Source organism: Thalassophryne amazonica, chromosome 12, assembly GCF_902500255.1.
Source record: "Thalassophryne amazonica chromosome 12, fThaAma1.1, whole genome shotgun sequence".
Classification (NCBI taxonomy): Eukaryota; Metazoa; Chordata; class Actinopteri; order Batrachoidiformes; family Batrachoididae; genus Thalassophryne; species Thalassophryne amazonica.
This window is the reverse complement of record NC_047114.1, coordinates 16,951,741-17,095,919: the sequence shown is the minus strand read 5'-3', so window position 1 is coordinate 17,095,919 and position 144,179 is coordinate 16,951,741. Positions and strand designations below refer to the sequence as shown.

At 40.9% G+C, this 144,179-nt stretch overlaps 2 protein-coding genes across 3 annotated transcripts; one reads left to right on the top strand and one right to left on the bottom strand.

The window, feature by feature from the left end:
• Positions 1–22,835: 22,835 nt before the first annotated feature.
• LOC117522391 (C-C chemokine receptor type 5-like) lies at positions 22,836–30,176 on the bottom strand. The gene is made up of 2 exons (XM_034183783.1): positions 29,990–30,176; positions 22,836–24,926 (listed from the first exon to the last, which is right to left on the bottom strand). The coding sequence occupies exon 2, from the start codon at positions 24,910–24,912 to the stop codon at positions 23,824–23,826; it is 1,089 nt and encodes a 362-aa protein (XP_034039674.1). The 5' UTR covers positions 24,913–24,926; positions 29,990–30,176; the 3' UTR covers positions 22,836–23,823.
• Positions 30,177–75,494: 45,318 nt separating this feature from the next.
• Positions 75,495–135,970, top strand: c12h5orf22 (chromosome 12 C5orf22 homolog). 2 transcript variants are annotated; one of them, XM_034183725.1, is made up of 10 exons: positions 75,495–75,642; positions 83,426–83,571; positions 106,173–106,322; positions 110,697–110,830; positions 117,324–117,646; positions 119,509–119,571; positions 119,842–119,963; positions 122,767–122,833; positions 129,007–129,146; positions 135,231–135,970. In XM_034183725.1, the coding sequence occupies exons 1-10, from the start codon at positions 75,589–75,591 to the stop codon at positions 135,379–135,381; spliced, it is 1,350 nt and encodes a 449-aa protein (XP_034039616.1). In that variant the 5' UTR covers positions 75,495–75,588; the 3' UTR covers positions 135,382–135,970. The 2 variants fall into 2 exon arrangements, with proteins under 2 accessions (XP_034039616.1, XP_034039615.1); XM_034183724.1 differs by having other exon boundaries at positions 117,312–117,646.
• The last annotated feature ends 8,209 nt before the right edge of the window (positions 135,971–144,179 follow it).

Here is a 144,179-nt window from a genome sequence, read left to right as displayed (position 1 = left end):
TAGTTAGGGCTGGATCAGGTGACCCTGAACCATCCTTAGTATGCTGCTAGAGACTTAGACTGCCTGGGGGGTTCCATGATGCACTGAGTGTTCTTTCTCTTTTTGCTCTTATGCACCACTCTGCATTTAATCATTAGTGATTGATCTCTGCTCCCCTCCACAGCATGTCCTTTTCCTGGTTCTCTCCCTCAGCCCCAACCAGTCCCAGCAGAAGACTGCCCTCCCTGAGCCTGTTCTGCTGGAGGTTTCTTCCTGTTAAAAGGGAGTTTTTCCTTCCCACTGTCGCCAAGTGCTTGCTCACAGGGGGTCGTTTTGACTGTTGGGGTTTTTCCGTAATTATTGTATGGCCTTGCCTTACAATATAAAGCACCTTGGGGCAACTGTTTGTTGTGATTTGGCGCTATATAAATAAAATTGATTGCTTGATTGATTGATGACTTCTTTTGTCCAAGTCAAGTCTGGCAGCTTGCACTCATGCTTGCGCTTCATCACATCCACAACACAGCATAACCAATCGCCTTCAGTCCTGGATGACAACCACCCAGGCAGACAACTGGCCCAATTCCGTATCTCTGCGGTCCTCAACAGTCAGGCACCTGTGCACTGGATCATGTACAGAGTAAAGAGCGGCATGGCCAAAATGTTGAAGCTGATACTTCCTCACAATGCAAGTGATACTCCTCATCTTACACTGCACTTGCAGATGTACGTACAGTGCATCCAAGAAGTATTCACAGAGCTTCACTTTTTTCACATTTTATGTTACAGCCTAATTCTAAAATGGATTAAATTAATTTTTTCCCTCAAAATTCTACTTGCAACATCCCATAATGATGGCTCAGTACTTTGTTGATGTACCGTTGGCAACAATTACAGCCTCAAGTTTTCTTGAATATGATGCCACAAGCTTGGTGCACCTACAACCCCAATTCCAATGAAGTTGGGACATTGTGTAAAATGTAAATAAAAACAGAATACAATGGTTTGCAAATCCTTGTCAACCTATAATTGAATACACCACAAACACAAGATATTTAATGTTCAAATTGATCAACCTTGTTGTTTTTGTGCTAATATTTGCTCATTTTGAAATAGATGCCTGCAACACGTTTCAAAAAGCTGGACAGTGGTATGTTTACCACTGTGTTACATCACCGTTCCTTCTAACAACACTCAATAAGCGTTTGGGAACTGAGAACACTAATTGTTGAAGCTTTGTAGGTGGAATTCTTTCCCATTCTTGCTTGATTTACGACTTCAGTTGTTCAACAGTCCGGGGTCTCCGTTGTTGTATTTTGCACTTCATAATGCGCCACACATTTTCAATGGGCGACAGGTCTGGACTGCAGACAGGCCAGTCTAGTACCTGCACTCTTTTACTATGAAGCCACGCTGTTGTAACACGTGCAGAATGTGGCTTGGCATTGTCTTGCTGAAATAAGCAGGGACGTCCCTGAAAAAGACATTGCTTGGATGGCAGCACGTATTGCTCCAAAACCTGGCTGTACCTTTCAGCACTGATGGTGCCATCACAGATGTGAAAGTTGCCCGTGCCACCCCCATACCATCATAGATGCTGGCTTTTGAAGTTTGCGCTGGTAACAATCTTGATGGTCTTTTTCCTCTTTTGTCCAGAGGACACAACGTCCATGATTTCCAAAAACAATTTGAAATGTGGACTCATCAGACCACCGCACACTTTCCCACTTTGCGTCTGTCCATTTCAAATGAGCTTGGGCCTTCTCAAAAGAGAAGGTGGCGTAGATGTAGCGACGACCTGTGTTAGCTGACTGTTATGTGCCGACGCGGGTTGAGGAGCGGACCTGCGTCTGACTGAACCCAGCGCTAAATAACCAGAAAGCGGTTCCAAAAAACAAAACAATTTTATTTTCCCCTTCTTGTGCAATACTCGGTGTACAACATAAAAGTGCGTTTGTCTGGCGGAGTGAAGGACGGCGCGCTCTCCAGCGCCCAAAGGGATCGAAGCCTGGCGCTTCTGGACCCAGACTCACCACCAAACACCCCCCAGGTGGACACGACAAACTGACTCTGTGAAGGATAGAAGAGGTGAGGTAAGTCAACAGCTACAACTAATATCCTTCAAAACCACACACTATCAGCAACACATTCAGGTCTGAATTTAAGCTTTATGTAAATGAGCAGCTTCTCACAACAGGTGGAGGATCATCAGTCCGTACGCCACGGCCGTGAGAAGCGAGCTGCACAATTCTCATCAATGTTCAAATATACTGCGTAACAAAATACCAAATTACTATTAGCACTTATTCAGACAATCAATCACCTCTGATGTGTGCTGACAGCATGTGTCCCTCACCCGTCCTCCTTCACAGGCACGATGTGTCAAACCCAGGCGTGGTCCTCAGCGTCTCACAAACGAACGTCACAAGGTCGAGTTCCCGGCAATTCTGCTCGAATCACTCATGGCTTAAATGCAGAACGCCATCTCATTATCTGCCTCAGCTGAAAGTCTTTAAGGTTGCACGTGAGCATCATCCACAGGTGCTGCAAATCATGCTGATGAGGGTGAAGGACTCTTCTGCCAGCACCTTCTCCACAGACAAAAAACCAGTTTGCATACCACCTGGAGAGCAAAGAAAAGAAAACAACACCAAAATGTCCAGCCAAACCCCCCAACACACAACACTGACAATGATTTTCTGAAGTGTTCCTGAGCCAGCGTGACAAGATCCTTTATACAATGATGTCAGTTTTTAATGCAGTGCCGCCTGAGCGATCGAATGTCACGGGCATTCAATGTTGATTTTCGGCCTTGCTGCTTACGTGTAGAAAGTTCTCCTGATTCTCTGAATCTTCTGATAACATTATGGACCGTAGATGATGGAATCCCTAAATTCCTTGCAATTGAACGTTGAGGAACATTGTTCTGAAATTGTTGGCCTATTTTTCACGCAGTTGTTCACAAAGTGGTGATCCTCACCCCATCTTTGCTTGTGAATGGCTGAGCCTTTTAGGGATGCTCCCTTTATACCCAATCATGACACTCACAATTAGTGTCCTCATTTCCCAAACGCTTATTGAGTGTTGTTAGAAGGAAAGGTGATGTAACACAGTGGTAAACCTACCACTGTCCCAGCTTTTTTGAAACGTGTTGCAGGCATCCATTTCAAAATGAGCAAATATTTGCACAAAAACAATAAAGTTTATGTTGTGAAAGTGACGTGACACGGACGCACAACAGGGGGCGTTAATGAACGGACAATGGATAAGCCAAAAAGTAACAATTTAATGTTGTGAATCGCACAATAACGTACAGACAATAACAATATGGTGACTGTCAATCATACACCAGGTGATGTGTGGGCAGGCTCGACGATAGAAGACGCCTGGAGAGAGAAGAGCTGGATCCCCACACAGCTTCCACCACCAACGGAGCTGAAGAACACCGGAGCCGCCAAGCCCTGCGCCCCAGGTGGCCGCTGTCTTCAGCAGTCAGACCCGGTACTGCTGGCAGAGAACAAAGACAGTCCAGATGAGTGTGAGTTCGCACACTCAGTAATCCACAGTCTGTCTTAAGTAAAGGAGGGAAAACCTCCACCTCCAATCACACACACTCGTGCAGCTCCTGGTCAACCACTTATCTGAGTTGGGGTGTGAGGCAAAGCCGTCGCTGTCACACCAAACGCCAATCCTCCAGATAAGGAAACACTCCAGGAAAACAGCTGCAAATAGAAGTTCAGGTTAAACACACACAGTGTCAGGCAGCAGAGAAATTACCTGAATGGTAGTTGATTTCTCGGCGAGGAGGTGGAGTTGCAGTCCGGTCTTTGTAGTGGTGATGATGGGTGACAGCTTATGTTGATTGATGACAGCTGTCACCTCCAGCAAAGCCAACGCCCTCTCGTGCTTGAAGCCCGCACTTCAAGCAGGGCGCCATCTTGTGGTGGTGGGCCAGCAGTACCTCCTCTTCAGCGGCCCACACAACAGTTTATCAGTTTAAACATTAAATATCTTGTCTTTCTGGTGTATTCAATTGAATAGAGGTTGGAGAGGATTTGCCAGTCATTGTATTCTGTTTTTATTTACATTTCACACAACGTCCCAACTTCACTGGAATTGGGGTTGTACAACTGGTTCTGCAGTGATCACTGAATGACGAATCATTGGTTCTCTCCCTCAGCCCCAACCAGTCCCAGCAGAAGACTGCCCCTCCCTGAGCCTGGTTCTGCTGGAGGTTTCTTCCTGTTAAAAGGGAGTTTTTCCTTCCCACTGTAGCCAAGTGCTTGCTCACAGGGGGTCGTTTTGACCATTGGGGTTTTACATAATTATTGTATGGCCTTGCCTTACAATATAAAGCGCCTTGGGGCAACTGTTTGTTGTGATTTGGCGCTATATAAAAAAATTAAAAGAAATAAGAAAGAAGAAAGAATCAGACATGCTCTGCATGAGTCTCTTCATCAGGGGAGAAGATCAGGATGTCATCTAAGTACACAAACACAAAACGGTTAAGCATGTCATGGAGAACACCACTGACTAAATTCTGAAAAGTGGCAGGAGCATTAGTGAGACCAAAAGGCATGACTAAATATTCATAATGAGCGAGGGGCATGTTAAACACCATTTTCCACTCATGCTCCTCCTGTATTCTGACCACATGGTATGCGTTACATAGGTAGTTTGGTAAATACTTTGGTTCCTTTAGTGGCTCATAAGCTAAGCTATATATCATCTAAGATTTCCTGTCTCCATGATATATATATATATATATATATATATATATATATATATATATATATATATATATATATATATATATATATATACGAGGTCTGTCAATAAAGTATAGGTCGAACCGTGTCCACTTCGATGTGTCTCACAGGTTTAGAAAAAATTTTGATCAAACAACGCGCCAGTCTCTCAGCAACTTCTCAGACAAAGGAATTCCGACGAGGGGCTGGACGACTCCTCCCACAAGGAGTGCTCACAGGCGAATGACGTCACCGACAGGCGTGGAAAAACTCACGCATGCGCACGAGGGTTCAAGCATATCTGACGTAAAAACATATGAATGAAATCCATATAGTTTTTGAAAAAAATAAAAAGGACCTATACTTTATTGACAGCCCTCGTATATACACACACATATATATATGTGTGTGTGTGTGTGTGTGTGTGTGTGTGTGTGTGTGTGTGTGTGTGTGTGTGTGTGTGAAGACAAAAAGTAACTAACTTGCATTTCACACAAATTACAATCATCAAACTTAATACGGATTGTGTAACTTTGATTTGATACAAATAATGAAACTTAAGAAATGCGACTCTCAAAGTACTGCAATTTGTTATTACAATATGTTGTGATTTTTGGTTGCCTTGGGGAAAGCTTAAATGGCACACTTCTTGTCTTGAGTAATATTTACAAAGACCATGTACATCACATTTTTGAGGTTTTTGTTCCCCAGGAGAACTTGCCTATATTGTAATTAAATAATTAAAACACTTTTTGAAGTAAACTCCTTATTGCCAGTGTACATTTAAACCCAGACCTGATTGCATGAAAAGTGGTAAATAGTTTTTAGGGGTGGTCAGTGTCATATCACTAGGTCTGCGGTGCACCAAGAAAATAATTCTTTGTTGGAACTCTGTGTTAAATTCATTTTTGTTCATGCTCAAAGTAAAAATTGTACGCTGTGTTACAACAAATGGTGCTGTAACACACTTCCACCACTGAAGTGAGACACTTTCAGCACAGAAACCAAGTGAGAGAGTCAGAGACACAGCACAGGTGATCAGGTCCCCACCTCGGGCCACGAGATGACTGGCTCTTAATCAGGCCACGCATCTCCATCTTTAACATACCAGTAAAGGCTCACTCCCATTCTTAATGTTTGCACTCTATGTGCCCTTCCTTTCTGTAAATGTTCATCAGTGCTCAGTTTGATCTCCAAAAAACTTCTCATGGTGTGTGGAAAGAAGCTGTTTTTTGTGTCTTGGGGTTTTGGTTCTGATGGACCTCAGCTGCCTGCCAGAGGCGAGGGTGACCAAAAATTTGTGACCTGGGTGGGAGGAATCACCTTCTCTGCTGCATGAATGATATGCTGCAGTGGCAGCAGCGTACCAGAGGGTGATGGAAGAGGAGAAGATGGACTCACTGATGGCAATGTAGAAGTTCACCATCATTGTTGAACTTCCTCAGCTGCCACAGAAGTGCATCCTTTGTTGTGCGCTCTTCATGAGAGAGCTGACTTTCAGCTCCTATTTGAGGTCCTGGCTGATGGTGAGCCCCGGGTAATGGAAGGACTCCACAATGGTGACTGGGGAGTCACACAGGGTGATGATGCGGCCAGGACTGGGTTCTTTCTGAAGTCAACAACCACTCCACTGTGGAGTGTCTCCACTGTCTTGAGCTCCAAATTGTTCTGTCTGCACCAGGGCACCAGGTGGCCGATCACACGTCTGTAGGCAGACTTGTCTCCATGAGAGATGACTCCAATAAGGGTCATATCCTTCACAAACCTCAGGAGCTTCACAGACTGCTGACTGGAGGTGCAGCTGTTGGTGAACGGCTCCACAGGAACAACATCATTGGGAGAACTGCCAGGCGACCCCACAGGAGCACTGATGTCATCGGGCAGATGACTGGAAGGCTCCATGTGAACACTGACCTCACTGGGCGGACAGCCGGACAGCCCCACCAGAACACTGATGTCATCTGAAGGATGGGCGAACGGCCCCTCAGACACTCCAGCATCATGTGGAAGACAGGCGAACAGCATCACTGCTACACAGACATCCTTAGGAGGAGAGGTGGATGACCCCTCAGGACCACAGATGTCTTCAAGCGAATTGGCGGACGGCCCCTCGGACACACAAATGTCATCTGGCAGAGCCTGGCGGCCCCTCAGGAACTGTGACGTCATCAGAAGGAGAGCAAGACTCCCCCTCGAACCTAGGAAAAAGAATTAATGAGGTGCATTGCTCCGCAACCGAATCACAGCCAGGAGAAAGAACAAGTGAGGCACGTCATTCCTCAACCGCCTCAGAGCTAGAAGGAGATGATGATGTGCATCAGTCCACAACCGCCTCGGAGCCAGGAGAAGGAGATAATGAGGCGCATTGTTCCGCAACTGCCTCAGAGCTTGGAGAGTGAAGAGGTGAGGCATATGGTTCCTCGACCACCTCGGAGCTAGGAGAGAGAACAGGTGAGGCGCATCGTTTCGTGACTGACTCAGGACCAGGAGAGAGGTGATGATCTGATTGCTTCCTCCAGAGATGGCCCTGATTGTGGCACCAGCTGGAGAGCTGCAGCCTCCTCAAATTTCTGGGAGGGGACATTTTGATAGCACATAAGCCTCTGGTCACCCAGTCAGGGAGCCTACCCCCTATTAAATAGGTCGTCCAGGGAAAACGGGTCTGAGAACCAGTCAAACACGGAGAAATGTGCCTCCACCAAATCCCAAGTTTGATCCAAAAATCTAAATTTTTTTACCAGGGGTGAAACAACTGTTTTGAAAAAATTGTCATGAATGCCACAATGTCCTGGTTACTGCCTGCTGGGTTCATGATTGGCCAGACTCTTCTGATGCATTAGCAGTTTCTGAGTGAATCCAAAATGCAGACAGGAACCAGGATTAAATAACTGGATGTAACAAAATTAAAAAAACTCACAGAAGTGTCATGGAATAATCAAGTACTACAACATGAACAAAAGGAGGTAAAGATAATCAACAGTCATGTAAACCACCTGGAAAACCAAAGAAGAATGGGGCAAATGAAACAGGAAACTGCAGGTTTAAATAATGGAACACAAATGAACAAACAAGTGACAGGTGTGCGAAAATACTCGGGAAAATAAGGGAGACTGGAACACAAGATACACACAGAAATTAACACATAAAGTGATTCAAAACTCAAAAGAAATTCAGGGGTGAGTGGAACCAAAAGCATCACATAATAATACTGAAATTAAAAAGAGAAAGGGAAGTTTGGGGTCCCCTGTCCGGCCACGGACGAGCTGCTCGAACCAGTTTATTATGTTTACCTCTTTTTATTCATTTATTTTCTGAGGACAGCAGTGGAAATTAAGTTTAATGCTGTTGGCCGACAGCCATACCCGTACACGTGTGGACAGCATGCTGGATGGACAATGTCAGCAGTCTAGCTTCATTCTTTTATTTTATTTTTGTCGAAGCACTTCCAAAAGATTATGGTGCCCGTGCTTTCTGTCCTGCCACGGAGGAGCCATGCCATCTAATGGTACTATGTTTTATGTGTGCCTCAGCTGTATATGTGCATTAGGCACTGGACACATCCTGTCCTGCCACAGAGGAGCTGCGCCATTGAATGGAACTGCCATTATGACCAACATCCACATTGTCTAGAAACATTTTAGAATTTTGATCCCTGATGGGTAGAAATTCAAGCGATCAGACAACATGACCTGGCTCTGTGGTTGGCATGAAGCTGGAATCTTTGGTGACAGTGGCAGAGAAGAGAACACCGGACAAAGTGCTGGACATTCGATCTCCATGAGGATGCTGGGAAGGACATGGTGACTGTCAATCAGAGTTAAGAAAGGCAGTGTGATGTCAAGTTGCTGTTGCTGTGATGTCACGGTTTGATGTTCAGGGTTTTTTTTTTTTTCTTTTCTTTACAAATGGTGAATAGTGCAGCAGATAACAGAATATTTACAGAGGAATCCTTCAAATGGTGATACAAGCACCAAATTTGGCAAAAGTACACCTTAGATATTACTCTTTTGAAAATCCAACGGACCACTTGAATTTTAAATAGGTGGCCACGAAGGGGTCAATTAAAGAATTACATAGTGGTCAAAATATAAAAATGCTTCAGTCATATTGAAAATTATACCACATTATTTGTCTGATTGTAAAGATTCCAAAAAGGTACAGTTTGGACTATCTATGACTGAATTCTATAGAGTTATGGGGTAAAAACAACAAGAATGGTGACAAAGTTCAGTTTCAGTTTGTACAGGGATCAAAAGTTAGAGTTGCTCTAATTTTGTTCAAAGGTGATGCAAATTATTGGCTGAGTTAATAGGGTTTCAAAAAGGAATAGTTTGCACCATGTATCATGCTTAGTTATCACGTTACGGGGTAACATGTATCACATCATAGAATTCAATGGACGCTAACATTATCTGACCTTTACTTTAGCGACCAAGCATTCAGCACAGTCAGAACTATTACATTTATTAATCCAAGTAGCTCAACTAGCAATTTGCATGATTTTTTACTAAAATTGGAGAAACTTTAACTTTTGACCCCTGTACAAAATGAAATTGACCTTTGTCTCCATTCTTAAGGTTCTTACCCCATAACTCCATAACATTCAGTCATAGATAGTCCAAACTATACCTTTTTGGAATCTTTATGATCAGACAAATAATGTGGTATAGTTTTCAATATGATTGGAGAATTTTTATATTTTAACCCCTGTGTAATTCTTCAATTGACCCCTGCATGCTCACCTATTGAAAATTCAAGTGGACCGTTGGTTTTTTGTTGGGTTTTTTTTCTCAAAAGAACAATGTCTAAGGAGAATTTGTGCTGGATTTTGTGCTTGCATCACCAGGTGAAGTATTGTTTCAGTTATTTGCTGCACCACAAACCAGAATTGACTCACTAAGAACCTTTCTGAAGAAAGAGTAACACGTACTGATATATCAGAGGAGAAAATTTACACCGGCTAAATTTGGGGGGGAAAAAATGTAAGGGAAAAGAGTTCCATGTGCTGCTCGACACTGTGTTCACAACACAGACAAAAAAAAAAAAAAAACAGACAAAAGATAAAATAAATTTTGCTTCATAAAGGGGAAAGGGTTATGGAGGATATGTCCTACTGAAGACAAAAAAAGTGGTGAGAAATCAGTATTGATCAGTGCCTTTCTTCTGAGTCTGACAGATCCCTGCCCACATCATCAAGGATGGTGTGTTCTAATTCCATGCACGTGATGTTCTCACAGTCAGTGCATCCAGACAACTCTGTGCAAAAAAACATGTGGGTGCTGCGTTGCATTTGAATTTCTTACAAGAGCAGCTGACTTGTTTCTTGACCTCTGGAGGGGCACCCTCATCCAATGAACCTTGAGTCCACCCCCCTGAAGAAGCCATCCACGACTGACTGGAGCTGGTGGTGAGATGTGCTTCTGCGATGCTCTTCTGTGGGTTGCACATTGTAGTTTGCCAGCAACATGTTTCCCCTTCCTGGATACGTCATGTGTTCTTTGCTTGCAAATAATACATGAGGGAAGGAAGTATGTGCGCTGAGCGACCAGAACTAGTGGAGGCAGAGCTGTCTGCTCTTCGTGCTGACCACCTACTCTCTGAAGCTGAGGTTGTTGAAATTATTGTTCTCTCATCAGCGGGAAATGGACGAGCATGAGCTTTCTGTAGTGTGTTTTATGAAGACACAGAGAAGCTGCATCAATAGATTTGTTTGTGAAATGTGTGTAACCATGACAATGGTTCCCTGATGATGCAGACTGTATTTGCAAACTGAACCTGAGGGCACCTCAGAACAAATTTAGAAGTGTGGTATGATAACACCATTAAAACAGTCAAATGTGTAACACAAAAAGTGGACTCTGGACAAAAATCCAGGTTTTGGCTGCAAAATGTGCTTTGAAAACCTTTTGACCACATTTTGATGAACCATCTTAACAATATGTTTTCAGAATGTTTCAGTAAGATGTTTCATGTTTTTTTTTTCCTGAGGTCACAACAGAATGCTTGAGGACGGTGTTTGACAGATGTTTCCCAGATGATTTGAAACAGTCATTTTGTTTCATATCAGGGCAGAGCAGTATTTATTTGATTTAAAAAATAATCTAAAACTAGAACAGCATCTATAACAGATTTTTTTTTTTTTTTTTTTTTTGTACAGAAATACAGCTTCAGCCAATTGGCTAACTGCATCCTGACTGACTGCATCCTGATTGGCTGCATCCTGACTGGCTGCATCCTGATTGGCTGGTCACATCAGTTACACAATGTCAAACATAAAGCATCACTGCAAAGTTCTCATATTCAAAGAAATAGCGCATTCTGAAAGGTAAGTTTGAAAATGATGTTTGTATTTTTTATTAAAACTTTATTTAACCAGGTCAGTCCCATTGAGACACAAAGATCTCTTTTCCAAGGAGAGCCTGGATGAGAAAGCAGCTTAAAAACATTAAATTTCAAGAGGAGAACACAGAATCAGACAACCATAAAACAGACAAATACAATCTGGTCACATCATAGAGTTAATATGGGGCTTTCATAAGCAAGAACAAGAATGATACGAGGCAGATACTATGTCCCTCATAATGTTTTTAAATGTTCCAAGAGAAGTTAGTTCCCTCAAGTTCAAAGTCCTCTGTAGTGAGTTCCAGGCAGCAGGTGCAAAGTACATGAAGGATTGCTTACCTAACTCAGTGCAAATTTTGGGAACACTGAGCAAAATATTTTGCAAAGTATTGCAAAAAATTTTTTGCAATAAAAGTATTGCAAAGAGCAAAGTATTTAGGTAGAATAAGGTCCCTGGATCATGATAGTTATATGCTGAAGATGTATGATTAGTACAAACTAGTCTCATACCCGTACAAAGTTTTTGTACTTTTACTGGGGGGGCAAATATCACTTGCAAGCAAAACAATAAAGAACAGGATTCTGTTTGGTGTTGGCATATCAAATTAAAATGATTAACAAATAAAGATATTATTTAATACATTTGGTTGTTGTCATTTGATAATTAACTTCACACTGTTCAAGGTTATTATCTTGGCGATAAGAGTAAGGTAATGTTCCTGAGTGTGTTTTGTAAAGATAAAACTAACAAACTAATTCCATGCTTTCTTAAATTCAAATTAAACACAATATTAGTTATTTTTAAGTGCTGAAGTTTGAAGAAGAATAGTGCAAAGATACAGACATTATTAGTGTGTGTGTGTGTGTGTGCGTGCGTGCGTGCGTGCGTGCGTGCGTGCGTGCGTGCGTTTGTTGCGGGTGGTCCCAAAAAACTTCTTCAAAATAAAGGTTTTGAAAATAAATCCCAAAAAACTTCATAATAAAGGACTGAGTCGATGATAAGCACTTTTTTTGTGTCATTCAGGTCTATGTTTTGATTGATATGTTATATTCTAACATATCATATATACACTCAACAAAAATATAAACGCAACACTTTTGGTTTTGCTCCCATTTTGTATGAGATGAACTCAAAGATCTAAAACTTTTTCCACATATACAATATCACCATTTCCCTCAAATATTGTTCACAAACCAGTCTAAATCTGTGATAGTGAGCACTTCTCCTTTGCTGAGATAATCCATCCCACCTCACAGGTGTGCCATATCAAGATGCTGATTAGACACCATGATTAGTGCACAGGTGTGCCTTAGACTGTCCACAATAAAAGGCCACTCTGAAAGGTGCAGTTTTATCACACAGCACAATGCCACAGATGTCGCAAGATTTGAGGGAGCGTGCAATTGGCATGCTGACAGCAGGAATGTCAACCAGAGCTGTTGCTCGTGTATTGAATGTTCATTTCTCTACCATAAGCCGTCTCCAAAGGCGTTTCAGAGAATTTGGCAGTACATCCAACCAGCCTCACAACCGCAGACCACATGTAACCACACCAGCCCAGGACCTCCACATCCAGCAAGTTCACCTCCAAGATCATCTGAGACCAGCCACTCGGACAGCTGCTGAAACAATCGGTTTGCATAACCAAAGAATTTCTGCACAAACTGTCAGAAACCGTCTCAGGGAAGCTCATCTGCATGCTCGTCGTCCTCATCGGGGTCTCGACCTGACTCCAGTTCATCGTCGTAACCGATTTGAGTGGGCAAATGCTCACATTCGCTGCCATTTGGCACGTTGGCAAGGTGTTCTCTTCACGGATGATGCGAAGGAGATGTGTTGCACTGCATGAGGCAAATGGTGGTCACACCAGATACTGACTGGTATCCCCCCCCCAATAAAACAAAACTGCACCTTTCAGAGTGGCCTTTTATTGTGGGCAGTCTAAGGCACACCTGTGCACTAATCATGGTGTCTAATCAGCATCTTGGTATAGCACACCTGTGAGGTGGGATGGATTATCTCAGCAAAGGAGAAGTGCTCACTATCACAGATTTAGACTGGTTTGTGAACAATATTTGAGGGAAATGGTGATATTGTGTATGTGGAAAAAGGTTTAGATCTTTGAGCTCATCTCATACAAAATGGGAGCAAAACCAAAAGTGTTGCGTTTATATTTTTGTTGAGTATATATGTTTTTAAAAACAGGTTTTATTATCAATTATATGAAAATAAAAGGATTCCTATTACACAGGTTATTGGAAGAGACTCAGACAAAATTAAACAGAACATTTATAATATTTAAAACACAATACTTCACCTGCTGAACACAGTATATTTAAACTTGAACTCACAGCAAACATAAGATTTTATTCAGCTTATGGGCTTACTGAAACATTGCATAAATTGTGGGAAAATATAAGATTTTATTCAACTAATGTACTTACTGAAACATTGTACAAATAATGGGAAATTTGCAGAGGTGGGACAAAGTCACTGTCATGTAATGAATCGGCAAGTCTCAAGTCAAGTCTCAAGTCAGCTTGCAAACAATTGGTGGTCATTATGACTTGAGACTCAACTTGGGACTCTACTTGAGACTTGTAACTTGCCAATTCATGATTTGAGAGAGACTTGTTGGTGACTGTCGTTTGTGTTGGCAAAAAGTGGATTTTAACTATCTACTCAGTGTTGTCAAGTTAAACTCAGTCACAAGGAACACTGACAGCATGCATTTCATAGTAAAAGTACTTGCTGGGATGCTGGCATTAAATGTTTTATTGTGAAATGGTGCAAGCAGCATGAAGTATCTGATGTTGTTTAACTTTGCTACCAATAACATCAGCAAGCCACGCCATCTTGGAAGTATGAATGTTACAGTGTTAGTCAAAATAAAGATTTTGAAATCAAGATTTTGAAAATTAATTTCCAAAACTTTTGTAAAAAAGAATACACATCATCATGCAATGCACAAGCCATATCCGAAAGCTGAAGCCAGTCTGACAAACAGAGAGATATGTGATTAGGGTTGGCAACTCTCTGAAAAATAAATAAGGGACACCTCACTGGCAGGGCTGACCGGCCCATGGAAATATAGACTGGAATGGACATGCGCGCCTCTATCTATTAGTGTCACTCAGGACAGGAAGGCGCCATTACTAAGGGTGGAAATGTGCAGCTCATCAATAATAAACTGACCGCTTTTTTTGCACTAGCGTCACTATTTCTTAATGGATTTTAATAAATGTAGGCTTGTTTCAAAGCCCTTTGAAAGTTCTTTCCAATGCACCTATGCATGTGTGGGTGTAAAAAAAAAAACTTTTATGTAAAATGCAGAAATTTGGGGAAATTACGACAAACTGTGCTGCTTTTCTCGCTTTATTGTCGCTATTTGTTAACAGATTTTAATAAAAGTAGGCTTGTTTTAAAGCCCTTTCATTTATCTTTCTAATGAATCCATACATGTCTAGGTAGAAAAAATGTTTTATGTAAAGTGTGGAAATTTGTGGAAAATATTCCATTCTGTTCATTTACTGTGATTTTTTTTTTTTCCTGTCATCATAATTCTCGATGGATTTTTATGAATGACGCTTGTAAGTTGTATTCATGCTAATTAAAAGGTCTAACGAACCCATACATATCTGCCCGGGCTGTCCACAAAGCCAAACAAACAAAGTAGCATGGCTGATACCGACACAGACACCGACACTGGCACTGCAGATACGCCTACGAACAGCAATGTCTGTAACGTCGTTACTCCTCCTCGAAAAAAACAAAACAAAAAAGAAAGCAAAAATACATGGGCAAATGGGAAAAGGAAAATGGCTGGATGGAAAAGGTGTGCGACAACTGCTGTAAGTATTGTAAGTATTGTTTACTTTTCAGACTTTCACTGTTACATTGTTTTGGATGATTTTTTTGTTGTTAATTTATACACTTTTATAACAATAACACGACAGAGAAAGATTTATTTTTAAAGACATATTTTTTTTATACTTTGAAGCAGGACAGGATGCTCATATTGAAATTGTGAGTGAAAATTTATTTTGCACTAAATAATAATTTGTTTTCCGCATGTTCATATCATAACAAATGCATGTGTGCATCTACTTAAATTCAGGGTCAAGTCAATAGTCAAATGGTTAAAAATCGTTTCACACACACGCTGGGAAGAGTGAAGGCAATGATCAGTTGGCCGGTCCATGGAAATAGAGACTGGAATGGACGTGACTAGCAGCGTGCCGCACGGCCATTACTGAGGGTGGAGAGAGACCTTGATCCTGTTAAACAGAAGCGATATGAGGAGAAAAAAGGCAGCCAGCAGCTGCTGAATGTAATTAATAAAGTAACTCATAATCTAATTTGGTTATTTTTAAGATTTAGTACTCAGAAAAGTAACTATTAGTTGCCCTGCTGATGAGTTACTTTGCTGATTGCTCAATCTTAAGAGTAACCAAGTTACATTACACTCACTCATCTTCAACCGCTTAGTCCAATTAAGGGTCGCGGGGGGCTGGAGCCTATCCCAGCAGTCATAGAGCACGAGGTGGGGTACACCCAGGACATGACGCCAGCCTGTCACAGGGCCAAGTTACATTACTAGTTACCTTATTAGTTACCTTACTTATTAGTTGCAAGTTTTCGGCAGATTCTAATTAAGTAATTACATAAAGCTGTGAATGAAGTAACTGCATAAAATAACTGTATAAAGCAACTAAAAAAGTAACTAAAAAAGTCACTTGTCAAAGTTACTTACACAACACAGCGTACAAGTGCAGATCGGGCATTTTATTGCAAATATGTATATAAATGGCTATAATAAAGATATATATCCATAATCCAGTGAGATTTTCTTACTGAAATACTCATCTACAAAAGGTTTTAAAAAGTTTTACATAACATGTTGGGTATATTGCTACATAACATTTTGGAAACGTTGCCACCAAATATTTGTCAAAGTATTTTCAAATTGTTTCGGTGAAGCTACACTTTGTTTTTAAAATGTTTCCCCAAAATGTTTTGGGTATATTGCCACAAAATATTTTGGAAATGTTGCCACAAAACATTTTCAAAATGTTTCGGAGGGTCTACATTTTAATGTTTTCAAAACGCTTCCCCAAAATGTTTTGGGTATATTGCCACAAAATATTTTGGAAATGTTGCCACAAAACATTTTCCAAAACATTTTCAAAATGTTTCGGAGGGTCTACATTTTAATGTTTTCAAAACACTTCCCCAAAATGTTTTGGGTATATTGCCACAAAATATTTTGGAAATGTTGCCGCAAAACATTTTCAAAATGTTTTGGAGAGTGTACACTTAATGCTTTCAAAATGTTTCCCCAAAATGTTTTAGTACCCAAACTAAAATGTTTCTAAGATGTTTTCAAAACATCCAATTGTTTCCTGGGTTATGCTTCTTCCACAGCTTTAACTCATATTTTTGCAATCCTCCTTTCAATAATTTTGTTTTCCTGAATGACAGACACAGAGACTGTGTATTTGAGAAACCCAATTCTATAATACAACCATGATACTACAGAGAATTACAGTGCCTTGCAAAAATATTCTGCCGCTTGGTAGTTCACGTATTTTATTTAAATTTATTTATGCTATTTGAAATACAAAAAAATAAAGCAGGATTCTCAATATAAAAAATTCTAAAATTATCTTCCTTAAACTCAAACTAAAAGCAAATCTCTACAACTTGATATAAATTCATTAAACATATAAAAGCCAAGATGATGGGTGGCATAAGTAATGGAATGCTTTGGTATAATACCAAAGCATTCCATTCGCATTCGTTAGTTCACCTCTGGCAGATCCTGAGCAGCCGGGAAAGCAGGCCGACTGGGTGACTGTGAGGAGGAAGCGTAGTTCTAAACAGAAGCCCCGTGTAAACCGCCAACCCGTTCACATTTCTAACCGTTTTTTCCACTCGGCGACACACCTGCCGAGGAACAAACTCTGGTTATTGGCGACTCTGTTTTGAGAAATGTGAAGTTAGCGACACCAGCAACCATAGTCAATTGTCTTCCGGGGGCCAGAGCAGGCGACATTGAAGGAAATTTGAAACTGCTGGCTAAGGCTAAGTGTAAATTTGGTAAGATTGTAATTCACGTCGGCAGTAATGACACCCGGTTACGCCAATCGGAGGTCAGTAAAATTAACATTGAATCGGTGTGTAACTTTGCAAAAAACAATGTCGGACTCTGTAGTTTTCTCTGGGCCCCTCCCCAATCAGACCGGGAGTGACATGTTTAGCCGCATGTTCTCCCTGAATTGCTGGCTGTCTGAGTGGTGTCCAAAAAATGAGGTGGGCTTCATAGATAATTGGCAAAGCTTCTGGGGAAAACCTGGTCTTGTTAGGAGAGACGGCATCCATCCCACTTTGGATGGAGCAGCTCTCATTTCTAGAAATCTGGCCAATTTTCTTAAATCCTCCAAACCGTGACTATCCAGGGTTGGGACCAGGAAACAGAGTTGTAGTCTTACACACCTCTCTGCATCTTCTCTCCCCCTGCCATCCCCCTTATTACCCCATCCCCGTAGAGATGGTGCCTGCTCCCAGACCACCAATAACCAGTAAAAATCAATTTAAGCATAAAAATTCAAAAAGAAAAAATAATATAGCACCTTCAACTCCACCACAGACTAAAACAGTTAAATGTGGTCTATTAAACATTAGGTCTCTCTCTTCTAAGTCCCTGTTGGTAAATGATATAATAATTGATCAACGTATTGATTTATTCTGCCTTACAGAAACCTGCTTACAGCAGGATGAATATGTTAGTTTAAATGAGTCAACACCCCCGAGTCACACTAACTGTCAGAATGCTCGTAGCACGGGCCGAGGCGGAGGATTAGCAGCAATCTTCCACTCCAGCTTATTAATTAATCAAAAACCCAGACAGAGCTTTAATTCATTTGAAAGCTTAACTCTTAGTCTTGTCCATCCAAATTGGAAGTCCCAAAAACCAGTTTTATTTGTTATTATCTATCGTCCACCTGGTCGTTACTGTGAGTTTCTCTGTGAATTTTCGGACCTTTTGTCTGACTTAGTGCTTAGCTCAGATAAGATAATTATAGTGGGTGATTTTAACATCCACACAGATGCTGAGAATGACAGCCTCAACACTGCATTTAATCTATTATTAGACTCAATTGGCTTTGCTCAAAATGTAAATCAAATCAAATCAAATCAATTTTATTTATATAGCGCCAAATCACAACAAACAGTTGCCCCAAGGCGCTTTATATTGCAAGGCAAAGCCATACAATAATTACGGAAAAACCCCAACGGTCAGAACGACCCCCTGTGAGCAAGCACTTGGCGACAGTGGGAAGGAAAAACTCCCTTTTAACAGGAAAAAACCTCCAGTCGAACCAGGCTCAGCGAGGGGCAGTCTTCTGCTGGGACTGGTTGGGGCTGAGGGAGAGAATCAGGAAAAAGACATGCTGTGGAGGGGAGCAGAGATCAATCACTAATGATTAAATGCAGAGTGGTGCATACAGAGCAAAAAGAGAAAGAAACACACAGTGCATCATGGGAACCCCCCAGCAGTCTAAGTCTATAGCAGCATAACTAAGGGATGGTTCAGGGTCACCTGATCCAGCCCTAACTATAAGCTTTAGCAAAAAGAAAAGTTTTAAGCCTAATCTTAAAAGTAGAGAGGGTGTCTGTCTCCCTGATCCGAATTGGGAGCTGGTTCCAGAGGAGAGTAGCCTGAAAGCTAAAGGCTCTGCCTCCCATTCTACTCTTAAAAACCCTAGGAACTACAAGTAAGCCTGCAGTCTGAGAGCGAAGCGCTCTATTGGGGTGATATGGTACTATGAGGTCCCTAAGATAAGATGGGACCTGATTATTCAAAACCTTATAAGTAAGAAGAAGAATTTTAAATTCTATTCTAGAATTAACAGGAAGCCAATGAAGAGAAGCCAATATGGGTTAAATATGCTCTCTCCTTCTAGTCCCTGTCAGTACTCTAGCTGCAGCATTTTGAATTAACTGAAGGCTTTTCAGGGAACTTTTAGGACAACCTGATAATAATGAATTACAGAAGTCCAGCCTAGAGGAAATAAATGCATGAATTAGTTTTTCAGCATCACTCTGAGACAAGACCTTTCTAATTTTAGAGATATTGCGCAAATGCAAAAAAGCAGTCCTACATATTTGTTTAATATGCGCATTGAATGACATATCCTGATAAAAAATGACTCCAAGATTTCTCACAGTATTACTAGAGGTCCTGGTAATGCCATCCAGAGTAGGGATCTGGTTAGACACCATGTTTCTAAGATTTGTGGGGCCAAGTACAATAACTGCAGTTTTATCTGAGTTTAAAAGCAGGAAATTAGAGGTCATCCATGTCTTTATGTCTGTAAGACAATCCTGCAGTTTAGCTAATTGGTGTGTGTCCTCTGGCTTCATGGATAGAAAAAGCTGGGTATCATCTGCGTAACAGTGAAAATTTAAGCAATGCTGTCTAATAATACTGCCTAAGGGAAGCATGTATAAAGTGAATAAAATTGGTCCTAGCACAGAACCTTGTGGAACTCCATAATTAACCTTAGTCTGTGAAGAAGATTCCCCATTTACATGAACAAATTGTAATCTATTAGATAAATATGATTCAAACCACTGCAGCGCAGTGCCTTTAATACCTATAGCATGCTCTAATCTCTGTAATAAAATTTTATGGTCAACAGTAAATGAGTCCACCCACAACTTTAATCATACCTTAGATCTTGTTCTGATGTATGGTATGGAAATTGAAGACTTAACAGTATTCCCTGAAAACCCCCTTCTGTCTGATCATTTCTTAATAACATTTACATTTACTCTGATGGACTACCCAGCAGTGGGGAATAAGTTTCATTACAGTAGAAGTCCTTCAGAAACCGCTGTAACTAGGTTTAAGGATATGATTCCTTCTTTATGTTCTCCAATGCCATATACCAACACAGGGCAGAGTAGCTACCTAAACTCTGTGAGTGAGATAGATTATCTCGTCAATAGTTTTATATCCTCTTTGAGGACAACTTTGGATGCTGTAGCTCCTCTGAAAAAGAGAACCTTAAATCAGAAGTGCCTGACTCCGTGGTATAACTCACAAACTCGCAGCTTAAAGCAGATAACCCGTAAGTTGGAGAGGAAATGGCGTCTCACTAATTTAGAAGATCTTCACTTAGCCTGGAAAAAGAGTCTGTTGCTCTATAAAAAAGCCCTCCGTAAAGCTAGGACATCTTACTACTCATCACTAATTGAAGAAAATAAGAACAACCTCAGGTTTCTTTTCAGCACTGTAGCCAGGCTGACAAAGAGTCAGAGCTCTATTGAGCCGAGTATTCCTTTAACTCTAACTAGTAATGACTTCATGACTTTCTTTGCTAATAAAATTTTAACTATTAGAGAAAAAATTACTCATAACCATCCCAAAGACATATCATTCTCTTTGGATGCTTTCAGTGATGCCGGTATTTGGTTAGACTCTTTCTCTCCGATTGTTGTGTCTGAGTTATTTTCATTAGTTACTTCCTCCAAACCATCAACATGTCTATTAGACCCCATTCCTACCAGGCTGCTCAAGGAAGCCCTACCATTAATTAATGCTTCGGTCTTAAATATGATCAATCTATCTTTATTAGTTGGCTATGTACCACAGGCTTTAAAGGTGGCAGTAATTAAACCATTACTTAAAAAGCCATCACTTGACCCAGCTATCTTAGCTAATTATAGGCCAATCTCCAACCTTCCTTTTCTCTCAAAGATTCTTGAAAGGGTAGTTGTAAAACAGCTAACTGATCATCTGCAGAGGAATGGTCTATTTGAAGAGTTTCAGTCAGGGTTTAGAATTCATCATAGTACAGAAACAGCATTAGTGAAGGTTACAAATGATCTTCTTATGGCCTCAGACAGTGGACTCATCTCTGTACTTGTTCTGTTAGATCTCAGTGCTGCTTTTGATATTGTTGACCATAAAATTTTATTACAGAGATTAGAGTATGCTATAGGTATTAAAGGCACTGCGCTGCAGTGGTTTGAATCATATTTATCTAATAGATTACAATTTGTTCATGTAAATGGGGAATCTTCTTCACAGACTAAGGTTAATTATGGAGTTCCACAAGGTTCTGTGCTAGGACCAATTTTATTCACTTTATACATGCTTCCCTTAGGCAGTATTATTAGACAGCATTGCTTAAATTTTCATTGTTACGCAGATGATACCCAGCTTTATCTATCCATGAAGCCAGAGGACACACACCATTTAGCTAAACTGCAGGATTGTCTTACAGACATAAAGACATGGATGACCTCTAATTTCCTGCTTTTAAACTCAGATAAAACTGAAGTTATTGTACTTGGCCCCACAAATCTTAGAAACATGGTGTCTAGCCAGATCCTTACTCTGGATGGCATTACCCTGACCTCTAGTAATACTGTGAGAAATCTTGGAGTCATTTTTGATCAGGATATGTCATTCAATGCGCATATTAAACAAATATGTAGGACTGCTTTTTTGCATTTGCGCAATATCTCTAAAATTAGAAAGGTCTTGTCTCAGAGTGATGCTGAAAAACTAATTCATGCATTTATTTCCTCTAGGCTGGACTATTGTAATTCATTATTATCAGGTTGTCCTAAAAGTTCCCTGAAAAGCCTTCAGTTAATTCAAAATGCTGCAGCTAGAGTACTGACAGGGACTAGAAGGAGAGAGCATATTTCAGCCATATTGGCTTCTCTTCATTGGCTTCCTGTTAATTCTAGAATAGAATTTAAAATTCTTCTTCTTACTTATAAGGTTTTGAATAATCAGGTCCCATCTTATCTTAGGGACCTCATAGTACCAAATCACCCCAATAGAGCGCTTCGCTCTCAGACTGCAGGCTTACTTGTAGTTCCTAGGGTTTGTAAGAGTAGAATGGGAGGCAGAGCCTTCAGCTTTCAGGCTCCTCTCCTCTGGAACCAGCTCCCAATTCGGATCAGGGAGACAGACACCCTCTCTACTTTTAAGATTAGGCTTAAAACTTTCCTTTTTGCTAAAGCTTATAGTTAGGGCTGGATCAACCATCCCTTAGTTATGCTGCTATAGACTTAGACTGCTGGGGGGTTCCCATGATGCACTGAGTGTTTCTTTCTCTTTTTGCTCTGTATGCACCACTCTGCATTTAATCATTAGTGATTGATCTCTGCTCCCCTCCACAGCATGTCTTTTTCCTGGTTCTCTCCCTCAGCCCCAACCAGTCCCAGCAGAAGACTGCCCCTCCCTGAGCCTGGTTCTGCTGGAGGTTTCTTCCTGTTAAAAGGGAGTTTTTCCTTCCCACTGTCGCCAAGTGCTTGCTCCCAGGGGCCGTTTTGACCGTTGGGGTTTTTCCGTAATTATTCTATGGCTTTGCCTTACAATATAAAGCGCCTTGGGGCAACTGTTTGTTGTGATTTGGCGCTATATAAATAAAATTGATTTGATTTGATTTGATTTAATACCTGTAAGTAATCAGTTTTATTACCAGTGTTCTTAAGAAAAGTCAGGGGATGGATACATGAACATTTTCAAGTCACTGAATATGTCTTGGACTTTATTTACATCAGTTATGAAGAAATACAAACAGCATAGTACTCGATGGCAAATCTGTGTGGCGTAGACAGTTCTCAAAAACTGAGTGACTGTGCAAGAATTAGAAGAGTAAGGAAAGCCACCAAGACACCCAGACAACCCAGAAGAAGTTACAGGCTTCTATGGCTGTGATTGGAGAAATTGTGTATAGTCCATGTTTTGCATTTTGTATCCCCAGTTATACAGCTTCATGATGAAGTGGCACAGGAAGGTTTTCTTAAAAAGAAGACCCGAAAGTTCAGTTACAATTTGTCAGAAGGTACATCTGAGATGCAAGCCTGGATTGGATGTTATGGTGAAAGAAAAACCTCCTCTATACCACTCAAAACTACTTCTGACTATTCTGACCAAAATTGCACCACAGATAGATATTGGGCCGTGGAAGAGTCCACTGAATTTTGGAGGTGATCCAGATCCGGATTCTCGATCAGGATTTCAATTTATAGGCTTTAAGGATTACATCAAAACTAATGTACAGATTTAGACGAACTTTTCACCACAGATAGATATTAGGCCATGGAAAACTCCATTCAGTTTTAGAGGTGATCGTGATCAAGGTCCCAATTCTGGATCCTTTCTTAAATTTTCACCATTTCAAGGATCATCTCAAATCTGCTTGATGGATGTTGACAAAATCTAAATCATATGTGGCTGTTGTAACAAAGGAAGACCTTGTTAGTGTTGGATGCTGGGAGTAATCTAGATCAATATGGAGGTTTTGCTGCAGAAACATACGACATCACGATGTAAAACCAAGATCAGGAAGACACTATTTTGTTTCAGCTTATGAATTAAATATCAGATTGCAACACCTTGATCAGTTGGATCATTCCAGATCAGGATGCAATTATTGCATTGTGTTGTGGAATCCGGATCCAGGTAAAGTCCAAGTCATGATGTGAATCACATATCTTTTATTTTGAGTCCTCGTCAACCCTTGGAGGATGTCAGAAATATCAGATTGCTGTTGTATTTAATTTAATTTATTTAGAGATTTAATTTGAGTTTGAGTTTAAGAAAGATCATTTTAGATAATTTTTTTATATTGAGAAGCCTGATCTACTTTTTGCATTTGAAATGGCATAAATAAACTAAAATTTGTGAAATACCAAGGGGCCTATTACTTGTCCTTGCAGTATTCAGTAGTCATATGTGGAGTGGGGCGTCCTCTGAGATGTGGACCTGTTGCTCTGGCTGCTGTAGCTGATGTGTTTCTTCAGACAGGGGATTCTCTTTCCCAGCAGCATAAGGAAGTGCCTCTGGAACTTCTTCCCCAAAAAGGTGTAAAATACGGGACTGATGCAACAGTACAAGTAGGCAATGTTGCGTGTGACATACATCGCGTAGTCCAGCCTGTCTGAGACGGCGCAGTCGGGTGACGGTCCACCAACAGTGATTTGAACAGCACGGAGGAGGATGACAATGTTGTAGGGTGTCCAGCAGATGAAGAAGGTCAAGATGATGACAAATATGAGCTTGATAGCACGACACTTATCCGCCATCCGTGTGGACAGGATGCGGATGGTGATACTGATGTAGCAATAAATCACCATGAGCAGAGGGATGAGAAAGAAGAGAAAGAACTGCTGGTAGTAAGTCACCAAACGCCAGCGATCCATGATGCTCTTATGGAAGCCAGACTCATCACACATCAGTCCGTTCAAAGGACTCTTCCACACGTTTTGGAGAACCAGCTCTTTGACGCTTGCAAATATACTAATGCACCAAACTGCTACTGATGCACTGATGGCATAGGCTTTCTTCCTGCTCTTGGCAGCGGCAACTGCATGCACCACGGCAAGATACCGGTCAAAGGTCATAAGCGTGAGGAAGAGGATGGAACTGTAGAAGCCAATCAAATAAGCACTGCTGACCAGCTTGCACATGGTCACGCCGAAGATCCACTCAGACATGTGGTACGTGGCCCAGAAGGGCAGACTAGAGGCAAACAGGAAGTTTGACAGAACCAGATTGAGGAGAAAAATGTTCGTCACCGTGTTGAGCTTCTCATACTTGAAAATTATGATGAGAACGAGCCCGTTGCCCAGGTAACTGAGGAGAAAGTTTATCCAGTAGAACAGTGGGATGACTGTTGCACCAAAGTTATTGGCATCAGTTTTAGCACAGAGTTTGACTGCTTCACTGACCACATAGGATGAGTCAGTGGTATCGTAGGTGTCATTGAACAGGCCGAGGAAGTCCAGGTAGTTGCTATCACCCTCATCCATGGCAACGCTTCTTCCTGTGGGAGAACACAGTAACAATTACACAAATATAGAAACAATCACACAAACGCTCACATGCAGATTTCTGTGTCTTAAACCAGTCTCCCATCACTGATATCTGGCCCCTGATTGTGTATATTTTTGGCGCAAGAAAAAAGTGTAATCTATGCTGAAAGGAGCATTGGTGAACCTTGTGAGCAACTCAGAAAGCATTAAACTTTTTTTTTTAAATCACATCCCAGTGACAATTTTGTGCAATTTATGTGTAATATGTGTCTTTTTGTTTAATTTTACAGATGACTTTGGAGTTTTTTCATTTCATAAGTGTATCTTCAAATAAATCATTTCTACTTGAATATGGATTTAGCTGCTCAGTTATTTTGATGCCAGGCTACGGTTTGAGGTCAAATTAAAATACAATGCAGACTGTTTTCTGTTCTGGAGTGAGTGATGAGTGATTTCTTTGGAATGGGGTGAAAACTGACCACAGTGGGTAGTGATCACGTGTGCTTGGTCTGCAGTGGCTGTGCGTGGGGCAGCTGTGAGAGAGCATGACTCCGTGAGGCACATGGCTCCGTGAGGTGCACAGCTCCACTCATCATTCTGGCAAAAGCATAGCTATCATACATGTGTATGATATCTATGTGGCAAAAGTAGATGACGGTGGACACATGGTACAACATGCAGTAACAGGGACTTCCTGTTCTGTGAGCAGAAGCAAGAAGGTCATGGGATCGCTTCCCACCTGGTCCTTTCTGGAGTTTGCATACCTCACACTTCCAGAACATGCAGGATAGGTGAACTGGTGACTCTAAATTGAGTGTATTTGAGCGTGTATGTGTGAATGTGTTTGACCGTCTATGTGTGGCCCTGTGCCCAGGGTGTACCCCGCCTCCCGCCCTTTGACTGCTGGAATAGGATCCAGCTCCCTGTGACCCTTGATTGGAGTAAGCGGGTATAGAAAACTGATGGATGGATGATGTAAATGAAGTCCAAGACATATTCAGTGACTTCGAAATGTTCATGTGACCAGTCCAAAGAAAACTGGCTATAAAAGTGATCATTTACTTGTGTTACAATAAAGTGTACAGTTACTTTTGCATGCCATCATTTTGGATCATTTCTGGCTTTATTTTGTTTGTCATGTTGTAGAAAATAGTTTTCACTGTGAGTTTAAAGGGCATCATTTTAAACATGTTTATATGAAGAAGCCTGATTTTTTTGTTCTTTAAGTTTGATGTCACTCGAACATTCAGATGTGTCAAAGCTCCAGGGTTCACAAACTTTTTCTTGCCACGTTATTACAGAAACATTCACATATTTAAAGTTGACACAAAGACTGTATTTTTCATACACTGTGTGTATGTGTTGCTGATGCATTCATGAGTTCTTTTTTTTTTCACAGAATACAGAACAGAAACTGCTGATGGCTGCAGCTGAAATATCCTGAGTGTGTCAGTATGTTTGCAATACATGTTCAATACATGTTGCAAAAAATGATTCCTAATCTGCAACACTCTGATGGTGCATTTTGGAACATTTCACAGCAGCATAAAATCCTGCTCTCCAGAGAACAATGGGGCATTTATTCCATTTAAATGTGGAAATGGATGTGTGCCCCACAATCCCTTGCAACTGGCGTGGTTCCAGGAAACAGTAAAAACAGATGTTTATAGTAGTACATTTTAACTCGACTGAAAAATCATTTTATTTGTAATTTACATGAAACAAAATAAATATGAAACCTTTGATATTTATATTCTCCATACTGTCTTTATGGCAGTGGTAGATTCAAGCACATCGCCCGGGCCAATCAAACTCCAGGTTGCTAGTCCAACCGCCCACATCCGACATTTATGTATTTGTCTATTTATGTATCCTTCAGAGTACCAAACATGAAAGATTAAATAAAAGGATAAATGTATGAAAACAAGTATAAAACTACAAATCTATGCCAAAATGTAAAAATAAATGATTAAGTCTAAATACATGCATTAAAGTATAAATAAATGACTAAAAGTCTAAATACATGCATAAAAATATAAAAAAAAAATTTGTAAATGCATAAATAAATGACTAAATCTATTTAAATAAAGGTCTAAATGTATAACAACATGTAATAAAAATAAGTAAATTATAAATAAATAAATATGTAAGTCTATAAATAAATTATAACTACATTTATTTTTAACTTTTATTTATATGTGAGTCTTAATTCATGTTTGGTCCTCCATAGATGAGAGTGAATTTAAGGATTCAACAATGATTTAATGTCAGATGAAATGTAGCACTTTTCTGAGGTTTTAATTCAGTCAATCAGTTTTTTAAAAAATACAGGTCAATTAATGTAATAAATACAATAAGTGATTTTTTTTTTTTTTATGATTAAGTTCCATGCTAGAAAAGAGCTGAGACAGAAACATAAAATGCAAGTATGTCTGTGCAGGACTATTTTTAATGTTACAAAATACCAATTAGTGACTTATGAAGAAAAAAAATCAGCTTTTGTGAATGATACATTTCTTAATAATACAACACCAAATCAGGAAAAGCCGGGATGGTATGAGAAACTGATTAAAAAAAAAATCCCACAATGATCCTTACATTTACTTTGACTTTATTTCAAAGCAGACTGTATGACAGCCAAGATATCAAAGGAGCAGCTTCAGGACAACTCTAAATGTCCTTGAGTGGCCCAGTCAGAGCCCAGACCTGAATCTGATTGAATATGTCTGGAGAGATCTAAAAATGGCTGTGCAAAACTGCTCAAAGATAGGTGTGCCAAGCTTGTGGCATTATATTCAAGAAGACTTGAGGCTGTAATTGCTGCCAAAGATGCATCAACAAAGTACTGAGCAAAAAGTGTGAATATGTATGTACATGTTATTTCTTAGTTTTTATTTTTAATAAATTTAGAAAAAAAAACTTTTTCATGTTCTCATTATGGGGTGCTGTGAGTAAATTTTGATGGGGAAAATGAATTTACTCCATTTTGGAATAAGTCTGTAACAAAATATTGTCTTAAAAAGAAGACCTGAAACTTCAGCTACATTTTGCCAGAAGGTACATCTGAGGTGCAAGCCTAGAACTGACATATTGGTGAAAGAAAATCCTCCTGTAGCACTTCATCATGAAGATGTATAACTGTGGATAAAAATGCAAAACATGCACTATGCACAACTTCTCCAGTCACAGCCAGAGAAACCTTCTTCTGGGTTGTCTGGGTGTCTTGGTGGTTTTCTACAATCCTCTCCTTCTTGCACTCAGTTTTTGAGTACTGTCTACTCCACATAGATTTACCATAGAGTGTCATACAGTTTGTATTTCTTCATAATTGATGTAAATAAAGTCCAAGGCATATTCAATGATTTGGAAATGTTCATGTATCCATCCCCTGACTTGTCTGAAGAAAACTGGCAATAACACTGATTATTTTCACGTAATATACAAAAGGGGGCCATTACTTATGCAACCCATCATCTGGATTTCATATTTTTAATTAATTTATATCAAGTTGTAGAGATTTGCTTTGAGTTTGATTTATAAGGAAAATAATTTTAGAATTTTTTTTTATATTGAGAAGCCTGATTTTCCTTTTGTATTTGAAATGGCATGAATAAATTAAAATATGTGAAATACCAAGGGGCAAAATACATTTGTAGGGCACTGTATACTGACATTAGATGCGTTTTTAAAGTACATTCAAATCAGAAATGGTTAAAAAAAAAAAAGAGGTCATTTGATGACACAATAACAACCACAACTGACCCTTTTTCTGCAAAATATGTTTTGAAAGGGTTCAAGTTTCTTATTTTTATATGAAAGAGGGATTATGTCTGGATACACCATGAACTTTTTAAGCACAAAGGTGTAACATCAAGGTAGACATTTTTAAATCTCTAAAGAAATACAGCCCAATGTATGTTACTGACCACAGAATGTTACCATAGCCTCCAGAGGGCAGGGTGCTCCTTAAAGCAACTTATGTTTTAGATTTTTTTCATATTTTTGCTCATATTTTCATTTTTAACCATTTTTGATGTATAATATGTATTAGTTTGATCAATCAATCAATCAATTTTTTTATATAGCGCCAAATCACAACAAACAGTTGCCCCAAGGCGCTTTATATTGTAAGGCAAGGCCATACAATAATTATGTAAAACCCCAACGGTCAAAACGACCCCCTGTGAGCAAGCACTTGGCTACAGTGGGAAGGAAAAACTCCCTTTTAACAGGAAGAAACCTCCAGCAGAACCAGGCTCAGGGAGGGGCAGTCTTCTGCTGGGACTGGTTGGGGCTGAGGGAGAGAACCAGGAAAAAGACATGCTGTGGAGGGGAGCAGAGATCGATCACTAATGATTAAATGCAGAGTGGTGCATACAGAGCAAAAAGAGAAAGAAACAGTGCATCATGGGAACCCCCCAGCAGTCTACGTCTATAGCAGCATAACTAAGGGATGGTTCAGGGTCACCTGATCCAGCCCTAACTATAAGCTTTAGCAAAAAGGAAAGTTTTAAGCCTAATCTTAAAAGTAGAGAGGGTGTCTGTCTCCCTGATCCGAATTGGGAGCTGGTTCCAGAGGAGAGGAGCCTGAAAGCTGAAGGCTCTGATAAAGTCTGATTTAGTTTGATAAAGTCTTTCCTAGTGTGACAACTTCAGTCTCATGGGGATTTTGCAATTATGTGAAAGTAGATCCCTTATTGCTGAATACATCTTTAGCGCCTCGTCTATTTTTATTAATTATTTATTTATTTGAATGTGTTGTAATACACTGGGTGTCTTGGGTTCATACTGACTGCAGTGAAACAGAAGTCAGAGTAAATGTTAAACTTGTTTTTTTTAGTTCCATTCTGTAGCGTATCAACTTTATCTGATTTGAGGTTGTAACACTAAGCGGTTCATGTATTTCAAATAGGACTCATACTGCTGATACTGTCAACAGACACTTGGAAAAAAAAAACCTAATAACCTTTTTAATCTAATAATTATTGTTGTTAATCAGTTAAGACAGTGAGATCAGGAATAAAATGAATCAATAAGTAAACATATAGTGAAGTAACAGTGGGAGTGAACTCACCGTTGGAGCCGTGGGCAGAGCGTTCAGCTGTCTGTCTGCACAGATCTCAAGGTTTTAGTGTCACAGAAGGGCAGGACTGATATATGAAGAAGAAAAAAAAAGTCTCCTAAAACATGCACACATCATACCGTGCACGTTCACATGCACACTAAACCGGCATGTTGCGTTGGATCACTATCAAACTATAAATTTGGTTACTACTAAAAAATTTCAGCTGATCTCAGCTGAAAGTGAGTTTGGAAGAAATGACTTCTGTGTTTATGTGTCCTCATCATTCAAAAACATACTCAGGCATTTTTATTTTGGTGCCACATTAATGTCATCAGAAACTCTAACAGGTCCTTTAAGCCTTGGCAGAAGCCTGAACTCTACATTACCATGGAAACGTTCTAACCCCAAGAATATTGATAATAATGTTGTGTTTGTTTTTTAACACATTGTCAAGAGGAAATCACACTTGAACTGTCTAAACATTTCGATTCAACAATTAAATTAATAATTTTTTAAAAAATCCTAAATTGTTAAAAATTCATATTTGTTTGCTCAACTGATTTTGAGGGTCCAATCATACACCAGGTGCAAATTAACTCACAGTACAGTGCAATAAGAAGTAAGTCCTGTGGAGGTCCTGAGGCTAATTGGTGCTCATCTCCACATTCTATAGCGAGCGAGTCTGACACAGGGTACTTCATCCTATCCTGTCTACGGCTGATGCAGAGACCCTGATTCATGCATTTGTTTCTTCTAGATTGGATTACTGTAATGTTCTATTTTCTGTTTTACCACAGTCCAGCATTAGGGGTCTCGAATTGGTTCAAAAAAGCTGCTGCTAGAGTTTTGAGAGGAAGTAGAAAGTTTCAACACATTACACCCATTTTGGTGTCTTGTCACTGGCTTCCTGTCCATGTGAGATCAGATTTTAAGGTTCTGCTATCAACCTATAAAATTATTCACGGACTAGCACCTCCAAACTTAGCTGACCTAATTAAACCCTATGTACTGGTCTAGGCTCTGTGCTCTCAGGGCACAGAACTACTTTGTGTCCCTAGGGTTAATAAAAAGTCTGCATGTCACAGAGCTTTCTCTTATCGTGCACCTGCTTTGTGGAATGATCTCCCTGTGTCAATAAAACAGTCAGATTCTGCAGAGACTTTCAAGTCCAGACTTAAGATGCACTTATTTTCCCTTTTGTGTGGCTCGCATACTGGCATAGTATGTTACTACTATGCTTTCTACCCTTTTAAATTTTATTTCAAAGGGTATGCACAGCAGGTCACTGCCTCAACTTTATCTAAAGTCTGGGGCTATTTTTTTTTTTTATGAATGAATGGATTTATTCGGCACACACACAAATCCGAAAGATCAGAAACATACAAATAACATGAATGTTATATAAAAGCCTGTGAATCCGAAAGGGTGTGGGCAGAAGCAAAGCTTATCAACGCCCACCCCTGCTAGTACAAGTCCAACAATTATAACAGTCATAATCACATAAACACAAATTCACAACACACTACATATCAACACACAGACATACACTTCAATATTTAATTACACTTCAATTCATGTATATTATGTATATATATATATATATATATATATATATATATATATAAAGCGCCAAATCACAACACACTTGGCCCAGGTCACTCCACTCAAATAAGGACCAACCTTGCCGACCCCCAGAGCAAGCACTAGGCAACTGTGGTGTGGGAAAAACTCCCTCTTAGGAAGAAACCTCAAGCAGACCAGGCTCTAGGGGGTGACCCTCTGCTTGGGCCGTGCCATATTATATATATATATATATATATATATATATACAACCCCTGGCAATAATTATGGAATCACCGGCCTCGGAGGATGTTCATTCAGTTGTTTAGTTTTGCAGAAAAAAAAGCAGATCACAGACATGACACAAAACTAAAGTCATTTCAAATGGCAACTTTCTGGCTTTAAGAAACACTATAAGAAATCAGGAAAAAAAAATTGTGGCAGTCAGTAACAGTTACTTTTTTAGACCAAGCAGAGGGAAAAAAAAATATGGACTCACTCAATTCTGAGGAATAAATTATGGAATCACCCTGCAAATTTTCATCCCCAAAACTAACACCTGCATCAAATCAGATCTGCATGTTAGTCTGCATCTAAAAAGGAGTGATCACACCTTGGAGAGTTGTTGCACCAAGTGGACTGACATGAATCATGGCTCCAACACGAAAGATGTCAATTGAAACAAAGGAGAGGATTATCAAACTCTTAAAAGAGGGTAAATCATCACGCAATGTTGCAAAAGATGTTGGTTGTTCACAGTCAGCTGTGTCTAAACTCTGGACCAAATACAAACAACATGGGAAGGTTGTTAAAGGCAAACATACTGGTAGACCAAGGAAGACATCAAAGCGTCAAGACAGAAAACTTAAAGCAATATGTATCAAAAATAAAAAATGCACAACAAAACAAATGAGGAATGAATGGGAGGAAACTGGAGTCAACGTCTGTGACTGAACTGTAAGAAACTGCCTAAAGGAAACGGGATTTACATACAGAAAAGCTAAATGAAAGCCATCATTAACACCTAAACAGAAAAAAACAAGGTTACAATGGGCTAAGGAAAAGCAATCGTGGACTGTGGATGACTGGATGAAAGTCATATTCAGTGATGAATCTCGAATCTGCATTGGGCAAGGTGATGATGCTGGAACTTTTGTTTGGTGCCGTTCCAATGAGATTTATAAAGATGACTGCCTGAAGAGAACATGTAAATTTCCACAGTCATTGATGATATGGGGCTGCATGTCAGGTAAAGGCACTGAGGAGATGGCTGTCATTACATCATCAATAAATGCACAAGTTTACGTTGATATTTTGGACACTTTTCTTATCCCATCAATTGAAAGGATGTTTGGGGATGATGAAATCATTTTTCAAGATGATAAATGTATAATAAAAATGTTATTGTGCTGTTTTGCACCTGTCTTAAAGTAACCCTGAGAATGTACTTGTTATTCAACTTTGTTTTAGCATGCTGGGGTCAGTCTGAACTGGGAGTGAAGAGCTGGATGTACTTGTTACACTGATTGCACAACTTTGTTTTAGCATGTTGGGGTCAGACTGAACTGGGAGTGAAGAGCTGGATGTACTTGTTATTATTCACAACTTTGTTTTTGTTGCTATTGACGACTGCGCTGAAGAGATGTTTTTGCAAGAGGAAATACCTTTTTGATTAAAGAAATTATGTGCGCCAGGGAGTTTGAAATGGCCACTCACCCTCCCTTTGCGCACACACTAGAAAAGAGGAGGCAGAGCCATGCTCAGATAGAGTCTGCTGCGGGTTAACGTACGAACGCCCAGCCGGTTGACAAGCGCACTTTACCGAAGGTGTTGGCTCTCCACCTTAAAGGCGTCACGGTAAGAGAAGAAGAGATATTTCATGCGCTGCAACCACTTGTGTTTGATGTAACTGCTTTTGTGGGGAATAAATATACGCCTTTTTATTCTAGCAAAATGCAGTCTGTGTGATCATTTCTGTGTGCCGATCTGACCGAACCTTGTGTTTCAAAACAATAATGCATCTTGCCATAGAGCGAAAACTGTGAAAACATTCCTTGCAAAAAGACACATAGGGTCAATGTCATGGCCTGCAAATAGTCCGGATCTTAATCCAATTGAAAATCTTTGGTGGAAGTTGAAGAAAATGGTCCATGACAAGGTTCCACCTTGCAAAGCTGATCTGGCAACAGCAATCAGAGAAAGTTGGAGCCAGATTGATGAAGAGTACTGTTTGTCACTCATTAAGTCCATGCCTCAGAGTGATGTGTTGGAGCGTTCTTTTGTTTTTCATGATTCCATAATTTTTTCCTGAGAATTGAGTGATTCCATATTTTTTCCCTCTGCTTGGTCTAAAAAAGTAACCGTTACTGACTGCCACAATCTTTTTTTCTTGATTTCTTATAGTGTTTCTTAAAGCCAGAAAGTTGCCATTTGAAATGACTTTAGTTTTGTGTCATGTCTGTGATCTGCTTTTTTTCTACAAAATTAAACAACTGAATGAACATCCTCCGAGGCCGGTGATTCCATAATTTTTGCCAGGGGTTGTATATATACACATACATACATATACATACACACATATACATACATATACATACACACATATACATACATATATATACACATATATATATATATATATATATATATATATATATATATATATATATATATACACTCAACAAAAATATAAACGCAACACTTTTGGTTTTGCTCCCATTTTGTATGAGATGAACTCAAAGATCTAAAACTTTTTCCATATACACAATATCACCATTTCCCTCAAATACTGTTCACAAACCAGTCCAAATCTGTGATAGTGAGCACTTCTCCTTTGCTGAGATAATCCATCCCACCTCACAGGTGTGCCATATCAAGATGCTGATTAGACACCATGATTAGTGCACAGGTGTGCCTTAGACTGCCCACAATAAAAGGCCACTCTGAAAGGTGCAGTTTTATCACACAGCACAATGCCACAGTTGTCGCAAGATTTGAGGGAGCGTGCAATTGGCATGCTGACAGCAGGAATGTCAACCAGAGCTGTTGCTCGTGTATTGAATGTTCATTTCTCTACCATAAGCCGTCTCCAAAGGCGTTTCAGAGAATTTGGCAGTACATCCAACCAGCCTCACAACCGCAGACCACGTGTAACCACACCAGCCCAGGACCTCCACATCCAGCATGTTCACCTCCAAGATCGTCTGAGACCAGCCACTCAGACAGCTGCTGAAACAATCGGTTTGCATAACCAAAGAATTTCTGCACAAACTGTCAGAAACCATCTCAGGGAAGCTCATCTGCATGCTCGTCGTCCTCATCGGGGTCTCGACCTGACTCCAGTTCGTCGTCATAACCGACTTGAGTGGGCAAATGCTCACATTTGCTGGCGTTTGGCACGTTGGAGAGGTGTTCTCTTCATGGATGAATCCCGGTTCACACTGTTCAGGGCAGATGGCAGACAGTGTGTGTGGCATCGTGTGGGTGAGCGGTTTTCTGATGTCATTGTTGTGGCGGTGGGGTTATGGTATGGGCAGGCGTCTGTTATGGACGAAAAACACAGGTGCATTTTATTGATGGCATTTTGAATCCACAGAGATACCGTGACGAGATCCTGAGGCCCATTGTGCCATACATCTAAGAACATCACCTCATGTTGCAGCAGGATAATGCACGGCCCCATGTTGCAAGGATCTGTACACAATTCTTGGAAGCTGAAAATGTCCCAGTTCTTGCATGGCCGGCATACTCACCCATTGAGCATGTCTGGGATGCTCTGGACCGGCGTATAAGACAGCATGTACCAGTTCCTGCCAATATCCAGCAACTTCGCACAGCCATTGAAGAGGAGTGGACCAACATTCCACAGGCCACAATTGACAACCTGATCAACTCTATGCGAAGGAGATGTGTCGCACTGCATGAGGCAAATGGTGGTCACACCAGATACTGACTGGTATCCCCCCCAATAAAACAAAACTGCACCTTTCAGAGTGGCCTTTTATTGTGGGCAGTCTAAGGCACACCTGTGCACTAATCATGGTGTCTAATCAGCATCTTGATATGGCACACCTGTGAGGTGGGATGGATTATCTCAGCAAAGGAGAAGTGCTCACTATCACAGATTTAGACTGGTTTGTGAACAATATTTGAGGGAAATGGTGATATTGTGTATGTGGAAAAAGTTTTAGATCTTTGAGTTCATCTCATACAAAATGGGAGCAAAACCAAAAGTGTTGCGTTTATATTTTTGTTGAGTGTATATACACATATATTGATTGATTGATTATTTATTTCGAGCTTTACAAAATAAGCATTTCTTTCACATTTACATTTACCCACATTAAGTTGAAAGGAACAGGAAACATGAACAAACAGGAACATGTTGTATATCACCAGAAAGCATTCATGCTTCGATCACTAAAAACAGGTAGTCCAGCGCTCTTCTGCAGAACAAAGATCCCGATAGATAAATGTGCCCAGTTGCTTTCCAATGCACGTACACTCTGCCTGCACATATCACTGCCACTCACTGATCCCATGCCCCCACCACCACGTTGCTGCTTCATTGCTTCACCACAGCAAATCCAAGGTGGATCTGCATGTTGAATTGGCACAGGTTTTACGCCGGATGCCCTTCCTGACGCAACTCCACATTACATGGAGAAATGTGGCAGGGGTGGGATTTGAACCCGGAGCCTTCTGAACTGAAACCAAGCGCATTAACCACTTGGCCACCAGCCCTTCAATAATTATCTCCTATTGGATTAGCTGAACTGTGCAGACCACTGAGTACAAGGATGATCAATCTGTACTTTGTGTGGGGCGGGGGGCAGGGTAAATGGTGGTCTCTGGCATTATTTATAAGTCTAGCTGTGGACAGAAAGAAGCTGTTTTTGTGTCTTGAAGTTTTAGTCCTGATGGACCTCAGCTGTCTGCCAGAGGGGAGGGTGACAAAAAATGAACAAAGACACACCCCAAATAGACTTACACCCGTGCATAACTTGTGCTGGTGTTCACCATCAAAATAGGGCCCCAAGTTTGCAAACAGTGTTCACTAAAGAACAGCTGCAGAATGAAGGAGTACTGAAGTTAAAGAGTAACTCAAACTGCTGAGACGCCAGATGCAGGAAACTGAATTAGAACACAACCATTAAATCTTCAGCAGCCTCACCCGTCCTTATCAACACCAGAGACAGGAAGGTATGTCATCGAGAATAAGGAAAGCAATTCCTGTCCTGCTATTAACAAACATGTTCTCAACTAAAATGAAGTGTTATGACATTTTACATGAGTGTGTCTAATTTTTCTAAACTAATACTCTATTAGACAACAAGCCTCGTGTCTGGTGTTCTGATATGTTTTGCTTCATTATAAAATTTTGCAGCATAGCTAGAAGGTTTTATTGCAACATTAACTTCATTTAACATAAAGGTTAATAAAATTAAATAACACAGTGTTGCCAGATTTTGTTACTTATATAATTTTGAGTTATTTTTGTTTCAGTCTGGAACATGTGTTACATCTCTATGGGTTGTTAAAAAGGACTTGTACTTTTGCTTTTGCATCAGCCCATGCCCTTTCGGCCGCACCCAATTGGGAAATCGTTTGAGTTGTATTTCCTCCTGTTTTTTATTTGTTTTGTTAGTAAGAGATTCTTATGTTGGTATTTTGTTTATGTGCATGCTGAATAAAACTTATTAATTCATTCACTTGTCCTATTCTATGAAGGAAAACTTGCCCACGTGGACTGAAACAACTATAGGGGTGTTACACTGCTCTCTGTGCTGGAGAAGGTGCTTGAAAGGATTATTCTTAATAGGATTCAGTCTGCCTTCACGCCCAAGAAGTCAACAATCGACCACATTGTAGCTCTACGAGTACTCCAGAGAATGCAAGTGTGTGCATTTTGCATGTGCATCTTTACAGCACATGTTGACTTTCACCAAGTATTTGATTCTGCCGATCGGACTGCTCTCTGGGACATGCTGTGAATTTGTGGTATCCCCAAGAATTTACCGGATATCATAGCCAGCCTATACACAGATACTGTGAGTGCAGCATGGAGTTTTTCCCAGCAAAACTGGTGTTCATCAGGAGTGTGTTCTGGTTCCTGCATGGATTGGGTGTTGGGTAGGGTTATGGAAACCAGCAACTTAGGTGCTTTTGTTGGTTTGATGGCCTTAATGATGCTGTGATCTTTGCAGAATCAGTGGATACTCTGATTGCAGTACTTGAGGACATGAGTGAGGAATCTGAGTGTCTGGGTTTGTGATTGTCCTGGATCCAGATGACTTCCTGGACTTGGCCATCATGTATGTTTTTGGTACTACATCTCTTTGGCAGATCCTTGTGTACCACTGGAATGATTTGTCAAATGTGTGGATATTTAGGGAGACTCAGATGAGAAGTATCACTTGCAGTGTGAGGGAACATCAGCACTGACATTTTGCCTATGAGGCGCATTTCTCTGTGCATGATCAAACACATAGATACCTGAGTGTTGACAACCCCATCTAGAGAAGGCTAAAGGAATGCCCACGTTTCACATTTTCAATCAGAATGGGCATTTTGCTGTGACAAGAGACATCGGTTGCTATGCCACCAGCTAGGTAGGGCCAAACAGACGAGAAGTCTATTTTATGCAGATGCTGAACACCGCAACACAGTGACTGCCAATCCAAACAAAAAGGTAGCATGAAGTCAGCTGGTTGCTCACTTGAACAAAATAATCCAAGATGGCAGAGTGCACTTGGAAACTGCTGCATTTCTGTATAAATCTACTGTTTACCATTTTTTGTTCATATATTTTGTAAAAGTTAGTGAGAACTGAACACTTCTAAATCTAAAAACACTGTGATTTTGCCCCAAGTGAATGAGTTCAAGTACCTCGGGGTCTTGTTCATGAGTGAGGGGACAATGGAGTGTGAGATTGGTGATTGAGATTGAGAATCAGCGCAGCAGGGACGGTGTTGCATGCACTTTAGCGTACTGTTGTGACGAAAAGGGTTAGCCAAAAAGGCAAAGCTCTTGATCTACCGGTCAGTCTTCGTTCCTACTCTCACCTATGGTCAGGAGGGTTGGGTCATGACCGAAAGAATTAGACTGCGGGTACAAGCGGCCAAAATGGGATTCCTCGGGAGGGTGGCTGGTGTCTCCCATAGAGGTAAGGTGAGAATCTGCGTCACCAGCGAGCAGCTCATAGTAGAGCCACTGCTTCTTTGTGTCGAAAGCAGCCTGCGAAGGTGGTTTGGGCATCTGTTAAGGATGCCCTCTGGGTGCCTCCCTAGGGAGGTGTTCCAAGCACGTCCAGCTGAGAGGAGCCCCAGTGGAAGACCGAAGACTAGGTGGAGAGATTATGTCAGAATGAAAGATAAACTGTAAAGTCACACAGTTGAGGTTGTGCTGAAATAAATGACACCAAACAAGACAAACTAAATAGTTTGTTGGGTAAATTATGAAGGTAAAACCAACAGTAGTCAATAATGTTCAGTTTTCCCTGGACTCCAGAAGGTTCTAAGATGGAAGCTGGTACACATCAAAGCAAACACTCAGGCAGGGATCAGGTTCACATATGTCACATATGTCACGGACAGAGACAACACCACAGTCTCTCCCTGGTACAGATGCTGTCCCCCTTAGTCTTATGTTGAACACTATAAACCAAAAGCCATGTTGCATTGTAACACATAACTTGTTGGATACCATACAAATCATAGCAGTAAATCAGCCTAGGACTGCAATAGATGATGTGTGTGATACATTACAATTGATGTACGAGGTCTATTAGAAAAGTATCCGACCTTATTATTTTTTTAAAAACCATATGGATTTGAATCACGTGTGATTGTGTCAGACAAGCTTGAACCCTCGTGCACATGCGTGAGTTTTTTCATTCCTGTCGGTTGCGTCATTCGCCTGTGAGCAGGCTTTGGGTGAGGTGTGGTCCACCCCTCTCGGCGGATTTTTATTGCGAATAAATGTCTGAACGATTTGGATCTTTGCTGCATTAATTTTTTTCCAGAAACTGTGAGAGACCTCCAGGTGGACACCGTTCGAAAAATTAATATGGCTTTCAGGGACGATTTTATGGGGAATAAACAGATTAAGGAGTGTTACTGCCGCTCTAAGGACGGCCCACAACTCCTGAGAGCGCAGCGCGCTCCCAGCCCCCACGACAGGCTGACACCCTGCTGAAACAACCAGATCATTTCCAACGTGAAGGCTTTGTTGATCCGGGACCTCGTCTGACTTTCACAAAAAGGCAGAAGATGTGGACATCAGCACTTTTTTGGCACATTCCACCGTTACAGGAGTTTTTTTCATGGAAAGAAAAGCGGAGGGACGCGCCACGGAGCCGTTCATTACGTGGGACAAAACCACCTCGGTGTTGGTCTCACAGGACGGCTTTCAGGTGGATTTCAGATGGATTCCAGTTGCTTTCCAGTCGTGTGATTATCCGATTGTGATTGTGCATGAGCTGGACCTGCCCCAACATGTCCTGTAAGCTTCATCACAGCGTTTCTTTGCGCCATGCAGGTCCGCCGCGACGCGCGGTGGAGCCGCTTCTCTTTCCATGACAAAAACTCCTGTAACAGTGAAATGTGCCATTCATTTTTAAACTGGACGCTGTCTTGATCCGGTATGTCATCTGACTAGCACAGGAACTGTGAAAAGACGTGGACATCAGCACTTTATCAGCACATTAAGACAGATGTGCGGAGGAATTCCGCATCGCGGTGCAGCCACTCGGCACAAAGAAACGCCATGATGAAGCCTCACAGGACATGTTCTGGCATGTCCAGCTCATGCACAATCACAATCAGATATTCACACGACTGGAAAGCAACCGGAATCCGTCTGAAATCCACCTGAAAGCCGTCCTGTGAGACCAACACCGAGGTGGTTTTGTCCCGCGTAATGAACGGCTCCGTGGCGCGTCCCTCCGCTTTTCTTTCCATGAAAAAAAACTCCTGTAACGGTGGAATGTGCCGAAAAAGTGCTGATGTCCACATCTTCTGCCTTTTTGTGAAAGTAAGACGAGGTCCCGGATCAACAAAGCCTTCACGTTGGAAATGATCTGGTTGTTTCAGCGGGGTGTGAGCCTGTCGATGGGGGCTGGGAGCGCGCCGCGCTCTCAGGAGATGTGGGCCGTCCTTAAAGGGGCAGTAACACTACTTAATCTGTTTAATCCCCATAAAATCGTCCCTGAAAGCCATATTAATTTTTCGAACGGTGTCCACCTGGAGGTCTCTCACAGTTTCTGGAAAAAAATTGATGCAGCAAAGCTCCAAAATCGTTCAGACATTTATTCGCAATAAAAATCCGCCGAGAGGGGTGGACCACACCTCACTCAAAGCCTGCTCACAGGCGAATGACGCAACCGACAGGAGTGAAAAAACTCACGCATGCGCACAAGGGCTCAAGCTTGTCTGACGCAATCACACGTGATTCAAATCCATATGGTTTTTTAAAAAAATAGTAAGGTCTGATACTTTTCTAATAGACCTCGTATATTGTCATTGCATGTCTGCATTAGAATTCTGGTGGCACTTTCCAAACAGGTATACACAAAACACCAACACAGTGGTAGCTTTAAGAAAACAATGAACAGCTTCACAGGATGGCAAGACCTTGCTAAAATACCAAATAAATTAAATAGGAAATGAAATAAAACTCTGGGGTTCTGCCGGATGGTCCAACAGCTGGCATTGGAGCTCTGCTATCTGTTGGCTTGTAGCCCCAGTGGTATCAGCCGGCCTGGATGTGGACTCGGTGTGGGTTGGGGTGTCCGTGTCTGACTGGATGGGCGTGGATGTGTGCAGGTCCAGGTGGTCACCGTCAGTGTCGCTGTCAGTCTGTGCTGAGGTTCCATGTGTGGCAGGTGGGCCTTCCCTGGCCTGGATCTTGGCCCTCTGCATGTATATATAGTCTAGTTAAATAGTAATTAATTGGCTGGAGATCCTGGCCTATTAGGCAGTTGGATGCACAATTAGAAATAACAAGGTGTCCAACATTCACCCCGGATGCATATTATACCTATTTTCTGTTCATGATTACTTTCAGTACCTGAAATGACAGTCTCTCCTCAGCTGTAATTAGGGAATAACCCTGTTGTGTCTGATGATTTGGGACCGTAATCCAGCATTAATGTCCGCAAATCAGACACAAGTGGGTTATTCCCATTCTAATCCAATTCCATCGTTTGCACGGTTTATTTTTCTGTGAGTAATTCGGTCGGCGAAGCTTACCGTAGCAACAGCGTCTCCATGCCAAACTGGAAATTCAGTGAGCAGACCCACCCATTTCTCCATCTCGTCAACTGCATTGAGTAATTCTGTATCAGAATCCACATCAGTACTTTCATATGATAGATTAAATTCACCCATTTCGGCATAGTCGTCGCTGCACTAGTTTCTCTCGCTCTCAGCTTACAGCACCATTACTGACATCTGCGTAGCAACGTGGTCAGGGTGCGGAGTAATACATCAAATGTGAAACGATTGAATATTTTGCCACCGTCAACACTATATTTTATGGTCTGAAATCTCACACGATTAGCCAATCAGGTTCGCGAAACAAATGTAATTGGAGTAGAATTATGTTTTTGTCTTTCCCTAATCCATCACATATGGTGGCTCAAGCTACGTGTGGAGGTCTTTGCATTGTTCATTATTTATTTGCTATATTGCTTTTAGTAATTGCAGTCATTGCTGACCAAGACAAATGATGCTGTAATGTTATGCATGAGGTCTGACAACAACCCTGTCACCAAAGTTTATATTACTAAACACCAGTGGTGGGCACAGCTAACCAAAAAGTTAGCTTCAATAATTAGCAGTTAGGGGATTAGCGGAACTGTGCCCACCACTGCTAAACACTTACCTAATTTGTATCTTACCAGAATTGGTGACACCAGAATTAAATAACATCATCATATATTGTGTGTGTGTATATATATATGTGGAGTTGGCAGCTTAGCATCCTTTTGGTTTATTTTGATTGTGCCTGTACCTGGATGTGTTGCTGAATGTCAGTGGTGCCCAAAGTATTCCAGAAAGGGCCAAGAGGGTGAAGGTTTTCTTTGCAGTCACTGACTCCAGCAAGTGATTTCACTGATGAACTGGAAGCACTCGGAGAGCACAAACCTCCGCCAAGGCCATAGGGTTACTGACGTCACATGGAATACCCTTTGGCAAAGAGACTTTTTCCACGTTGTTTCACGCATCTACTGTCATGTTTCAGATTCAGTGGCTAAACCCTTAAGCCCCGTTTACACATAGACTGTTTTGTCGGTGGGTAGTATGTAGACTAAAGTTCGCGGTAGTTCCGGCTGTTTTCGCGGTGGAAAGGGGTGGAGCATTTCGCCGGCGTTTTGACCGCTGTACTATCCGCAAATAGGCGGATAAAACGCCGCTAAATCCGCCAAATAAAGCAGCGTTTTGACGCCGTAGCATCCGGCACACGTCAGGCAACAGGGGTTAATACCCAGTTTTATCCTTTATCGTAGGTTAAGACGTGCGTGAGAACGGCGGTGTTCTGCTGCCTCCGATAATGCCCTGTGTACCGCTGGTTAATACCCAGGTTTTTATCCAGGCAAATCCTGCGTTACTCCAGGATCATTTGCATATAGGCACTGCTCCCAGAGTATAATAGGCTGAAGCAGCAGGAATACATGCCTCTGTCACTGCAGGGGGAGGGAGATCATCCTCAGCCTTTTCTTCTCCTTCCTTTCCCCCTCCTCAACGCGTTGCTCCGTCTCCACAAATTCAAATTTCAAATTTATTAATTTATATAGCGCCAATTCACGACAAAATCGTCTCAAGGCAGTTCACAACATAAAAACAGTTAAAAATTTAAAACACAATAAAAACAACCATAAAAAAAACAGCAGTAAAAAAGTACAAGATTAAAAACACATCATAACACTAATGATAAAACAGGGAAAATAAATGAGTCTTTAAACATGATTTAAAGGTCTCCACAGTGTCCGACTGCCGAATGTGTGCCGGCAGGTCGTTCCACAGAGCTGGGGCACGATAGGAGAAAGTTCTGTGACCGGCAGACTTCTTATTCACCCTGGGAACACACAGAAGTCCTGCACCCTGAGAACGCAGGGCCCGAGCTGGTACATAGGGGCTTATCAAGTCAGCCAGATAGGGAGGTGCAAGTCCATGAACAATTTTATAAACTAAAATCAATACTTGAAAATCCAATCTTGCAGAAACAGGAAGCCAGTGCAGGGACGCCAAGATTGGCGTAATGTGGTCAAACTTTCTGCTCCGTGTCAAAAGTCTGGCAGCAGCATTCTGAACCAATTGAAGACCCCTGATCCTGGACTGCGGTAAGCCAGAGAATAGAGCATTACAATAGTCCAATCTAGAAGACACAAATGCATGAATCAAAGTCTCAGCATCAGCCATAGACAGAATAGGACGAATCCTCGCTATATTTCGCAAATGAAAAAAGGCAGTCCTTGTAATGTCTCTAATGTGGAGATCAAAGGACAATGCAGGATCAAAAATTACTCCAAGGTTCCTCACTTTATCCGTATGATGTATAACACACGGACCTAAGCTAAATGCTAGCTGATCAAATTGATGCCGATATCTCGCTGGACCAAAAACCATAACCTCAGTCTTATCAGAATTTAAAAGTAGGAAGTTACTAGACATCCAACTTCTCACTGATGCAAGACAATCCTCCAAGGACTTTATGTGAGTAAGATTACCAGCAGTTATTGGCATATTCAATTGAGTGTCATCAGCATAGCAATGAAAGGGAATCCCAAAACGCCGCAATATATTCCCGAGGGGTGCTACATAAAGAGAAAAAAGCAAGGGGCCCAAAACGGATCCCTGAGGAACCCCAAACTTCATGTCTCTACGATCGGAGGTACCATTACACAATACACAGTAGGAACGACTAGACAGGTACGACGTCAACCATGCAAGAGCAGTTCCAGTAATCCCAAAGTGATTCTCCAGCCTATTGAGTAGAATATGGTAATCCACAGTGTCAAATGCAGCACTAAGATCCAGCAGCACCAGGACCGTAGTGATATCCGAGTCCATTGCTCGCAAAAGGTCATTCACTACTTTAGTAAGTGCCCCACCACAGGTCTCCCCTCTGCTTCTGAACCAGACCTCTTGGTTTCCTTCTTCTTTAAGTCCTTGCCGCTGCCAACTTTCTTTTAGGAGGCATACTGGAGCTTCTCTGCAAAAATATCTGGAGCTGGCCGCGAGAGGCCTGCATGCAGCGCGCTAGCGTTTTTATACTGACTGCCGCCTATCAGCCGTTTGGAATGCCGTTTTAACCAGGAGGTGGCGTTTAGAACGGCGTACTGTCCGCTAGTGCCGCCGTTTTGTCTGCCTCTGTTGCCGGTTAAAACGCTGTTGTGTACGCCGATGTGGGCTCTATCTCCATTTTATACGCCGTTGATTAGGGATACAACGCCGGCCGCCAAATAACGTCGGTGTAAACTGCGGCACTACAGGAAGGGACAGGATGAAACGGCGATTAAAAAGTATCAAACGCCGTTGTTCGCGTTGTCTCTGTCGTCACGCGAATTCTCCGGGAGCGCTCCCAGAATTATTCAACATATTGAATAATTTTTTCGACAATTCCCGGTGAAGCCAGAACTAAGCCACGCCCCCTAGCGCCGGCATTAACAACGGCATTTGATCCCAAAGACGGCCTGGAGGAGCCAAAAACTCTTCCGGGACGCTTCCGGGAGCTCTTACCGTCTATGTGTAAACGGGGCTATAGATCTTCAGCAAATGTATTTATAAAGAGAAACTGCATGAACTACACAAGTTTTTTATTTTCTAATAAGTTTATTCAATGAGGAGAAACAAATGCTAAATTATTGTGTTGTAACTTCATTTTTGTTCAGCCTTTGTGACCCGTCTTCAAGAAGTCAGATGCAAAAATGTTGAAACTGGCCCTATCCTGCAATGATAAAGAATCCTTTAAAAAACTTACTGGATCCGGATTGTGTTCCAGATCATTACCAGAATTTAATGACTTCTAAGGTAGGCCAAGATGCACCCCTGGTAAAAATTTCATTGAAATACGTTGAGGATTTTTTGAGTAATCCTGCTAACAAACCAACCAACCAACCAACAAACGGACACGACCGAAAACATAAACATAACCTCCTTGGCGGAGGTAATAAGGGCATCTCTACTAAGGTGCATGACAATTTACAAATAGTAGTGCCTTTATTATTTTTGTTAGACATAGCAACAATCCAGTACTTCTTTCCATGTGGATTGGTGTGATCAAAACTATCTGGACCTGAATGTTGCAAAAACAAAAGAAATCATTATAGACTTCAGGAAATGTAAGAGTGTTCATTCTCCTAGCATCATTCATGATGAAGATGTCCAGATACTGGAGCAATAAAAATATCTGGGAACCATTTTTGATGCTAAACTGAGATTTGATGACAACACAGAGGCCATCTGTAAAAAACACAGCAGAGGATTTATCTGCTGCGCAAACTTTGATCCTTTGAAGTGAGTGAGAGGATCCTCAGAGTCTGTTACTGTTCCTATATAGAGAGCCTGCTCACCTTCTCCTTTGTCTCCTGGTTTGGTCGTCTGTCTATGAAGGATAAGAATAGCCTGAACAATATAGTGAAAGCCTGTTCAGAAATAATTGGCGTCCAGCAGAGAGACCTAGCATCACTGTGGGAAAGTCGTGTCATGACAAAAGCCCAGCTGATCATTGATTTAGATCAGACACACATCTTATCATTAGGCTTTACACTCATGCTGGGCGGCGCTATCAGATGCCCCAGATGAGAACTAATCCCTATTCAATGTCCTTTATTCCTTCTGGGATTGTAGACTCCTGAACACTGGCTGAGGATTTTGTCTTTGTTTTTAACCTTGATTCTGTGATTGTCATTTAGCATATATTTATGTAAATGTTATGTTTGTGTTTTTATGGTTGGCCAGGGGGTCTGCAATGAATTGCCCTTTAAGGGACTAATAAAGTATTCTGATTCTGATTCTGATTATGTACTCAATCGTCTTTTTGTTTCATGTTCGAAATCAATACATATGGATTTGTAATGTAATACAGCGACATAGTAGTAGCAAGGTCACATCTGCCACTCTTTTTCAGGCCTCTGCCGCATTTTTTCAGGCCTTCTGCGTACTCTGGCAATATTTACACAATACACACAACATGTCCACAACACATGGATTTAATGCAATATTTACACTGGCGGTGAGTCTCTTCTTCGTCTGGGCAATGAGGTGCAGCCTGAGGAACCCAAAGTGGCGCAGGATCCAGGTGTCCCTTGCTGTCAGTTCCTGGGCTCCTGTGCCAGATGGTGTCACCTTCAGCTTGCCAAACCTCGTCCTTATGTTCATGTACCACTTGTGCAGTTGTTTGCCACTCTTGCCCATCTCCTAGACCTTCTACTTCACAGCTCATACTTATGTGCCTTTGCGCATGTAAGTGCAGATGTTTGTTGTTCAATAGGTACTCTTGTTCTGAGGTCTGGAGCCAGTCAACCATCTCCTGTTCTTGCACCTTGGTGAACTCGGCAGTCACCAAATCACATCTCCAATTTGCTAGACACGTGGCAGGCTCACCAAGGGCACGCTGGCTGTCGGCTGCAAGGTCCAGTGCTGGCTCCAGGTCCTGGCCAGCTTTGGATTGCGTAGACCCAGGAGGGGTGCCTGGGATGGCTGGTACCAGATGCAGTGCCAGCGGCGGTGGTGTTCCAGGCCCCTGATGCAGGTCAGGGGATGGCTCAGTTCAGATGCCATTCGTGTTGCATGGGGGGCCACTCAGGACATTCAAATGCCATTCATGTTGCATTGGGCACCCACTTGGGACATTCTGGGGGCACTCACATGCAAACCGCCTCATCTGTACCACACCCAGGGCTTTCGGCCGGGGTCTGTATTGGCTGGCCATTCTGGTATATCAGCTGTCCCCGGACAGAGTGCTCCGAATCCTGTTGAGTTGCCATTTTGAATGCTTCAAATGCAGTCAGACTGCAACACGACTGCACTTTGACCGCCATTCAAACTTTTCCCAGTTTGAATGCACCTCGGCAGTGGTGTGCAGGTGCTCTACATTCGTGCTGGCTGTGCAAATATACCCAACTGTGTGGGATGCACTCAAGAATGCTGTACGAGGATTTCGCGTACAGAGCTAAATCAACTCAAAGCAGTGTAACATCAACAGTTATTGGAGTGAAACCACTTGCATTGAAAAGATAGTGTCGCAGACCGAACGGTCCTCTGTCAGCCCTGCCTTCACTGCGCTTATGTCATCAGTCGCGATTCACTGATAATCACCTGGTTTCTGCTTCAAACTGCACTCCAGTCATCATCTATCTCAGCAACAGATAGCTGAAGCTTTTGTACAACAATCCTGTCAGCATAAATTCAGCATTATTCCATAATAACAGACGGAGGAAGTGATCGGAGCCATGCAGCTGCACAAGCTGTTAGCTGATGCCTTCACTGCATGTCAGGCATTTCAAAGCGTCACCGTTTAAAGCCTCGTTTTTGCTTAAAACTGCCTCGTTCTGCTTAAAACTGACTTTAGAATGATTCAAGAGGTTTTACCGTGTCATCTGATGGTTAATGACCTCATAATCCCATTAATCCATTTGATCGCTTTGGGTGGAGAGACTGTGGAGGTTAGGCTCCAGTATGACAAGAGATGGGTATTGATAAGATTTTACAGATATCGATACCATTATCAATTCCGATTCCTTATCCATTCCCTTATCGATACCGCTTGTGAATTTTCTGTGTATCTGTGTAGGCTCTCAGTTGTCCAGGTGGTTTCCATAGTAGAGAAGCTTGAATCTTCGACTGGACTGGGTTGCTTGACGCGAGGACGTTTCGCTTCAAATCGCAGAAGCTTCCTCAGCTAAAATTCTTGCTCTGGTGGTCTGACTTCTGTCTTGACTCACCAGAGCAAGAATTTTAGCTGAGGAAGCTTCTGCGATTTGAAGCGAAACGTCCTCGCGTCAAGCAACCCAGTCCAGTCGAAGATTCAAGCTTCTCTACTAATTTTCTGTGTACTAAAAGTAGGCTTTACAGGTTTTCTATGTCAACAACATTTTATTGCGTCTTAAAGTAAATAAATATGAAATTGGTCACTGGATCCTTAAAGTCTGGACATAATAAACTCTACACGGTGGATCCTTGATAAAGTAAATAAATATGAAATTGGCCACTGGATCCTTAAAGTCTGGACATAATAAACTCTACATGGTGGATCCTTGATCTCTGGACATAAATAAAAATAAACAAAATCTGTAGTTTTTGTCAAAAGCATTTCCTTTCAGGCATTATTGGCATGAATGTTTTTCCATACATCTGAGCTGAGCTCTTGCAGCTGACTGCTGCACGTCAGGATGTAATTCATAAAGAATGCAGGCCGTCTCAAAAAGTTTTAGTCGATTGTAGTTTATTGTCTGTATTACAGCTTTTGGAAAGAGGTGAGTCACTTTGAAGTTATTACTTCCGACCAGACTCTTTCTTGGCAGAGAGCCGCGCAGCGTTTGGAGTTGTGCAAACGGAACGGAGGACGATTCTTGTTTCTTGACTGCAAACAGTCCTAGTTAGTGACTTTAATCCGCACAAAGTGACTCATGATTGACATTTTAATGGCTTTGAGAGGAGTTAAGAAACAGACTTGCTGCTTCTGAGGAGCAGCAAATCAAAGAACCAATGAGCCAGCGGATTGAAGCACTGCTTCATTGGTTCATGCTTCACAGTGTAGTTGCAATCAACATAGAGAAATGATTTTTCCCGACAAACACCCTCAAAAATAACGGCAGCTCTGAAGGGTTGATAAGGGAATCATTAAGCAAAAAGACTATTGATGTTGGTGTATCGAATCATTTCTTAACGATACCCAAAAAGAACCGGTTCACGATACCCAACCCTAAGCATGACACATGCACAGTAGAGGCAGGGCGGACCAATGTTTAGGGGGTGGAATGTTCAGTCTGCGACAACTGTCAAGCTGATTCACTCTATGATAGAGTGTCAGAAGGTCAGAAGAATAAAAATCAGTCATATTACTTTGTCACTGTATATAGGCCTCCTGGCCCATATTCTGAATTCTTAGATGAATTTGGTGCATTCATCTCTAACTTGTCAACTAGTGTAGATAACATTCTGATCATTGGTGACTTTAACATTCATATAAATAAGCCTTCTGATCCCCTCTGCAAATCATTTATGGAAATTGTGGATGCATTAGGATTTCGGCAATGCATTCGGGATTCGACGCACATTAGTGGAAATACCCTGGATCTGGTTCTCGCACGTGGTATTGCTGTCACGAATATTGACATCATGCCTCTTACATCAGTGGTGTCTGATCACTCACTTATTAAGTTTACAGTTTCGCTGCCATGTTTAGAGGAACAACAACCTTATGTATCATTATGGCGATGCATCAACTCCTCAACTAAGACTGAACTTGAAGCTAGACTGCCTGATGTCTTAGCTTCACATTTGACAAATACCCAGTCAGTAGACAGACTTGTGAATAGTTTAAACTCAGTGCTCAAAACTACACTCGACATGATTGCACCCCCTGTGTTAAAACCACGCTTCCCCAAATCACAGTCACCTTGGTTCAATGATTATCTGCATGACCTCAAGCATAAAGCAAGAGGTCTAGAACGGAAATGGCATCGTTCAAAATTAGTAGTATTTCACCTTGCGTGGCGTGATGCTATCTTAGACTATAAGCATGCATTATTGGCTACAAAGCGGACTTACTACTCATCAACTGATCAACAAAAACAAGCATAACTCAAAGTTCTTGTTCAACACGGTGGCAACACTTATGCATGGACAACCACCTGTAGTTCGTTCTCCTTTTACAGCAAAAGATTTCCTGGATTACTTTGGGAAGAAAATAGAAGACATCAGGTTAAACATATCCCGGCATGCCTTAACCCAGCCACTACACCCTGCTATTGAGGTGTGTGTCACTACTGAGGTATTACCTAGATTTACAGAATTTGATAGTATCTCACTAAGCATGCTGACAAAACTCATAATGTCAACAAAAAGCACAACCTATTTATTTGATCCTATACCAACAAAACTGTTTAAGGACCTGTGGCCCACTCTTGGACCGGCTGTGCTGGAAATGATTAATCGTTCTTTAACTTCTGGATCTGTTCCTAAATGTTTCAAATCTGCAGTGATTAAACCATTACTTAAGAAACCTAATCTTGACCCTAGTGTATTGACAAACTATCGGCCGATATCAAATCTATCATTTTCTCTAAAATTCTGGAAAAAAGTGGTGTCACGGCAGCTCGTAGACTATCTTACTGAGAATAATCTCTTTGAGCCATTGCAGTCTGCTTTTAGAAAATATCATTTCACAGAGACGGCTCTCACTAAAGTGGTGAATGATCTTCTGCTTACAATGGATTTGGACACCACTACGGTTCTGTTGCTGCTAGATCTCAGTGCTGCATTTGATACAGTGGATCATCATATTCTACTTGATAGGCTGGAAAATCATTTTGGGATTACTGGGAGTGCACTTGCATGGCTGACATCATACTTGACCAGTCGTTCTCACTGTGTTTTGTACAGTAACACTACCTCAAACTTTAGTGACATGAAATTTGGGGTTCCACAGGGGTCTGTCTTAGGCCCCCTGCATTTCTCCCTTTATATAGCACCCCTTGGGCACATATTGTGGCATTTTGGGATTACCTTTCACTGCTATGCAGATGATACTCAGTTATACATGCCGATAACTGCTGGTAATGTTGGGAAAGTGTAGGTACACGGACCCACAACAGGGGGCGCAAATGAACGGACAATGGAGGAAGTCAAATAACAACACTTTACTGTTGTGAATGGGCACAACAAATACAACAGATTACAACAATGGACAAAAAGCCAAATCACAAAAGGTGTCGTGTGGGCAGGCTCGAAGATAGGAGACGTCTGTCCAAAGCAGAACCGGAACCACACGATTTCCTCCGCCACCAGACCCCGGGAATACTGGAGCCGCCAAGTCCCGAATTCCCAGGTGGCCACTGCCTCCGCGTGTCGGACCTGGTACTGCTGGCGAGGAACAAAGAAACAATTAAATGTGGGCGCGTTTGCACCCAGCAATCCGCACGGCAGGAAAACTACCTCCACCTCTTGTTGGAAAAGGAGTCTGTTATACAACGCACAAAAGTCACAAAAGGTTACTGTCACACAGTTAGCTGAGAATGTTACCTTCCAGGTAGAACGATATCTCGGCAAAGAGGTGGAGACGTGGTCCTGCTGATGTACCCCTGCTGATCAGATGATTGGTAACAGCTGTTGCAGGTGATGCGTGACAGCTGTCACCCTGGCTGCTCCTGTGAGGCGGCTGCGCCCTCTGGTGCCTGGAGCCCGCACTCCAGACATGGCGCCCTCTGGTGGTGGGCCAGCAGTACCTCCTCTTCTGGCGGCCCACACAACAGGTAATCTCGTTCACATAAAATCCTTAGAAGATTGCCTTGCAGCAGTGAGAAGTTGGATGTCTAGAAACTTCCTACTTTTAAACTCTGATGAGACTGAAATGATGGTTCTTGGTCCAGTGAGACAGCGGCATCAATTTGACCAGTTAACGCTCAGCCTCGGCTCGTGTGTCATACATCACACTGACAAAGTGAGGAACCTTGGGGTAATTTTTGATCCTTCATTGTCCTTTGGCCTCCACATTAGAAATATTAATAGGACTGCTTTCTTCCACCTGCGAAATATAGCGAAGATTCGTCCCATCCTGTCTATGGCTGATGCCGAGACCCTGATCCATGCATTTATCTCTTCTAGATTGGACTACTGCAATGTTCTATTTTCTGGTTTACCGCAGTCTAGCATTAGGGGTCTCCAATTGGTTCAGAATGCTGCAGCCAGACGTTTGACACGAAGCAGAAAGTTCGACCACATTACACCCATTTTGGCATCCCTTCACTGGCTTCCTGTCCCATTGAGATCAGATTTTAAGGTTCTGCTACTAACCTATAAAATTATTCATGGACTGGCACCTCCCTACCTAGCTGACCTAATTAAACCTTACGTTACGGGCTTTACCTTCTCAGGGTGCAGGACTACTTTGTGTCCCTAAGGTGAATAAGAAGTCTGCGGGTCACAGAGCTTTTTCTTATCATGCCCCTGTTCTGTGGAATGATCTCCCTGCGTCAATAAAACAGTCAGATTCTGTGGAGATTTTCAAGTCCAGACTTATGATGCACTTATTTTCCCTTTTATATGGCTAGCATACTGGTACAGTTTTGTTTTACACTTTTTACTCTTTTAATTAATTTATTAGTAATTGGAGCGGGCTGCGGCCTCAACTTTACCTAAATTCTGGGTCTTTTAGTGAAGTTTAGGGCTAGTGGCTGGCGATCACCTTAGTATTTCTGTTTTCCTTGTTGTTTAATGCTGGCAAATTATACAGTATTTTTTTTTTTTTTTTTTTTTTGTCTTTCTGATGCCTGATTCTGTTTTTTCTCTCTGTTTAAGGTGCAGCTCCATCCAGAGATGGGAGTTGTGTTCGTGTTGACGATCCTCCTGTCCTGTGTGTCAATAGCATTTCTTGTATAGTCGTCTGTGAATTGTTCTGTGAATTGTTCTGTAATTTGTTTGTAGCATGGCCCAAGCAGAGGGTCACCCCTTTGAGTCTGGTCTGCTTGAGGTTTCTTCCTCAGAGGGAGTATTTCCTTACCACTGTTGCTCTTGGGGTTGGTAAGGTTAGACCTTACCTGTGTGAAGCGCTTTGAGGCAACTCTGTTGTGATTTGGCGCTATATAAATGAAAATAAATTGAATTGAAACTGAATTGAAAAGTGTAATTTACTCTATTTAGACTTGGATCAAATGCTATTCCAGCAGAATGAATTGTACTCTATCTGCTGCACTAATAAGCCAACAGAGCATGAACCAGCTGATGTCTGTTAGCTTAAACATGTGTACATAAGGCAACCCAAATTAAAGGAGAAATGCTGATCTTAACAACCTGGACCTCATTTCTAGCATAAAATATGGTAGTTTACTCACCAATATAAGTTTGGTGTGATTAGAAGTCCATAGTTCAAACAACGTGTTTAGTGCAAATCTGAAGCAAACATTTTTCTTCTTCTACTAAGGTGGATTAGAACGTTTTGTGGTACACAGCACAAACTACTGGACAGGAGGAACCTAGCAGTCAATGTGACTCACTAATTTCAAAATGCAAGTCTTTCAACCAGACGTGTGGTGCTGTGACATGTCAATCATCTGTGTCCAATCAGATTTCAGGGGAGTCCAGTGAAGCCCTGGCCTCTGCTCTAGCTCCACCCATGCCAGGAAGTGTTCAACATTTCCTGTTTCACTGTGACTGAAAAGTTGGCACTTCCTGTTTGAGTGTGAGCTTGCCACTGATCTCGTCTGGCAATCCAGGAAGTGTTTGACATTTGAACATTTCCCGTTTTACTGTGGATTTGAAATTTGGCACTTCCTCTTTAGGACGCCCTGTACCACGAGTGAACTCTGCGACGCTTTGCTCATATTATTATTATTATTAGTAGTAGTAGTAGTAGTAGTAGTATCATTATTATTGTTGTTATGTTAAAAACAACAATTGCCTCGTTGAATGGTATATTCCAGCTTTCACCTCATGAAATATTCATTCCATTGAAAGAATGTAAAAACATTCCTTGTTTTATATAACTGCTAAAATAGATCCTTGTAATTTTATATTATATTAATTTACAAACAACAGAAAAGGCACTTACATTTTGGTGCGTCAACACACTGACTTTGTGTACATCCAAAAAAAAGACTGTTCCTCACTCCAGCAAAAAAATCAAGTCAGAAATTTGTCCAGCTTTTGTGCATCACTGCTGATGCACAACAATCCAACACAAACTTTAAATAGGAATCCAAAAGTAATTCTGGCAATGAAGTATGCCATGCCGTGCTCCGACTTTGTGTATTTCCAAAAAAAAAAAAAAAAACCTGTACCTCCTCAGTGCAGTGAAAAAAAATCACATCAGAAATTAGTCCAAATTTTCATTCTAACTTCCTCCTAACAGCTCTTCATGCCTCCAGACAGCTTACAGCGCAGTGGATTTGTTTTCTGTGTGCGTGTGTGTCTGTGTGTGTGTGCTCGGAGAATTAGCACCATCAAATAGCGCCTCCAAATCGTCATCCGTCAGCAAAACAAACTCTGCATGTTTACCTTAACGCTGCCCCCACTACTGGGCGGGCTGTGCAGCATGCAATGGTACCAAACGTATGGAACCAAATTGCACTTTAAATGGAACCAAACTGCACTCTAAATGCAACGCAACACAAATGGGACAAATAATCCATGTCATGTGACACTGAAAGCACCAATCAAATGACAATGATCCACTCAACTGTTATATAATAAGCTCTGCTATATCTCTTAGTGGCACATCAGGTAAGTAACTATTCTTCCAAACCTTATCTATTGCACAGACTTGTGAATGTATGTCCCAAAGTGCCTGAGTTTTCTGTTTGTGTAGGAAACATCTGATGAGACACGTTCTTCCCACTAAGTCCCTCACACTGGGCATTTTCTCTGGAGCATTGTTTTCCTTGCACTTTGACCTCCCACCTGACTATGTCTCCTTCATGTCTGACTGCAGTTTTTGACATCCTTTTAGGCAGTAAGGTGTAGTTTTACCAACTGACCAGCATTTTACTTTCTCACTTTGTTTACCACAACTTGTACAACACTGGGACTTTTCGCAGTTGCTGGTTGCTCCACATTCCCTTGAAGCAACCTCACTTATGCTGCGTTTACACATAACGACGACGAGTCACAAATGCCACGAAGTATACATTGTTGGCCACGAATGTGATGATTCAGTGCAGAGGCATCAGGTGCCCCCAGGAACTGTCGCGACCTGTTAAAATGCATTAGGATTAATGACACGTGTCGCTGGCAAATTATTACGAGCCATTATGCACGGTCAAGACTACTGTCCCGTGCTGTTGTCTCCACACACCTTTGCATATTCTTCCTACCTCCAGCTACTGAACAATTCAGATTGCTGAACAATTCAGACAGCCAAAAACATGCTCCACAAAAATCATGTCACGTACCTACACGCACTGTTAAGAACCCTATTCAGATGTGTTAAGTCACTTTAAGAATGTCAGGAATGTGCCAAGAATGGCGGAAATATGACATTCGTAACACGTCCTGCCTATGTGTTAAAAGGCTTCATCTGTCTCTGAGCTTTACAATGCTGACAATCCTCCTCACCTGCTTGGATACAAGATTAGCATCGAGGTCGGGGCATGGTAGTGGAGTGGTGGTGGTGCAAATCTTTGTTACATCCACCAAGATAATCAGCATTTATTTATTTGTCCGTCTGTCTGTCTTTTAGCAGGACTACGTCAAAACTACTGCACGGATTTTGTCGAAATTTTCACCACAGATAGCTATTAGGCCATGGAAGACTGCACTGAATTTTGGAGGTGACCTGGATCTGGATTCTGGATCAGGACTTCAGGTAGAGTCCAGGTCACGATGTGAATCACATATCTTTTATTTGGAGTCCTCGTCAACGCTTGGCGAACGTCAGAAATCTGGGATTGCTTTAAGAAGCCCTCTTATTCTGCACTCTTTTCCTGTATTAATTGCACCTGTTTGAACTTGTTACCTGTATAAAAGACACCTGTTCACACACTCAATCAATCACACTCCAACCTGTCCATCATAGCCAAGACCAAAGAGCTGTCTAAGGACACCAGGGACAAAACTGTAGACCTGCACAAGGCTGGGATGGGCTACAGGACAACAGGCAAGCAGCTTGGTAGAAGACAACTGTTGTGATTATTTATTAGAAAGTGGAAGAAACACAAGATGACTGTCAATCTCCCTCGGTCTGGGATTCCATGCAAGATCTCACTTTGTGGGGTAAGGATGATTCTGAGAAAGCTCAGAACTACACAGGAGGATCTGGTCAATGACCTGAAGAGAGCTGGGACCACAGTCACAAAGATTACATTAGTAACACATGATGCTGTCATGGTTTAAAATCCTGCAGAGCAGCAAGGTCCCCCTGCTCAAGCCAGCACATTTCCAGGCCTGTTTGAAGTTCACCAGTGACCATCTGGATGATCCAGGGGAGGCATGGGAGGTCATGTGATCAGATTAAACCAGAATAGAGCTTTTTGGAATCAACTCCACTTACTATGTTTAGAGGATGAGAACAACCCCAAGAAAACCATCCCAACCATGAAGCATGGGGGTGGAAACATCATACAGTGTCAGGGATGTTCAAGCTTGTGGTCATCAGATTATGCATGGTGTTCTGTTTTTGTTGAAGTGTCTCCTGTTCCTTGGTTTCGTCTAGCATTTCACGTTCTTTGGTATGTTGCTGTTTGGGTTTTTGACAATTAATGTCCTGGACATTGAGGACACCTGACATACCTTCATCCTCAAGATTTGACAGTTCCATCTGTTCAATGTGCTTTATTACATGAGAAATTATCTGGCTACGGGTTTTATCAGTCACATGTTTCTTCCCGGGTCCTAAAATGTACAGTGCATCACATACTTTAATTAGATGCTCAACAGTCAGTTTGCATAACACTCCTGTGATCTCCAGTTGTAGGCAAATCGGAAAATTGGCACGAGATGATGGTTTATTTGACTTAATTGGGTCTTTGCTTCTCCCTAGTGGTTATTTCTGTTCACTTCAGGATACAAGTTGCCAATTTCTGTCTGAAGACCAACTCCACCTTCTTGCAAGACTTCTTTGCCTGAGTTTGGTTGTTAAGAGGGATGATCGGCAAGAGGGCTCCACTTTCACCGTAGGGACAATCCTCAAACCAAGCATCCCAGCGGTGCATTCAAATGTTGTGCCCTTATAAAGGCAAATAATGAGAGGACGGGATGAAGAAGAGACCATCACGCTGCTCTCACCTCCACTGTCTCTGTATTGAATGAGGGAGACGGAGCACAGCCCCCCGGTGTCCCTAGACACTACTAGTCAATCAACACACAAGTCACAGGCGAGGTGACCTAACTAATCGATTACCACTTCACCAAACTGCATCTAGATATGTGATGAAATTACTGCAGATTGCAAGTGTTCAATTTAAATAACGATACTTGAAAATGACACTCAGGTCTTGTTCATTCATATCTATCACAGCTGCTCACATCATTAGTGGTTCTGGCAGGAAAGGTTGAGGCGCGGCTAACGCTCATGCACATACTGTCGTCGCTGCGTGGAGCAGAAGTCATATTGTACGTTTGATGATGTCATCCATCTTTTCTCCTTGTTTCTGTGACTCCAGTTCTTCCATCGACAGCACATCTCGCTGTGTGTTTCGGCTCCTCGTCCCCTCTGTCCTTTGTTCATGTTCGCTTCCATCCCCTCCAGCTAGGACCAAGCATGCTGCCACACTTTAATCTTTTCTTTCTTTTCGTCCTCGCTCAGCCGTGTTCTGTTTCACTTCCACCTCCACTCCGCGGCCCGCTGCCGTCTCCTGTGGGCTGCGCTCCAAAGCAGACAGACATGAAAGCTTCACACTGTTCTCACAGGCCACCGAGATGAAAGGGCGGAAATAGAAGAGTCACACACACATACACACACCTGTACAGGAACAGTCTTCCAGATGATAGAGTTTGTTTGTCTAAAGCAGAAAAAAGAAATCCACTTGAATTTCTGTTTGGGTGTGTTGGATTTGTTTCTATTTTGGTGGCGCTACAGGGATGATCACAAAGGTTTTGAACACAGGTTGTGTGGGTTTCTCCCACACCCACTTTGTCCTCAAACATAGCTTCAGGAAAATTACAGCTCTCTCAAAAGTAAACCAAACCAATGATTCTTGGATCCTTAAACCCCTGATTCCTAACCTGGGGACCAGGCCCCTAGTAGGGGCTCACAATCAGAAATAAGCATGTGAAATAAAGACACTTACTCAAATTAATTAAAAAAAACTAATTTAAAAGATTTTTTCACCTTTTTGTGAATCAAAAAGCAAAGAGGTAAACTATACAATTCTGTATGTGTTGCGCAACATTTTATTCATTTCAGCTGTTTATGTGCATGTGGGGTAGATGAAAAGCTTAGCCATAATTTAGACATAACTACAGTCTTAGGCATAAAACGTTGAATTTAATTGATAAAGTTAGCAAAGCTTTTTCCACATGACATTCTCAGTGAAGTCCAAAAACAATATTGTAGTTGAAATTAATTAAATCAAATGAAACATTACTTAAATCCCAATATTGTTTTGCACTTAATTGACAAAGTTATGTGGAAAAAGTTACCTTAACTTTATCAATTCTACATTTTATTTCTTAGAGTTGGGGGGCACCAACAAAAAAAAGACATCTACCTTTGACAACCTCACACCACAATCAGGATGTTCCCGAAATTAAAACTAGCCTCAAGCCCTATATTCAAGATGGTGCCCAATATCATCATCATCATTATCATTATTACGATTATTATTAGTAGTAGTAGTAGCAATAGTATTGATAGATCCGCTGTTTCTTTGTATCAAAAGGAGCCTGTTGAGATGGCTTGAGCATCTGATAAAGATGCCCCTGGTTATCTCCCTAGGGAGGTCTTCCAGGCATGTCCAATGAGGAGGAGGCCTTGAAGAAGATGCAGGAGACACTGGAGGGTTTATATCTATGGCTTGGGAACACATCAGGATCCCCTGGGAAGTCTTACAGGAGTTGGCCAAGGATGCTAGGGAAGTGTGGAATGAGCTACGTAGTCTGCTGCCACCATGGCCCAGACCTAGATAAGCTGCAGAGATTTAATGAATTGGTTGATTTATTTATTATTAGAACACATTAAAAGACACATTAAAAGTGCACTATTTTCTAAAATATTCCATCAGATGTTTTGGTCACAGTAAATATATTTATGCGTAAATAATTTCATTCATGAGTATTAAATTAAAAATATTGTCCAAAATGGCTGCCAAAATACCATGTTCCATTAAAATCAAATACAGTGCATTATAGCAACAAACAATAGAAACATCCATCCATTTTTTATACCCACTTAATCCAATTAAGGATCACAGGAGCTGAGGCACGGTACACCCTCGACAGGACGCCAGTCTATTGCAGACAATAGAAACATAATAAATAATTCATATACGATGTATCATGCCAACAAACAATACAAAAATAAAAACAAAATAATATCTCCAAAATCTTGTGTTCCATTAAAATTCAAACACAATGCATCAGAGCAACAAACAATTGAAATATAAAACAAATAATGCTTCCAAAAAATGCCATGTTCCATTAAAATTCATGTCCAATGCATCATGCCAACAAACAGGAAATAAAAACAAAATATCTCCAAAATCTCATGGTCCGCTATAATTCAAACACAATGCATCATGCCAACAAACAACAGAAACATAAAAACAAAATAATATCTCCAAAATCTCATGTTCCACTAAAATTCAAACACAATGCATCATAGCAACAAACAATAGCAACATAACAACAAATAATACTTCCAAAAAAATGCCTTGTTCCATTAAAATTCATGTCCAATGCATCATGCCAACAAATAATAGAAACACACAGCAGTCATATAGCGTGAGGTGGGGTACACCCTGGACAGGACGCCAGTCGGCCACATATAGACAGACAAACAAAGTCACACCCACACATACACCTACACCTACGGACAATTAAAAGTTTCCAATCCACCTAACCTGCATGTCTTTGGATGTGGAAAGAAGCTGGAGCACCCGGAGGGAACCCACATAAACTCTACATAGAAAGGCCACAGGTGGGAATCAAACCCATCGCCTTCACGCTCTGAGGCAACAGTGCTAACCACTAATCCACCGTGCTGCCCATAATGGAAACATAATAAACAAAATAGTTTCAAAAAGTACAATCTTCCATAAAATTCACATACAACACATCACAGCAACAAACAATACAAACATAGAAACAAGATAATTTCACCAAAATACCAAGTTCCATTAAAATTCAAACATAATGCATCATAGCAACATATAATAGAAACATAATAAACTAAATATCTTCAAAAAGTACAATCTTCCATTAAAATTCCCATACAACACATCACAGCAACAAACAATACAAACATAGAAACAAAATCATTTCACCAAAATACCAAGTTCCATTAAAATTCAAACACAATGCATCATAGCAACAAACAATAGAAACAAAAAATTATACCTCCAAAAAATCCTATGTACCATTAAAATTAAAATCTAATGGATCATAGCAACAAACAATAGAAACATAAAAACAAAATATCTCCAAACAAATACCATGTTCCATTAAAATTTCAATACAATGCATCATAGCAACAGAATATTAACAGAATATTAACAGACTATTTCAGTTTATAGATGGTGCCGTGAGTGGTTTGCTGTCCAACATTACTACATTAACAAAATTTTAAAAGTTCTATAAAGGTTGAAGTTTCCACGTTCAACATGCATTTAAAGGGAGCCTCAGAGTGCAGCAGATTAAGTGTTTTTGGACTTCTGGTATACATATCATTGGTGTCACTGCCAAGTCTCCAGGACTACTGGAAACAAAATCATATTTTGTCTGTGCCCTTTCCAGTGAAAGTAATGTCCAGAGACAGATTTAGATCGATATTCTGGAACATCAACCTAAGTGATTCAGATGAGGATGTAGAAAATGATTGAAAAAAGGGAACACCGGGTCGTGACAAACTGTTTCGAGTCAGGCCTCTTTATGATGACATCGTCAGTTCCTGCCAGGCTTATTACCACCTGAGGAGGGACCTGGTAGTGGGTGAAAGGATGGTGGCGACGAAGGCAAAAAACTGGAATGACTCAATATTTGAAGGACAAGCCAACAAAATGGGGCATGAAACTTTTCGTGTTGGCTGTTTCAAGTAATGGGTACACACTCAAGTTCACAATTTACACTGGCAAGACTGTGACCACAAGTGAGCACAGGCTGTCATACGATGTGGTCATGAACCTGATCCAGCCATCCTCGCTTGGTACTGGGTGCCACATTTACATGGACAATTTTTACACGAGTCCCAAACTGTTCATGGACCTAGCTAAAATGACATTTGGGGCATGTAGCACATACAGGGAGAACAGACAAGGATCACCCACAGGGAGGGCAAATGCTCTCACAAAAAAAAATCTGAAAGAGGATCTATAAGATGGATAAGAGAGGGGCCTCTGGTGTTTGTAAAGTGGATGGACACACAGGAGGTGTCTGTGTGCTCCACCATCCATCATGCGTTTTCAGGTGAGACAGTGTGGAGAAGGGTGAAGGATGGGAAGGATGCATGCTGGATGGTGAAAGACATTCCGTGTCCTACCCCAGTGTTGGCTTATAATTAAAACATGGGTGGAGTCGACCATCTGACCACCTCATCCAGTACTACTCCACCCATCAGAAAACTGCACGCTGGTACAGGACAGTGTTGCTGCACTTTCTTGACATTGCAACCACAAATGCATTCATTTTGCATTGTGAGATCAGCAGTGTCAAGCAAGTGCAGCCTCTGACACACAAGGACTTTAGGTGGAGCTGGTGTGTCAACTGTGTGGCATAGACAAAACAGGTGTCCCACAGAACAGGAGCCAGAACCACATACCTGTGCCAATTGTGACAGGCACAGATCCTCGCCAAAAAGCCACACAATGTTACAGTTTGGACCGGAGTGGAATGGAAAACCCAAGTGGAAGGAGCAGAAATGAGAGTGGACAGAATCAGAAAATGGATTTATTAACAATGGAACATGTAGTACGTGGAGGATGTGGACAAGTCATCAGCCTTGCAGAGTGGACACAGGGCCTGCACAGCGGTGAAACCAGGGAACCACAGTCCGAATGGCGTTGGAACCAGAGCAAGGAGTGGATGATGCAATCTGGGAGCCAAGTGGCCGCCTGCAAGCTGTCGACGCGTAATCTGGAGAGGACACACAGGTGAGTGGTTTGCTGAGCACACAAACCCAGTACAGTTCCAGAAGCAAATCAAGTTCACGGTCAGGTCTATGAAACACAGTCAATATATTAGCAGAATCCAAAATGCTTGAACGAACTGAAATCTGGAAAAGACAGAGAAAAATGCTAAGCTTGGCAACTCAGACAAAGCTGCAGGAAAAGTAGCAGCACGCAAACTACTGAGCATGGGAGCTTGGAAAAATAACTGCATAGGAACGCAAAAACTCTGAGGAGACAGAGAGGCCAGACTACCATGAAAGATACGCTGAGTTTCTGGCAACGATGAAGTGAAGTTTATATGCAGAGACTGATGAGATGAGTGGCTGGTGTGTCGATCAGCTTGAGGTGCATCACCTGTGCAGAGGAGAGAGAAAGAGAGAGAGAGCGAGAGAGAGAGAGCAGCAGCAGGAACAGCAGCCCACAACACACAAGGCAGATTGAGGTGCCAAGTGTGCCTTCAGGTGGACAACAGGAGAAGTGACACACTGTGGAAGTGTCAGGCCTGCGATGTGCCCCTCTGTGTTGTGTTGGACAGGAGTTGTTTTTTTGAGTGCCACAATTTGTGTTGCATCTTATTTTGACATCTGATTGTTTTGTAAATAGTTTAGCATTAGCATTTCCTGCACTATATGTTTTTGAAATGTACAATTTATATTTACATTCTAAATCTTATTGTGATATCTGTTTTGTAAATAATTGTACAAAAAATGCCTGAAGCGTTTCCTGCATCTATGTAAATAGTTGTATTTAACTTTGTTTTTTTTTTTTTTTTTTGGCTACATTTGTACATATGTTTTTGAAATTTACAATTTATGTTTTCATTTTAAGTTATGAAAATGGTTCATTAAACAAGTTTGTGGTTTTCACAGTAAAAAAAAAAATCTTTCTACTTGGATTTTATGTTTTTGTGTAATTTTAGGTTCTCTGTCTTAATACAGTAGATCAGAATGAATGAGAAACTGTAAAGTCACACAGTTGAGGTTGTGCTGAAAAAAATGACACCAAACAAGGCCAGGTAAACACTTTTTAAATGTAAATTATAAAGGTTAAGCCAAAAGTAGTCAAAAACGGCAAATACAACCCCTGCCAAAAATTATGGAATCACCGGCCTCGGAGGATGTTCCTTCAGTTGTTTAATTTTGTAGAAAAAAAGCAGATCACAAAACTAAAGTCATTTCAAATGGCAACTTTCTGGCTTTAAGAAACACTATAAGAAATCAAGAAAAAAAGATTGTGGCAGTCAGTAACGGTTACTTTTTTAGACCAAGCAGAGGAAAAAATATGGAATCACTCAATTCTGAGGAAAAAATTATGGAATCACCCTGTAAATTTTCATCCCCCAAATTAACACCTGCATCAAATCAGATCTGCTCATTGACATTGAACCTATGTGTCTTTTTGCAAGGAATGTTTTTGCAGTTTTTGCTCTATGGCAAGATGCATTATCATCTTGAAAAATGATTTCATCATCCCCAAACATCCTTTCAATTGTCCAAAATATCAACATAAACTTGTGCATTTATTGATGATGTAATGACAGCCATCTCCCCAGTGCCTTTACCTGACATGCAGCCCCATATCATCAATGACTGTGGAAATTTACATGTTCTCTTCAGGCAGTCATCTTTATAAATCTCATTAGAAAGGCACCAAACAACAGTTCCAGCACCATCACCTTGCCCAATGCAGATTCGAGATTCATCACTGAATATGACTTTCATCCAGTCATCCACAGTCCACAATTGCTTTTCCTTAGCCCATTGTAACCTTGTTTTTTCTGTTTAGGTGTTAATGATGCCTTTCGTTTAGCTTTTCTGTATGTAAATCCCATTTCCTTTAGGCGGTTTCTTACAGTTCGGTCACAGACGTTGACTCCAGTTTCCTCCCATTCGTTCCTCATTTGTTTTGTTGTACATTTTTCGATTTTTGAGACATATTGCTTTACGTTTTCTGTCTTGACGCTTTGATGTCTTCCTTGGTCTACCAGTATGTTTGCCTTTAACAACCTTCCCATGTTGTTTGTATTTGGTCCAGAGTCTAGACACAGCTGACTGTGAACAACCAACATCTTTTGCAACATTGCGTGATGATTTACTCTCTTTTAAGAGTTTGATAATCCTCTCCTTTGTTTCAATTGACATCTCTCGTGTTGGAGCCACGATTCATGTCAGTCCACTTGGTGCAACAGCTCTCCAAGGTGTGTTCACTCCTTTTTAGATGCAGACTAACGAGCAGATCTGATATGATGCAGGTGTTAGTTTTGGGGATGAAAATTTACAGGGTGATTCCATAATTTTTTCCTCAGAATTGAGTGATTCCATATTTTTTTCCTCTGCTTGGTCTAAAAAAGTAACCGTTACTGACTGCCACAATCTTTTTTTCTTGATTTCTTATAGTGTTTCTTAAAGCCAGAAAGTTGACATTTGAAATGACTTTAGTTTTGTGTCATGTCTGTGATCTGCTTTTTTTCTACAAAATTAAACAACTGAATGAACATCCTCCGAGGCCGGTGATTCCATAATTTTTGCCAGGGGTTGTAATACCCTGGACTCCAGAGAGTTAAAAAAAAAAAAAAAAAAAAACTTTGTGTAGTTCCTCAGTCAAGCCAAAAAAACACGTCAGCTTTTCAACTGAACAGCTCTTCATGCATCCAGACAACTTACGGCGAAATGGATTTTGTGTGTGTATGTGTGCATTTAACCATTTCAATTGTTCACAAAATAAATAAATTTTTCTTATCCTGTTTGGCTCTCTGCATTTTGGGTCCTACCTTCTGTCTTTGGTTTTACCATAACAAAGGAGGTGATCCACCTGCATCGCTGTCAGTTTCTCACTCAGTAGCTCAGGCCTGATGGTGTTAAAAGTGGAAAAGTAAAAAAAAACATGACCCTCCCAGTGCTTACCGGCTTATCCAAATGAGAGTAGACCCAGTTCAACAGGTAAATAACAGAGGTGGGCGATACCGGGAATTTTGGTATTGATCCGATATCAAGTAAATACAGGCCCAGTATCGCCGATATCGATACCGATACTGATACTTTTTCATATTTAAGCTTCATAGATCCAAAGGATCCAAAAGACCTAGGATAGAATTTCACCAATCACTGTACGTGACAACAAAATACTTTATTTATCACAATCAACATTTTTGTTTAAAAATATCACTCAACACAACTTAAAACAAAATCTCCTGAGGTAGAGGGCTGACTCGAGGAGAGTGCTGAGTAGGCGGGCCAGGCTGAGCCTACCTGCATGGCTGTTGGCTGGCGCCACTGAGCCATGTGATGGCGCAACAACAAAAGACCAGAGGGGGGAGGGTGCGCTGCTCGGTGTTGTGTGACGCAGCGCTGCTCTTACAGAGTAGACTTAGATGAATCTGCGTGCGCAGCAGTCAGTGCGTGTGGGAGAGAAAAAAAGCTTGAGTATCGATCTTTTTACACAAAGATAGTTCAATATCAATACCAGCGTTGGTATCGATATTAGGATCGATCCACCCACCTCTAGTAAATAATGGCATCCTCAACTCCTGTCCAGGGCTGGTAGACAAACTGGAAGGGCTCACCACATGGCCTGGCCATAGGCCGGAGTGGCACCGGAACAAATTTCTCCGGAGACTTTATTACATGTGACATCAGCGCCACCGATCGGTAGTCCGACGACTTGGGTGAAGAGAGTCCGTCTCAGAAGAGCTGCTGTGGTCCCAAATGACGCATGCGCATTGAAGGCAGGGCGGACCAATTTTTAGGGGGAGACCGTTCGGTCTACGACACCGCGCATGCCTTGAGATCACAGGGTGTTGGCCTGCTGTGTGTTTCAAAGATTAGGAAGAAATCAGCAGGTTGTTGATCATTTGCACTTTGTGCACTGTGGCTGGCAAAAAAAATGTTGGCTGCAATTTGGTCTTGGCGTTCTACTGATATTTTTAAATTCAGATTACAACTCTTGATGGTGTGAACTGTTTATTGTTAAATGTTTAGTCTTTTGCTGTTGTTTTTACATAATTTATTTAAAATAATTTTACTTTTATTAACTTGTGATGGTGTGATTTGGTTTGTGAAGCACCTTGTTCTTGTTGAAGTGCTACATAAATGAATAATCAGACTTTAATTTACACATTAATATTTTTAAATCCCCCAAAATCAAACGGACCTATTAATGCCTATAATCATTTTTATTTATTGTCAAAGGGTTGTTTGGTTTTGTTCTGTTTATTTTAATATAATTCAGTGTGGATTTTTATTTTACTCACTTGGGAGGAGCTCGGAGTCAAGATGCTGCTCCTCCACGTCGAAAGGAGTCAGTTGAGGTGGCTCAGGCATCTTTTCCGGATGCCCCCTGGACGCCTCGCCGGAGAGGTGTTCCGGGCATGTCCCATTGGGAGGAGGCCCCGGGGAAGACCCAGGACACGCTGGAGAGACTATATCTCTCGGCTGGCTTGGGAACACCTTGGGGTTCCCCCGGAGGAGCTGGGGGAGGTGTGTGTGGATCGGGAGATCTGGGCGGCTTTGCTTGAGCTGCTGCCCCTGCGACCTGACTCCGGATAAAGCGGAAGAAAATGGATGGATGGATTTTTATTTTAGTTTTGGTCTATATTTATATATATTACTGTTTTGTCATCCTCTTGACATGTTTTGTTTGTTTGTAATTTTTTTTTTCTTTTTGTCTTCTCCTTGTAAATTAAACAAAAAATATATCCAGCACTGTTGCCTCACAGCAAGAAGGTTATGGGTTCGATTCCCACCCTGAGACAGAATGGTGTCCTGTCCAGGGTGGACCCACAAGAGGGCGCTGTAACCTAACAGTTCTCAAAATTTGGACTTTCTACTATGGTTTCGTATGATTGGTTAAAATGCCCTCACGTGGTCTCTGGCGCCATCTTGACCCTCAGTCTTTCCACTGGATTTCATTAATTTACACAAAATACAGTAACTGGTCCTGCTGGTTTTCTGAGGCTAATGGTTTTGGCATTAAAAGACAGTAAAAATGTGTCCTACAGTTTGTGATAAAGTAGCTTTCACTGAAAAATAATACTGCAATGGACATAAGGTTTATTTATTATTTTTATTTATTTATTTTCTTTGCTGAAAAGAAACGAGGTTTCACATGATGTGAGTGAGATACTGCTGCCTGTGCTGATTCCTTGGAGATTCTCACAAATGAAGCTTTATTCTGAATTTAGATCAATAATTTGAATTTTGAAAATGAGCTCAAGATGTTTCAGACACAATTTCGTCTTTTAAAAAATGTAAATACTCATATCAAGTCCGGTCTTCTGGATGGCAACCACCCAGGCAGAGAGCTGGTCTAGCCTAACGTGATTTCACTTGTGTCCACAGCCTTCCAACACCACTCAAGCAGGTTTTGGGTGTTCCTGCTAACAAACAAACAAACCAACAGGCAAGTGAACAGGCATGGGTGAAAACCATCGGTGAAATCATAATCCCCTTGAAAAAGGTAAAGTAAAATAAATAAATAAATAAATAAATAGGTATATGTAGAGCATGGAAGAACAGGTGAGATTTGGTCTGCTGGCGGCAGTGGTGTAGTCTACATTTTTGAAGTGGGTAGACTGTGTTTTTTGCCCGTCATCAAACCCGTGCATTGCGCCCCGGTTATTAACATTTTTAACACCATAACAACAAATAGATCTATACTTTCCATCTGATCATTTATATTCTATATTTGCCACTATAAATGTGAGAAATGTGTCAGAATGTAAGTAAGTAATTTGCACCAACTGCAAAATACAGTATACAACAGTAAATCTAAAAGTGATTAAAAAATACAAAGATCACATACATTTATTTTTTGGCATCTGAAAACCTAATTTAACAAAGAAATTTAATCAAGTCATAAACCAGGAATAAACAATGTTTAAATCCAGCCAAAAGTATCATATGCAAGCTACTGTGCATTGTTTAACAGTAAATAAGACAACTTTAAGTCACAGTCACTCAAAAAAAAAAAGTAACTGTGACTCCTTGTTATTAAGAAAGAAAAGTTCTCTTAACAATAATAAGGAGCAGATTATTGCAAGAGTTCACTTTTCCTCCCTCTATTTAGTATCGGATATGAGCCTGTACTGTCAAATTCAGCAGCTGCAAGATTCACCCTTCATATAATCCGCATGGCCCCACATTGTCTGTGGACAGTTTAGATGCATAAACAAAAACAAAACAGAACACACCGGTCTACATGAGCCTGCACTGGCTGCAGAGCCTCACGCCTCCTAGCACAATCTCTGTTGAAATTGACAGTCCATCATCAGGTCCAGACGGGGGACTGGAACCTGTAGGCTTTGTGGTCCATAAGGAAACCTACCCAGTATAAACAAGCTAGTATTAGTATACGTTAAATTCCATTAAAACAGCAGCTAGGCTGAAGGACAGAAGCTCGCTCCCAGAAAATTCACATACAATGAAAATATGGGAGATGCTTTACTTTGCAGAAACCTTTTCAACCCATGACAAAAACATTACCATTACCATTACCATTACCAATTCCAGTCATTTTAAAACTACACTATCCAACAGCCAACGGGACTCAAGCTCAAGAGACATCTGTAGATTACCGGCAAAACTCTATTATTTTTTAAAAAGCTGTTTCATTTTATATTTTAACAATAAATGAACGGATCATTAAAAATGTTCACGAATCAAAGTAAAAAGACATTTGCACAAGTAGAAGCTCTCCACTTATTGTGCTCAAATTCATATTTTAGAAATGACTCTGTCCTGATAACAACATTAAAGGCAATTACATATTTTGTCAAAATTACAAGTTGAAATGAGCATTAAAAAAAAAATTCATCAAAAGGTTTATGTCACAGAAATCCTACTTTACAATCACTGCAGTCATTGTTAAATTATTTCCTGTTGCATTTATAATAAACATTTGTATTTATTTACAGTGTCTGTTTTTCTGGTTGAAATGAGATATAAATAATCTACCAGACGTAAAAAAAAAAAAGTACAAATTTCCATGTTATTTTGTCTAAAAATAAATGTCCGAGGTTCCTTATGTTAAACAAGAAAGTATCTAATCTGAAATAACGTGGTTTTAATTTACAGATGAAAGGTTTCTAAAGAACCATTTACTGATTTATTTAGCTATTTTAATTACAAGTGTTTTAAACTTTTTTTTAACAGTAATCAGAAATTCTGAGGTAACAAACAACAACAAAAAAAAACATTTCCAAGGATTTTTCTTCATAAAACTGCGCCATAAATGAGCAGTCCTGTGACATGTTTGTTTTGTACAGATCAGTGGTTTATTTCTACACCAATCCATTTTGTACAGATCAGTGGTTTCTGTTTCTGCCACTAGTCTTCCGTGTTTTGGCCCGACGCGTCGCTCCTATTGGACAACGCAAAGGTACGTCACGGCTCAGAAAGTTGGATTGGCTTGAACTTTGTCTACGTCAGCCTGCCGACAAGCGGCAATGCGCGCTCCTGTCAGCATCTAAAAAGCAACACGTCTCATTGAAAATAATGCTTTTTAGACCATTTTTTGACGCGTCTGACGTATTCAGTGTGAAAGGCCCATTAGCTTAGTGAACAAATAAAAAACTAGCTGTCGTAGGCTAGCCCACTTACCAGAAATGCAGACAGCGCCAGGTTTATCTCCTCCACTCAGGGTGCATGTTGTGTCGGCCGCCAGAAGAGGAGGTACTGCTGGCCCACCAACAGAGGGCGCCCTGCCTGAAGTGCGGGCTTCAGGCACAAGAGGACGCTGCCGCCACGGACACAGCCGGGGGTGACAGCTGTCACTCATTATCTCATGACAGCTGTCATCCATCTACACTTGATCATTCCACTCCATAAAAACCGGACGTCATCTCCACCTCGTTGCCGAGATATCATCTACCTGTGAAGGTAATAGTCTCAGCCTTAACACTAAACTGTGTCTTAATCTGAACTCTTTTTGCAGCCGCTTTCCTGTGGTGTTCCTTATCTGAGAGATTGGCGTTTGGTGTGATCAGCGACGGCTTCGCTTCACACCCCAACCAGATAAGTGGTTAGACAGGAGCTGCACGAGTGTGTATTAGAGGTGGAGGTGGAATTCCCACCATTGTTGTTTCTGGGTGTGCTCGCACCCACATCTGACTGTTTCTGCTCCTCGCCAGCAGTACCAGATCCGACATTCGGAGACGGTGGCCACCTGGGGACTCGGAACTTGGCGGCTCCAGTATTCTCCGGGTTCGGTGGCGGAGGAAATCGTGTGGTTCCGGTTCTTCTCAGGATAGACGCCTTCTATCCTCGAGCCTGCCCACACGTCACCTTTGTGGATTGACTGTTTGCTCAAATTCTGTAATCCTCTGTGTTTTTGTTGTGCTCTTTCACAACAGTAAAGTGTTCATATTCGACTCTTTCATTGTCCAATCATTTACGCCCCCTGTTGTGGGTCCGTGTCACTACACTTTCCCAACAGTGCAAACTTCATCAATCGGCCCTGAAGCAGCAGGTGGACATTTTGGAAAAAACAAAAACTAAAACCGAGGCCTGTTTTCTTTTCATTTTTTTGGGTAATAATCACCATCGATACTTGCAGCATTCTTCTTGTTTGTGTGCGGCTTTTGCGCTGATTAGCTGGTAGCCCCGCCCCATCGCTCTATGAGCCAATTAAAACTCTTATCTAGCAGAGCGAGTGGGGGTGGGACATACGGTGCACTCTGCAGTGATGGATGCCTGATGGCTGTCTTTTAAAGGGAGAAAATAAAATTACAGTCAATAAGCGCTTATTTTATTTACACCATCACGTTCCCCGGGGCAATTTGAAGTGGGTAGACGGAAATTCCCGGTCATTTTAGGTGAGTAGATGGCGTCTACCTGCGTTCCACGTAGAATACACCACTGGCTGGCAGCCTTATGCCACTCCTGTCCGCTTGGTGCCGTTAATGCAACAACAGGTTGCCAACCACCATTAAACCTGACAACAGAAGAAGATGAAGCAGTAGTAAGGTAGTAGTAGTATTTACAATCTTCTCATGTACTGTAATACATATTCCAGAGAAAGCCAAGATCTTCTCTCAGAATTTAGAAGAATAGGCCTGAAAGAAGTTTCTGTATGAAGTATTTTAGTCGTTGGGTCAATCAGAGGCTTTTAAATACATTTTTTATTCAAACTTTATTGACAATTCAAGAACAGTAAAACAACAACATTGATAACACAATCCAAGCACATAACACACAGCAAACCACAGACTAGGGTTGCCAACTCTCTGAAAAATAAATAAGGGACACCTCACTGGCAGGGCTGACCGGCCCATGGAAATATAGACTGGAATGGACGTGCGCGCCTCTATCTATTAGTGTCACTCAGGACAGGAAGGCGCCATTACTAAGGGTGGAAATGTGCAGCTCATCAATAATAAACTGACCGCTTTTTTTGCACTAGCGTCACTATTTCTTAATGGATTTTAATAAATGTAGGCTTGTTTCAAAGCCCTTTGAAAGCTCTTTCCAATCCACCTATGCATGTGTGGGTGAAAAAAAAAAACTTTTATGTAAAATGCAGAAATTTGGGGAAATTACGACAAACTGTGCTGCTTTTCTCGCTTTATTGTCGCTATTTGTTAACAGATTTTAATAAAAGTAGGCTTGTTTTAAAGCCCTTTAATTGCTCTTTCTAATGAACCCATACATGTCTAAGTAGAAAAAAATGTTTTATGTAAAGTGTGGAAATTTGTGAAAAATATTCCATTCTGTTCATTTACTGTGATTTTTTTTTTTTCCTGTCATCGTAATTCTCGATGGATTTTTATAAATGACGCTTGTAGGTTGTATTCATGCTAATTAAAAGGTCTAACGAACTCATACATGTCTGGATAAAAAAATCCTTATGTATTAAAATATTAATCTGAAGTATGCCTTGCCATTGTGCTCATTTACCTTGCTGCTTTTTCCACTGTAATATTACTGCTAGTCTTTTAATGACAACAACATATATATGATTTTTACTAACATTTTATTACAAGTAGATATAAAGCCATTCAAAATTTATGACTTTTGACCCTCAGTCAGGGTAAAAAGTACCTCCTCCATCCCCTCCAACCACACTGTTAAAATTTAAATGCCTCCTGTGACCACCATGTACATATCATATTAAACAACAGCTGCAAGTATATATATAGACATAAATATATTTAAACATTTTTAAATGTTTAAGCTGAACGCAGCTTAATGAAAAGAACTTATGGCGTTGAGTTATAGTCTCAGTATATTGACATTAAATTGCGGCATAACGACTTTAAAATAGACATTTGTTTTACATAATTACATTAAGGCTCTTGTACAGTTCATTTTAGTATTGGAGAATTTGTTTTTGTGGTTCGTGCAGTTGATTTTGAAGCACTGGCTGCCTTTTTTCTCCTCATATCGCTTCTGTTTAACAGGATCAAGGTCTCTCTCCACCCTCAGTAATGGCCGCCGTGCAGCACGCCGCTAGTCACGTGACGTCCATTCCAGTCTCTATTTCCATGGACCGGCCAATTGATCATTGCCTTCACTCTTCCCAGCGTCTGTGTGAAATGATTTTTAACAATTTTGACTACTGACTTGACCCTGAATTTAAGTAGATGCACACATGCATTTGTTATGATATGAACATGCAGAAAACAAATTATTTAGCAATTTATTTTTAATGCAAAATAAATTTTCACTCAATTTCAATATGAGCATCCTGTCCTGCTTCAAAGTATAAAAAAAAATGTCTTTAAAAATAAATATTTCTCTGTCGTGTTATTGTTATAAAAGTGCATAAATTAACAAAAAAAATCATCCAAAACAATGTAACAGTGAAAGTCTGAAAAAGTAAACAATACTTACAATACTTACATCAGTTGTCGCGCACCTTTTCCATCCAGCCATTTTCCTTTTCCCATTTGCCCATGTATTTTTGCTTTCTTTTTTGTCTGTGTCGGTATCAGCCATGCTACTTTGTTATGGTCGTCCGACGACCGTCGTCGGCTCATGATTCTCGTCCGGGAACTTCTTGCGAGCAGATGTCCCTCGACCAATGAGATAAGAGTGATTCTGTATCGTCAACTCGTGTCTGTCAGCTCATTGGCGAAGAGCAGGAGAGAGGCTGGGATCATATTTACCGTAAGTTTCCATATAAAGCGCCAGTCAATTCCATTGACATTTTAAGGACTTTTTGATTCTTTTTTGACCTGCGTCCCGTTTCAGGTCAATACGGAACGCACACTTTTATTTCCAAATAAGGGACGATTCCGTTTTTCAAGGGACGGTTGGCAACCCTACCACAGACACTGGGGGGTCAAATTGGACAAAAAGAACAAGATGTACTGTTGGTAAGGTTAAGACCTTACTTGTGTGAAGCGCCTTGAGGAAACTTACAGACAGACATAAAGACATGGATGACCTCTAATTTCCTGCTTTTAAACTCAGATAAAACTGAAGTTATTGTACTTGGCCCCACAAATCTTAGAAACATGGTGTCTAACCAGATCCTTACTCTGGATGGCATTACCCTGACCTCTAGTAATACTGTGAGAAATCTTGGAGTCATTTTTGATCAGGATATGTCATTCAAAGCGCATATTAAACAAATATGTAGGACTGCTTTTTTGCATTTACGCAATATCTCTAAAATCAGAAAGGTCTTGTCTCAGAGTGATGCTGAAAAACTAATTCATGCATTTATTTCCTCTAGGCTGGACTATTGTAATTCATTATTATCAGGTTGTCCTAAAAGTTCCCTAAAAAGCCTTCAGTTAATTCAAAATGCTGCAGCTAGAGTACTGACGGGGACTAGAAGGAGAGAGCATATCTCACCCATATTGGCCTCTCTTCATTGGCTTCCTGTTAATTGTAGAATAGAATTTAAAATTCTTCTTCTTACTTATAAGGTTTTGAATAATCAGGTCCCATCTTATCTTAGGGACCTCGTAGTACCATATCACCCCAATAGAGCGCTTCGCTCTCAGACTGCAGGCTTACTTGTAGTTCCTAGGGTTTGTAAGAGTAGAATGGGAGGTAGAGCCTTCAGCTTTCAGGCTCCTCTCCTGTGGAACCAGCTCCCAATTCAGATCAGGGAGACAGACACCCTCTCTACTTTTAAGATTAGGCTTAAAACTTTCCTTTTTGCTAAAGCTTATAGTTAGGGCTGGATCAGGTGACCCTGAACCATCCCTTAGTTATGCTGCTATAGACGTAGACTGCTGGGGGGTTCCCATGATGCACTGTTTCTTTCTCTTTTTGCTCTGTATGCACCACTCTGCATTTAATCATTATTGATCCATCTCTGCTCCCCTCCACAGCATGTCTTTTTCCTGGTTCTCTCCCTCAGCCCCAACCAGTCCCAGCAGAAGACTGCCCCTCCCTGAGCCTGGTTCTGCTGGAGGTTTCTTCCTGTTAAAAGGGAGTTTTTCCTTCCCACTGTAGCCAAGTGCTTGCTCACAGGGGGTCGTTTTGACCGTTGGGGTTTTACATAATTATTGTATGGCCTTGCCTTACAATATAAAGCGCCTTGGGGCAACTGTTTGTTGTGATTTGGCGCTATATAAAAAAATTGATTGATTGATTGATTGATTTGCCACTATATAAATGAAAATAAATTAAATTGAAAAAATGTGCTCTAGGGGTTTTCATTAAATTTACAGTCTTTAACAAAATTACATAATTTTATACAATTTTTCTTCTTCGGAAGTGATTGAAAGAATAGACAAAGCTCTTTGTGAAAACAATAAAAATTTCCCCATCATTAATAAAACATTCAAAGCTAAATCTTGCAGCCTATCATCTACAGCTATACCAAATAAAATTTTGATGAACACCAGAAACACAAGTCCTCCCAGAGGCTTTTAAAATACTTGGAAGACACTGGAGTCAACGAGAGGATTTAGTGCTGTTATAACGGACTGATGCACAAGGTGGCAGCAATGGAGCAATAAGGATGCCGGCTGCCGTTAAACGCCACAGAAGAAGAACCTGCATGGCGCTGTCAGTTCGTGACTCTTGTTTCTTTCGGGACACATACTCGTAAATATCGCGGACTCGCCTGTTTGTTTATTTGTTTTGACTCTCGTCGTGGAGAAGAGTGTGAGCCGATGAAGAGGTTTTATAAGGAGCTTCCGGTGTGGATTGTGGAGGACCATCACCATGTAAGTTTATTTTTATTTTATTTATCGTCGTATTTTCACACGTAAGCTTAACCACCTTTTATGCAAATCATTTGAGTTTTTGTGTTGTAGAGTTTCTAATATGCATATGTGACGAAGCTCGTCAGTATCTCACCATGTCATTTAAGTCCTTCAGACTTTGTCTTGAGTAAATGCTTCAGGGGAGCATTAGCATGGCAAAAACCTTTCAGCTTCTGGAGGAGCTCTGCCCCCCATACCCCCCACCTTTTTAAGCATATTTCTTTTTGCCTTTTAGCTGACTCCCCCCCCCCCCCCCTTACAGCCCTCTTAACCCCCTGCCACTTTAAGCATTTGTTTTTAAGGTAGGTGTAAATTAATATTCAAAGTTTTCAGTTAGTTGACAGTAGGGCTGTACAATATGGCGAAATTATCGTATCTCAATATTGTCATGTAAATGTCACTTATATACATGCTGTCCATATTCTTGAGCTGCTTAAGCCCCTTTCACATTGGCGTATTTGTAGAGCTGCGTATTGCAGCGTTGTTTCATTTTAATACGCCCGAAATGCGCGCGTACTCAGCATTTTTCAGGTTCGTTTCATACTTGCAGCTGCATGTGTTCGCTTTTTTAATGTATTAACACAGTCGCGTGTACCTTGCCGCTATTTACAACCAGTTCACTCCTGCTGGCTGTGCAGAACAACATCACTGCACTTGGAAAACAGTGGACTGTATCATGAGGATTTTTACAGTTGCATTACTGCCACGATCAGGGCGTTTGATGAGCGCACGACATGCAGCGAGCGCGCTTTTATTTTAAAGTCACAGGTTTGATCAGACCTGATCGATCACAGCATTTGATGAGCGCACTGACATGCAGCAAGTGCACTTTTATTTTAAAGTCACAGGTTTGATCGGACACAGAGAGAGAGAGCGAGAGCGAGCGACCGACTTGCTTTTTCTGTTGTGTTTCTGGATTTCTGAGTTGAGGTTCGATTCCTTGTTCTAAGCAAACAGGCGCCGTGGGCTGTGTGATCATGTGCTCATGTTCTCTGCTGTTTCCTCTGGATGCGGCACTCAGTTTTTGGTTGTGTACAAAAGCGCAGTGTTGCACAAACTTGCATGCAGTAATGCTGTGCTGCGCAGACCTGCTTAAAACTGTGTCCAGCGCGCTACGCCAAAGAAAATTAAACATGTTTAATTTCTTCCATCCTACGTGCGTAGTCCTCAACATACTGCTGCGTAGGGAGAAAAAAACAGACGTAGAGCTGCTAAAAGTGGGCAGAGAACTGCTCATCTCAGCGTAGACGATACGCCACAATGAGCAGCTCTATGAATACACCAATGTGAAAGGGGCTTTAGGTGGGTAGGGAGAGTTCCCATGCGATTAAAAAAGCTTTTCAACCTACCGTCCCTGGTTCTCAAGACCAGGCACCTAAGTGGTTCTACTCTCTCTCTTTTTAAGATATTTAGGTGTACCTTAGTAAACACTAGTAGAGTTCCACCTTAGATTTAAAATGTATAATAGAAGATATACCTTACTGAATTTTCATATCAATATGATACGATATGACTATGATTTGACAGGAAGTGCAGCAACAGTGAAAATTAAGCATTCTTAAAACAGTAATAATACCACTCATTTTGCACTCATCATAAGGTTCGGATAATGTGGCCTCCAAAAATATTGAAACACTTGGAATTTCACACATTTTAATTTATTTATGCCATTTTAAATACAAAAAACAATAAAAATTTTGAAAATTATCTTCCTCAAACTGAAAACAAATCTCTAAAACTTGATTAAGCCTATAAATAATAATCAGTTTTATTGCCGGTTTTCTTTAGACAAGTCAGGGGATGGAAACATGAACATTTCCAAGTCACTGAATATGTCTTGGACTTTAATTTACATCAATTATGAAGAAACACAAAAGTTTCTTTCACTAAAATATCAAATCTAGGCTTTCATCTCAGATGTACTTTCTGTCAAATTGTAGCTGAACTTTCAGGTCTTCTTTTTAAGAAAATCCTCCTCTACACCACTTCATCAGGAAACTGGATTTTATATTTTTAATTAATTTACATCAAGTTGTAGAGATTTGCTTTCAGTTTGAGTTAAGGAAGATAATTTTAGAAAAAAAAATGTATTTGAAATGGAATAAACAAATTAAAGTGTTCCAGTACTTTTGAGGTCAAAAGTATTGGAACACTTTTGAGAACCCCTGAGGAGCAGCATCTTACATCTCATATAGTGCAGCAGGTAAGAGAATATTTAGAGTGGAATCCTCCAAATGGTGATATACGCATCAAATTCAGCACAAATAATCCATAGACACGAACTCTTTTGGGGAAAAAAAAAAATGATTGGCCATATGAATTTTCAATAGGCAGCTAGGTAGGGGTCAATTGAAGAATTACACAGGGGTCAAAATTAAAAAGATACTCCAATCATATAGAAAACTACACCACATGATTTGCCTGATCATAAAGATTCCAAAAAAGGTATAGTTTGGACAATCTGTGACTGAATGTTATGGAGTTAAGAGGTAAAAGCAGCAAGAATGGTGACAAAGGTCAGTTTCAGTTTGTACAAGGGTCAAAAGTTAAAGTTGCTCCATTAATTTTGCTCCAGCTGTATTTATTCTGAATTTGATACTTGTACATCATACAGTTTACATACAATTTGAAGGACTGTTTCAGTTATTTTGCTGCACCAATAAGCCAACAGAACATTAACCAGCTGCTGTCTGTTAGCTTAAACATGTGTATATAAGGCAACCTGAATTAAAAGAGAAATGCTGCTTTTAACAACCTGGACCTCATTTCTGGCATAAAATATGGTTGTTTACTCACCAATATACAACCCCTGGCAAAAATTATGGAATCACCGGCCTCGGAGGATGTTCATTCAGTTGTTTAATTTTGTAGAAAAAAAGCAGATCACAGACATGACACAAAACTAAAGTCATTTCAAATGGCAACTTTCTGGCTTTAAGAAACACTATAAGAAATCAGGAAAAAAAAATTGTGGCAGTCAGTAACGGTTACTTTTTTAGACCAAGCAGAGGGAAAAAATATCGAATCACTCAATTCTGAGGAAAAAATTATGGAATCATGAAAAACAAAAGAACGCTCCAACACCTCACTAGTATTTTGTTGCACCACCTCTGGCTTTTATAACAGCTTGCAGTCTCTGAGGCATGGACTTAATGAGTGACAAACAGTACTCTTCATCAATGTGGCTCCAACTTTCTCTGATTGCTGTTGCCAGATCAGCTTTGCAGGTTGGAGCCTTGTCATGGACAATTTTCTTCAACTTCCACCAAAGATTTTCAATTGGGTTAAGATCCGGACTATTTGCAGGCCATGACATTGACCCTATGTGTCTTTTTGCAAGGAATGTTTTCACAGTTTTCGCTCTATGGCAAGATGCATTATCATCTTGAAAAATGATTTCATCATCCCCAAACATCCTTTCAATTGATGGGATAAGAAAAGTGTCCAAAATATCAACGTAAACTTGTGCATTTATTGATGATGTAATGACAGCCATCTCCCCAGTGCCTTTACCTGACATGCAGCCACATATCATCAATGACTGTGGAAATTTACATGTTCTCTTCAGGCAGTCATCTTTATAAATCTCATTAGAAAGGCACCAAACAACAGTTCCAGCACCATCACCTTGCCCAATGCAGATTCGAGATTCATCACTGAATATGACTTTCATCCAGTCATCCACAGTCCACGATTGCTTTTCCTTAGCCCATTGTAACCTTGTTTTTTTCTGTTTAGGTGTTAATGATGGCCTTCATTTAGCTTTTCTGTATGTAAATCCCATTTCCTTTAGGCTGTTTTTTACAGTTCGGTCACAGACGTCGACTCCAGTTTCCTCCCATTCGTTCCTCATTTGTTTTGTTGTGCATTTTCGATTTTTGAGACATATTGCTTTAAGTTTTCTGTCTTGACGCTTTGATGTCTTCCTTGGTCTACCAGTATGTTTGCCTTTAACAACCTTCCCATGTTGTTTGTATTTGGTCCAGAGTTTAGACACAGCTGACTGTGAACAGCCAACATCTTTTGCAACATTGCGTGATGATTTACCCTCTTTTAAGAGTTTGATAATCCTCTCCTTTGTTTCAATTGACATCTCTCGTGTTGGAGCCATGATTCATGTCAGTCCACTTCAATCAATCAATCAATTTTATTTATATAGCGCCAAATCACAACAAACAGTTGTCCCAAGGCGCTTTATATTGTAAGGCAAGGCCATACAATAATTACGTAAAAACCCCAACGGTCAAAACGACCCCCTGTGAGCAAGCACTTGGCGACAGTGGGAAGGAAAAACTCCCTTTTAACAGGAAGAAACCTCCAGCAGAACCAGGCTCAGGGAGGGGCAGTCTTCTGCTGGGACTGGTTGGGGCTGAGGGAGAGAACCAGAAAAAAGACATGCTGTGGAGGGGAGCAGAGATCAATCACTAATGATTAAATGCAGAGTGGTGCATACAGAGCAAAAAGAGAAAGAAACACTGGGAACCCCAGCAGTCTAAGTCTATAGCAGCATAACTAAGGGATGGTTCAGGGTCACCTGATCCAGCCCTAACTATAAGCTTTAGCAAAAAGTAAAGTTTTAAGCCTAATCTTAAAAGTAGAGAGGGTGTCTGTCTCCCTGATCTGAATTGGGAGCTGGTTCCACAGGAGAGGAGCCTGAAAGCTGAAGGCTCTGCCTCCCATTCTACTCTTACAAACCCTAGGAACTACAAGTAAGCCTGCAGTCTGAGAGCGAAGCGCTCTATTGGGGTGATATGGTACTATGAGGTCCCTAAGATAAGATGGGACCTGATTATTCAAACCCTTATAAGTAAGAAGAAGAATTTTAAATTCTATTCTAGAATTAACAGGAAGCCAATGAAGAGAGGCCAATATGGGTGAGATATGCTCTCTCCTTCTAGTCCCCATTAGTACTCTAGCTGTAGCATTTTGAATTAACTGACCTTTCTAATTTTAGAGATATTGCGTAAATGCAAAAAAGCAGTCCTACATATTTGTTTAATATGCGCTTTGAATGACATATCCTGATCAAAAATGACTCCAAGATTTCTCACAGTATTACTAGAGGTCAGGGTAATGCAATCCAGAGTAAGGATCTGGTTAGACCCCATGTTTCTAAGATTTGTGGGGCCAAGTACAATAACTTCAGTTTTATCTGAGTTTAAAAGCAGGAAATTAGAGGTCATCCATGTATTTATGTCTGTAAGACAATCCTGCAGTTTAGCTAATTGGTGTGTGTCCTCTGGCTTCATGGATAGATAAAGCTGGGTATCATCTGCGTAACAATGAAAATTTAAGCAATGCCGTCTAATAATACTGCCTAAGGGAAGCATGTATAAAGTGAATAAAATTGGTTCTAGCACAGAACCTTGGTGCAACAGCTCTCCAAGGTGTGATCACTCCTTTTTAGATGCAGACTAATGAGCAGATCTGATTTGATGCAGGTGTTAGTTTTGGGGATGAAAATTTACAGGGTGATTAGAAGTCCATAGTTCAAATGACATGTTCAGTTCAAATCTGGAGCAAACATTTTTCTTCTTCTACTAAGGTGGATTAGAACTTTTTGTGGTACACAGCACCAACTACTGGACAAGAGGAACCTAGCAGTCAGTGTGATTTGAAACTGATTTGAAAATGCAGCTCTTTCCACCAGACATGTGGTGCCGTGACATGTCAATCATCTGTGTCCAATCAGATTTCATTGGAGTCCAGTGAAACCCCGGCCTCCGCTCTAGCTCCACCTATGCTAGGAAGTGTTCAACACTTGACATTTCCTGTTTCACTGTGACTGAAAAGGTGGCACTTTGTTTGAGTGTGAGCAATACATGTGTTTAAAAAGAACTTAAAATTGTCTGTGTTGAAAAAATATGAAATTTCAGAGTAGTGGTTTTTAAACTGCTCTGTGTTATACGTTATGAGTATTGTGTCTTAAAAAAGCCATATGGCTGTTAAAGTTTGATGGAACTGTTATATTTTCTTATGTATGATGGGGGCAGATGTTATAAGTTATTACTTCTTTCTGCTCCTTTTCATTCATGGTAACTTGGTAATTGTTTTTACTCTTGTGTTTTTGTTTTATTTTATGAATGAAATAAATAAAGAGAATGAGAATGAGCTTGCCACTGAGTTCTCGTGAGATTCCATGGGATCTCGTCTGTCAATCCAGGAAGTGATTGACATTTGAACACTTCCTGTTTTACTGTGATTTGAAATTTGGCACTTTCTGTTTTGGACGCCCTGTACCATGAGCAAGCATTGCGCCGCTGCGCGACGCTTCACTCATATTAGTGTTTTATATTCGTGATCTTGTCTCTGAAATCATGTAATCCTGCAGTTTAATGAATAAATGAATCCAGAAAGCAATAACAAATCGTTGCTGGAGTGTCATACATGCCTCCTGACAGTCTGCAGCAGGATGCTCACATCTTCTGGAGAAAATACTTCTGTGTATATATTTCTCCAGTCACAGCCACAGAAGGCTGTAACTCCTTAAGAGTTGCCTTGGGCATCTTGGTAGCTTCCCACACGTCTCCTTCTTGCAGTCACTACATTTTTGAGAACTGTTAATTACATTCAGTTCAATTTATGTATACAGTGGCAAATCACAGCATATGTCATCTCAAGGCATTGCAAATGAGCAAGAGTTTGACCAGAGGTTGAGAACAGTTGGCATGAAGGGCCAAGATGGATCAACTGCAACCAATCTCCTCAGCAGGTGGTTTCAGTGATGAGCTTCCTCACTTCAACTTAAAGTCTTCAGTATTATTTAATTTGTAGACATTTTAAGGAGTGCAAAATAAAGCATGTACAAAGTAGGACACACACCCCCCATTCCATTCTCCATCATGATGTTTTTCTGCAGACATCACCCAAACCAAGTTCACTTGCATCAGTGATGAAATCTGTTAGTGTATGTTACTGTTCCTCTTGTATGCCTTCAAGTAAGGAATTTGTAACTTCTTCAACTCTCCAGTTTGTTGTCATGTCCCAAAGTAGGATGATCTTGGCGGATCAGCTTAATACAACTGCTCAAAGCAGCTGACCCAATGAACATTATAGCAAAGGCATCAGGCTGGACCCAATCATCTCCTGCCATGACTGCAAGGGAATGAGGTGGCGGTTTGGAGGAATAAAATGCTTTGGTTCATCTGTATGCAAGCTGGTGGTCACTAGACCACAGACAGTGAGTCAGCTGATGACAGAATCCTCTAACAAATGCATCCTCCAACACACCCCAGTTTCTTTACTCAGTCTAAAATTTCTAGCAAATTATGGATTATGTACAGCCGGTAGCTCAGTGTGGAGTGGGTAGCTGAGTGGGATAAGGCTTGGGCTATATTGACCTGGAGTCTTTTCCTTATCATGCCACCCCGCTGTGTCATTGGACAAGATATTTTGGGGAAATAACCTGCTATGGACTGGTGTCTGATCCAGGAGGAGTTGGACTGTCTGTGATACTAGCGATCCGGGTCCAATGGCAGCCAAGCTTCCAACTCGCACTTTGAACAGGATTCATGGGGAATTGAAGAGACACATGCCATGGGCCCTTCTTGAAATCAGCTTTGAGCATTCGTTGGCTCCCCACATTAAATAAAAAGACCTCACCTCAGCCATCTCTGGTTGCTGCTTGTTAGTGACTATCTTACAAATACTTTATTTTACCCAAGTGGAATACCTCAAAGCACGTGTTGTTCTCTGGTGTTTAAAGTGGACATGTAAAGTGGTTCATGAACTGTATTTCTGTCAGGTGGTCTCTCATATCTATCGTGCCATTGCATCGAGACACCTCCCCATGCAGAACATAAAGATGGTGCATTTGGACTCCCACCCTGATCTTCTTATTCCTGTCAACATGCCAGCGGACACTGTCTTTGATAAAGAGAAACTCTTCAGGTATGCTTAATTTAAAAATAATTATTTTTTAGGCTTTCCTGGTCACACTGTCAGCTTCTGTACTATAATGCTTCAAACTGATTGGACTTAACGAATGGACAAAAGGCATTCACCATTTCACAGTTATGATCATACTACAGGAGGAACTGCTGAACTAATTCAGGATTTTTCCTCATCATGGTTCATTTATCTGTTCATATATTCTGTCAGTTGTTTGTATTAAAAAGTTCAACACAAGCATAGATGAAAACAGTATCCTGTACAATCGTCGTGTAGCTGTCGAAGTCACTGTGTTACTGAAGGACTCAATGGAGAACAGTATTAGCAAACCACCTCATATAAGTAGAGGTTACTTTTAGGGCTGAAACAGTTACTCAAATAATTCTAGCTCTATCATGACGGTGTACCCACACAGTCTACTCAGCTGATTCGGGCTTTCCTCACCAAACACAACATTCCTGTGATTCATCAGGCTCTCTACTCTCCTGACATGGCTCCCAGTGATTTATTTATTTATTTATTTTTGGCTGTTCCCCAAGATCAACCCAGGGGGTGTCATTTTGTGAGTTTGATCACTGATCTCTACTTATTATCATCATTATAACCCTAACCCTAACCCTTGCCCTCATCTGCACCTTTACTACGCGGCCTGCCTTTCTGTGTACCGGACCCTGGACTGTCTCCCGAGGTGTCAGCGCACATCCACCGGTGCGGCTCCACCTGAAGCCCGAGGCGTCACCGCAGTTCCACCGGCGCGGCTTTACCGAGGCCCGAGGCGTCAGCGCACATCCACCAGCGTGGCTCCACCTGAAGCCCGAGGCGTCAGCGCAGTTCCACCGGCGCGGCTTTACCGAGGCCCGAGGCGTCAGCGCACATCCACCGGCGCGGCTTTACCGAGGCCCGAGGCGCCAGCGCGGAGTTATCTGACCATGGGTCCGAAGAAGGCACTGACGGCGGAGGAGGGAGACGATATCAAGAAGTCCCTGGACTTTTTGTCTGAGGAAATCTCTGTGGTTAAAATGCAGCAGAAATCCATTATGGAGTTAGTGGAAGAAGTGAAGGCTCTCCGGATCCAGAATGCCGAGAAAGACCGGCGTCTGGTGTACCTGGAGAACCGTGTTGCGGAGTTGGAACAGTACACAAGGATGAACGACGATATTATTACAGGAATTCATATTAAACCTCGATCCTACGCACGGGCGGTGTCAGAAGACAGCGGAGGGGAGGCCAACGAGCAGGAGGCCAGCTCAGTGGAACAACAGGTGGCTGACTTCCTGCAATCTAAAGGTATTCAAATGGACTGTAATAACATTGAAGCGTGCCACCCCCTGCCCAGGAGAGAGGATGGAGACAAGCGAGCAGTTATAATGAGGTTTGTCAACAGAAAACATAAAATGGCATTGTTAAAACAGGGACGGAAACTCAAAGGAACAAACGTATTCATCAATGAACATCTGACCAAAAGAAACGCAGACATAGCCAGGAAAGCTCGTTTCTTAAAAAAGCAGGGAAAAATTCAACAGACATGGACATCCAACTGCAAAACATTTATCAAATTGAATGGAACACCAGAACAAGCGAAGGTTATGGTAATCAGGAACATCGAGGATCTGGACAAATATGACCAATAAGGTATGAGGACACAAACACATCACAACACCATGACACAGACCAGAGGAACCTATTCATCTACTACCTATTCATCTACATCTGGAGACAAGAAGGATATAACTCAAAGGATTGCTGATCATGGAAAAGTAGAACTGAGAACATTTAAATACACAGACCACAATGTACTGGACTTGGAGCACGATATAGACCCGGACAATAATTTCTTCTCAAATATCAATGACAGTTGTTGCTATTATACAGATGAACAGTTTAATCGGATCATTAGAACGGATAACAAATTATCAATAATCCATTTCAACAGCAGAAGTCTATATGCAAACTTTAACAACATTAAAGAATATTTAAGTCAGTTTAAAAAAATATTTAACATAATTGCTATATCAGAAACATGGATCAATGAAGATAAAGGAATGGATTTTGAACTGGATGGATATGAATTTAATTGTGTAAACAGAAAGAATAAGAGTGGAGGAGGAGAGGCTGTGTATGTGGATAAGAACATGGATTATAAAATAGTAGACAATATGACAACTGTGATTGATAACTTATTAGAATGTATAACTATTGAAATATGTGAAGAAAAAAGCAAAAATGTATTAGTCAGCTGTATATATAGAGCACCAGGATCTTGTATTGAAACATTCACTGACTGTATGGGAAAAATGTTCTCAAAAACTAATAAAAAAACTGTGTTCATTTGTGGTGACTTAAATATTGATCTGCTCAATCCAAATAAGCATAAAATAACAGATGAATTTATCAGTATAATGTACAGTATGAGTTTATATCCAAAAATCACCAGGCCAAGCAGAATTACATCCCATAGTGCTACCTTAATTGATAATATATTCAGCAATGATATTGAGAATAACACTGTGAGTGGATTATTAATTAATGACATTAGTGATCATCTACCAGTTTTCATCGTTTATAATAGAAACCATCGGCGGAATCAGCCAGAGGAGAAAATAAAATACAGGCGAGTGCGGACAGAGGAAAACATGAACACACTAAAGAAGGATTTAGGGGAGCAAAACTGGGAAAAGGTATACAGTGAAAGTGATGTTGATAGTGCATATGAAACTTTTTTACAAATATTTACATCATTATATGATAAAAATTGTCCAATTAAACAAGACTACAGAAAACAAAAAATCCAAGCTCGACCATGGATGACGAAAGGGTTACGAAATGCATGTAATAAGAAAAATACACTGTATAGAGAATTCATAAAACTAAAGACTAAAGAGGCAGAAAATAGATATAAGAAATACAAAAATAGATTAACTAATATTATACGGGTATGTAGGAAGGAATATTATAGTAACATATTATATAATAACAAAAACAATATTAAAGGAATATGGGATATATTAAATAGCATTATCAAAAATGGTAATAAAAAACAGAGTTACCCTCAGTATTTCATTGATAATGTCAAGAAGGAAAATAAGGATGAGGTAGTCAACGGTTTTAATAATTTTTTTGTAAATATTGGACCAAGCTTGGCAGAAAAAATTCCCGATTCCCAACCTGAGGATTGGGATAATAATCTCATAGAAAGAAATCCCTGTTCAATGTTCCTCACAGCAGTGGATGGAAAAGAAATTATAGACATTGTGAATAATTCTAAATATAAAACATCTACCGATTTCAATGAAATTGATATGGTGGTGGTAAAACAGGTCATTGAATGGATTGTAGAACCATTAACATACATCTGTAACTTATCATTTCAAACCGGTAAATTTCCCAATCAAATGAAAATAGCTAAGGTTGTGCCGCTGTATAAGACTGGGGATAGACACCACTTCACAAATTATAGACCTGTTTCTTTGCTTCCACAATTTTCCAAATTATTAGAAAAGTTATTCAATAATAGATTAGACAAATTCATAAATAAACATAAATTACTTACTGATAGTCAATATGGATTCAGAGCACATAGTTCAACATCACTTGCATTAATAGAATCAGTTGAGGAGATTACAAACGCCATAGACCACAAATTACATTCAGTTGGAATATTTATAGACCTTAAAAAGGCTTTTGATACAATCAGTCATGACATATTAATCAATAAACTTGAACAGTATGGGATTAGGAGGTTGGTGTTGCACTGGGTGAGAAGCTACTTAAGTAACAGAAAACAGTTTGTGAAGTTGGGGGAATATACATCATCATGCTTGGACAATGCTTGTGGCGTCCCACAGGGGTCAGTATTGGGTCCAAAACTGTTTCTAATTTATATAAATGATATTGTCAGTGTTTCCAAAATATTAAAATTAGTATTATTTGCAAATGACACAAGCATTTTTTGTTCAGGGGGGGATTTGCAGGAGTTACTGAGGAGGATCAGTATAGAAATGGGAAAATTGAAAATATGGTTTGACAGAAACAAATTATCATTAAACTTAAGTAAAACAAAATACATGTTATTTGGCTATTGTAATACAGACATACAGGTTCAGTTACAAGTCGAGGGGGTAGATATTGAAAGGGTACATGAAAATAACTTTCTGGGGGTGATAATAGATGATGAGATAAACTGGAAGACTCATATAAAACATATACAAAGTAAACTGTCAAGAAGCATTTCAGTTCTAAACAAAGCGAAACATATTCTGGACCACAACTCACTCCGCATTTTTTACTGCTCACTGGTTTTACCATATTTACAGTACTGTGCAGAGGTATGGGGTAATACTTATAAAGGTACAACACAATCACTATCAGTAATGCAGAAAAGAGCTATAAGAATTATTCATAATACTGGCTATAGAGATCATACAAATCCACTATTTTTACAATCCAAATTCTTAAAATTCACAGACTTGGTTCATTTTCAAACAGTACAAATTGTGTATAAAGCAATAAACAATTTACTTCCAGCAAATATTAAAAATATGTTTTTTAACAGATCAGGGGATTACAGTCTGAGGGGGAAATTTAATTTAAAGCATCAGTGGGCATGAACAACATTAAAAGGTTTCTGTATTTCTGTCTGTGGGGTGAGGATGTGGAACAGATTGGGAGTGGGGCTCAAGCAATGTCCAAGCATAAACCAGTTCAAACAGCGGTACAAAAATATGGTTTTTTCTAGGTATAGGGAGGAGGAAGGGTAATGAGGGTTAGGGTGTTTTTGTTTTTTGCTTCGGCTTGTAAATATATAGTATTTTGTATGTAAGTAGGTATGTGTAGGTGTATATTTATGTTTGTGTATATATATGTGTATATATGTATATATATGTGTATGTGTGTGTGTGTATATATATATATATATATATATATATATGTGTATATATATGTGTATATATGTATATATATATATTGATATATATATATATATTGATATTGATATCGGTTTAGGTGTGTAGGAATCTATGTGTATATGTGGCAAAGGGTATTACTGGTTGTGGGGAAGAAGGGGTAGGGATAAATAAGCTGATGCTTCACCCTACCCCTTTTCAGACATGTTGGGTACACAGTAGGAACTTTTTTGTTGTTGTCTTTACTGATCTATCTTGTAATTGTTGTTGTATCAAATGTTCGAAATAAACAGTTTTCATTCATTCATTCATTCATTCATTATTAACCATAATTTTATGTTTATTCAGAAGAAAATGGGATGTGTCTGACTGGACATTAAGATGTGTATGGAACTAAAAACTTTAAATCTTGTTTCCTGCTTTTTAGACTCCAGCCAGTTTAACAAATTGAACATTAACCAGCCATAAGTGTGATGTGGACGCCTAAGGATATCCCTGAAAAGCTTCAGAAAAAAAACTATAAAAATTATATCTCTGAGAACTAAGCAAACTTTGTTTATTTTTACAATTATTAGGGGATTTTCTGCAGTTCATAAAAAGAAGTAGCTTTGGTTGAGAAGGTAAACTATAACCTACATAAGAACATTATTGGAGACGAGCAAATGTTTTCCCTTGAAAATTGAATAAAAATTATTATTACTCTACGTGTTGGTGAAGTGGCAAGCAGGGAATCATTTTTCACTGGTGTCTGTCTGTCTGTGGCATGATGCATCAAAAATGGCTGGATGGACTTCTTACAAACCGGATTGGAATATTACTTGGATAGATATCAAGAGGTGATTAATTTTTTTTTGAGTTTGAACAAAACTCAAGGCAAAGGAAAACATGGTCCAAAAAAACACATTTTTTTGTATATTTCTTTTCATGTAGAATCTGTCTATAAAGCAAGAAACATCTGAATGAGTGTGGGTATGTGGCTCGCATATCTCTCTGACTGTTTGTCAGATCGGCCTCAGCTTTTGGATATGGCTTGTACATGGCACTAGGATGTGCAATCTTTATTATGAAAATTTGGGGGAATAATTTTCAAAACCTTTATTTTGAAACCTTTATTTTCATTACAGGCTTGGCCCGCTTGGGAAATGCATTGCTTCTCTAAATGTGCCTGTGAATAAAATCAAGCGCACCCTCTCTTCTTCTATGTTGTTTAGCGCACCAGTTTAATCGGCTAACGTTAGCTTAGCCTTACCTAAACTGAACAATCTATGGATCCCACGATTTACCCAGACTGTCCTAGACTGACTGCAAATATGAGTAAATTAAATACTGTATTGTTCTTTTTTGTGGCATTTTATAAATGCATAAATGTGTTCCGTCGTACCCCTGTGAGCAAATCAAGCGAACCTTTCTTCTTCTATGGCGGATAATGGCAGTCGGCATCCTTATTGTTGCGTTGCTGACACCTGCATCAGACCCTTGTAGAAGTACTCAATCCTCTCAGTGAGTCCAGTGTCTTTCAAGTAAAGCCAACACTTTCCCTTGTGTCTAAACTGTCTGCAGATCACTGAAACAAATTCATACTTATTACAGTATTCCACCATACATACCCTTTACCTTACCTCAAAAAATAAATCTGACCAGCTTGAGCCTTCAAAAATCATGCTGTTGCTTTACTGTTATTGCTTTTCCCGAATGTCAAAAAAGCAAAAGGCACCAGTAGTGGTACTTTCACATTAGTGGAATGGGGTTCAACTACCTACAGTGTCCTTGCTAAAAGCCAAAATACATGAAAACATAATAGTTATTAATCAATTCACACATTTCACAACAAACCTAAATATGTCTGACTCACATTATCAATAACTGTTTTCACATCCATATGTTTGTGCTTCATGTACACGAACTGTTTATTCCTTCCTACATCTGTGTGTGGGTGTATATGTATATGTCTGACCATGTTGGATGAATGTCAAGCTTTTTCTTAAAATAACTGTATTTGCATGTCTCTTTGTGTCTCAGTGTCAACCATGTCTTAACTAACGTACACTTTGTCTGTTAAAACTACAACCCCAATGAAGTTGGGACGTTGTGTAAAATGTAAATAAAAACAGAATACACTGATTTGCAAATCCTCTTCAACCTGTATTCAATTGAATACACCACAAAGACAAGATATTTAAAGTTCAAACTGATAGACTTTTTTGTTTTTGTGGAAATATTTGCTAATTTTGAAATGGATGCTTGCAATACGTTTCAGAAAGGTTCGGACAGGGGCGACAAAAGACTGGGAAAGTTGATGAATGCTCAAAGAACACCTGTTTTGAATATTCCACATGTGAACAGGTTAATTGGAAACAGGTGAGTGTCATGATTGGGTATAAAAGGAGCATCCCCAAAAGGCTCAGCCATTCACAAGCAAAGATGGGGTGAGGATCACCGCTTTGTGAACAGCTGTGTGGAAAAATACTCCAACAGTTTAAGAACAATGTTTCTCAACATTCAGTTGCAAGGAATTTAGGGATTCCATTATCTACAGTCCATAATATAATCAGAAGATTCAGATAATCTGGAGAACTTTCTACATGTAAGCGGCAAGGACGAAAACCAACACTGAATACCCATGACCTTCGATCCCTCAGGCTGCACTGCATTAAAAACCGACATCATTGTGTGAAGGATCTTACCACGTGAGTTCAGTGATCGACTGATATCAATAGCCTTTGTGCTTAACGATTCCCTTATCGGTCCTTCAGAGCGGCCATTGTTTTTGAGTGTGTTTGACGGGAAAATGATCACTTCTCTACGTTGATTACAGACCCTGTAGCAGCTCTGTAATCAACTGTTTCTGCAGCACGACTCCACTTTGAAGTGTGAACCAATGAAGCAATGCTTCGATCCACTGGCTCATTGGCTCTTTGATTTGCTGCTCTTCAGAAACGTCAAGTTCTGGCTTCTTAGCTTCTTAACCCCTCTCAAAGCCATCAAAATATTGTGAGTCACTTTTGTATGTATTAAAGTAACTGGGACTCATGTCTTGTTGTAGTCAAGAAACAAGAATCGTCCTCAGTTCCGTTGGCACAGCTTCAAACGCTGCACGGCTCTCTGCCGAGACAGAGTCCAGTCGGAATTAATAACTTCAAAACGAATTGCTGCTTGAAATAAAATGACACTTCTTTACAAACGTTGTAATACAGACAATAAACTACAATCGACTAAAATGTTTTTTCCTCCCAAAATGAGACATCCTGAATTCTTTATGAAAATTCAGTAAGGTATAGCTTCTATTATACATTCCAATTCTAAGGTAGAACTCTACTAGTGTATACTAAAGTATATCTTAAAAAAAAAAAGTGCAGCTACTTAGGTGCCTGGTCTTGAGAACCAGGGATGGTACGTTGAAGAGCTTTTTTATCCCATGGGAACTCTCCCTACCCACCTAAGCGGCTCAAGAATATGGACAGCATGTATATAAGTGACATTTACACAATCAGGGTAGTAAACTGCATATACAAGAAATATGGTTACTACATAATATTATAGGAGTTAGCTTCTAAAACCTAAATATTCATACAGGAGAAGAGTGTAGTATACATTTACCTAGTATGTAGACTTGTTGTAAAACTAAATTATAGCTAGTAGGCTAAGCAATAAATACGGTTATTTTATTATAGAAACAGAAGCTATGATGTAATATGTTTTAGGTATCTATCTAAAGTTCACCATCAGAGCTTATTATAGGAAGACAAAATCCATACTCTACATGCTTTGTAATCGAAACCCCAAACTTAGATACCATCTGTTGATATCTATTAAAGAACCCACAAACTGAAGAACCATTAAAAATCTCCACCATGTAAAATAAAAGTCTAAATCATGAAAGTAAGTGAACTATAGCTAGATGAATAACCGTTAATTTAGCTGTTAATTACCCAACCATACCTTGCTAGCCAACAAGGTAATCAAAGCCAGTAACTGGCATATTAAGTACAATATGAATTATGAATTATATCCTGACGTGCAGCACAGCCAGCTGCAAGAGCTCAGCTCAGATGTATGGAAAAACATTCATGCCAAAATGCTTTTGACAAAAACTACAGATTTTGTTTATTTCTATTTATGTCCAGAGATCAAGGATCCACCATGTAGAGTTTATGTCCACAGTTTAAGGATCCAGTAACCAATTTCATATTTATTTACTTGACTCAATACAGTGTTGTTCAATTTCAATTAATTGGCTTATAACGCACCAAATCAAAACAAAAGCCATCTCAAGGCACCTCACACAGAACAGTTCATTATAAAAGATTAAAATAAATAAATAAAATTTTAAAAATTCTAATACAGAAGTAAAAGAATAAAACAGATAAAAAATAAAAACTATTCATAAGAAAGAGAATAAAAACAGGCTTTGTCTTGACTTAAAAATATCCATGGACTCAGACTGCCTCACGGTCACAGGAAGACCATTCCACAGAGCGGATGCATGATAAGAAAAAGCTCGTTGACCCGCTGATATACAAAACCTGTAAAGCCTACGTTTAGTACACAAAAAATTCGCAAGAGGTATCCATAAGGGAATAAGTAAGAAATCGGATCAATAAGCGGTATCGATACCCATCCCTAATTGTCAGTTAACACAGTTCGTTGTTACATCTACAAGTGCAAGTTAAAACTCTACCATGCAAAGTGAAAGCGATACATCGACAACATCCAGAAACACCGCCGCCTTCTCTCGGCCTGAGCTCATTTGAAATGGACAGATGCAAAGTGGAAAAGGGTGCTGTGGTCTGATGACTCCACATTTCAACAGGTATAGTTCCAAGTAGTACTCCGACTCCACAGCTGTTCTTCATATCAAACACAATGGCCGTGTTTTTTCAGGAGTTGCTCCGCAGGTACTTATACTGCGTTTTTTTCTTCTTTTTTTTTTGAATATTTGTGACTTACTTTCGATCAAGATGTTGACCAGTTTCTCCTATACCACAGAGGAATTCCGACAGATCATCAGCACCAACTCCCTTTTAGAGGAAATGGATTCTTCAGTCTCCTTGGATATGGATATAAAGAGGTACTATGTTGATCTTAAGAATTTAATGATCAAAGACATAAAATTAGATCTACACGGGATTACACTTTCAGACTACTGGAGGAAATATATATATTTCCAAGAGGACTGAGACTAAGAAAATTTCCAGTTGATGGGGGAGTAGAACAGATGGGAAGCCATTTTAAATAAGTGCTCTTTTGATTTAATGCTATTACTTATAGAAGAGGCCAAGAAAGACAGAGAAGCCCATAAAAATGAAACAGAAGAACTCCAAAGTAGTGTTGCACAGCATAAAGATCATGCAAATGTTATTCAACTAGAGTTTAAGCTGAAAGATCTACAGGAATTCACTCAGAAGTTCAAACAGGAGAAGCTTAGAAAATTTAAAAGAGAAGAAATGGATTATAAAAGGGACGATGTCTACACATGGAAAAAACAACTCCATAGACGCAGAGAGGTTTCTCAATCTCCTAGAAGACCTAAGACAATCTCTTTTAACCTTACAAGCAGCGATGAGGAAGCATACCAAAGCTCCATTTTTTTTTTTTTTTTTTTTTAGGTCACAGAGAGATGCAACAAAGAGCAAAGCCACAAAAGGCGACCCAGAGACAACAAGGAACACAAAAAGAAAAGACCAACAAGAAGAGGGAGACGGAAAAGTCACCAAGCCCGTTCTGAGGAGCCGGAAAGGGACACGGTGATCAATATATCAGGAAAGCCTCTACCTGAAAGTTGCATTGATGTCCTATGAAAGGGCCTTTCTTTTGCTCCAACCTACTCATCCAGAGAATTTGATACGAAGATTGACCTCTACAGGTTCTACAGAAATTTACATTTCAAGGCCTGGTATAGTATGAATTGTCATCTGTCAGTGTTGTTGAATGACTCTGATAACGATTCAAAAGGGACACCTTTTAAACCAAAATCGACTTTTTGCCCTGTGATATTTAATGCTACTTTGACTACCTTTACTAAGAAAGTTGATTTTGAAGTTGAAAAATTGCATCAGCAGAGAAAAAGCAAGCCTTTGTGCCATAATTTGTCAAAACAGGAGTGATGTGCACTTGAACTAATAATGAAAGATGGTGATTTGTTGATCACAAAGGCAGATAAGGGTGGGGCCGTTGTTGTCTGCGGTAAAGATAAATACATAGAAGAAGCAAACAGACAATTGAATGATCCAGAATATTATGAAGTTTTGAGGTTTAATCTGACAGAAATATTGAAAATGGAATTAAGAACTATTTTGATTGAAGCAAGAGATAACTGGATTTCTGATAATGAATGTAAATTTCTCTTCAATGAGCACCCGAAACTGGCTTCTTTTTATCTTCTCCCGAAGATACATAAAAACCTGCAATCCATGGAATTGGGATTGATAGCCTTTACCGAACCCGTCTCCAAATATATTGATTATTTCCTTAAACCCATTTTGCCTTCATTGCCAGCATACAAACAGGATACCACAGCTGTCCTTAACAAGATCTCTGAACTAGGATACATGGGGCGAAATACAATATTGGCCACTATGGATGTAGAGTCGCTTTACACCTCAATTATACATGAAGAAGGGTTAGAATAAAATCAATTTTATTTATATAGCACCAAATCACAACAGTTGCCCCAAGGCGCTTTATATTGCAAGGTAAAAGCCATACAATAATTACAGAAAAACCCCAACGGTCAAAATGACCCCCTATGAGCAAGCACTTGGCGACAGTGGGAAGGAAAAACTCCCTTTTAACAGGAAGAAACCTCCAGCAGAACCAGGCTCAGGGAGGGGCAGTCTTCTGCTGGGACTGGTTGGGGCTGAGGGGAAAGAATCAGGAAAAAGACATGCTGTGGAAGACAGCAGAGATCAATCACTAATGAGTAAATGCAGAGTGGTGCATACAGAGCAAAACGAGAAAGAAACACTCAGTGCATCATGGGAACCCCCAGCAGTCTAAGTCTATTTCTATTTATGTCCAGAGAATGTTAGAAGCATTGAAGTATTTTTTGAGTGAAAGACCACAAACACAGAACCCTCTGCATTTTGTCCTAGATCTAACAAGATGGACTTTAAATAATAACATCTTAATTTTTCAAGATCGTCTATTTAGACAAGCAAATGGCTGTGCAATGGGAGCATGTTACAGTCCCTCCTATGCAGGATTATATATGGGTAAATGGGAACAAGATTTTGTATTTAATTCCACCAAACATCCTTTCTGTGATAAGATAATCTACTGGGGCAGGTATATATTTTATTTTATTTTATTTTTATTTTATTTTTTAGCACTGTTGTCGTGTGTTACCTGTGCTGCTCCACAGCCTGCCCAGTGGATTTTTATTTTATTTTTTAGCACTGTTGTCGTGTGTTACCTGTGCTGGTACACAGCCTGTTCAGTGGATTTTTATTTTATTTTTTACCACTGTTGTCGTGCGTTACCTGTGCTGCTCCACAGCCTGTCTAGTGGATTTTTATTTTATTTTTTACCACCGTTGTCGTGCGTTACCTGTGCTGCTCCACAGCCTGTCTAGTGGATTTTTATTTTATTTTTTACCACCGTTGTCGTGCGTTACCTGTGCTGCTCCACAGCCTGTCTAGTGGATTTTTATTGTTTTTTGCCACCGTTGTCGTGCGTTACCTGTGCTGCTCCGCAGCCTGTCTAGTGGATTTTTATTGTTTTTTGCCACCGTTGTCGTGCGTTACCTGTGCTGCTCCGCAGCCTGTCTAGTGGATTTTTATTTTATTTTTTGCCGCCGTTGTCGTGCGTTACCTGTGCTGCTCCACAGCCTGTCTAGTGGATTTTTATTTTATTTTTTGCCGCCGTTGTCGTGCGTTACCTGTGCTGCTCCACAGCCTGTCTAGTGGATTTTTATTTTATTTTTTACCACCGTTGTCGTGCGTTACCTGTGCTGCTCCACAGCCTGTCTAGTGGATTTTTATTGTTTTTTGCCACCGTTGTCGTGCGTTACCTGTGCTGCTCCGCAGCCTGTCTAGTGGATTTTTATTTTTTTTTTGCCGCCGTTGTCGTGCGTTACCTGTGCTGCTCCACAGCCTGTCTAGTGGATTTTTATTTTATTTTTTGCCGCCGTTGTCGTGCGTTACCTGTGCTGCTCCACAGCCTGTCTAGTGGATTTTTATTTTATTTTTACCACCGTTGTCGTGCGTTACCTGTGCTGTTCCACGGCCTGTCTAGTGGATTTTTATTTTATTTTTATTTTTTTTTTTTACCACCGTTGTCGTGCGTTACCTGTGCTGCTCCGCAGCCTGTCTAGTGGATTTTTATTTTATTTTTTGCCGCCGTTGTCGTGCGTTACCTGTGCTGCTCCACAGCCTGTCTAGTGGATTTTTATTTTATTTTTTACCACCGTTGTCGTGCGTTACCTGTGCTGTTCCACGGCCTGTCTAGTGGATTTTTATTTTATTTTTATTTTTTTTTTTACCACCGTTGTCGTGTGTTACCTGTGCTGCTCCGCAGCCTGTCTAGTGGATTTTTATTTTATTTTCTACCACTGTTGTCGTGTGTTACCTGTGCTGCTCCACAGCCTGTCTAGTGGATTTTTATTTTATTTTTGCACCGTTGTCGTGCGTTCGCTGTTGCCGTGCGTTACTTGTGCTGCTTCATGGCCTGTCTGGTGCCTTAACTAAAGCACTCCTTCTGCTGAATCACCTCTAAATTATTTACACATTATTCACTTTGCGTGTTTTTAGGAATCCACTAGGTTGCGTAGCTACTAGCTTTTAGCCGATTTAGCATGGCGGCTTCTCCTGTCTCTCCCGCACTTTTCTGCTCTGGTTGTGAAATGTTTAGCTGTTCCTCGGCCTCCTTTAGCAGTAACGGTACTTGTAATAAGTGCAGCTTATTCGTAGCTTTGGAGGCCAGGCTGGGCGAATTGGAGACTCGGCTCCGCACCGTGGAAAATTCTACAGCTAACCAGGCCCCTGTAGTCGGTGCGGACCAAGGTGGCTTAGCCACCGTTAGTTCCCCCCTGGCGGATCCCGGGCAGTCGGGAAAGCAGGCCGACTGGGTGACTGTGAGGAGGAAGCGTAGCCCTAAACAGAAGCCCCGTGTACACCGTCAACCCGTGCACATCTCTAACCGTTTTTCCCCACTCGACGATACACTCGCCGAGGATCAAACTCTGGTTATTGGCGACTCTGTTTTGAGAAATGTGAAGTTAGTGACACCAGCAACCATTGTCAATTGTCTTCCGGGGACCAGAGCAGGCGACATTGAAGGAAATTTGAAATTGCTGGCTAAGGCTAAGCGTAAATTTGGTAAGATTGTAATTCACGTCGGCAGTAATGACACTCGGTTACGCCAATCGGAGGTCACTAAAATTAACATTAAATCGGTGTGTAACTTTGCAAAAACAATGTCGGACTCTGTTGTTTTCTCTGGGCCCCTCCCCAATCAGACCGGGAGTGACATGTTTAGCCGCATGTTCTCCTTGAATTGCTGGCTGTCTGAGTGGTGTCCAAAAAATGAGGTGGGCTTCATTGATAATTGGCAAAGCTTCTGGGGAAAACCTGGTCTTGTTAGGAGAGACGGCATCCATCCCACTTTAGATGGAGCAGCTCTCATTTCTAGAAATCTGGCCAATTTTCTTGGATCCTCCAAACTGTGACTGTCTAGCGTTGGGACCAGGAGGCAGAGCTGTGGTCTTATACACCTCTCTGCAGCTTCTCTCCCCCTGCCATCCCCTCATTACCCCATCCCCGTAGAGACGGTGCCTGCTTCCAGACCACCAATAACCAGCAAAAATCTATTTAAGCAAAAAAATTCAAAAAGAAAAAAATAATATAGCACCTTCAACTGCACCACAGACTAAAACAGTTAAATGTGGTCTATTAAACATTAGGTCTCTCTCTTCTAAGTCCCTGTTGGTAAATGATATAATAATTGATCAACGTATTGATTTATTCTGCCTAACAGAAACCTGGTTACAGCAGGATGAATATGTTAGTTTAAATGAGTCAACACCCCCGAGTCACACTAACTGTCAGAATGCTCGTAGTACGGGCCGGGGCGGAGGATTAGCAGCAATCTTCCATTCCAGCTTATTAATTAATCAAAAACCTAGACAGAGCTTTAATTCATTTGAAAGCTTGTCTCTTAGTCTTTTCCATCCAAATTGGAAGTCCCAAAAAACAGTTTTATTTGTTATTATCTATCGTCCACCTGGTCGTTACTGTGAGTTTCTCTGTGAATTTTCAGACCTTCTGTCTGACTTAGTGCTTAGCTCAGATAAGATACTTATAGTGGGCGATTTTAACATCCACACAGATGCTGAGAATGACAGCCTCAACACTGCATTTAATCTATTATTAGACTCTATTGGCTTTGCTCAAAAAGTAAATGAGTCCACCCACCACTTTAATCATATCTTAGATCTTGTTTTGACTTATGGTATGGAAATAGAAGACTTAACAGTATTCCCTGAAAACTCCCTTCTGTCTGATCATTTTTTAATAACATTTACATTTACCCTGATGGACTACCCTGCAGTGGGGAATAAGTTTCATTACACTAGAAGTCTTTCAGAAAGCGCTGTAACTAGGTTTAAGGATATGATTCCTTCTTTATGTTCTCTATTGTCATATACCAACACAGAGCAGAGTAGCTACCTAAACTCTGTAAGGGAGTTAGAGTATCTCGTCAATAGTTTTACATCCTCATTGAAGACAACTTTGGATGCTGTAGCTCCTCTGAAAAAGAGAGCTTTAAATCAGAAGTGTCTGACTCCGTGGTATAACTCACAAACTCGTAGCTTAAAGCAGATAACCCGTAAGTTGGAGAGGAAATGGCGTCTCACTAATTTAGAAGATCTTCACTTAGCCTGGAAAAAGAGTTTGTTGCTCTATAAAAAAGCCCTCCGTAAAGCTAGGACATCTTTCTACTCATCACTAATTGAAGAAAATAAGAACAACCCCAGGTTTCTTTTCAGCACTGTAGCCAGGCTGACAAAGAGTCAGAGCTCTATTGAGCTGAGTATTCCATTAACTTTAACTAGTAATGACTTCATGACTTTCTTTGCTAACAAAATTTTGACTATTAGAGAAAAAATTACTCATAACCATCCCAAAGATGTATCGTTATCTTTGGCTGCTTTCAGTGATGCCGGTATTTGGTTAGACTGTTTCTCTCCGATTGTTCCTTCTGAGTTATTTTCATTAGTTACTTCATCCAAACCATCAACATGTTTATTAGACCCCATTCCTGCCAGGCTGCTCAAGGAAGTCCTACCATTATTTAATGCTTCAATCTTAAATATGATCAACTTATCTTTGTTAGTTGGCTATGTACCACAGGCTTTTAAGGTGGCAGTAATTAAACCATTACTTAAAAAGCCATCTCTTGACCCAGCTATTTTAGCTAATTATAGGCCAATCTCCAACCTTCCTTTTCTCTCAAAGATTCTTGAGAGGGTAGTTGTAAAACAGCTAACTGATCACCTGCAGAGGAATGGTCTATTTGAAGAGGTTCAGTCAGGTTTTAGAATTCATCATAGTACAGAAACAGCATTAGTGAAGGTTACAAATGATCTTCTTATGACTTATCTCTGTGCTTGTTCTGTTGGACCTCAGTGCTGCTTTTGATACTGTTGACCATAAAATTTTATTACAGAGATTAGAGCATGTCATAGGTATTAAAGGCACTGCGCTGCGGTGGTTTGAATCATATTTGTCTAATAGATTACAGTTTGTTCATGTAAATGGGGAATCTTCTTCACAGACTAAAGTTAATTATGGAGTTCCACAAGGTTCTGTGCTAGGACCAATTTTATTCACTTTATACATGCTTCCCTTAGGCAGTATTATTAGACGGTATTGCTTAAATTTTCATTGTTACGCAGATGATACCCAGCTTTATCTATCCATGAAGCCAGAGGACACACACCAATTAGCTAAACTGCAGGATTGTCTTACAGACATAAAGACATGGATGACCTCTAATTTCCTGCTTTTAAACTCAGATAAAACTGAAGTTATTGTACTTGGCCCCACAAATCTTAGAAGCATGGTGTCTAACCAGATCTTTACTCTGGATGGCATTTCCCTGACCTCTAGTAATACTGTGAGAAATCTTGGAGTCATTTTTGATCAGGATATGTCATTCAAAGCGCATATTAAACAAATATGTAGGACTGCCTTTTTGCATTTACGCAATATCTCTAAAATCAGAAAGGTCTTGTCTCAGAGTGATGCTGAAAAACTAATTCATGCATTTATTTCCTCTAGGCTGGACTATTGTAATTCTTTATTATCAGGTTGTCCTAAAAGTTCCCTAAAAAGCCTTCAGTTAATTCAAAATGCTGCAGCTAGAGTACTGACGGGGACTAGCAGGAGAGAGCATATCTCACCCGTGTTGGCCTCTCTTCATTGGCTTCCTGTTAATTCTAGAATAGAATTTAAAATTCTTCTTCTTACTTATAAGGTTTTGAATAATCAGGTCCCATCTTATCTCAGGGACCTCGTAGTACCATATCACCCTAATAGAGCGCTTCGCTCTCAGACTGCAGGCTTACTTGTAGTTCCTAGGGTTTGTAAGAGTAGAATGGGAGGCAGAGCCTTCAGCTTTCAGGCTCCTCTCCTGTGGAACCAGCTCCCAATTCAGATCAGGGAGACAGATACCCTCTCTACTTTTAAGATTAGGCTTAAAACTTTCCTTTTCGCTAAGGCTTATAGTTAGGGCTGGATCGGGTGACCCTGGACTATCCCTTGGTTATGCTGCTTTAGACGTAGACTGTGGGGGGGTTCCCATGATGCACTGTTTCTTTCTCTTTTTGCTCTGTATGCATCACTCCGCATTTAATCATTAGTGATCGATCTCTGCCCCCCTCCACAGCATGTCTTTTTCCTGGTTCTTTCCCTCAGCCCCAACCAGTCTCAGCAGAAGACTGCCCCTCCCTGAGCCTGGTTCTGCTGGAGGTTTCTTCCTGTTAAGAGGGAGTTTTTCCTTCCCACTGTTGCCAAGTGCTTGCTCACAGGGGGTCGTTTTGACCGTTGGGGTTTTTCATGATTGTTGTATGGCCTTGCCTTACAATATAAAGCGCCTTGGGGCAACTGTTTGTTGTGATTTGGCGCTATATAAAAAAAAAGTTGATTGATTGATTGATATAGATGATGTTATTCTGTTGTGGGCAGAGTCTGAATCTGAACTTGTCTTTCCATGAATTTCTTAATAACTAATATAAACATCAAATTGTCTCTGGAATTTGACAAGAAAAAGTTTTGTTTTCTGGATCTGGAAATATTTAGAGATACTGCAGGCTTTTTACATACCACCATCTATAGAAAGCCTACTATTCACAATACTATCTTACATGCTAAAAGTTTCCATCCCAGACACCTTAAAGATAACACACCCTATGGCCAGTTCCAGCAACTTAGAAGGGTTTGCGATGAAATAAATGATTTTGATCAAAAAGCTGCTGAGATGGAAAGCAGATTTATTCAAAGAGGTTATAAAAAGAGAAAACAGCGCAAGAAGTCTAGAACGGCAGCCCCTTTTAGAAAATAAGACTGTAGGACAGAATCTGAAAGGGTGTTCTTTTGCACTAGATTCAGTACAGAATCACACCACATTAAAAATGTTATCAAAAAAACTGGAATTTAATACAATGTGATGCCTCTTTAGGTAATGCGTTTTTGGAACCCCCTATATTCAGCTTTAAACGTGTGCTTACTTTGAGCGATAAACTTGTTCATAGCTACTTGCACCTTCAAAAAATACCTGGCTATCAGTTAAATGGTGTGGGAGCTTTAAATGTGGTCAGTGCAACCATTGCTGTAATGTGGCCAAATGTAATACATTTTGTGATACACATGGAGACTACTTATGAAATACATTTTATTAATTGTAAAACTACTTTTGTGTTTTGCAAATTACAGCATCCAGTCTGCAATGTGTTTTACATTGGCAGAAATAAACACCGTTGACAGGATAGTCTTAGAGCATAAGTATGCCATAAGAACTAAAAATGACAATTATCCTATGGCTTGTCATTTTAAGGACAAACATAATAGTGATCCTTCTATTTTAAGAGCTATTGGCATTGATCAATCAATCAATCAATTTTTTTATATAGCGCCAAATCACAACAAACAGTTGCCCCAAGGCGCTTTATATTGTAAGGCAAGGCCATACAATAATTATGTAAAACCCCAACGGTCAAAACGACCCCCTGTGAGCAAGCACTTGGCTACAGTGGGAAGGAAAAACTCCCTTTTAACAGGAAGAAACCTCCAGCAGAACCAGGCTCAGGGAGGGGCAGTCTTCTGCTGGGACTGGTTGGGGCTGAGGGAGAGAACCAGGAAAAAGACATGCTGTGGAGGGGAGCAGAGATCGATCACTAATGATTAAATGCAGAGTGGTGCATACAGAGCAAAAAGAGAAAGAAACAGTGCATCATGGGAACCCCCCAGCAGTCTACGTCTATAGCAGCATAACTAAGGGATGGTTCAGGGTCACCTGATCCAGCCCTAACTATAAGCTTTAGCAAAAAGGAAAGTTTTAAGCCTAATCTTAAAAGTAGAGAGGGTGTCTGTCTCCCTGATCTGAATTGGGAGCTGGTTCCACAGGAAAGGAGCCTGAAAGCTGAAGGCTCTGCCTCCCATTCTACTCTTACAAACCCTAGGAACTACAAGTAAGCCTGCAGTCTGAGAGCGAAGCGCTCTATTGGGGTGATATGGTACTACGAGGTCCCTAAGATAAGATGGGACCTGATTATTCAAAACCTTATAAGTAAGAAGAAGAATTTTAAATTCTATTCTAGAATTAACAGGAAGCCAATGAAGAGAGGCCAATATGGGTGAGATATGCTCTCTCCTTCTAGTCCCCGTCAGTACTCTAGCTGCAGCATTTTGAATTAACTGAAGGCTTTTAAGGGAACTTTTAGGACAACCTGATAATAATGAATTACAATAGTCCAGCCTAGAGGAAATAAATGCATGAATTAGTTTTTCAGCATCACTCTGAGACAAGACCTTTCTGATTTTAGAGATATTGCGTAAATGCAAAAAAGCAGTCCTACATATTTGTTTAATATGCGCTTTGAATGACATATCCTGATCAAAAATGACTCCAAGATGTCTCACAGTATTACTAGAGGTCAGGGTAATGCCATCCAGAGTAAGGATCTGGTTAGACACCATGTTTCTAAGATTTGTGGGGCCAAGTACAATAACTTCAGTTTTATCTGAGTTTAAAAGCAGGAAATTAGATCACATACCACAAACTATAAGAGGAGGCAATAGGATAAAACAACTGAATCAATGCAAGACTTTTTGGATTTTTACATTAAAAGCAACTATATACCTGTGTCTCAATGAAGATATAGAATATTGCCATTTCCTCTAAAGAGTTTATTGTCCTAGTGATATGCAATGTTATTTATATGTCTGACATATTATCTGATGGACTTTTGTATTGCTGGGCTGACACGACGCCCCCTGTTGGCCACCTATTTTTTTTTTCTTTTTTCAGCTTTGACTACCCTTTATCTGACTTTTTCCATTGGTTAATTGATGATCTAATTGTTCACACCTGTTAACCCAACAATTTTGAGATTTTTAATTAGGACTGCTGTCTCAGAATGAGTGTTCACTTCCTGACGAAGGCTTCCAGCCGAAACGTGTCGAAGTGCATGTTTTTAATTATGATTTGCCCATAATATAAAAGCATTTTAACATTTTTCATCAGATGAGTGCCTTGGTATCTTCTCAAGACTTTATTTCAAATTGTTTTTGGAAAGCATAGACGTCGTGTCCATGGGAAAAAGACCATCCAGATTGTTACCAGCGCAAAGTTCAAAAGCCAGCATCTGTGATGGTGTAGGGGTGTGTTAGCTTCAACAATTAGTGTCCTCAGTTCCCAAATGCTTATTGAGTGTTGTTAGAAGGAAAGGTGATGTAACACAGTGGTAAACATACCACTGTCCCAGCTTTTTTGAAACGTGTTGCAGGCATCCATTTCAAAATGAGCAAATATTTGCACACAAACAATAAAGTTTATCAGTTTGAACATTATCTTGTCTTTGTGGTCTATTCAGTTGAATATAGGTTGAAGAGGATTTGAAAATCATTGTATACTGTTTATATTTACATTTTACACAACGTCCCAACTTCATTGGAATTGGGGTTGTATGTAAGAGTAAGTACACCTCGTTGTACATCCCACCTTCAAACACAGCCTCATACGACCATCCATGAAAAATCACTTAAGCTCCCAATTTCCTGTAGGAATACAAACTTTGTACTGGCACTGCACCAGTTACTTAAACATCAGTAATGCCTTGTTATTGCACCATTCACTGCAAACTTTGGTACATGTAAGAAAAGTAATTGTAGTTCAAGGAGTAATTTACATTAAAGGTGATAATTGTACTTACTGGAGTACCATTAATCCAACAATGGACGAAAACGTTGAGGCTTGTACATCAAGAGGTACGGTGGTGTGGGGGGGTTCTTCAATTCTTAAAAACAAAATGCTGGGAATGAGTTAAAATTAAAAAACATATCCATAAAAACTCAAATTTGCAACATTATTTAGGATTTAGAGTTGGTTTCCCTTGGCTACAGGTATGTGCATTTTCACCTCAATAACACACTGAGAGAGTTCATCATCAAAACCATGTAGACCATTATGTGGCCAAACTGACTGCATGCATTCATTTACCAATATATGGTGACAGTCTAACATTTTAAGGAAAACTTGCCACTTGATTGACTACAAACAATATTAAGTGACTGTCTGACCACTCCCACAAGCATAATTCTCCATATATTATATTGTTTGCATTGCTGTAAGTCACACGTGGCTTCATTTAACCAGCATTGTTGTAACATTTTGTCAATACCATAAACAAGATATTAAATATATTATCTCCAGGCAGATCACAGGTCCCAGGCTGGTGATGGTGCTTTGATATCAATCAATCAATCAACTTTTTTTTTATATAGCGCCAAATCACAACAAACAGTTGCCCCAAGGCGCTCTATATTGTAAGGCAAGGCCGTACAATAATTATGAAAAACCCCAACGGTCAAAACGACCCCCTATGAGCAAGCACTTGGCTACAGTGGGAAGGAAAAACTCCCTTTTAACAGGAAGAAACCTCCAGCAGAACCAGGCTCAGGGAGGGGCAGTCTTCTGCTGAGACTGGTTGGGGCTGAGGGAAAGAACCAGGAAAAAGACATGCTGTGGAGGGGGGCAGAGATCGATCACTAATGATTAAATGCAGAGTGATGCATACGGAGCAAAAAGAGAAAGAAACAGTGCATCATGGGAACCCCCCCACAGTCTACGTCTAAAGCAGCATAACCAAGGGATGGTCCAGGGTCACCTGATCCAGCCCTAACTATAAGCCTTAGCGAAAAGGAAAGTATATCATCTGTCACCAGAAAGCGTTTGCACCTAAATCCACATCTGAAGTCCAAGACTGTAGTATTGTGTTTAAAAACAGAACATTCAGATGTGCCTTGCATGAGCAGGTTCAGAACACACAGACACTTCGTGCACAGTTGGCATATAATCTGACCATAGAATTATGCACAAAAAGTAACTAAATTAAAACAATAACTAATGGAAAACCACAGCTTTAATAACCTTGTACTTTATTTTAACACCACTTATCTAAAGACAAATGTTCACTTTTTTCAGTGAGTTGAGCATAGAAAACTGGATAATGCCAATGGTGTATGCTGGCCATGTGTCCTGCGTCATGTGGCTGCATCCACACTGGGCCCAGCAGATCAGAGAGGGGGAGCACAGGATGGCTGTCGGCAGAGACTCATCCACCACAACCATCAGGTACAACACGCTGGACACTAAGGACGGGATAAGATATTTCTGCAACGCTATTCGGTTAAAAAACAAACACAAAACAGTCTGACCTTGAAGTATGTTCAGATTTAATGTTGGGCACTGATCAGTCTGAGACTGCAAGATGCCATCTGGATCCTTAAGAAGGCCACAAGTTGGTGATCAGAATTAACAAACTGGGCACTTGTGTGGACCTTACAGATCTGCACAATTCCCCAGCATTTTCCCGTAATTACAGTTACAATGAGGAAAATAAGTAAACACCCTGTGATTTTTGCAAGTACTCCCACTTAGAAATCAGGGAGGGTTCTGAAATTTTCATCTTAGGTGCATGTCCACTGTGAGAGACATAATCTAAAAAAAAAATCCAGAAATCACAATGTATGATTTTTTTTTTTTTTAAATAATTTATTTGTATGTTACTGCTGCAAATAAGTATTTCAATACCTGTGAAAATCAATGTTAATATTTGGTACAGTAGCCTTTGTTTGCAATTATAGAGGTCAAACGTTTCCTGTAGTTTTTCCACCAGGTTTTCACACACTGCAGCAGGGATTTTGGTCCACTCCTCCATACAGATCTTCTGTAGATCTTTCAGGTTTGGAGTTTCAGCTCCCTCCAAAGACTTTCTATTGAATTCAGGTCTGGACACTGGCCAGGCCACTCCAGGACCTTGAAATGCTTCTTACGGAGCCCCTCCTTAGTTGCCCTGGCTGTGTGTTTGGGGTCATTGTCATGCTGGAAGACCCAGCCATGACCCATCTTCAATGCTCTTACTGAGGGAAGGAGGTTGTTTGCCAAAATCTCACAATACATGACCCCATCCATCCTCCCTTCAATATGGTGCAGTCGTCCTGTCCCTTTTGCAGAAGAGCACCCCCAGAGTATGATGTTTTTACCCCCCTGCTTCACGGTTGGGGTGGTTTTCTTGGGGTTGTTCTCATCCTCTAAACATGGTAAGTGGAGTTGATTCCAAAAAGCTCTATTCTGGTCTCATCTGACCACATGGCCTTCTCCCATGCCTCCTCTGGATCATCCATATGGTCACTGGTGAACTTCAAACGGGCCTGGACATGTGCTAGCTTGAGCAGGGGGACCTTGCTGCCCTGCAGGATTTTAAACCATGACAGCATCATGTGTTACTAATGTAATCTTTGTGACTGTGGTCCCAGCTCTCTTCAGGTCATTGACCAGGTCCTCCTGTGTAGTTCTGAGCATTCTCAGAATCATCCTTTCCCCACAAAGTGAGATCTTGCGTGGAATCCCAGACCGAGGGAGATTTACAGTCTTCTTGTGTTTCTTCCACTTTCTAATAAATAATCATAACAGTTGTTGTCTTCTACCAAGCTGCTTGCCTGTTGTCCTGTAGTCCATCCCAGCCTTGTGCAAGTCTACAGTTTTGTCCCTGGTGTCCTTAGACAGCTCTTTGGTCTTGGCTATGGTGGACAAGTTGGAGTGTGATTGATCGAGTGTGTGAACAGGTGTCTTTTATACAGGTAACAAGTTCAAACAGGTGCAGTTAATACAGGTTAAGAGTGCAGAATAAGAGGGCTTCTTAAAGAAAAATTAACAGGTCTGTGTGAGCCAGAATTCTTGCTGGTTGGTAGGTCTGTTAAATAATTATTTGCAGCAGTAACATACAAATAAATGATTGAAAATCATACATTGATTTCCAGATTTTTTTTTTTTTTTTTTTTTTTAAGATTATGTCTCTCACAGTGGACATGCACCTAAGATGAACATTTCAGACCCCTCCATGATTTCTAGATGGGAGAACTTGCAAAATCACAGGGTGTTCAAATACTTATTTTCCTCACTGTACTTTCAGCCCCATGAAAAAGATCACATGCAAACATGCTCTAATTTATGTTTGCTCTCTTTGGATATAGATGATGATGCAGTAGACTTAGTAAAGGATTTAGTCATATCTGAATGATAGCTAAATAAAACACAATTAAAAAGCTGTGTCCTACTTCAAAGATTCCTAACCTATAAGAACGTGTCCTTTGGTGCAGCATGTTGACCCCAAGATGAGAAACCGTGAATAAAATATCTCTTAAAATGTGAACACAGGTCTCGGAAAATGTAAGTTGCAAAACATGAATACCATTCATGGTGTATCGTGTGTGTGTGTGTGAGAGAGAGAGAGAGAGAGAAATTTTCATCTTAGGTGCATGTCCACTGTGAGAGACTTATTATTATTATTATTAGAAAATTAATTAAGCAATTATTAGAAAATGGAAGAAGCCTCCTGTCAATCTCCCTCGGACTGGGGCTCCATGCAAGATCCCACCTCGTGGCGTATCAATGATCCTAAGAAAGGTGAGGAATCAGCCCAGAACTGCACGGGAGGAGCTGGTCAATGACCTGAAGAGAGCTGGCACCACTGTTTCCAGGGTTACTGTGGGTAATACACTAAGACGTCATGGGTTAAAATCATGCATGGCACGGAAGGTTCCCCTGCTTACATCAGCACACATCCAGGCCATCTTAAGTTTGCCCATGACCATTTGGATGATCCAGAGGAGTCATAGGAGAAAGTTATGTGGTCAGATGAGACCAAAATAGAACTTTTTGGTCTTAATTCCGCTCGCCGTGTTTGGAGGAAGAAGAATGCTGAGTACCATCCCAAAAACACTGTCCCTACTGTGAAGCATGGGGGTGGAAGCATCATGCTGTGGAAGTGTTTTTCTGCACATGGGACAGGACGACTGCACTGTATTAAGGAGAGGATGACCGGGGGCATGTATTGCAAGATTTTGGGGAACAACCTCCTTCCCTCAGTTAGAGCATTGAAGATGGGTCGTGGATGGGTCTTCCAACATGACAATGACCCGAAGCACACAGCCAGGATAACCAAGGAGTGGGTTAAGAAGCATATCAAGGTTCTGGAGTGGCCTAGCCAGTCTCCAGACCTAAACCCAATAAAAAATCTTTGGCAGGAGCTCAAACTCCGTGTTTGTCAGTGACAGCCCAGTAACCTGGCTGATCTAGAGAAGATCTGTATTATTAAAAAATCATACATTGTGATTTCCCAATTTTTTTTTTTTTTTAAGATTATGTCTCTCACAGTGGACATGTACCTAAGATGAAAATTTCAGACCCCTCCATGATTTCTAAGTGGGAGAACTTATTTTCCTCACTGTGTGTGTGTGTATGTGTATGTATGTATATATATATATATATATATATATATATATATATATATATATATATATATATATATATATATATATATATATATATATATATATATATATATATATAATACGAGGGCTGTCAATAAAGTATAGGTCCTTTTTATTTTTTTCAAAAACTATATGGATTTCATTCATATGTTTTTACGTCAGACATGCTTGAACCCTCGTGCGCATGCGTGAGTTTTTCCACACCTGTCGGCTTTGGGTGACGTCATTCGCCTGTGAGCCTTGCATCATTGAAAAGCTGGATGTTTAGCAATTTCCTACTTTTGAACTCAGACAACACTAAAATGACGGTTCTTTATCCAGCAAAAGATTGGCATCAATTTGACCAGTTAACGCTTAACCTAGGCTTATGTGTCAGATATTAAGGTTCTGCTAATAACCTATAAAATTACTTATGGACTATCACCTCCCGATTTAGCTGCCCTAGTCAAGCCATATGTACCGGTTCTGGCTCTGCATTCTCAGGGCACAGGGCTACTTTGTGTCCCCAGGGTGAATAAAAAGTCTGCAGGCCACAGAGCTTTCACTTATCGTGCCCCTGTTTTGTGAAATGATCTCCCTGCACCAATAAAACAGTCAGATTTGGTGGAGACTTTCAAGCCCAGACTTAAGGTGTAATTATTCTCCCTTTTGCATGGCTAGCATACTGGCGTAGTATGTTACTATGCTTCCTATCCTTTTAAATTAATTTTATCAGTAAGGGTTATTAGTAGGGTCTCGGCCTCAACTTTATCTAAAGTCTGGGTCTGTTAGTGAAGCTTGGGGCTAGTGGCTGCGATCACCTTAGTATTTCTTCTGCTTTCCTGTTGCTTAATGCTGATGAATTATACCTTAAGTGTAGTTTTTCTGGCTGACTGATTCACTTTTCTTTTTCTCTGTGACTGAAATGCAGCTGGATCCATGTGCTGGATTGGATGATTCCTCAGCCAAGCACATACACCACATTGTGAAGAAATTCATGTTTTGTGACTTACGTTTTGCGAGACCTGCGTTCACGTTTTGGGAGATACTTTTTTCAGTATTCAGGTTTTGCAATTCACGGTTTGCGGATAATTCACAAATTGTAGCTGATTCACATTTTGGAGGTTAACACCTTGATCACCTTTGTCTTTTGTTATTGATGTGCCTTTCTGTTGCTTTGCCTTTTCATCAACAGGGTGACAAGTACAGACAACTACTTTCTCAGTGATGGCCTGTATGTTCCCGAGGAGCAGCTGGAGAACTGTAAACCTCTCAGACTGAGAGTGGTCAAAGTCAGTCATGTTCCACCAGGCCACAGGTTGCTAACACGTATGTACATCACTAGAATTCATTTCAAAAGTATATTCAGAAACTTAGACAAAGTGCTTTACCATTTAAAACATAATTTACAGACAATAGAAACCCAACAAAATACAACCAACAGCATAAATCACAGGGAGAAGATCAAACTAAGATTAAAGAAGGAGGAAAGGCCTATTTTACTTATCTTATATTCTTGGATTGATTTTTTTTTTTTTTTTAACTGGTGGAATGTGAAAACACCAGATTTTTGATTATCCAAAGTGATATCTGTAAAAGTCCAATATACTAGTTTCAGGAGCAGTTTATAAACAGATATTGTTTTAAACACAGTCAAGTCTGAGAGCATGCTCTAATGCTGCGCTTTGCCACATCCACAACACCACAGAACCACCTTGGGTCCTGGATGGCAACCACGCAGACACACAACTGCCTCATTCCCACATTTTAAAATAACTATCGGTCTGCTGCTGTCAGATGAAATGTGGGTGTTCCTCTGGCCTTCTGCAGCTACGGGGGTCCTCAACACTCAGGCACCCGCGGGCTGGATCATGCGCAGAAAAACACATGACCAAAATGTTGTAGTTGACAGTGCAAGTGATACTTCTCAACCTAGTCTGTCTTAGTAACCACTCGTTTCATGCAAAGTCATTTCAGCAGTACCCAAGGATCCTCCGAAGACACTTAGTATGAAAGACATCCAGGTTGTCATCTTAAGTCACTGGTTAGCATCCAAGTCTCACAACCTTACAGCAAGACAGGCAGCACCAGGACCCTGAAGGCTTGAACCTTAATTCACCTGCGAAGACATCTGCACCACCAAACACGTCTGTCCAGTGACCTCATGACTCCACGAGCTCTTCCCAAGTACCTCTCGAGTTCCAAGGTCACGGGCCCAGAGACCTGTATGTCACTGCTGAAATATTAAACACTGTGAATTATTAAAATGTCTCCATTTTCTCGTACTTTTTTTAATGATATTGCTGTCTTCTTTCCTTTATTGGCCATCACTGTGTCCAGTTGGTTGGACCAATTTTAAATGCTAATTCTGTCATTCTGAACCACCTTCAGCTGTGTCTCCCATCGGGACCTGGGGACTTCTAATCCGTATGTGGCACAGATGTTCCTGTACACCGTTCCCAACACTTGGTTGTGCATTTCGGTGTACGCTGTTCCAGTTTGCATCTTGTTGCCATATGCTGGGCCTGTTTTCGTGCTGCTATGATCTGAGTTGCTACGCTGTCCTTTAGTCAGGCCTTTTCTAGCGACTAGCAGGGCTTCTTGATGTCAGTTATTTCCTCTGTTTGTTGCTGGAGGGGCTTGGTCTTCCATGATACTTCCTCCTGTTCCTTACTGCTATCTGTCTTTAGCTGTCTGAGGTGTTCTTGTAGCAGCTGATGTCGGGGGCTATCTTTTAAAGGATGTTCTTCATCTCAATCTGGATCACAGCTCTGACACTCACTTATCCTCACACTCCCTCTTTATGTTGCTCATTGATCCTCAGGATGTTGGACTTTGGGTGGAAACTTCTGCGCATTGTGGAAAATTTTAGTGTCTTTATCAGTGGCATCTATCTCCTCCTATGGCCAACTTATTGTTCCAGCTGGGTATCAGATGGGGTGGTGGTCGAATTACGCTCTTTTGAAAAACAGCTCGGGACTTCAAACCCAGGTCATGATGTATATCCAGTAATGGTCCCCAGGCATGACTGTTCCCCCAGGCTATTTCCCCAGTCTACCTCAGACATCAGTGATAAACACGCATGTAAAGCCCTGCCAGCTCACACATTCCCCGTGTTAAAAAGGTCAGGACACACTGATGAGAAATGGACTACTGGAACAAGCTCTGTGTGTGCACGCGCCAGTATTAAGTGGGACTTGCTCATCCCTCACTATGACTGATGGAAATTAGAGTTCTCACAAAAGCTTCACTGCAGTGATAGTTATCATGAGATGACAAAATCCAGCAGGTTCATTCAGTCACTCAGTGGAAATGCTGTTTTTTGTTGACATTCTGAAAATATCTCTTTTGTGCAAATCTGTAATTGAAAGCTGCCGACTGACAACGAGATGGCTATTTTGCATCTGAATTAGTGCCAGCCTACAGTAAGTGCTGTGTTTTGTTTTGTTTTTTTTGGGGGGGGGGGGGGTTGGGGAGTTTCTCCGTTGTTTAAGAAGGCATCTCTGTTGGCTGATCTGCCATGGGACAGCGTTCGTCCACAGTTGCCGAGCTACAGTGGCACCAAGGACTCCGGCTCACCCAAACACGGTAGCTCCTTGTCCTCTTCAAAAGACAGCATACTGTGGATCTTCGCTGTAAAGCCCACTGCCCACTCCTGGCACAGCAGAATAGTTAGAACACCCGACAACTGTGCATATAACTCCCATTTTGCGCCTTGCTCAACGATTGCCACTGCCTTGTTGTACATCAAAGATGGCGGACACTAGCAAATCAGAGAGGATCATGGCAAATCCGTGACATCGATGCAAGCCACCTATTGTGAAGAGTTTGCCTCCGTCCGTCCATCTGTCTGTGCTCAGCATAAGTCCAGGCCTGTTACTGCCAGAGTCTTCAAACTCCAAAGGTGGCTAACCTTGAGCAATTTTAAGACGTTCAAATGTCACATTCTGTTTCAGTGTGTTCCTTTTTTTTTTTTTTTTTTTTTTTTTTTTTTTTTTGTGGTGGAGGTGACAGCCAATCAGAGTAGAGCTGCACTATGACATCAGTGGCTGCTCTCTCTGAAACTGTTTTGTGTGTTTTATATACATGTTTCTCATATGTAAAAGCTATTAATACAACATCACTACATTCCAACAACATGAAACTCAGCATTTTGAAGCACATAATACCAGTGGTGGGCACAGTTCCGATAATCAGATAACAGATAATTATCGAAGATAACGTTTTCTTTATCGGATTATCTTTTTAGCTAACTTTAAAAACCATTATCGGACTAATTATCTTCCGATTAATTTTTGTCCGATAACGTTTAGACCGATAACGTAGTAAACAAAGCTGAACAGCAGCAAACATTTCTAAAATTGAAAATCAGTTGAGCACCTACCTGATAAAAGTTTCCTAACAGATGTATGGTTCCACCCTCTGCAAACAGAAAACAGCTGCTTCTGTGAAGAACACTATCCTCTGCAGGCAAAAGAAAAACTTTTTTTTAAGAAAAAAAGAAAAATCATTTCCTTTAACACCATACTGATATGCTGGCAATATCACCCAAGTCATCCAGAGGCATACATTTTTAACTTATGGTTCAAATTTTAACCAAACTAATTTTGGACAAGTTATTGAAAATTATTGTCATGTCTGAAGTTTTATAAAGTGAAAATAACAGATATATGTTTTAGTTTTAAAGTAATGTGCTAATTTTTAAGGTTTTAGTGTGGACATGCTGTGCCGAGCAGTGCATTATGGGTAGGATTAGTACGTTCACGACAGGACAAATGCATTTCAGACACTCTGTTCAGGCTCCACGGACAACAACATTAAACTCTAGTGCCTAAAACTCTCGTGAATATATTCTCTGGGTTTATAGACGTTATTGTATTTGTGTTTGTTAAATTCCACAGTACTCTGTTGGATATTTGACTCAGGCATAGTGTTGTGGCTAAGGGGTTTTGCGGCCGGATGCTCTTCTTGGCGCCAACCACAGTTTCAGCGGTGGGCCTAGCCTTTGGTCTCCCAAGACCTACTCACAAGGCAGTGAGGTGATGTAATTTCGGAGTTTCCTCTCCTAGCCTTTGCCTAAAAAGACCCGACCTACAAGGCAGTAGGTGGTTGGATTGGTGAGTGACAGGGTGTGTCCACACACCGGTGGGCCTGCACACTGCACCTCTGGGGCTCCAACCTGCTCCGAGATCCCTCACAGATCAGCCTGGGGCCGCAAGGTACTTGGTTATTTGGTTATTTGTGCCCACCACTGCATATAATACAACCCAACCACTTTATGGTGTCATGTTGTTTCATAATTTAGATATTAAAAACACCTACGAACAACACGTTACTCTAATCTGACATCTTTTTTCAGTCATGGGTAATCTAACGCTTTAATCTTTCCACAACAGTAATCAGATTAAAGTAACTTCTCCAAGTCACTGTGTGTTACTATCATTTTTGCATTGCGGGTGGATCGCAGCATTAAACTTTGCCTGTGGGCAGGGGGAGGTTTGGGTTCAACTGAGCTGCCTACTTCACCCACTTTCAGTGAGCTGCGAACTTTTCATCAGCTTTTTTCTACAGCAACTATGAGTTAAAAAAAAAACAGACATCGTCTCTCAAAGTATAGTGACAACAGCACACCTGCACTGAGCTTTACAAAGACGTTTTTATGCCTTTTCCCCCTTGATTTAAAACTCTGTGCCGCTCTGTGTGTCTCCTCGCTAAAAACCGCTGATCCGCAACAACTTAACAACTAACATTTTTTTTCCGACATGATGTAAAAAACACTGATACTACTTAACTGTCAGCCTGGTCATGTTTTCTGCAGAAATAAACGTTATCCATCCATTATTCTTTGTGCTCAAACACCAAAGCAGGGGCGAATCCAGAGGGGGCGTGGAGCGGGGCAGGGATTCAGCCCCCCACAACAACCCTAGACTAAAAGTCCTGTTTTGAAGCCTTTTTTACTACTACTACTACTACTAATACTACATACAATAATAATAATAATAATATGAACTAAAATGTTTAGATGTTTAAATGTTAGAAAGAATTTAATAATTGCATTTATAAACAATGTAGGTTAGAATTTGCAAGTTTTACAGTGCTGTCAACAATTAAATATGAGGTCATGAAAGATGTCTTTATTTTATTTTTTATAAAACAAGTATTTATGTTCAGTGAAGTCAAGAAAGGGTGACTATAAAGTGAGTGTTGGCAAAATGGGTTATTTTCAAAACAGGTAACACAGGTTATCATTATCATGACAATGGGTTGTTGTCAGCAGCTGCTGAAAGTAACTAGTAATCTAACTTAGTTACTTTTAAAATTGAATAATTTGTAAAGTAACTAAGTTACTTTTTCAAGGAGTAATCAGTAATTGAATTACTTTTTCAATGTAACTGTGGTAACACTGTTTAACACAGCAGTAGCATAAAGTATTGCAATCTGCAGAATGACACATTTATTTATCAGTACATTTTACCCACCATGCATTGCATTGGTACAACTTGAAGTGGTGGCCAATGATTGTTCACGTTTCGGCGTGTGTGCATTGGTATGTTAATCATATGCTAATCGTGTGAATGATGTAGTGGGTACTGACTTTCTGATTGGCTGAGAATTTGCATACCACCAGAAATATCCTGCGAATAAAATTCTCACAGCCGGCTGCAGCGCAGAATGTTACAGAGTGCTGCTCTGTTAAAAGAGAAATAAGTCTGTGTTCAATGAGTTAATATGCCTGCTCAACCTCTGTACCACGGTTAAGGCACCACTGTGCAGGGGAAGGAATTAACATCATGTACACACAGACGCACACGCTCCTACAAACGCCGTCAAAATGTAAATCGTTTTTATGATTGATTGAGGAGACAATAGGATCTTAATAATTAATTAAACAATGGTAAATTATAAAGAAGACGATGCTCATGCAGGTGAGGATATTTGAATGAATGAATGAATGAATGAATGATGATTTAATGTCATTACACAAGTGCAACGAGATTATCTTCACACCAGTTACCTCAGACAAATACAGCAGTTAATCCACAATTATTGCTAGTTGAAGACAATAGTGGCACACATCAGAATTAAAACAACCGCGCATTTACATTTGATTGTTTATGTACGCTAAACTTTGAAACAGTCCGTCATCTGAATTGAGGCAAGGTGAGTATAGGCTGCAGCAGAAATACCACGCAGCCGAGCATGGTGAGTGGGCGGGCTGCTGCAGGTCGTGCTGCGCGGCCTCCCGGAGGGGAAAGGAGTGGCAGTGCGGAGGCCCAGGGTGGGGAGGGGTTGGGTGGAGATAAGGGAGGCGTGCGTCAATGTGTGCACATGGTTTCAGGTGGATTCATGTCAGTCTCTGTCCATGTGTAGAGTCTGGAGTGGCCTTGGCGACAACCATAGACTGTAGGGGAGGGCAGATGAAAAAGGATGCCAGATACTTCACCAAGGCCATTGAAATCTTTCTGGAGGAAAACAAACATGGCATTTTGACCTTCGGTAGCTGATAAGGCTGCCGTGTTTGGGTTAGGCAGAGCCAAACACAGTCTGCGATTGTACTGCCTTGCCCACCTTGTTAATCATGACGGACATGACAGATTTTAGCATTGTGTTATATTGTTAAGCATACAATGTTGCCAGAAGATTTAGTTGGTCTTTAACAATGCAACTAGACACACATCAATTGACAAAAGGGAACAGACAAGCCATGGAATGCAAAAAACACCCTACAAAGGCTGATATGGTGGCATTCCCAGCAGAGTGTCTGTATCTTTCATTGTCTTGTGCTCTTCTGTCTGACACTTTATTTCAGAAAAGAAAACAGAGGGGAACACAGAGACAAGGTTTGCAAAGAGACCTCGAACACTGTTTAAAGAAGCTGGAGCAGCCTGCTGCACTGCGCCGCTCGCCGGTACTGCTGAAACACTGCAGCCAGCAGAGGGTAGCGGCATCACCAACATAACCACAGAGGAAAAACTGAGCACAAAAGTCACAGCACCTCAGAATGAGGACATTGATGTGGAAGGATCGCCCGCTTATGTTGCAAAGCAAATATTTGCTTGTTTAAGTGACACGGAGCCCTACATTTTGGACATTGATCTGGATTTCTTCTCCTGTAAGAATCCATTCAAGGAATTATACACTCAGGTACGTTTTATCCTGTATATTTCCAGTTAAGAAACACTTTTAGTTTGTGTACAGATGAAGACAAAATTATTGGCCTTCATATGAAATGTAACATTTTCTGACTTGGCCAAGTCAGGAATTGTGGTGTCAAAGAAACAATCACTGGAGCCCTTCACAGGATTGGACTGCAAGGTTGCAGACCAAGAAAAACTCCACTTCTGCAGAAGAGACACCTTCAAGCCAGACTGAAGTATGCTAAGGACAACTGGGAGAAAGATTACGCATACTGGAAGTGGCTCCTCTGGTCAGATGAGATGAAACTAGAGCTTTTTGGCCGTGGAGATGTTGCTTATGTTTGGAGAAAGAAGGGAGAGACGTGTAACCCAAAGAATACCATCTCCACATTGAAACGCGGTGGTGTGAACATTATGCTGTGCACCATCAAGGTGGAAGGATTCATGAAGAAAGAAGGATATGTGAAGATTTTGGAAGAAAACCTCTAGCCGTCAGCAGCAAAACTGGATCTGGATCATCTGTCTTCCAAAATGACAACAACCCAAAACATACATCATTCCAGGTGAAGAACTGCCTCCAGAAGACCAAAGTGAACATTGTTGTCCTGCACAAAACGCTGACTTGAATCCCACTGAAAATCTGCTGGGTGAATTGCCAGAAGACCATCAAATCTGACAGAGCTTGAGAAATTCACCAAAGAAGAATGGACTGGAATTCCTCAGGAGACACACCTGAGACTTTTTAAAAACTACAGCAAACAACTGTTATCCGGCATAAAAGGATACAATTGATTGTTAGCATCAGGAGGCCTAATAATTTCGCACCTGGTAGTTTTTTTTTTTTTTTTTTTTGTGAAACTATTTTGTTTCTGTATACAAAGAAAAATAATGTAAACATCCAAAATAAAACTGATATTTAAAAATAACACACAAATGGGATGAGAATCAGCACCTTGAAATTTTAGACCATAGTTCTCTCTCGAAAAGGGGTGGACTGTCCCCTCTGGTTCAAGGAAGAGTTACTGCCCCAAGTGGATGGGCTTAAGTATCTCGGGGGTCTTGTTCACGAGTGGGGGTAAGTTGTAGCATCAGAGCCGCCAAGTCAACTATTGACATGGTGTTCTGGTGCAGTTGCAGCAGAAGTGCTGGGAGCAGAGATGACCCCTGTTCATGGCCTTCAGCAACCTGACCAAGACAGTCGAACTCGTCAGTCGAGAAGGACTCTTCACCCTCCTGTACTGGATTGGACCCCCCCTCCTCCCAGCTCCTGAGGATGTTCACATCCTTCCATGACAACATGAGTGACACTGTTCAGTACAACGGATCATCCTCTGATCCTTTCCCAATCATGAGCAGTGTGAAGCAGGGGTGTCTCCTCGCCCCGACTCTCTTCAGTGTGTTCTCACTGCTGCTATGCTACGCCTTCCAACAGTCTGAACACGGCATCTTCTTCCACACCAAGAGTGATGGGGGCCTCTTCAACCTTTCATGCCTCCGAGCAAAGATGAAGGTGCGAAAGGTGCTCATCAGGGAGATGCCTGCCCTCACACCACCCACACTGAGGAAGCTCTACAGAGATTGCCCAAGTTCCACTTCCTCGCTGCTTTAAACTTGGTAAAAACAATTAGATTGGTTTACTGCTCACGTTTTATAGTGTGATGCCTCAAACCAGCCAACATATAAAACAGATTAAAAAAAAGTCATATGACTCCAACTATGAAAATCATACGTTGCCAACGTCTATGAAACATTTGTCTCATTTAAGCTGTATATGTGAAGCATGTGCGTGTGCATTTGTCTTATTGCAAACAAATACAATGTAACAGTTAAATATTTTCTTGAGTTATCCTAAATTGTCTGTGTTTTAAGGAGGAATACACCATCCTTCAGGAACTGTACACCTTCAGAGAACCCAGCCCGAACGCTGACAAGGTCAGAGCTTTAACTTTCAGATTGCATACAATAAAACTTTTGTCTCTTAAATGAATTGGTAGTATTTAAGTGAAAAAAAGTTACAATTATCTGAAATAAACACATAATAATTGAAAACTACCCAAATTGAGCAATAAGGAGTAACGCCAGATCAATGACAGTCAACCTTCCTGAGTTAGCAGGGGAATGTTTCTCAGTCCAAAAAATCTTTTTGGAAATATGTTTTTGTTTTGCTGTCATCTTTGGAGGTGTGTGTCTGTGTCCATCCAGGATGAGCTTGATGAATGTGTGAATCGTCGTGTACATCAATTAGAGGACCTGGAGGCGGCTTTTGCTGATCTACTGGATGATGATGGAGAACAGACCATTGGACGTTGGGCCAACAATCCTGGGTATAGTATTTCAGGAGAATTGTGCAAAATATCGCATCATGTGAAAATGTATATTTTTTCCTTTCAGTTTTAAAACTTTGGGTATTGAGAAGTACTACACTGCAACCATTGGAGTGTTAAAATTTTCTGTATGTCTTGACTTGATTCCTTGTGTTGAACCTTGAAGTGTCAGGTTTGGTGTTGCTGATCCAGATAAAATATGAGTTTACTCTGCAGCAGCTGGACCTCTTTGTGGTCTTCAAAACATTTTTTTACTCAACCAAATCACTTCTCTTTTAAAAGATAAAACTGTATGGTTTACTCAATGTATAGCCTTATAGTGCAGCAAATAACTGAAACAATACTTCACATGGTGATACAAGCAGAAAATCCAGCACAAATTCTCACATTGCTCTTTTGAAAAAAACAATGGGCCACTTGAATTTTCAATAGGCGGCCATGTAGGGGTCAATTGAAGAATTACACAGGGGTTAAAATATAAAAATGCTTCAGTCATATTGAAAACTATACCACATTATTTGTCTGATCATAAAGATTCCAAAAATGTATAGTTTGGACTATCTATGACTGAATGTTATGGGGTAAAAACCTTAAGGATGGTGACCAAGGTCAGTTTCAGTTTGTATAGGGGTCAAAAGTTAAAGTTGCTCCAATTTTTGTAAAAAATGTTGCAAATTGTTGATTGAGCTACTTGGATTAATAAATGGAATAATATTGACTTTGTTGAATGCTTGGTCTCTAAAGTAAACATCAAATAATCTTGACGTCCATTGAATTCTATGACGTGATATATGTTACTCCGTAACGTGATAACTAAGCATGATACATGGTGCAAACTATTCCTTTTTGAAACCCTATTAACTCAACCAATAATTTGCATCACCTTTGAACAAAATTGGAGCAAGTCTAACTTTTGACCCCTGTACAAACTGAAACTGAACTTTGTCACAATTCTTGTTGTTTTTACCCCATAACTCTATAGAATTCAGTCAGAGATAGTCCAAACTATACCTTTTAGGAATCTTTACAATCAGACAAATAATGTGGTATAATTTTCAATATGACTGGAGAATTTTTATATTTTGACCCTATGTAATTCTTCAATTGACCCCTATGTGACCCCCTATTGAAAATTCAAGTGGCCTGTTGGTTTTTTCAAAAGAGTAATATCTAAGGTGTACTTTTGCCAAATTTGGTGCTTGCATCACCGTTTGAAGGATTCCTTTGTAAATATTCTGTTATCTGCTGCACTATTAGAAGTTGAGAGTATCTATCGTAAAACAAACAAGATCGATCTGTTCAACATAAGTTATCACTGTAAAGGTTTCTCTTGACAGTCCTTGGTTGTGCTTTACATGACATATATGTGACATATCCTTCATCCTCTTGGGGATCAATGAATGAACACAGGTACACCACTGGACATGATATGAACAAGGGTGTTTTCACACATGGAAGTCCAGAACAGGTACTGAACCAAGGTTCATATTTATATACATTTGGTCTGGTTAGTTTGGCTTCATACTGCAATGTTGCGGTCAGACAAAAGGGATTTTCATGATGTACTTGTGTCCTGACATCATCACTGTAGGCTGCATCTTTCAAAACTACATGGATTGGCTTGTAGACGTGCGTGCATCTGACTTCAGCTTGTTGCCTGTTTGGTGTGTAGTTCAATTTGAACACAAACAAAAAGTTCTGGTTGAACAGAGAAAAAGGATTGAATGGATTCTGTAGCTCATTTGGATAACAATCACTGTTGAGATTTGCCTGCAGTGAATCTCAAGAGGTCAAGTCCACTCAGTGAGCGCAGTGTTGCTTTTAACTCCTGTTTCAGGTCTGTAGGGTGGTAAAGTTCTCATTGAATTCATGCATTCAGATTAAAATGTGTATTGGTGGTGTGGTATTTTTTTACCAGGAGCACACAGCAGACAAAACTACAATATTTTCAACTTTTACAGCTTGCAGCAAAACGGATGTTTTATCTTTAACAATGAGAAAAGGCTGACAGCAGCGTACAGTCAACTTAACTTGTGTTAACCAGGCAAATTAATGGAATTATTGTCTGCTTCTTTTCTTCTACAGTACTACTGTTTTAATAGGTGACGATAACCTGCCACCTTCCTGTAATTTGTCCAAATATCCAAGCCGCACTGTAAACTCACCTGACCATCTTTCAGTTGGATCCGAACTGACGCCACCTCTTTTGTTCGGACCATATCTTGGTCCTTTGGTCTGGATCGTGGTCTGGGGCAGCTTTTACACCAACTGTTTTGGTTCAGACCAAATAAGGTATATGCGAAAGTACCCCAATATCGGCAGTGTTGCCCAGGAGATTGACTATGTTCACATTGAAAAATGCAGAGAATTATGCAGAACTGGAAGGTCTACAGAAGTGCTCAGTTTTTGAATTTTGACCTCAGGCTTGTTGTGGCTTTCCTGAGGATTTGTTTAAAGTCTTGCAGATGACTGCCTGCTCAGTGGCTAAGATTACATCAGGCCAGGAATTTTCAAATAATCTGGTTGGAGGACTTACAGACATGGACACAGCTGGTGATCCAAATGGATTGAGGGTGTTCCTCCACAACCATGCTCTGAAAGTTGCTGAAGTGCTATATAGTTGTGATACTAACCAGTAACCTAAAGCAACGACTGGATGTTTATGGTATCTGGTCTCTTCGGAGGATCCTTGGAATGACTGCATCAAACAAATGCTTAATGTGTCTGTGTTTCTATGTACCTGTGTATGATTTTCTTTTTTCTTTTTTTTTTTTTCTTTTTTTTTTTTTTCATGTGGTTTCAGGATGGCTTCATTACCTCAACTCATTTCCAGCCTGAAGTCAAGAAACTCATGCCCTGACTATGAAATGGTAATAATATTACAGATATAAACATACTAGCGTGTTGCCCCTGGCGATCAACGGGCTCTAGATTCAGTAGTGTTTATAAAATATACTCAACAAAAATATAAACGCAACACTTTTGGTTTTGCTCCCATTTTGTATCAGATGAACTCAAAGATCTAAAACGTTTTCCACATACACAATATCACCATTTCCCTCAAATATTGTTCACAAACTAGTCGAAATCTGTGATAGTGAGCACTTCTCCTTTGCTGAGATAATCCATCCCACCTCACAGGTGTGCCATATCAAGATGCTGATTAGACACCATGATTAGTGCACAGGTGTGCCTTAGACTGTCCACAATAAAAGGCCACTCTGAAAGGTGCAGTTTTATCACACAGCACAATGCCACAGATGTTGCAAGATTTGAGGGAGCGTGCCACTATGAAAGGTGCAGTTTTGTTTTATTGGGGGGGGGATACCAGTCAGTATCTGGTGTGACCACCATTTGCGTCATGCAGTGCAACACATCTCCTTCGCATCATCCGTGAAGAGAACACCTCTCCAACGTGCCAAACGGCAGCGAATGTGAGCATTTGCCCACTCAAGTCGGTTACGACGACGAACTGGAGTCAGGTCGAGACCCCGATGAGGATGACGAGCATGCAGATGAGCTTCCCTGAGACGGTTTCTGACAGTTTGTGCAGAAATTCTTTGGTTATACAAACCGATTGTTCCAGCAGCTGTCCGAGTGGCTGGTCTCAGACGATCTTAGAGGTGAACATGCTGAATGTGGAGGTCCTGGGCTGGTGTGGTTACACGTGGTCTGCGGTTGTGAGGCTGGTTGGATGTACTGACAAATTCTCTGAAACGCCTTTGGAGACGGCTTATGGTAGAGAAATGAACATTCAATACACAAGCAACAGCTCTGGTTGACATTCCTGCTGTCAGCATGCCAATTGCACGCTCCCTCAAATCTTGCAACATCTATGGCATTGTGCTGTGTGATAAAACTGCACCTTTCAGAGTGGCCTTTTATTGTGGACAGTCTAAGGCACACCTGTGCACTAATCATGGTGTCTAATCAGCATCTTGATGTGGCACATCTGTGAGGTGGGATGGATTATCTCAGCAAAGGAGAAGTGCTCACTATCACAGATTTAGACTGGTTTGTGAACAATATTTGAGAGAAATGGTGATATTGGATATGTGGAAAAAGTTTTAGATCTTTGAGTTCATCTCATACAAAATGGGAGCAAAACCAAAAGTGTTGCGTTTATATTTTTGTTGCCATATACCAACACAGTGCAGAGTAGCTACCTAAACTCTGTAAGTGAGATAGAGTATCTCGTCAATAGTTTTACATCCTCATTGAAGACAACTTTGGATGCTGTAGCTCCTCTGAAAAAGAGAGCTTTAAATCAGAAGTGTCTGACTCCGTGGTATAACTCACAAACTCGCAGCTTAAAGCAGATAACCCGTTGTTGGAGAGGAAATGGCGTCTCACTAATTTAGAAGATCTTCACTTAGCCTGGAAAAAGAGTCTGTTGCTCTATAAAAAAGCCCTCCGTAAAGCTAGGACATCTTACTACTCATCACTAATTGAAGAAAATAAGAACAACCCCAGGTTTCTTTTCAGCACTGTAGCCAGGCTGACAAAGAGTCAGAGCTCTATTGAACCGAGTATTCCTTTAATTTTAACTAGTAATGACTTCATGACTTTCTTTGCTAATAAAATTTTAACTATTAGAGAAAAAATTACTCATAACCATCCCAAAGACGTATCGTTATCTTTGGCTGCTTTCAGTGATGCCGGTATTTGGTTAGACTCTTTCTCTCAGATTGTTCTGTTTGAGTTATTTTCATTAGTTACTTCATCCAGACCATCAACATGTCTATTAGACCCCATTCCTACCAGGCTGCTCAAGGAAGCCCTACCATTATTTAATGCTTCGATCTTAAATATGATCAATCTATCTTTATTAGTTGGCTATGTACCACAGGCTTTTAAGGTGGCAGTAATTAAACCATTACTTAAAAAGCCATCACTTGACCCAGCTATCTTAGCTAATTATAGGCCAATCTCCAACCTTCCTTTTCTCTCAAAAATTCTTGAAAGGGTAGTTGTAAAACAGCTAACTGATCATCTGCAGAGGAATGGTCTATTTGAAGAGTTTCAGTCAGGTTTTAGAATTCATCATAGTACAGAAACAGCATTAGTGAAGGTTACAAATGATCTTCTTATGGCCTCAGACAGTGGACTCATCTCTGTGCTTGTTCTGTTAGACCTCAGTGCTGCTTTTGATACTGTTGACCGTAAAATTTTATTACAGAGATTAGAGCATGCCATAGGTATTAAAGGCACTGCGCTGCGGTGGTTTGAATCATATTTATCTAATAGATTACAATTTGTTCATGTAAATGGGGAATCTTCTTCACAGACTAAGGTTAATTATGGAGTTCCACAAGGTTCTGTGCTAGGACCAATTTTATTCACTTTATACATGCTTCCCTTAGGCAGTATTATTAGACGGCATTGCTTAAATTTTCATTGTTACGCAGATGATACCCAGCTTTATCTATCCATGAAGCCAGAGGACACACACAAATTAGCTAAACTGCAGGATTGACTTACAGACATAAAGACATGGATGACCTCTAATTTCCTGCTTTTAAACTCAGATAAAACTGAAGTTATTGTACTTGGCCCCACAAATCTTAGAAACATGGTGTCTAACCAGATCCTTACTCTGGATGGCATTACCCTGACCTCTAGTAATACTGTGAGAAATCTTGGAGTTATTTTTGATCAGGATATGTCATTCAAAGCGCATATTAAACAAATATGTAGGACTGCTTTTTTGCATTTACGCAATATCTCTAAAATCAGAAAGGTCTCGTCTCAGAGTGATGCTGAAAAACTAATTCATGCATTTATTTCCTCTAGGCTGGACTATTGTAATTCATTATTATCAGGTTGTCCTAAAAGTTCCCTGAAAAGCCTTCACTTAATTCAAAATGCTGCAGCTAGAGCACTAACGGGGACTCGAAGGAGAGAGCATATCTCACCCATATTGGCCTCTCTTCATTGGCTTCCTGTTAATTCTAGAATAGAATTTAAAATTCTTCTTCTTACTTATAAGGTTTTGAATAATCAGGTCCCATCTTATCTTAGGGACCTCATAGTACCATATCACCCCAATAGAGCGCTTCGCTCTCAGACTGCAGGCTTACCTGGTTTTCTCCCTCAGCCCCAACCAGTCCCAGCAGAAGACTGCCCCTCCCTGAGCCTGGTTCTGCTGGAGGTTTCTTCCTGTTAAAAGGGAGTTTTTCCTTCCCACTGTCACCAAGTGCTTGCTCACAGGGGGTCGTTTTGACCGTTGGGGTTTTTACGTAATTATTGTATGGCCTTGCCTTACAATATAAAGCGCCTTGGGGCAACTGTTTGTTGTGATTTGGCGCTATACGAGGTCTGTCAATAAAGTATAGGTCCTTTTTATTTTTTTCAAAAACTATATGGATTTCATTCATATGTTTTTACATCAGACATGCTTGAACCCTCATGCGCATGCGTGAGTTTTTCCACGCCTGTCGGTGACGTTATTCGCCTGTGAGCACTCCTTGTGGGAGGAGTCGTCCAGCCCCTCGTCGAAATTCCTTTGTCTGAGAAGTTGCTGAGAGACTGGCGCTTTGTTTGATCAAAATTTTTTCTAAACCTGTGAGACACATCGAAGTGGACACAGTTCGAAAAATTAAGCTGGTTTTCAGTGAAAATTTTAACGGCTGATGAGAGATTTTGAGGTGATACTGTCGCTTTAAGGACTTCCCACGGTGCGAGACGTCGCTCAGCGCTCTCAGCCGCCGTCGTCAGCCTGTTTCAAGCTGAAAACCTCCACATTTCAGGCTCTATTGATCCAGGACGTCGTGAGAGAACAGAGAAGTTTCAGAAGAAGTCGGTTTCAGCATTTTATCCGGATATTCCACTGTTAAAGGAGATTTTTTTAATGCAAGACGTGCGGACGGATTGCAGCGTCGGCTCACAGCCGCTGCGACGCTCCGCCACAGGAAAAACACCTCCATTGGAAGCCTTAAGGACAAGTTGGAACATGTCCAGCTGTTAAACAATTTCTCATATACTCACTCCACTGAAAGCCATCAAAAGCCGCCTGGATTTTACAAATGGTTATCAACACGGAGGTGTTTTTCCTGTGCCACCGCACCGCACGTCTTTCATTAAAAAAATCTCCTTTAACAGTGGAATATCCGGATAAAATGCTGAAACCGACTTCTTCTGAAACTTCTCTGTTTTCTCATGACGTCCTGGATCAATAGAGCCTGAAATGTGGAGGTTTTCAGCTTGAAACAGGCTGAAAAACGGCGCCTGAGAGCGCTACGCGACGTCTCGCACCGTGGGAAGTCCTTAAAGCGACAGTATCACCTCAAAATCTCTCATCAGCCGTTAAAATTTTCACTGAAAACCAGCTTAATTTTTCGAACCATGTCCAGTTCGATGTGTCTCACAGGTTTAGAAAAACTTTTGATCAAACAAAGCGCCAGTCTCTCAGCAACTTCTCAGACAAAGGAATTCCGACGAGGGGCTGGACGACTCCTCCCACAAGGAGTGCTCACAGGCGAATGACGTCACCGACAGGCGTGGAAAAACTCACGCATGCGCACGAGGGTTCAAGCATGTCTGACGTAAAAACATATGAATGAAATCCATATAGTTTTTGAAAAAAATAAAAAGGACCTATACTTTATTGACAGCCCTCGTATAAATAAAATTGATTGAAATTGATTGATTGATATTTTTGTTGAGTGTACGTGGCTGACATTTTTCAAGGGTGTTAATAAATTAATCAAAGCTTGTATAATGAGTTGGAATGGTGTGTGAGTCCAGAACGTTTTTAGGACATTAGACCGCTCCAATTTTTAGAAGAGAAACTTAACCCTTTTATTTGCTGTTAATTATGTAATTTTTTAAATGTTAATTTACTGTCTCAATGTATTTATAAATTGTTTAGGTTCTTATCATATAGACACTATTATTATTATTATTTTATTATTACTTCTATTTTGTCATTTGATTTTTAAATGGACCACAGTGGAAATAAGTGTTTTCACTTTCTTGTGTCATCCATGTATTTTTAACATATTTACAGTTATATGTACTTACATTGAACTTACTAAATAAAATCACGCACGCACTCACGCTTTTAATATAAAGATCATTTACCGCCCCCTGCTGGGATGGCATGAGTCCAGACTGTAGTCAGGAACATCAGCCTAATATCCATAGCTTTTCCAAAAGTATTAGTCCTATCAATGTTACGTTTTGGCGACTTCATCCTTGACCCAAAATGCATAACCATAGAAAATGGCAAAATGTTGGCTCTCCCGTTTCTCGTGATCGAAGTTACACACGCACACACGCACGCACGCAAGGGGAGCTTTTTGTCTTTTTGCATTCAGCAGCGAGCAGGTGCTTCTAATTTTAGACATGCAGAAACAGACGTTGGCAGAAGACATCAAATGCAGTACTCTTCTTACTTATGGTACCAGCAACATGACATACAACTAAACTGACTAAAGCAATTGAACTAAAAAAAACCACAATAAATTAATAACGCTGTCAAACTAACATAAACCACAATAACATTTAAAACCCCAAACTCCCATGGTGACTCCACGTCCAGTGTTTACTGTTTAGCTAAAATTGCTGATTTCTCCAAAAAATATTTGTCCTATCAACTTTCTATTTTCGCAGCTTTCATCATCCAAAATACATAAGCATACCTGGGTTGTCTTGCATGAACTGTCTTGCAGTTCATGTAAGACAACCCAGGAATTTACAGAAACTGGAGGCTTTTTGCCAAGAAGTATGGGCAACTTCACCATCAGAGAAAATAAAGAGCCTCATCCACAGCTGCCACAAAAGACTCCAAGCTGTCATTGATGTTAAAGGGGGGAAATGCATGGTATTAAGAACTGGGTTATGTAAACTTTGGTCAGGGTCATTTGGGTAGTTTCTGTTGTCATTATGATTTAAAAGGAGTGAACAAACACTCTGTGTTATCATTCATATTCTTTTCGTGTGTGTGTGTGTGTGTGTGTGTGTGTACATGAGACTTGCTCCTAGTTCTTCTGAGTTCCTGTGTTGTGTTGTCCCTCTCACAAAACATCTTTGTTGTACTCAGGTCCATCAGGCCGGGTTAACCTGTGACTTAGTTGAGCTGCCACATCACGTCAGCACAGAGGAGGAGATTGATAAACTTATCGCTGCTGTTCAAGAGTTTCTGCAGCAGTTACCCAAGCCGACGCTGGTTACCATGTCCAGGTAAATGCGTCAGCCGTGCAGATTTGTAGATGTTTGGAAAATGTTTGCCATTGAACTGTCCTTAGGTCTGGATCACTTTCGTGCTAGATATTTTACAAAGTACCCTGAAACCAAGACGAGTAAAAGTATAGATGCCTTACAAAAATAAGATAGTGATAATATAGTTTGAATAAAATTACCAACATATCTGATCTTGCCTGTACTTAAGCATGATGTCATTTTTTGATATTAAATGTGTTTACAGTCCGGCTTATACGTTTTTGGGCAGAGATGCTATTTTGTCAATTTGTCTCTACACCAATGCAGTGAAGCTGAAATCTTAAATGAAACGGTCAACGTGGCCTTGCAGTGTCGACTTCCAGCTTTAATTCAATGGGTTTACCAAAAATATCTCATCAACCAGTGAAGAATTACAACTATTTTTATATAAATGTACCTCTGGTTTATGAGCTCATAAGCAGTTTGACCGAATATATGAAATTACCACTTTTGTAGTCAGTTTTCTATAAAGAAGTTGGGATGAACACATGAACAAGTCACTGAATATGTCTTGTACATCATTTACATCAATCATTAAGAAATACAAACAGTAGGGTACTGTATGGTAAATCTGTCAAGAGGAGGCACTTCTCAAAAGCTGAATGGCCGTGCAAAAATGAGACCAGTGAGGGAAGCCATCAAGACACCCAGACTATTCTGAAGGAGTTATAGGCTTCTGTGGATGTTAGTGAAGAAACTGCAAAGTGCAATGTCTGTCTGTTGCATCACCCACACCTCAAATATAAGTTAGATAACTAATTGGTGGTAAAGTATGAACAGCTCTCACTGTGCCACAGCTGAAGTCCATTCAGCAGTCATAAAGATGTGAACCAAAAAAGGTAACATGGTAGCACTGCTTGGAAAACCAGCAGACAGGAAAATACAGTCATTAACACACGTTCTCTGAGGAACATGAATGTTTGTTCCAAACTCCATGTTGGTATGTTCTGGAGAGCTATTTCACGTGATGGAAAGACTGACTACTGGAGTTAGATGTTACAGGCACTCCAGATAAGCTTAGTGTCAGGCCGGCTAGCACGTCCATTAGCACTAGCTTACCAATGCCAGCTAAATATGGAGCTAAATCAAGGCCAAAAGTTTTGTAATCTGAAAATAAAAAAAGATTGAAAAAATACATTTTGAAACTGAAAATTAAAGTTTTGTAATCTGAAATTAAAAAAAGATTGAAAAAATAAATTTTGAAACTGAAAATTCAATGTTCTTGAATTTTATAATCATTTAAAAAGTATTATCAAAATAAAAATAAGTGTAAGATATATATTTTTCAGTTTAAATAAATTTCTGATTCAGCTCTAATTTTTTTGATCAAATAATTTATTTTCATTCATAGTTCTTTTTTCACCTTCAGATCTTTTTTTTCACTTTCAGATCTTATTTTTTCAGTTTCAAACCTTTGGCCCGTTCTGGCATGGGCGTGGCTTCGATTGAGAGGGGCGTGGAATTGTGAGTGACAGGAGAGCAATCAGTCCTCACATGATGTTGCTTTCAGTAAACGTGGTTACTTTGATAGATAATGACTTAACACTTTCTCTCCACTGTATTGTCTTGATACCTGTAAATCAAGTGATGCTAAAGATGTCTATTACAAGTAATTGTAGACCACTCTTGGTCATTTTTGATGTTTAAAAACTGGAAAATATGCAAGATTGTAAAGTTTAACACCTATACCTAAAAAAAAAAAAAATAATGTGTCCCAAATCCACACAAGACCGTGAACGCAGTGCAGCACTGCCGCATGAAAATGAGGCAGGTCGCTCATTTTACAGGCTGCAGCGGAGTGTTACGAGCTTTCTAAGTGATACACAGAGAGACTTGGCTCAGCAGATCTGAAGGAAGCTTTAATATGGACAGAACCAAGCAGACCGCCCGTAAATCCAAAGCCACCCGGAAGAGCGCTCCGGCTACCGGCAGTGTGAAGAAGCCTCGCCGTTACAGGCCCCGGCACTGTGGCACTCCGCCGCTACCAAAAATCCACCGAGCTGCTGATCCACAAGCTGCCCTTCCAGCACCTGGTGAGAGAAATCGCTCAGGACTTCAAGACCGACCTTCGCTTTCAGAGCTCTGCTGTGATGCTCTGCAGGAGGCCAGCGAGGCTGACCTGGTCGGCAGCTTGTGGATCAGCAGCTCGGTGGATTTTTGGTAGTGGTGGATCTCTCTCAGTGCCACGGTGCCGCGCGTGTAACGGTGGGGCTTCTTCACCCCGCTGGTATCCGGAGCGCTCTTCCAGGCGGCTTTGGATTTACGGGCGGTCAACTTTGTTACGTCGTCATTAAATTCACTATCCGGTACAACATACGGATCTACTGAACCAACTGCTACACATCGATCACAATAAACAGCTTTATCTCGAGGGTTTATAGCCTCGTAATAAGCTTTCATTCTCTCTATTTTCTTTCACGCGCCAGCCGCGTAGTAATCCACGATGGAGACAGGAGCAGAGTCATTATCTATCAAAGTAACCACGTTTCCTGAAAGCAACATCATGTGAGGACTGATTGTTCTCCTGTCACTCACAATTCCACGCCTCTCTCAATCAAAGCCACGCCCTCCCATGCCAGAACAGGGCCACAAGTTTGAAACTGAAAAAATAAGATCTGAAAGTGGAAAAAAAGATCTGAAGGTGAAAAAAAGAGATAGGAATGAAAATAAATTATTTGATAAAAAAAAAAAATTACAGAGCTGAATCAAAAATGTATTTAAACTGAAAAATATATATCTTATACGGAAGCGTATTGCATTCACTGGATAAAAAAAAATTTTGACCACTGATCTCGTAATTACGAGATCAGGATCTCGTAATTATAAGATCTTTTCTCGTAATTACGACATCAGGATCTCATAATTATGAGAAAATATCTCATAATTACGAGATCTTTTCTCATAATTATGAGATCCTGATCTCATAATTACGAGATCTTTTCTTGTAATTACGACATCAGGATCTCGTAATTATGAGAAAATATCTCATAATTACGAGATCTTTTCTCGTAATTACGACATCAGGATCTCGTAATTACGAGATCCTGATCTCGTAATTATGAGAAAAGATCAGGTGTCTAAATAGTTTTATGTATATACTTCCGTACTTCCAGTCCCTCAGCACAGACGTGAGCTGAGCTCAGCCGATGATAACACACTATAATCAAACACAAAGTGTGGATTTTCCCCCTGAAGTGCTCCCGGATGAATGTCCAGGGAGGAGCACGGGGCGACTTCCAGCTTTCACTCACACAGACCCACCGACCACTGAGGGACACAGCGGGGCTCACTCCCACCCGGGCACATGCCAGTCTGTGTGCCCGAGCTGTGCCTCGCCTCGCTGGAGGAGTTTCATTCATCCAGCAACAATTTAGTGGGAAATCCACACTTTGTGCGCGCCGTGGTGTGGATCACAATGCAGTGTCGGAGGTTACAAATTGGCCTATTTTCGGTTATGACTTGGACATTCTCACGCTTGGACTGGAAGTACGGAAGCGATTACACACACACACACACACACACACACACAGAAAATAAATAAATAAAAACAATAGCTTGATCTCATAATTACGGCGACGTGGAGCATAATTTCTTGTTATAACGTGATAATTTCTCGTTATAACGTGAAAATACTGCATCATGAAATAACATGATCATTTCATATGACGAAATAAATAACATGATAAATATCACGTTATAACATGAAACTTTTCACGTAATTGCATGATACTGAGCCAAATATACATTAGGGCTTGGCAGCTCAGAGCTTCCGTACGTAAGAAAGAGAGCGACATCCAGCACGTCAGACTGGGCTTTGCGCCGGAACAATCCCAACGAATTGAGATGCCTGCAGTGTTGACATACTAATATTAATATCATCCTCATTTTGAAGAAATATCAGAATTTCCCAGTGTCTCAGACCGAGAAGGTGGTAAGAGCAGATTAATTGCGACAGCGCCATCATGCCCGCTGATCATTGAGGAAGCGCGCATACGGGGAAGCTGGAGACACCTGATCTCGTAATTATGAGAAAAGATCTCATAATCAGTGGTCTATTTTTTTTTTTATCCAGTGAATGCAATACACTTCCGTAATCTTACACTTATTTTTATTTTGATAATACTTTTTAAATGATTATAAAATTCAAGAACAAACATTGAATTTTCAGTTTCAAATTTTTTTTTTCAATCTTTTTTTTATTTTCAGATTACAAAACTTTTGGCCTTGATTTAGCTCCATAGCTAAAGACGATGGCTTTTGGACTGGAGGCAGAAGAAGTCACATAGGGCTTGGTGCTTGCTTGTTGTACCCGGATCACAGTTGCCAATATGAACTGTGAATTGTTTTTCAGCCTTGGATATGCCTGTTAGTCCTCCAAGTCCACAGGTGACTTATACCTCTATCTCCAGGGCGAAACACCGTGCATTAGTGATAGGGATTCTGTCACCCGCAAAGTTAGATTACAGATGCCAGCTGATGTTAAATATATTCCTGGGGCCAAAGCACCCAGCACTGCCTCTCACCTTAGGGTGCTGACCTTGCACAAGGGCAGACAGCCAAAGAAACATGACATTAAGTATGGCCACATAGTAATTCACGTTGGCGCCAATGTTATTCGGATGAGACACTTAGAGGTCACAAAAATGGGCATAAAGGACTTGTGACCTTGCTAGAAAATAGTCTCTAGTCCCCTCCCCTCCCGGGGTAATGATGAGGTGTTTAGCAGGTTAAAATCATTGAACAGGTGGTTGGCACAATTTCATTGTTGGTAACTTCAATATTCATATAAATAAACCTTCTGAGTTCCTCTGCAAATCATTTATGGTCATTGTGGATGTATTAGGATTGTAGCAATGCATTCAGGGTTCGACACACATTAGTGGAAATACCTTGGATTTGGTCCTCATTCGCGGTGTCGCTGTCACAAATATTGACATCATGCCTCTTGCGTCAGTGGTCTACTGAGTCTATTGTTTTCAAGTATTGAAAAACCCAACACTTCCCCCTCTCACTTCCCCCCTCTCACTTGACCTTATGGCTAAAATACTTCCTACAGAAACTTCTTTCAAGCCTAACAATTTATTTCCTTCAGTTTTTACTTTTTATGGCTTTATTTTGACACGAAATGTACTCTCCTCAAAACGTGTCCCTGTGCGGCGCAACCGGCATCCTTATTGTTGCAATGCTGCCACCTTCTGCATCAGTCCATTACAGCAGTACTAAATCCTCTCGATGAGTCGTGTCTTTCAAGTATTTAAAACGCGTTACAGTTGATCTCCTCACGTTACAGTTGATCTCCTTCAATTTGTACTCTTTAATAGATAAAGCATTCAAAAATGATGAGATATATTTTGTAAAATAAAATATTTTTAGGTCAAATTAAAGCACTTTGCTGAATACTATACAGGTATATTGATTGGTTATGATTTTTTATTATAACTGGTGGCATTTAAAAGTGCTGCATTTTGGTGATGGCATTTCACAACACTGTTTAGAATTCAGTTGGTCTGCTGGTGGAATTTGGCACTAATATGTGGTATTGATCTGATGATGGTCTTTTTTTTAATTTATTTTTTAAATTTATTTTTTAACCATCAGTTTTAAATTATTTAAAAGTGGCAAAAGACTTCATTTGCAATAGTTATGTCTTTAAGTGTATTATTTACTAAAAGCAGAAAGGGTGTAATACATACAAGATAGTAAATAAATTTTAATGAAATCAAGACTTGAGCCATATTTTGTTCCAGTATAAGAGTCAAATACCACTGTTTTAAACCAAGAAAAACTGACCAACGTGCTCTCAGAATGCACCAAGTTCCACCATTTTTTTGCTCGGTCATCCACTCACAGAAAATGTTCAGTCTAAAAACTTGCAATTGCTTGCACCCATGTCACATGCATGCATGTGGAATCCAACTACAGTCTGTAGGATGATTGTCCAATTCCTACGGCACAATGCCACATTCTGTAATGTGTTACATACCTACAAAATAATTATGGCTAACCCATAGCTGTGTGTTGTTGGTTTTTTTGGGGGGGGTTCAGGTCCAGTCTGGATGAATACTGCCCACCAGAACAGGTGGATTCTATCCAGAGCAGGATATTGGCTGTTTTGGAAAGTCTGTATGGATCACTGGACCTGCACAAAGACTACGACACCTCCAACAGTCAGGACGGCCAGCCACAGGCTTCTTAACACACTCATCCAGACACACACACACATCACTGCTGAGTTTAGCAGAACTACTCTGTGTGTAAACACAATTTAATGAAGAAAAAGTCAAAACAGGCACATGACCATAAGATCACAAACAGGACTCAACAAAATTAGGCCCATTTAATGTGTATAAAACTTTAGACAATAATGAAAAGCTGTGAAATGTTTATGAATACATAAAATGTCAGACCACTTGCCTCATTTATAAAATATAAAACATTTTGGAATAAAATATTATTATTATTATTTTTATGCAGTCTCCTGCAAATGAAGAAAGCCAGGTTGTATTTAAGTGGAATTCTGTCATTTTATTATTTATTAGTCATTTATTGTATTTGTGTTTTAATGGGGAAATAAGTCTTGTAATTCAAAAATCGATTTGTTTCTTTCAATAAATAGATATTATTTTACATTAGAGTGTCATTGGAATATGAATGTTTGGACATTTCGCATTAAAAATCTGTTGGTATACAGAAGGGGAAAAAATGTGCTTATGGGTTACTTCATGAAAAGGGGTCACATTACACAAGCAAACATTATTGGTCAGTAAAAACAGAACAGCCCAATGTGCATGGAAAAATATAAAATGATTGTCTCTATATATTGATTAAATAACTATGATAACATAGAGGACATAATTATCTTGGAATTGTTCTTTTTTTTACTTTTTATCTGAAAAGTGGGACACATACCCCACCAAATTTGTGACACAGCACCTATGTATTATTTTGGTAAAAATAAACAAAAAATCACTTCAACTAATTTATCTGAATTTACTTCTGATTTGATGGGCACACGGTAAAATTAACCCCCCCCCCCCCCCCAATAGACCAGTGTCTTAATCACTCGGAACAGATGCAGAGAGCATGCCAAAAATGTGGTTTTGAATGTAACTTGTAGTGTCCTGGTCTGTTACATTTAAAACCCATGTTTCTAAACTGCTAATTTATTCAATAAATAAAACTCGAGTTGTGTTGTTTCAAAGCACCACTCTTGAGAGCTTTATACTCACAGGGAGATCGAATTTAGTTGAACAATAAAGTAACAGTCATCAGTTATTCGTTTTATGTTTGTTTTGCGTCCCAGTTTGACCGGTTACGCTTGAGTCCTAAAATAGCACTCTGGGGCTTTCCCGCAAGCCCATCCAAATAAAAGTATATCACGACTTATCTCAGTAATGAATTTTATGTATTCCCCATGGTCCGTGTATTCACATCTTACAGTCTACGAGGGCTGTCTGTAAAGTATAGGTCCTTTTTATTTTTTTCAAAAACTATATGGATTTCATTCATATGTTTTTACGTCAGACATGCTTGCACCCTCGTGCGCATGCGTGAGTTTTTCCATGCCTGTCGGTGACGTCATTCGCCTGTGAGCACTCCTTGTGGGAGGAGTCGTCCAGCCCCTCGTCGGAATTCCTTTGTCTGAGAAGTTGCTGAGAGACTGGCGCTTTGTTTGATAAAAAATTTTTCTAAACCTGTGAGACACATCGAAGTGGACATGGTTCGAAAAATTAAGCTGGTTTTCAGTGAAAATTTTAACAGCTGATGAGAGATTTTGAGGTGATTCTGTCGCTTTAAGGACTTTTCACGGTGCGAGACGTCGCGCTGCGCTCTCAGGCAGCGTCATCAGCCTGTTTCAAGCTTAAAACCTCCACATTTCAGGCTCTATTGATCCAGGACGTCGTGAGAGAACAGAGAAGTTTCAGAAGAAGTCGGTTTCAGCATTTTATCCGGATATTCCACTGTTAAAGGAGATTTTTTTAATGAAAGACGTGTGGACGGGTCCGCGCGTCGGGATGCAGCCGACGCGGCGCGGCGGCACAGGAAAAACACCTCCGTGTTGATAACCATTTGTAAAATCCAGGCGGCTTTTGATGGCTTTCAGTGGAGTGAGTATATGAGAAATTGTTTATCAGCTGGAGATGTTCCAACTTGTCCTCAAGGCTTCCAACAGAGGTGTTTTTCCTGTGGCGGAGCGCCGCGGCGGCTGCGAGCCGACGCTGCAATCCGCCTGCACGTCTTTCATTAAAAAAATCTCCTTTAACAGTGGAATATCCGGATAAAATGCTGAAACCGACTTCTTCTGAAACTTCTCTGTTCTCTCACGACGTCCTGGATCAATAAAGCCTGAAATGTGGAAGTTTTAAGCTTGAAACAGGCTGATGACGCCGCCTGAGAGCGCTGCGCGACGTCTCGCACCGTGAAAAGTCCTTAAAGCGACAGAATCACCTCAAAATCTCTCATCAGCTGTTAAAATTTTACTGAAGACCAGCTTAATTTTTCAAACCATGTCCACTTCGATGTGTCTCACAGGTTTAGAAAAAATTTTGATCAAACAAAGCGCCAGTCTCTCAGCAACTTCTCAGACAAAGGAATTCCGACGAGGGGCTGGACGACTCCTCCCACAAGGAGTGCTCACAGGCGAATGACGTCACCGACAGGCATGGAAAAACTCACGCATGCGCACGAGGGTTCAAACATGTCTGACGTAAAAACATATGAATGAAATCCATATAGTTTTAGAAAAAAATAAAAAGGACCTATACTTTACGGACAGACCTCGTATATCACATTGCTAAAAAATTGACCCTCATGTCACATATTGGTGACCCCTTTTCATGAAGTGACCTAAATGTTATTTGTGCCAAAAGGCTTTGCACAGGACTGTATTTAAACACTATTATTGCTGTACATGTTTCTCCAGCAACTCTTGACTTGTGTGTCTACTCGTGTCCAACAGCAGAAATAAATCCTCCAATGAATTGTGTTATTTCTCACTGGGTGAGAGACCCAAATCATAGCCAGTGTTATTCTGCAGTGACATCTCACTGGGTTTCCTACTGAAACCTGTCCTCATGAAATTTGGATACGTGGGGTAGTTTATGGACATACACCTGTGACTTTTCAGGTCTGTGGTCATCATCATCACAGCAATAGTTTGGTGGGTCTTGTTCATATATTACCTACCACTGCCCCCTACTGGGTGTATGAAGGCCACAGAACAGAGAAGGTCATTAGAACAGATAACGAGTATGTGTGACTGGATCCAGCACTATATTTTCTGTCAGGTTAGTAGAAATAACCCTGAAACATCAATTGCTAGGTTTCACAGGTTAAGATAAAGTGAGAATTTGCATTTACACCTCACCAAACTACAAAACTACTGGACCTTCCTAAATGCAAGGGGGTAGTGTTTCCGAACTTGAGGTCACCAACAAAATACCAGAATGTTTTAAAGTCGGTTGAATAGCAGAAGTCTGGAAAACAACTGTATAAAATGCTCTCTTCAAAAAATCCCTATGAATGTCTCAAAGGACGTGGACTTAAAAACTGATGCCATCTCTTTAAAACTCCCTAGCAGTCTAAAACCTCAATTTACGTATGCAGAGTACCATAAACATTTTGTTAGTAACAAACTATTGTAGTCTTATGTTTGGAAAATGCTTTACATGAAGAATACCTGAGGTGAACATCAAAAACCACATTTATGCAGCGTTCTTTCCAGACTCCAGCCTCATGTTCTTCAGGAAATGTCACCTATCAAGTGGCTTGATGAGTTTTTGTCTGTGCTGTCGCTGGTGAGGTCTGGGAGCATGTGCTGGTGTCACATGTTGCCACACCCAGGACACTACACAACCACCTTGCATCTTGGATGGAAACCACCCAGGTAGACAACTGGTTTATCACCACCTATCGAAAGTAACTGCCACAGCAGATGAAATTTGGGCATCACCTTGAACTTATCCAGTCGCTGCAGTCCTCAGTACTGAGGCACCTGGATCATGCTCAGAGAAACGCACCACATGGCCAAAATGTTCTTGCTCATGTTCCCTCACAGTGCAAGTGATACTTCTCACCTTTCTCAGTTAGTAACAGTTTGGTGCATTGTCACTTCAGTGGCACGCAAGCATCCTCAGAAGACACCTTGGACCAAAGATAGCTAGCTGCTACGTTAGGTCACTGGTTCAGTGTCCAAGTCTTGTAACCATATAGAGAGACTGGTAAAACCAGGGCCCTAAAGATTTGAACCTTCATTCTTCTGTAACAGAATCTGCATCGCCAAACACCTCGTGTCTCCCTATCTCAAAAGCTGAGGACCCAGAGACATGAATGTCCCTACCAGTTCAAGACTGTCAACACATAATCTGATGGCTAAAGTCATTCAAAGCCTGAATCTTAGTTTTGATCCACGACATTTGCAAATCCAGACAATCCAATTCCTCATTCAGCTTCTGAAGTGCTGTGATCAGGGTATCCACAGACACCACAAAGATCATAGCATCTGCTGTGAAGTTGAGGTTGGTAAATCTTTCCTCACCAACAAAGCCACTTAAACTGCTGTTCTCCACAACCCTATCCATAGCCCAGTCTATGCAAGCACTGAACAATGAAGGAGCCAGAACACATCCCTGAGGAATGCCAGTATTCACTGGGAAGTATTCAGAGGTTCTGCCCCAAAAAGATTCAGATATTTTATAGTCTCACACTGAAAATGGATCACAATCCAACTCCTACAGAATCCTGTATGGAGCCATGATTCTACAGCTTGTGGTTTTAAATGGTGAATGAACATTTTCCAGTTCTTACTGGTTACTTTTATTACTGTGTAAAACCTGTACTATTTAAAATGCAGTATCATATGAATCTGAAATTTGATTCTAAAGCCCCACTTTACAGGCAGCTCTGTCAGTTTTTTACACCATCATTCAGTATTGAAATACTGTATGTTCAAATTAAAATGTGAAGAATAAAGAAGTTACTTTATGAAGGTGCTCTTTGAACTCTGTCTTGTCTGTATTAATGAAAATGAACAGACACAGTGTGACAGCACAGAAACATAAAAGCACACGTGTGTGTGGGGGTGTAACTTCATGACTGATATACAAAGTTAAAACGCAGCATTTTTGTCGAAATTTGGCCTGAATTGGGATTAGGGTGGTGGACAAGTGGTTAGTGCACTCGATTTCAGTGCATAAGGTTCAAACCTCACCCCTGCCACATTTCTCCATGTAATGTGGAGTTGCATCAGAAAGGATATCCGGTGTAAAACTTGTGCCAGTTCAACATGCAGATCCACCTCGGATTTGCTGTGGCGACCCTGAGTACAAACAAGGGAGCAGCCGAAGGGACATAATTTTTTATAATTTGTGTCATGAAGGGGTGGTGGCCAAGCAGTTACAGTAGTGTTCAGAATAATAGTAGTGCTATGTGACTAAAAAGATTAATCCAGGTTTTGAGTATATTTTTTATTGTTACATGGGAAACAAGGTACCAGTAGATTCTCACAAATCCAACAAGACCAAGCATTCATGATATGCACACTCTTAAGGCTATGAAATTGGGCTATTAGTAAAAAAAAGTAGAAAAGGGGGTGTTCACAATAATAGTAGTGTGGCATTCAGTCAGTGAATTCGTCAATTTTGTGGAACAAACAGGTGTGAATCAGATGTCCCCTATTTAAGGATGAAGCCAGCACCTGTTAAACATGCTTTTCTCTTTGAAAGCCTGAGGAAAATGGGTCGTTCAAGACGTTCAGAAGAACTGTTATGTGTCGACGCGGGTTGAGGAGCGGACCTGCGTCTGACGGAACCCAGCGCTAAAATAACCAGAAAGCGGTTCCAATAACAACAATTTATTTTTTCCACCCTCTGGTGCATAACAAAGTGTATGAACAAAAGATGCGTCAGTCTGGTGGAGTGAAGGCTGGCACGCTCTCCTGCGCCTAAAAGGATCGAAGCCCGGCACTTCTGGACTCACTTTACCGCCAAACACCCCCCAGGTGGACACGACACACCGACTCTCTGCGAAGGATAGAAAAGGTGAGGTAAGTCAGCAGCTACAACCAATATCCTTCAAAAGGCACACACTATCAGCAACACATTCAGGTCTGTATTTAAGCTTTATGTAAATGAGCAGCTTCTCACAACAGGTGGAGGATTACCACTCCGCACGCCACGGCAGTGAGAAGCGAGCTGCACAATTCTCATCACAATTCAAATCTACTGCGTAACAAAATACCAAGTTACTATCAACAATTAGTCAAACAATTAATCACCTCAGATGTGTGCTGACAGCATGTGTCCCTCACCCTTCTTCCTTCACAGGCACGATGTGTCAAACCCAGGCGCGGTCCTCAGCGTCTCACAAACGAACATCACAAGGTCGAGTTCCCGGCAATTCTGCTTGAATCACACATGGCTTAAATGCAGAACGCCATCTCATTATCTGCTTCAGCTGAAAGTCTTTAAGGTTGCACTTGAGCACCATCCACAGGTGCTGCACATAACGCTGATGAGGGTGAAGGACTCTTCAGCCAGCACCTTCTCTACAGACAAATCAGTTTTCATACCACCTGGAGAGCAAAGAAAAGAACACCAAAATGTCCAGCCACACCCCCCAACACACAACAGTACCCCCCCTTTAACGGGAAGCCTCCCGGCGACCGAACAGACCAGGTCCGAGAACAGCACCTCCCTCCGGGGTCCTCGTCAGGAAGCAAACAGCATAATGCTCCCAAGGTCCACCAGAGACAGCAGGACAGGGCACCGCAGCTGGAAGGCCGGCTGGCATCAACAAAAACCCCAAAACAGTCCGTAGTACAATCCAACATACAAGAAAAAACATAAAACCCACCCAAAACCTCCCCAGGGGACCGTCCCATCCAACCCCGGGAAGAAAAGAAAAACTCCTAAATGCAAAAACCCAACACAGCCCCACAAACACAATACAAACATAAATGCATAAAAGAAAAATAACAAACAACCCCCCCAGAACGACTTGCAGAGCCCAACACCCCCCAGAAGGCCTTTACCGCCGGTTCCAGGAGGAATAGCCAGAACCGGAATCCCACAAAGGTCCCCAGGTACACGTGGAGCAAACGGCGCCCCTCAGAGTACCGTACCATCAAACCCCAGAAGGCACCCTCCCCACAACCCCGGAACCCCAGACCCGGCCACACTTGGCTAGTCGGCCCCACAAACCAATTCCCCCCCCCCCCAGAGGACCGTCCCATCAACCCTGGAGGTGGAACCCAGAAGGAAACAAAACAAAATCAAAGTCCAACCCTCGGAGGACTACCCTAAACAACCCCGGGGGCAAATAAAACAACCGTTAAACCCTGTTACCTTCCCCGGCACCCCGAAAGACCCCAGGTCCCTCCCAGAGCCCCTCGGCGGCTCAATTTTGGCGAACGGCACAAAACATCAAGCCGGGGAAGGGAACAGGAAAAACTAACCCAGCCCCAACCCCTAGGCGCAGCGGAAAACCGGAAATACGTCCGGTGCCCCAACTGGACCATACCCCAGCCTCTTGGGAGGGGTGGAACTACCGAAATGGCGAACGGCAACAGATCGGCCCACCCCTCCGACTGAGGTATGTTCCCGCTGCACCACACCCCGGCAACACCAATGACGAATGGTACAAAGGCCCACCGAGGCTGGAGTGGAACCGGGCCCTAACCAAACCAAGAAAAACGCCCCTAACAACCCCCCCCCCCCTAGGTGCAGAGGTCTTCTGAGAACGCTCAGCGTGACCAACCTGCACCACCCCACAACCCACAAGACGAACGGTCTTGGGGCAAGTGAGGTTGGGGGTTAGGGAAGTAGGGAAATAAAAAACAACAAAACAAAACGACCCCAGACCCAAACAGAAAATACCTAAATACACATAAAAAAACAACGATCAAGTGAGTCCAGACGGGCCTCTAACCGCCTATCATTCACTCCACCAGACACGCCTCTGACTCCCCAAACAAATTATAACCCCTATTCAAAGAAACAAAACATTAGCCCATACAAGTTTTTTTTTTGTTTTGTTTTGTTTTTTGTGTGTGTGTATTATTTCGCCTGTCCCAGAACACCTGGAGATACGTCACCATTATTTTTCTTGACGCTTATATGTCAGGGCAATACAGCGGTCTCAGCTCGTCTGAGCTGCATGGGCTCGTCTGCAAGAGGAACCAGAGGTCCCGTCGGAGGAGCCTCAGTGGGGCGAAGAAGAGGCGGCCCAGATCTGTGTCGGGGAAAGCCCCGAGACAAAAAAACCCGTTCTGATGGCCGCCCTCTTTCGCGTCCACGCTCCTTCATCCGATCATCTAGACGAATCACCAACGATATTAGCTCATCTAAATCGTTTGGCTCGTCACGGACTGTCAGCTCGTCTTTTAATGACTCATTTAACCCATCTACAAACACTCCTTGTAAAGCTGCGGCGTTCCAACCTGACTGAGCAGAAAAAATCCGGAAGTCCACGGAATACTCCGCCGCACTCCGCCTCCCCTGCCTGAGATTCAGCAACGTTGGGCAACGGTATTCGTTTTCACCGGATGGTCAAAAACCAGTCGGAACTCCCGGGAGAAATCCTTAAAGGATCCTAACAATGGCGAATTGTTACTCCACAACGCTGTGACCCAAGCTAAGGCGTCACCTCGGAGCAAATTTGTCACATATGAAACACGGCTCCCATCAGAAGAGAAGGAAGCCGGTCGCTGAGCAAAAACCAGAGAACATTGCATCAAAAACGAAGCACAAGCTTCAACGTCTCCCGCATAAGGCTCCGGTTGACAAATAATCGGTTCGGACGCCGAATCTCTGGGTGACGGAGTTATTTGCACCGGTATCGATGGTGCCGCAGCTGGAGCAGCAGGAAGCGGAACGGCTTGCGCTGCAAGCTCCGTAACACGGGCGTCTGTTTGTTTAATTTGGTTTGCGAGATGCTGTAATTGCTCCCATATTTTCTCCAAGTGTTCTTGTACTCTTTCGGCGAAAGGAACCGCCT

What these genes read in the sequence shown, in the direction of transcription:
- LOC117522391 (XM_034183783.1), bottom strand. Translation starts at nt 24,912, where the DNA reads ATGGATGAGGGTGATAGCAACTACCTGGACTTCCTCGGCCTGTTCAAT.
- c12h5orf22 (XM_034183724.1), top strand. Translation starts at nt 75,589, where the DNA reads ATGAAGAGGTTTTATAAGGAGCTTCCGGTGTGGATTGTGGAGGACCAT. An exon ending in AGGCCACAGGTTGCTAACAC is followed by an intron (nt 110,831 to 117,311) that starts GTATGTACATCA and finishes ACTTTATTTCAG; the next exon opens with AAAAGAAAACAGAGGGGAAC. An exon ending in TCAAGGAATTATACACTCAG is followed by an intron (nt 117,647 to 119,508) that starts GTACGTTTTATC and finishes CTGTGTTTTAAG; the next exon opens with GAGGAATACACCATCCTTCA.